Here is a 134,865-nt window from a genome sequence, read left to right on the forward strand (position 1 = left end):
AGGTTTCTCTCAAAGACCGGGAATCGAATATGAGGAAGCATATTCACCTATGGTGGATACCACGATACTAAGGTTCCTCATAATTGTCTCAACATGCAAAGGACTACAAATGCGTTTGGCGGATGTTGTGACTGCATACCTTTATGGGTCACTTGATACTGACATCTATATAAGAGTCCTCGAAGGACTTGAACTACCTGAACCTTTGAGGGCACAACCTCGAAAGCTACATTCCATAAAATTGAAAAAATCACTCTAAGTTTAAAGCAATATGGGAGGATGTGGTTTAACCATTTAAGTGAGTACCTACTCAAAGAAGGGTATAAGAACGACCAAATTTGTCCATGTGTATTCATCAAAAGGTTCGAAAATGGTTTTGTCATAATAGCGGTGTATGTTGATGATTTAAACATCTTCTGAACACATAATGAAATCGAAAAACCAGCTAACTGTATGATGAAAGAATTTGAAATGAAAGACCTTGGAAGAACAAAATTATGTCTCGGATTACAAATTGAACATCTAAGAGATGGTATCTTAATTCATCAATCTAATTATGTTGAGAAAGTATTAAAAAGGTTCTAATGGACAAAGCACAGCCATTAAATTCACCAATGATTGTTCGTACTCTAAACATCAAAGATGATCCATTTTGACCCCGAGAAGAAGGTGAAGTTGTACTTGGTCCAGCGGTGCCATACCTAAGTGCAATAGGAGCTTTGATGTACCTGGCCATCAACACTACTAGGATAGACATTGCATTTTCGGTGAACTTGTTAGCGAAGTATAGCTTTGAACCTACAAGTAGACGGTGGAGTAGAGTGAAGCACCTACTTCGTTATATACGTGGAACAATCGATTTAGGGCTCTTCTATCCAAAAAAATGGAAATCCTACTCTCGTGGGATATGCTGATGCAGGTTACTTATCAGCTCCAGTAAAATCAAAATCACAAACAGGTTATCTTTTCAGCTATGACAATACATCGATCGATCTCTTGGAAGTCAACCAAGTAGACACTAACAACAACTTCATCAAACCAAGCTGAATTGATTGCCCTTTATGAAGCTGGTAGGGAATGTATATGGTTGCGATCAGTGACCCAACATATACTAGAAGAAAGCGACATCAAAACAATCGAAGAAGGCCCAACTACAATTTTTGAAGACAACACTGTTTGCATTTCACAAATCAAAGGAGGCTACATCAAAGGTGATGTAACAAAACACATCGACCCCAAGTTCTTTTCTACTCATGACTTGGAAAAAGAAGGCAAAATCGATGTCAAGAAGATCCACTCATGCAACAACTCAGCCGATCTATTCACGAAGGCATTACCACCTAGCAAATTTCAAGAACTCATGCATATGACAATTGACAAGCATGCGTCGTCTTTGTGATCTGTGTTAAACTTAGGGGGAGCCCTATATGTGTTGTACTCTTTTTCCTTCGTCCAAGTTTTTATCCCATAGGGTTTTTCTTGGCAAGGTTTTAATGAGGCAGGTAAACATATAGGTACAATAGCGGTATATTTATTTTACATAAATGTAAATTTTAGATAGGAGTCATCCTATAGAAATCCATTCAAGGGGGAGTGTTGTAATACGCATCGTATGCGTAATATGAACGGATTAAGGATACCGCCAAATATCACCGTTTAGCTTCCCATCCAAGAGTAAATATCGCCGCTCAGAACCTCATACTCGATTAGACATTTCACTGCATGTTTAATATATCGAGTAAACACTTTTCATGCAAGGGTACTATAAATCACCGCATGATCTGAAGGAAATATACAAAACAATTATCGGAGTATCTAAAGGTTTCTTTTGATCTCTTTAAATCCTTTGTTCTAAAACAATAACAATAATTGTGTAGAATTTTTTACACTATAACTTCCTACTACTGTCCACAAAGAAGCAGCGATACACATTACAAGCAGCCATAGCTCTAGCATATCAATGATTACAGTCACTGAATACCTATATAATTTTGATACCCACGAGCAACCACAAGGTATGGCTTGAATGACTAGTAAGCAGAAACAGGCATCCTCGCTTTCTCTGCCAAATTCTTTACGTACTCCTTTCTAACTGGATGATCTTCCTGTGGCCGATTATAGGGTGTCCACACTGGTTCTCCTATGAAAAGCCTCATTAACTGCATGTTGTTCATAAGTATTCTCATTAAATCATATCAGCAATTTCCATAATCCTTTAGTGGTAGTAAACAGATATAGGTAACAAAGAGGGGATGCAAAGCTCAATAGTAGTGAGACTATATTGTCACACAAAATTACTACTGTATACTACGAAGTGTATTACTTGCCTTCACATAGTTAGAGGTGTCAAGAGTGAAACGATGGTATATTCCAGCAGGAAGTATGATCATATCACCCTCTTTAAGCCAGATCCGAATCCAACGGTCTGCCTTGTCTCGTACATCAAAGTAGCCACTTCCCTCCAAGCAGTAGCGTATCTCTTCATCTGCATGTATGTGTTCTGTGAAGAAGTTCTTCAGCTTCTGCTCATAATTCTCCACCTTTTCAGGACACAAATCAAGAATATCCTGCACATCAGAATAAATCGTAAGAGCCCCTACAGAGAAAACGACCCTTGACTTAATCGGAAAGCATAAGATAGAGAATGTAAACTTTGCAAACTGTTGGGTTCAACACATAACGTTCCAGAACTCTGGTTTTATAATTTTAATCAGAATTAATACATAATTCCAATTCTTCCCCCGCCCCACCCTTCTGAACAAAAAGTAAAACACAGCTGCTGATTGCTAGAGTTACGTCTGCCCAGCTGCCCTGTCAGCAATATGTCAACTCCAAACCAAGTACGCTAGGATAAAAAGGCTCCTCATAAAGTGTCATAAGAATAGCCAGCCATTTGAGGGGTTCGTGATGATAAATTTTTAATTACTGGTATGGCCAAGAGCACTTTTAATTGTTACTAGTAGGTGTTGTTTTGAGTTCAAATGTTAAATCCTGCAGAATAGGAAACAATAAGCTAATATGCAATTGCATTCTACATAGAGGTACGTTAAAGCTTCACAACTGTTGAAGAGCAAGTCTTCTAAGGAAATAAATAATATCGGCTTAGGCTCTTAGCCGTAGTAGTGTAGCACCATATGTATGTTGAGAAGAAAAGAAATAAGAGAGATGACAGTGAAGACTGACGAGCATCATCCAGCTGATTCAATCAGATGTCAATGTGTAAAACATTAGATTATAGAAGCAAAGAGCTCTGCAGAAATTGGAGAGATTTAGATTTTTACCCTGCTAAGTTGAGACACCCTTTAATTTCCCCCCTAAGATTTTATATAACAACATTATACCATGTTAGCTAAGTACCAAGGACAACAGACTTTGATACAAATGGATTATAGATGGATATCCTGCCGCATATTACAAAATTCACAGTACTCGCAAAAGATTCACACATAAAACCAGAACCATGAACTGCAGAGTACATAGTAACTCTTAACAAATTTAGAACGAATTACAATTATTCTCTCTAGATTGCTCCTCAACTCCTTGCACCTTAAGGTCCTTAAAACTAATCAACTCTTACATTCAATACCTCAACCTTAATCTAAAGCACTGAACCCAATGTAACTCCTTAACTCTCAAGCATCCTAATCAATTAGCTACAATTGTAAACACTACCTCTGCTTCATATTATGTGCAACATTTACTAAAAATGAATCTTTACATTATGTGCAACAAATGTTGTCTTTCATTTTAAGTTGCCATGTCCTATATCTCTTGTCTTATCACATGCATCTATATCTTTCTCCCTCTATTACACTCACAAACAAATTTTACCTAGTAGTCGGTGTCAAGGACTTTATTGCACATAATATGAAACGGCGGTAGAAGCATTTTTGCTTACTTCTAGCAATCAACTCAATCTCATGTTGATTATCCCTTAAAATTATTTGTAACCCACAAAGGCCACAATCCTAATGCAACATCAAAAAAACAGATTGAAGCCAATTATGCAATACATATACTCACCAATTTTCCAATCCAATAAGATCAGCATCATTCCAGTTTTTTTTTTTTTTTTTTTTTTTTTTTTTTTTTTTGGTAAGTTTTTTATTTGCGCTCAAAATCCATAATGGAATAATAATTTAGAAAACGCCACAACATTTTCCAAACATTTATTAATAGTACCTCCATTTTCTCCTGTTTGTCACATATACCATTTGTGTTCTAACTTCAAAACAAAAAAAATCATATCATGAGTTAAACTCAAATACATAAGAAGAAATAGGTGAGATTGAGTTCATATTCAAAATATTAGAGTATAATTTGTAATCACCTATAATTAAATACTCCGTATATTATATAGTTCAATCATGTGTATCGAAAACTTTGCAAAAATCAAATGGAACAAACACGGAACAGAGGTAGCAGTATTACTAGTATACGTGACTATTATCTCCGATATAGGGAGCAAACTTACCATATAGTTGTAACCCCTCTCATCTCTAATCTTCTTTAATTCAGGATCATTTTCATAGTCCTTAGCATTCAATTTCCAATGTAAAACACCAATTTCTGCAACAAACCCCATTTTTATCATCAATAAATACCCAAAAATTCCCAGAAAAAATTAGAAAAGAAAAAATGGGAGGGAGAAATAACAAACCAGAAAGGGTATCAAGGGAGACAAATTCTTTTGGGTTTCGATGATGAGGAAGCCTTGGGTCCTCATTACTTTCATCCATATACCAAGCCTTCAAATTAACAATATAATTAATCAAAATTATATATTAATTAATTAATTAGCGATTATATAATTATAAATTTATAAGTAGGAATTAATTAAAGGAAAAAGGGTATGAAATTGGATGATGTAGAAAACTCACCTCGATTGCCATGACTTCAGTTGAGTTTTGTAATGGTGGGTTGGTAAATGAAGAAGGGTGATATATTTATAAAAATGGAGTATTAATTTATTAATTTAATTAGCTGGAAAATTATATTGAGGGAATATAAAATAGGAAGAGCATGAAATGGGACAAAAACTTATGACTTTATGAGTGTGTGGTTAATGTGGTGCTTCTAGTTTCTACGTTTAAAAAATCTGGTATGAAAGTTAGCATCATTACATTTGGAGGCTTAAAATTTGTGGAAGCTTGGTTTTCTCAAGATTAATTTTGTGGATGCTTAAAATTTGTGGAAGCTTGGTTTTCTAATGATTAATTTTGTGGATGGATTTAAATTTTTAAAATGGATATCTATTATGAAAATGAAATTTGGTTGTGCATGCCCCCGGTTTACAATAATTTTATTGTACATCGAATATTTTACAAAAAGTGACCCTTTTTCTTTTACAAAAGTTACCCATATTTTCACAAAAGTGGCATTTTTTTCACAAAAGTAACTTTTTTTTTCAAGCAAGTGACTTTTTTTCACAAAAGTAACTTTTTCTCACAAAAGTAACTTTTTCTCACAAAAGTAATTAAGCTACATATGCAAAACAGAGTATCAAAATCAACAAAAATAAACGCAAAATTGACAATAGTCATGAAAAAACACTACAAAGTCTACAATCATTCAAACAAATCAAAATTCGTCGCCGAAACCACCGCTAGTGATGCCGATAGTGCTGAAACCATCGTCGATTCCACCATTTCCGACCATCTCACCGAGCAAACCGACGACGTCACGACGTTGATGACGACTGTGCACTTCAAGCTTATTAGCTGTGAAATTTCATTAAATAACAAAAATCAATAAATAAAAAAGTCGAAAACCTTTGAATCTCAAAATAAATAGAGATAAATCATGGAAGAAAATGAACTGTAGCAAAAAAGAAGAGGAGAGGAAGTAAGAGTGGAGAGAGAACGTGAAAGAAGAAAGCACTCAAAAAAAGATGAGGATTCAGAAATGAAAAAAAAAATCGGAAGAAGGTGCTCACTTGCGAGTCCAAACAAGTTGATTTACAATAAGGATATTGTACATCGGATTTTAATAAATTTTTGTGTTTTGCTTGAGTTTGAGCTTTGAGGGATTGAGGATTGGAGAGAGAAGGAGATCTAATGAGGTCTAATCTGGTGGCAATGATTGAGCGCATATATACAGTAAGTTATATGTTTAAGCCAACTCCAACTCATGATCGTGTAAGCCATACAAGTTTCAAGGGATCAATACCTCTATTCGACTTGTTTAAAAAGACTTTGACATCCTTATTCCACAGGATATCCCTAATGCCAACACGTAGTGTTCAATGGTAGATACGCACACAAATAAAGTTAAGTTAGGGCCACTGTTTTAATATTTGGAGAGGATTGAGTGTTCATGTCTATTAGTTTCTTCGTTTCTCAAGTGAGAAGAGATATTCACATATGATAATTTAAAGGGGATTTTGGCACCAATCATATCATAACTATCTCTGTTAATACCATATTAGGATTTGCAAATTTCATCAAACTCGCGATAAAAGGTAAAGACCGGGTTAGGGTTCTTAGATTTTTTGGCTATTATAATAGTTTTTTTTCCTCCTAATATATACTCCCTGTTTTATCGATTGGGTTTTAAGTTTTAATGGTTAATTTTGTTTAGACCTGGTTAATAAGGGGGTTGGGTCAAGGTCGGTGCATGTAATGTCAAAGAGGGCCACATTTTGTAGGGTCGAAAGCGAGTTAGGCCAAGCATGTACAATATCTTAATATATAACTATGTGAAATTTCATTATCGGATCATTTCAATGAACAATTTTTTTAATATTAACTAGTGTATAGTCAGGGCGTTGCTCCGGATAGCTACTTTTTTCAGTTATACAATTGTTAATTTTTTAAGAATTATATGTGTTTTCAATACTTTTGCAGTATAACATAAATTTGTGTGCAAAATTATAAGACAATTACTTGGATGGTTAAACAATGACTTTTCTTCTTATAGGTTGAATGTTCGAACCTCTTCATATAAGTGTCAAAATTCAACATCAATCAAAAAGTATTAGAAGTATAAATGTAACTACTAGGCACTTAAAAAAGAATTAAGGGAGCACCTAATAGTCAAAAGCTCACCAATTAAATTCATCTTGTTAATTCATTCCCATCTAATCACCTTTCTTGCCTCCTTAATCTTTACCCGTCCTCCACTTATACACTACTAATAAAGTACTAAACCAACAAATGGTAATCGAATCATCAAATCAAAATCATATAAATTAAATATCTCCCTAATATCTAGCCTTCCTAAAACACACCAAAAACACCCCACCTTAGATCTAGTAATCTCACAACACCCCCAAAATAATAAAAAAAAAATCATTCCCTTGTTAATTTTTCATTTCGATACACCGATACAAGAAAGCATAATAATCCCCCTATCTCAAGAACGAACCATCCCTATGGCCCTATAGCACCATTAATCCCATTATAAACACACCAAAACAACACAACCATCTTGTACCAAAAGAACCAAAAACTAGAAACTTTTTTAAAAAACACACAACAACAACAACAACGACGACAATGTTGCAAAACCAACAACCACCATCACCACCACCAAGAGACAACTCCACAACCTTCTACTTCATAGCAGCCTCCTTCATTTTCTCTCTCCTCTTCTTCATCTCAACAACCACAACAACAACCACAACCGCCGCAACAACCACCGCAACATCACCTGACCCACGCCTCTTCCCCAACCCTCAATATGTCCTCAACAACCCCAACTCACCCCCTCTTCCTTCTGTCCCTTCAATTGCTTACTTCATCACTGGATCATCCGGTGACTATTCTAGAATCTTCCGGCTTCTTCTCTCTGTTTACCACCCTAAAAATCTTTACTTGCTTCATCTTGACCGTTTTGCCCCTCAGTCTGACCGTGACCGTTTGTCTCTTAGGGTGCACGGCCTGCCCGTGGTTAAAGCTGCCCGGAATGTCCATGTTATTGGCAATGCCGATTTTGCTTACCCTAGAGGATCTTCCCCTATTGCTTCTTTGCTTAGGGGTGCCTCTATTTTGCTTAGGTTGAATTCAAATTGGGATTGGTTCATCAATTTATCTGCTCATGATTATCCCCTTGTTACTCAAGATGGTAAATTTCTATCTTTTGAATTCAATTTTTTGTGGGGTTTGCTTGGATGTTTGATTTCCTATTGTTTTTTTGTGATTTAATGATGGTTGATCTTGTGTTATTGGCTTTTTTTTGTTTTTCCTGATTTGCTGCATTGGTTGTTAATTTGGTATAAGTTATGTAGACGGGATTTGATTCGGACTTGAATTGACTAAGATACTTAAGGTTTTGAAGTGTAGTTTTGTTGGGATTTCTCTTATTAGCTGCATTGATTGTTAATTTGGTGTATACTAGGATACTAGGTTTGTTTTTTCTTGTTCATGGAGAGTCGCAAAGAGCAGTGATATAGACGGTAATTGATGTCGGGTGTTGTGTATTGCACCCTGACTTTAGGTTTTGTGCAAATTTGCTGTTCATTTCGCGGTTCATGATCTAAAGATTACAACTTTGTTACAATTCTAGCTACATTGGATGAGGAGATTGTTGTTATCTTATGATGTGTATTTTGGTTCAAGCTTTAATGTTTAACACTGATTTGATAATGTGGGTCTTTCATGGTTTTGTTGCATATATGCCCTGCTTGATTTGATAATTTGGTTCAAGTATTCAAACTTCTATTTAATTTTGATTATGTTGTTATGATTCACATTTGTACAGATTTGTTGCACATATTGTCATACACACCAAAAGACCTGAACTTTGTGAATCATACCAGCTACATTGGATGGAAAGAGTGAGTTACTTCACTTGTTTAACATGAATCAATTTTTTGGTTGTTGATTAAGTCCATTCCCTTTTAGTAACTCTGGTTTCATGTGGCATTTTAGAGCTCGAAGGCTGAAACCCATCATTGTGGATCCTGGACTTTATCTTGCAGAAAAGACTGGGATGTTTTATGCCACTCAAAAGCGGGACTTTCCCAGTGCTTATCAGTTGTTTTCAGGTGAGTCTGCAACCTCACTTGCATATTTCCAGAGCTCAAATACTAGTAAAAGTTAAATCTAGTGCTCCTTGGTTTGAGCTATTGTGGATTTTTTTTTCCAAATCTTAGTCTATCGCTGGCAGCTGCCCTAGTTGCTTTATACTCCCCTACCCTCTTGAAAAAAGTACATAATGGGATTTAGTTTTGGTTAATTCAAGCTTTGAAAGGGATCTCTTTCCTGCATTGTCTGTCTCACCTCTGATGTTACCAGATAATCAGGGCAAGAATCAGGGATATGTGTTGAAGCTTTGGTAGTATTCGTATTCTTTGAGAACAGTTACTTGAGATTTTAGGCCGGAAAGTGGTTATGTAGCTAGGACACAAGGTCTCAATAGCAGCTTGTTTGGATAATAAATTGGGAAGGTAAGAAGAAAACTGAGAGAGGACTAGGGGAGAGAAAGGAAAATAGGAGGGGAAGCGAACTTTTTGGTCTTATGGTAGTGAATAGTTCATCCTTTTCGCTTGCTATTCTTCATCAATGGAAGAAGAAGACCCACAAATTTGGAGCCCCTAAAAATTCGATTCTTTATCATTTACTAGTTACTACTGCCTACAACACCACAAGATCCTTTGCCACTTCCACAAAGACATCCACCTGAACTCCTGAAGGTGGCGTTCATCATCACTCTGACAATCTCCACCGCCAACACCACAAAAAACTACAGTTGCTGATGGATGGGTGTGATTAAATGTTTTCTCCACTGCTGAAATAGTTGTTGCTAGTCTTTCCTCTGTCATTAAAGATATGTAGGTAGTTTCATCTTCAAAATTCTTGATTTGAAATTGGGGAAGTCATGACAATTAAGGATGTCAATTATGTGAATCTGGGTTTCACATCTAAGAGAGAGACAAAGAAAGGTGAGGGAAAATGAAAAAGGGGTTTTTTTTGGAAGGACTCAAGAGGGGGGGGGGGGGGGGGGGGATAGGGGTAAGGCGTAAGGGGAGAAAATTGAGATTTTAGTAAAGGTAAAATTGTCATTTCATGTTAATTGAATGTCTTATTCCCATTTTCTTTCCACATTTTTCCAATTTTGGAGAAATTTGTTTCTCAAATAATTAATTTCCTTCATTTTCCTCCCTTTCATTTTTCTCACCTACATAATATGCTATCCAAATTAGGGAAATTGCATCCCTAATCCCTCTGTCCAAACAATGTGCCAGTAGAAGTGATCATGTGAATTGATTTTAGATCCATATTCAGGGTACCTTCTGTCTGGTCTCAACTTTTTTAAAACTTTCCTTGATCCTGATGTATGATATTTTCCAAAATGAGACTGATGCTATGGTAGTAATCACTATTGTTTACTAATTACCCTTGCTTCCCTTTGTCTCCCTGTTCTTTTGTCAAAGTGTCTAGGCCTCTAGTATAAGCAGTGAGAATGGCAACTTAATGACACCTTCCCTCTGACATATACTTGTTTACTTGCTGCATAATTCCATCAACGGAAGAATACTCTTGGACTTTATTGTAAGGTGCAACTAGGAGCATTGGCTGTTTGACGTTGTTGCTGGAATAGTGGAATGGCTTATATTCTGAATATTTTATTGATGGCACTTTTCTTGTTTAGAAACTACATGAAAATGATGAAGTTGAAAGAAAGCTGTTATGTTTATTCATCTATTTCATCCCCTATTAAGCCCCGATTTTCAAGACAAATCAATGAGAAACTACAAAATATGTAGATCGAAATCTTGTTAGAAGTTTTTTGTTCAGAATATGTCAAAGAAACTGCATCTTCTGCTGGCATATTAAGCAATCAAAAAATGTCGATGGAAATCTTGTTAACAGTTTTTTGTTCAGAATATGTCAAAGAAACTGCATCTTCTGCTGGTCTATTAAGCAATCAAAAAATTCACCAGAAATTTTGAGTAATGAATCATCAGCTGCTAATTGGTGTTCTATGTGCAGGGTCACCGACCTCTGTTTTGAATCGGAAATTTGTTGAATTCTGTGTTCTGGGATCAGATAACTTGCCAAGAACTTTACTGATGTACTTAGCAAATTCCCCATCATCTTTATTGAGCTATGTACCAACCGTTGTTTGTAACTCACCAGAGTTCAAAGAGAGTGCTGTAAACCATAATTTACAGTATGCATCTTACTCTGCATCTTCAAGTGATAGTCCCAGACACCTGAATGGCTCTGACTTAAAAGACATGCTACAGAGTGGATCGGCATTTGCCACACAGTTTCGTCCCAATGACCCAATACTTGATCGTATTGATAGAGAAATTCTTGGGCGGAGACGTGGGAGTGTTGTGCCTGGTGGCTGGTGTGTTGGTGAGAGGAACAACACTTGTGGTGAATGGGGTGATGCAGACATCTTGAGGCCAGGTCCTGGAGCTAAGAGATTTGAAAGACGTATCACTGAGCTGCTTAAAAATGGGACATTCCGAACTCAGCAGTGTTTGATTGAATAAATTCTTTACCCTATTTATCACACAATTTTCACCTGAATGACACGTTAAGGAATGAAAAAAATTGATGAGAGCATTTTCAGCTTCAGCCTATAGAAGCATTTTTTTTCCTCGGTTCATCTTAGCTCTGCTCTGAGGTTTTTATAACTGTCAATGCTGCATCAGAGAGTGGGTTAGACGATTAGTGGTCAGTTTTAATGTTGTAACAGTAGGTGTCCAAGCTTTTGTGGTTTATAGGGGATGTAATTGTTGTACCTTAGTCCCAATTGGTTGGGGTTAGCTGCACAGATCTAGACACTCATGAGTTGCTCGTGTTAGTCGTCTTTTCTCCCTTTAACTCTATTCAATGCACTACAACCCTGAAGATGCAGGGCTGCAGGGGATGTAATTGCTGTAAAGTAAATTAACTTTTTTTTTTTGTTTAGTTGAGAGGGTTGATTATGTTGTACTTAAACGCTGCCTCTAGTTCCTCGATTGGCACACAGAGTCTAACTTTTCGTAACTACGAGTAATTGTTTGCACATATTGTTCTTGAATGAATCTGCTTACAATGAATAATAAACAATTATGACTAAAATTCCTGCCAAAACTACACAACAACTTTCTTACAAATTCTCTCTAATCAAGCTTATAGTTAATTTCTGTAACAATCTGAAAGGCTTGACCTCAAGACTGAATCTCAAAACTAGGAAACCAATTAACAAAATCATAAGTATACTTCCAAGTAGCTTGAGATTCAAGACAAACATACATTACTAAAATACTAAGTAATGGATTTCAGCAACATAGCAATCGCGATGCTTGACCACCCATCCAAGATATACCATCAGACATCAGTTCAGAAGAATTTCTATCATGAAACATGAAGATACATGCGTTGTTTTAAGAATAAAACCCCTCAACTGTTTCAATTGTGAATCATAAAGGCTGGATGAAACTATTCCAGGATCTTCATTTTATAGCTTTATTACTTGTAATGTACCAAATACTTGGATGACAAAATATTCATTGGTCCCATTCTTCACTCATCTTTGTCCGTATGGGTGTTGCTTCGGGTATAGTCACCAAGTCAGGAGTTTATTACTTGATCAGTGAGGAACTGAGGAACATCTTACGCTTGAATCATGATTTTACCTAAAACAATTAACTGAGCTCGAGGGGTATATGAGAATACTTACTCTGATAACAAAGTTAGTTACGAATACTTGCGAAAGAAAAAAGCTTGCATCTTTCTCGAGAAGTATCAGCAAATAGACAAATTAAAAGTACCTTGGGATCTACCACTAAGGGCCTATTCTCTTCAGTTTAATTTTAGTTCAATTCAGTTCAGCTTCGATCAGTTCAGTCCAGTCCAATTCAGTTTCTAATTTTCTTCTCTCATAAAATATTTAGTTAATTTCAGTTTATTTCTGTAAATCATAACAGGCCCTAAACAGATATTGGTACTACCTCCACTTCAGATGATGTTCCTATTTGCGGAAATCGATGCAAGTTTTGACCCATCTTTGACAGTAAATATCTTTAATTTCACACTAGCAAAAATTATAAAAGTTAGATATTAATAATCTACTCATCAAGACGAATCAAACTAGATCCCACATGACTATATTTGTTCTTATAGATTAAGACAAATTTAGAAGATTCTCTCTTATTTTTAAAAAGTCAAAGATTCCAAATAGGAACATCATAATGGAACGGAGGGATAATATTATAACGGAGGTGGTAGTAGAAATTAGGGGTGATCAAAAATTCCGGGTACCCGGAATTGGAATTGGAACCGGTTAGGAACCGGCGAGTCTGAATCTAAAATTGGACCTAGTGGTTCCAATGTCCGATTCCGAGTAATAAATTTAGAAACTGGTTGCAACCTGTTCCAATTCCAAATCCTAATTTTTTTGACCCGGAACCGGTTGGGTACCCAGTTACCCAATATATATTAAACTAAATATACTTTTTTCTTTAAAAAAAAAATATGTTAAATGTATCTAGTTAGTAAATTTTTTTTAAAAAAAAAAAAACCATATTATTAATATCTAAACTAAATAAAATAGCTTCATGTAATCATGCATATATAAATATAAAATATAAGTATTAAACGCTAAAAATGAAAATGGATCAAAATAAGTATTAAAATTTAATAATTATGTACATAAGTGAGTACCCGGAACCGGACCCGATACTCGGCGGTTCCAATTTCAATTCCTAAAGTTTAGGACCCGGTTGAATTGGTTCCAATTCCAATTCCAAATTTTAGGACCCGGTACCAACCAATTCCGGGTCCGGTTCCTAAAAATTTGACGGGGTACCTGATTTGCTCACCCCTAGTAGAAATACTATCTTAGTAGATGGGTTTTGGACCACTTGACCATTGGGCCATTATATTGCTTCCAAAGCTTGGAAATGCTCAACACAAGCCTTTTAGACTCATCCCAGACTTATGCCAATTGACCTTTGCACCCATATGGGACTTCGCTATTGGGCTCAGGTTTGATAGGCCATCCAATTAGAAAAGCTATTTGGGCTCCAAAACAAGGTGTAATCTAAGCTAAACCCCAAAACTCACCTCAAACTTCCTATCAAACCTCCTTTTGATCAACAAGAGTTTTCACCCTATACACATGGATCATTGGGAAATTACTGTCAAGGAAGAAAGCACTTGGGATCAAGTGTGTACAGAATAAAGACTTAAGAGCACTTGAAACCAAGATTTGTGATTTCAGAGACGTCACAATTCGGGGGATGGACTATTATGACGTTTGTTCTGGTGACACTCTGAACTTTTTTGGCCATGGCAGCTTCAAAATTTGGGAAGTACACCAAATGGATATACACAACGCTAGCCCTTCATGGAGACTTGGAAGATGGTGTATATGAAAGCACCTCCAAGTCTAAAAACATGAAATCAGGATTATATCAATTTATTTTCCCTATCAATTCCTCATCCCACACTTAATCCTCAAAAGTCACAATTGTAAACCATCTAAACAAACTCTTTGCATCTGATAAAAATGATAAAAGGTTACTAGGGGATGATATTCCCAAATTCCATCCGATCTGTGACACACATTTCTGTATCGAGTAATGTAGTTATATATGCCAAAACATGAAACGTATCCGAACTACGAAACAATGTTTCCTATACTAAAAAAAAAACTACATTTCATGGTAAATCATTATTAATACAAAAATGATTGTTGCAAGAAGGTCATTTAAATACATGTCATACAAAGGAAGGTACAAAAAATTTATCAGTAACAATAAATACCTATTCTTTACAGGTTTCACTCTGTTTACCTGGTTATTGGAATTTGTCAAATTTCCTATTCAAGATGTTCTGTTGCTAAAATGGCATGGCGTAACTTGTATGAACATTTTCAAGCTGGCTATGAAGCTGAGAGATTCTACTGGCATGATCCAACTAATGTGTCAGTGGGGAGGAGTTCCTGATCTGGAGAACAAATCTTCTGAAAATTTCCTTTTTTGAAGATAAAAGTTTTGAATATAATATCTTTAAGGAAAATCTCCTTCGACTCTGTTATGTCACGAGGAACTAAAAGAATCCAAAGAATGTTGCTACAGCAAAAAGAAGAAATAGGACTCCTCCCAAGTAGCCAACCTAAAAGGAAATATAGTGAGCATGATAAATAAGAGCAGCAAGATAGCACAATTTAACAGCAGAAACATTACAGTGACCTACCAGCTTTTCAGAAATGTATTTGGCAAGAAATGCTCCTCCAAGAACTGCAACAGATGTGGCAACTAGGTGTCCCACTATGGCGCCACTTGCCACGCCCCATGGAGACTGAAAGTTAAAGCAATAAGATATAAATGTAAAACTCATGGATGCATACAAGTTATATCTATGAATGCTAGCTCTATATCGTACCTGTGCAGCACCAAGGGCGATGGTAGCAAGCATTGAGCGATCACCCCATTCCTTCAGAAACAAAAGGGTTGCATGTTTCAGCGAAATGAAAGTAATAAAAATACAATTACTAATGATCGTATTGAATACTCACTGCAAAGAACACAAGGCAGAATGACTTCCACAGAATTTCAAATGGGTTTGTCAGTCGTTTTGAAGCCTGCACATCAAACAATAAGCTATCAGTCACTAATGCAATGGTTATCATTATAGCCTTTTCGCCTTTTAGGATTTTATTTTACGGAGGAGGGCAGGATGATTAGAGATAGTTTGGTTTTGCAGCAAGACCTCCATAGTGTCAATACAGAGAAGTTAATTCTTGGAGGGAGGGGGCTAACATATAAAAGGATCTAAAAATATTTAATCTATATTTCTATTCCAACTTGATATAGATTTGACAAAGTAAACAAAACGATTGTAACCACATAATAAGTAGTGAATTAAATTTGTTTTGTTCTAGCAAACAAAGTCCATATTAGAAACTTTGAAGGAAAATATATTTAATTGGACACAATGGAGTCAAAGAGATTCACTTGAGAGCCTAAGGGTCCAGTACTAGGGCAGTAAATATATATTTGTCAATTCAGAACTGACTCAAAATCCAAATGAGACAGAGGTAATAGTAAGCTTAAAAGAGTGAAAGTAAGGTGCTTTTTGAAGAATAAAAATATGTGATTATAAGTATCCTGAAAGCATGGTGTTTTTAAATTCACCTTCACAAGCTCCTCAGCTTCAGTATATTCACCAAGTTCAGAGCCATCTTTATTTTCATCTTTGGAATCATCTGCCGGAAGGTCCCATGCATCTTTAATTGACTTCAAACCGAAGAATAGCAGAAGAGTCACAGCAGCGTACTCTCCGATTGGAAGAGCTGAAAAGGAGACCATTCATGATTAGCATCAAACTTTTTATATGTTTAAAGAGCTCAATGCAACACAGACCCATTATACAATAGATAATTCTTCAAATGCAAATCTTCTATATTTTTTTATTATTAAATCTCTCCTCTTATGGTCCATACTCTCATTTTTTTCATTATGTTTCTCTCACAATTCTAATAAAAAAAAAAAATACACTCGCTATTCTCTATCATATAAATTCTTAATCCCTCAACAAATCCCACTTGCATACGAAGTATTATTTATTACATTTACTTGAACCTCCTAAACCAAAAAAAAAAAAAAAAAAAAAAAAGAAAAGAAAAGAAAAGAAAAAGGTATTTGCGAAGTAAGTTGACTGTCCAAGGGTCAGCTAAATGTTAAATGCATCCTAAACACTACAGATTACCTGGATATATAGCTAAACTGCTAAATGCATCAGTTTCTGGATCATGATAGACACAAATGGCATTTATGCAAGAGACAATAATAAATCAGATCAGCTGATTAGAGATAAGCTAACAATTTTAACAATGACCTAATCAGCCATGTGAAAGGGAAATAAAAGAGCTATGCCAAATAATACAAAGAAACTTAGACATCAGAGGTAATCTTTGCAAGTTGCAAATGGGCAGGAACAGAGGTCTCCACCTTGGCCTTGACATGTGTTAGCTGAAGCCCGAAAATTCTCTCTCTAATAGAATGAAATGGATTGGGAACCCATACAAGATGGTGGATTTAGAATTTTAGAGGGTGAGTTAGGTATGAGATTTTAGGGGGTTGGAATGAAGTTAGATACTAATAATATTATGAAATTCCAGACTGAACATTGAAATGGGTTGGAATGACATTGAAATGGGTTTGACTCCATTCCAACCCATTTCAAAAACCCTAACCAAACACCCCTAAGTTTTCCATACAGGTAAGAAAAAGTAACAAGGAGCAATGAAGGGTCCTTTTTTTTTCTGAGTATAACCTAATATACACAATTGAAAAAACTTGAACTACACTCTCTTATGCGCGCATATTAATACAATCTGAATAATATTTCTTACAATCAATCTTGTTAGGACCTTCAATGTCATAAGAACAATTAGTAGGAAATTAGGAAATCCCATGTGCAAGAATGATATTCGACATTATTTTGTTAGCGTTTTATGATCATCTGCTCTAATAAGTAGAATCAAATAGATTATCTTGGTATTCATATGACAAGTACGAAAGTTCATTATGAATCTTAAAAAACAAGCCTATGATTTCCTATCTTTTACATTACAGAAACAAAAGAAAAATGGAATATTCTCAATGGTAGCCTCTAACTTTTGCTACACTGAATTGGTAATCCTCCACCCCACTTTTTTTTTTTTTTTTTTTTTTTTTTTTTTTTTTTTTAAATTCACAAAATGACCCTAATTCAAATGTTATTCTCACTTGCATTAGTGAGAAACCAACCATGGTTAGAGTTATTTATTTTCTATTTTTTTTTTTTTTTAAAAAAATGAAACCCCCACGGCCCCACCCTTCTCTATCTTTGTTCCCAATCAAACCACCCACCTCCATTAACAACACCCAGCCACCAGCCCAGCCTCATTTCCTTTCCTCCATTAACTCCTAAGTGCCCAACATCACCAAGCAATCTTAGAATTTTTTTTTAAAGCATGAGCAGAATTGAGAGAGAGAGAGACAGAGAGAGAGAGAGATGATAATTTGATAGGATTACTTGTCGCTTTTGTTCCAGTTTTTCACGCTTTCCTAGTTCCTACTCCTACTATATCAGGTCTCCTTTTCTTCATCAATCAATTTTTAGATAATTTATTTATTTAATTAATTTCCCAATTTTAGCTGCTCCCCATTCTTTTTTTGCTTTCTTTATTGTCTTTTGTTGTAGTTAATGGGAAATTGAATACATTTAAATCGTTTAAATTGATTGAGACAAAAATGGGGTAAAAAGGCGAAAAAATTCCATTTCTATTTTGTTTTTTGTCTTCTTAAATGCTTTAATTACAACTCAAAACGAACTACATTGCCCTTTTCATTTGCATTGTTGGACATTTTTATTTTTCAGGTTCTCAAATGCTTAAATGTGTTTTTGATGGTTGTAATTGTAAAACCTCCTTGGATTCAAAAGCAGTACTCAAAACCCATAAATTAGGATCAAGGAGGGAGAGTGATTGGTGTACTGTGCTGGGCTAAAAAGGGTCTCTTACTAACAGTTGTGTGGTGATGGTGGTTGATGTCGTAAAGTGGTGTGAGTAGGGAGAAAGTTGGGGATTGTAGGGCCATTTAAGTAATTTATTAGGTTAACCATGGTTTGCATTTTAGTGATAACTAATCCATTTAGGTCTTATTAATGCTTTAAGTGAACAAAAACTGAATTAGGGTCATTTTGTGAATTTTTTATTTTTAACAAAAGGGGATACCAATCAAGCGTAGCAATTGTTAGAGGCGACATGAGAATTTCCCAAGAAAAATAGAAAAGGTGGTTTCATGAGCTTGACTTCCTGAAACATAGTGCATACATAAGTTAGGCCAACAATTACAAACATGATCCCTCAAAAATGAGGTAAACACTTACTTGTCTGAAATTGAGCCGGTACAGACTGAAATACTCGTCCTATTATCACAGAGAGGATGGTCATCAGTCCAAGGGCACCCATTGACCCTAACAGCACCTGTTTCATGAAAAAAAAGACGGTAACATAGGATTTCCATCAGTGGAAATACACTCAATTTTGCACTTGTGATCATCCTCCCTCTAGAAAATGCTTTAGCAGTTAATCATGTCGCAGAAAAAGGACTTGTGGCGCGCAAAATTTCCCCTCCCCGCCGCAACAAAAAAGCTACACTCAACACTGACATATGGTAGCTCTACAGAATGCCGACCCAAAGATCAAGGTGAACAAAACTTAAGATACCCGGCAGACAGAAGTTAGTTACGATTACTTTTAGAACCTTCCAATAGAAAGATATCCACTAATAGATCTGGAGAAACTAGTGAGTAGTGACACAATAAGCGCTAGCAAAACAACAATTTACTCAATTTCTTTTGACAATCTTGGTTGAAGGCTCTTATTAATTTCTGGATAAGTAAACATGCACAAGCAACAGAGAGAGTAACAAGATTCTAGTAATATATCTTATGCTTCTTTAGTGCATCAATCCATGTTATCATAAACCTTGGCATGGCCTAGTCAGATAAGCTTACTCTTTTCCTTGATCAGTTTCTCAAGCTTCATCAATTTTCTACATGACTTGTGGTAGTCACTTCTCAAGAACCAATTCATCATTGATAGATTTATGAAAAGTTAGACTGGTTTACTGCATGTTTTAATTGTAAGATGTTCCCTCCAATCTGTCGTTTTGAACCCTATATGCTAGATTAGGGAGTATACCATCACATGTCTTTAATAGATAAAAAGATGATCTTTACATGGGGCACAGAATTCTTTGGTGTCATGCAAATCTCAGGAAAAGATCCTTTTTGACAAATTGAACCCTAATTGAAATCAATGGACGCTCCACTCTTCTCTTCATGATACTTGGCAAAGCATATCCTTATTACAAATGTTCAATTTTTCATGCCTGAATTCTGACAACCAATTTTCAACACGCAAGGTAAAACTGGCTGGCATCCTCTTATGTAATCCTGAGCAAAATGCACATTTGAAACTATGCCTAAATTATGCTGCTTCTACACAGAGGAAACAGGAGACTTCTTTGTAGAATGGCTAAAAAGTGCCACCTATGCACAGTAATTTTAAGAAGGCTATCATCTATAATTTCAAATTTTATTAGAGCTCACTGGTAACAGATGCTCAAAGTTCTAATCTTCCGTGATTATTTTATATTAAGTTGGTAGGCTATCCACCTTCTGCTGAGATTGAGCATCAATATGTAGTTATGTACTATTATTACTATTAGCTGTCCTACCAAGTAGAATACATGAAAGCATCAAACCTTAGGATGAGATTTTATGTGATGTCAGCAAAATGACATGACCTTCATTTTGGCATACAATAAAGCCATTACAGAAAGATTTCAATGTCTATACATAAGTTCAATAACATAAAGTGCAGTCATGAATGTGGAAAATGAGAGAGAGAGAGAGAGAGAGAGAGAGAATCATACCAGTCCTTTTTTATACTGCATGGCCAGGAGAGCAGCAATAAAAAATGTCTGTTCCACGGACACAAAGCAACTTATCAATATTTCCAGTTCACAAAATAACATTCCAGAGGCAGTCTAAGGGTATACAAAATGGAAATATAACATTTGTCCTTTATAAATAAAATAACTCTGATAATTGCATGAGTTATTTGATTTCGGGCCTATCACAGTAAAACATTAAACTGAACATTGACAGTGCATTATGTAAAGACCCCCCATAAAAACTATTCATTTATGAGGACTATAACTCTGATTAAAAGGCTCTTTTTTGTTTACTTTAACAGCCTATAATCCTCCCTATGGATTTATTGAAATCGCAATTTAAGGGCCTGTTCTCTTACGTTGAAATTTAGTTCAGTTCAGTTCAGTTCAGCTCCTAATTTCCTTCTCTTATAAAATATTCATTTCAGTTCAGCTCAGCTCAGCTCAGCTGAGTTCAGTCAATGAGAACAGGCCCTAAGTCATAGAATCATACGATTTTTGTATGGCCATGAGATCCTCCTTGACAGCCAAACAAGAACTCAACATAATTACAATAAATATCGCATCTACTAATATAGCAGCACAGTAATGCTGGTTAGTTCATATGGAAAAAAATTTATCTTGATGTTTCCAAAAAAAAATAATGGCTTCAACATTATTTTAATATTTAGGTTAGCACAGTAACTAGCCATTTGTAATTAACTTTATATACTCAAATCAAAAAAATATGTGAATCAAGGAATGTGATATGCTCCTGGTGATTATTCTAATTCAAATCACGGACTCAAATGACATTGTAGACCAATACAGTTTCAAAAGAACGAATAAAAGCTTTGTTACAAAAATGTATACCTTGTCCCCAATTTCTGAGACAAATATTAATGTGAATGCAGCAGTAAATCCGGTCTTTGCAATTGCAGCTAATATTGATGAAGGCCCTCCTTTGACAAACATTACAAGGGAAAACGCCAGAGCACACACACCTAGAACCATAGCTATAGAGAGAGGATAAGGGATTCGGCTAGGACGCTTGTCACTGCCAAACAATCAAAAATTGAACATAAATTGATGTCATCCTAATACACATTTCAACAGATCATACATGATTAAGTCATGACATTCTGTAAGAAAGACTAATCAGAAGTCAAAAGGTGAACAATGAAAAGGTTGTCACATCAAAGTACACGAGCAGGAATCACAAACATGTTATTCTGATTGTCAGAGACATGCACAATTTTCAGACACAGCCACATGAGAAATTATCTTTAAAATAGGACACTAAAGAGATGGCACAATTCACACAACAATCATGAAACGCCTTCATGAGTGGAATAAGGCTGCCCTTACCAAAGTCGATTAGGCATTAGCTTACAGAAAGGACAAACTTTGGGTCAAATGAATTCACATATATTATGTCAAAGAAAGGGATGTCTCCACTATGCCTATTCCACACTTCATGGCTTGTGAGGAAAATTTGGAGATATAGAGACTACATTGATAAGGTTGGTGGGTGGCATGCAGTTAACAGTAGAAGTGGCTTCTCATTCATAATTATGTAAAAGAAGCTTCAAGAACTATATGAAAAGGTGGTGTGGAGAAGGGTGATCTGCAATATTAAAGCTTGTCCTAAAATTGTATTCACTTAAGGGATGACTATTTTGCATATATTACCCACTAAACGCAGAATCACAAGTTGGGGCATTCAATGTGTGCAAAGCTGCAGTTACATGATCAGGCTCCAGAGAGCATTGGCATTAGTTCTTCTCTTGCTCTTTCTCAGCTCATCGGCTAAAGTCTAGAAATATGTGTTCAATGTGTTGCAGCCGAGAAGGTAGATGAAGTCTTTTAGAGAAAAAGTGCATATTGCAATTAAGATTGCCAAGAAAAAGAGTGCAGCTAGTATTATATATATTTGATGGCTATGCTGAAGCAATTTATGGCATTTGAGTCTGGACTCTGGAGGAATGTCGTAATTATTTATTGAGTAAAAGTGACTCCTACATAGAGCTATAAGGAAGTCATTTTTGGAGTCTGCTGATAGTGATAAATTGTATTTACAATGACAGACCTTTGTATAGTTTTTCCTTAGATACAATTAGCTTAGTTTCTTATTGCTTAGTAGGAGTACACTTTTAACAAACCCATGTAGACTATTGTAATAGGCTAGATTGAATTGGATAGGATCAGGACCAGGACATGCTCAGTTTCAATGAAACCAATCTTAGCACAAGCAATGTGGGTGATCAAGCCACCCAAGTAATTGAGAGTTGAGACAGCAGTGCAGTGCCCTTAGCTATCTTCTTATGGTGGACTGCAAGTCAGTGCAAAATATTAATTTTGTATGGGTTAGTTGTTCGGTAAACATAACTACCGAAAATGGCCAATTCCTCACTCTAAACGTTTAGAGGCTCATGCCTCCTAAATACAGTAATGCCGGCAAACCATTGCCATACCATAGGGACAAGGTAGTGGATTAGAGTGGCACATAGATGTTGGAGGGAATCACAGTTCTCTTGACCTGTGAGAGCCCTCCAAAGACTTGCAACGATATATTTGGGCGGCGATTTGTGAATACAACTAATGCTTAGGCCGAAAGTTAGAGCAAACTCATTCAACCACATATCAATATCTCCATTTATTAATATAAAGTACAAGGTGATATCACCACCTCTAGATTTCACAGCACTTAAAGAGCTCAAAAATTCATAAGTAATTCAGGAAAAAAAGTGTAACAAGACAAACTAAAGATTAGACCTGACACATTAAAACAACATTTTAATCTCATTATCAATTTCGATATCATTTAAAGAATTTCTATGAATGAAATGAGGAGGAATTGATGGATGAGAAGGTTTTTTTATTTTCCCCCTCTAAGTGGATCTAGAACTTTCAACTTTAAACTCCCCTCTTTTCTGATTGTTTTTTTAAAAAAAAACAAGTTACATTTATTGTAAATCAGTTTTAACAATGAAATTTGAGTTTTTTAAAATAAATATTAAAAAAAATATTAAAAAAAAATTCGCCTCATACACGAAAGGCGCGCGCCTGCGCCTTGTTCCTAGCACCTAGGCTCTCAATGCACCTCACGCCTTTTAAAACTAAGAATGATCGAGACGTACGCTTAGTTTTAAAGGGTACAAGGCGTACCAAGGCGCAAAAGGTTCTTGGAGCCCAGATGCAAAAAAAATAAATAATAATTTCTATTAAATAAGTGTAATAATAAAATTATGAGAAAAGGTGAAAGGGCCATGTTATCAATAACAAGGGTTCTTCCAAAAAAACAAAAAGGCGCGCGCCTTTTGTAGGTCTTTGAGCCACAAAGAGCTAAGGCGCCAATTCTCGAGCCTCACTATGCCTTGCGAAACTAAGGACGTACCCTTTAGTCTTCGATGACGATGACTATGTCCGAAATATCTAGTATGGGTCTTATTGCCTCTCCAATTGTGGTTATCTCGAATTTTGGGTCTTAACCTTTTTGGTGCCATATTTGAGTACTTTAAGGTTTTTCTCCCTAGAACATTTGAAACTTGTAAAACTACAGAGAACGGGGATAAAGTAGAGTGTATTAGATAGTATATGTAACAAAGATTGAGAATATGAGAGACTTGAGGAAAGGGACAGAGATTTAAAGTTTGTCGAGTTGAGAAATTAGGGTTTGAACGAGAGAAAGTGAAGAATTGGGGAAGAAGGGAAGGGGGAGTTAAATACCCGTGAATCTTAATTAACGAAGGGGAGGCTTGGTGATTTTACTTTCCATGTTTTGTGGGACGCTACAAGCGATCAATTCATCTCTCCAATTGAAATTCCCATGAATTCCTACTTCCTCCATTTTGCTTTTGTGTGTCAACCAAACAACTATTTACTTATCAATTCCCATGAATTTCCACTTCTCCCATTTGGTGTTGTCAACCAACAAGACCTTAGTATTTATAATTCCCCATTCAATTATTATCTAAGTTTCAATTATTCCAACAGCAAATCACTCTACCATATAGATAATAAGATCAAAAGGACATTAAATGACCCTACTTCTCTCACTACCTTGTTAGTGGACTATACGATTATACTAGTTAGGTGATGCCTATCGGTCATACGTGTATCACATAAATACAACTGTGTATGGCATAAAGATTACAAACAACAGCTTACTTGGTTGCAATCTTGCAACAACGAAAACTGATACAAACTTTTTATGACATAAAGATTACAAATAAAAGCTTACTTGGTTGCAACAATGAAAACTGATACTTACATTTGAGAGGAACTTTCAATGGATGAGCCATTTGAAGATATATTCTGACTATCAAACTCCTCTCTTCCATCAAAGCCGCTTGAACCAACACCAACATTTGAGGCCTGGCTTCGGACTGGACTTCGTATTGGACTGAAGACTGAGTTGAACTTCCATAATTCCTTGTGTTTCACTTCAAAACATAAATAACATTTATTTATCATCAATCCAAAATTTAGTGTACCAACGTGCAAATAACAAAATCTAGGATTCCAGAGACTAGGTTTGTATAAAAATATGCCAACTTAAATTGGGGATTCTCAGTAGAATTTAATGTTTCTTATGAGAGTCGGTATAGAAAACATAGGTATGCTACCAATTACACAGTCAAAATGCAAGGATTAACTAAGTCTCACCATTTCAGCAGCGGAAGGAGAAACAAAACGTCCTGACAAGAAAAACACAATACTTCAAGTAAATAGCGGACCATGTCAGAAGAGAAAGACACCTATAGGTCATGGTACAGGTTTGATCTCGTAACAAGTCATCATTCAAACATGGAATACAGTTCTACTTGCTTCACCAGGCTCTTTCACTCAAATATTATCAAATTCTACAAAATTCTGGTCTCTTCTTCATTCAATATTATATTTATACAAAAATATATAGATACAAAAGACCAAAGTCAAAACATGTGCATTGCCCTTAGTTCAGGAAAACATCACCAATGTTAGCAAGATAGACTGTATAATGGCATATAGAAGTGTCCCATAACGATGTACATAACGGCATTAGGAACATTGATGGTCACACTCAAATAACTCAGGCACTTTGAAAGTGAAAATCACCAAATATAACAAACAATATTAACAGCCTTAAATATCCCTTATGTAATGACAGGGCAAACAGGCACAGAAGCAGACAATGTAACACTATCCTCCCATCCAATATTGTGTACAACTATTTTTACACCCTTCTCGACCCACCAACCACACAAAATGTCGAAGACAACTGAACTAATCACAGAAACAAAATAATTGCACATGAGAAGGTACAAGAGGTTGGCAAAAGTAGATTACTGTCTTTAACAATTTCAAAACTATGATAGGATTATTTGTTAAGACTACCTTCGGTTCTAAATGTTAGTAACACTTCATGTGGATACAAGTCATACAACAGGCCAACGAGAGGTGAAAAGGGAATGTGAAAGGTGGGATATGTGTAATAAGAGTAGGAGAGAAAGTGTTGTAAGTGGGCATTTTGTAATAAAGAATAGAGTGGTTGTAGATGAGTTAATGTGAGAAAAGTTTTCCAAAATAGGATAAAAGAAAAGGTGTAACCAATAAAAAGAATGAATGAAAATAGAATGTACAACCAACAAAATGGAACCCAAATTTATGCATTTTCCAACTTTTATGAGTAACATTGAGTCTTTCTATATAAATCACAAAGATACAACACAGAACACACGTTTAACGGCATACTTATGGAAAAATTACATCCAAGAAACCAACTTTGGGGTGTGCAGCAAATCAACAATTATTGACTCTAACTTGTGCACTCTAACTTGTGCCAATCATCAAATTGGTACCAACTTGCTAAAAACAAAGTTGACATAAATTACACCAGCATGCAACCCATCTGCTAGAAAGTTGTTTTGAAGCCAAATCTAAGTATTTTTTAATTGAAGATAAAACAGAGAAGATGATTTCAATGAGTTAAAACACAGGAACATTTTAAGCACATAAAAAATCACCTTAGGTGGGATATATTTTTTCAATTTTAATTTAGGTGATTGTAAATTGAATTTATTAAATATACATTCACTTTTTATTTTAATTAAATGCTTAAAAGGATTTTTAAATGGTAAAAAATAACTCTATGGCAAATAGGTCCCAATACAATGTTATTCATGTAAATTTGTTCTTTTCGTACCAAGTTGGTGTCAATCCAATGCGTCGTAGAAGTCAAATTCAATAAATGTAGCCACACCCTAAAGTTGATGTCACCATGTTTAATTTTTGGAAAAATATACTTTAATAATCCCAACTATGGGCGATTTACTTTTAATAATCCCAACCTAGGTTTAATATTTAATAATCCTAACTATTGGGTATGTTTGCCTCTAGTACTCTAGATGAACTGACCTGCTGAATGAGTTTTCTTTTATTTTTTTTTATTTGCCACGTGTTAACACGTGAATGGTCCAAATTAAGAATTAAAAGAAATATATAAAACAAAAAAATTAAAAAAAAAATTAAAACCCCCAAAGTTCCAGCCACCGCCCCTTAACCTCGTCGGGACCCTATCCCACCCCCTAACCTCGCCGGAAACGACCAACCAACCCCCCTTTACTACCGAAAACGACCGGTTTGTCTTTACCACCCATCCTAACCCGCGGAACCACCTACCCAGCCCTCTCTGACCCCCACAACCACCTTGGAAACCCCCTTAACTACATTAAGTTCGAATGCTATAAATCGGCACCTCCATTCTCACTCTATTATTGCACGAATTGGTGGCGAGAGGTGGAGGTGGCTAGAGTTGTGAGAATTGGTGGCTAGAGTTGCGAGAATTGGTGGCTGAATTTGCGCGAATAGGTGGCTGAGAGGTGGAGATGGCTGGTTGCGCAAATTGGTGGCTAGAGTTGCGATTGTGGGTTGTGATTGTGGATTGCGGTGAGGCAGGGGTTGTTGCTGGGTTGCGATTGTTGTTGTAGAAGTTCGGCCGACCGATTCCGGTGATTAATTGGGGTGGTCGGCCGAATTTCGGTATGTTAATGGGTGGGGTTAGGGTTTGTCGGTGGTTGTTGGTGGCTGAGAATTTTTTATTTTTTTAATTTAGACCAATCACGTGTAGACACGTGTCATGGTAATGGTAACTTGTTATAACAGGTCATTGACATTGTGTTGACCGGTTGGGACTATTGTTGGCAAACATACCCAATAGTTAGGATTATTAAATAATAAACTTTAGTTGGGATTATTAAAAGTAAATCGCCCATAGTTGGGATTATTAAAGTGTATTTTTCCTTAATTTTTTACCAATATTTTTCCCCTTTATTTTTATACTAGGTTAAGAGAATATAAGGTAGTGAAACCATGAGTTCATGGTACAAAGATGCTACCCCAACTATGCTAAGGAGGTGCTCAGCATATTGACGGAGTACTACTTTGCTATCGATGAAGTAGGAACAATTAGCATGTTTAATCACCTAAATATTGCAATTGATGTGCTTGATGGAGTGATTATTTATCAGCACAATTGTCCAATATGCAAATTTTCTAAAGCACTTCCTACCAACTATCAACGTAACAATTACTATACCTCAAAAGTAAAAGCCAATATAGTTGTCAAATTGTTAATATATTAAAGACTTTTTAGATGGTTTTGTCAACTTACACCCAACAAGCCTACTAACTCAAAGTGAAGTCTACATGAAAACAAAGCCCACGACGTTCGATTCTTGTCAATAGGAAAGTTAAGAAAAAGTGATGGGTGTATAAAAAAAGGTAAATAGAGTAAAATAAATTGAGTAAAAAGGTAGGTAGGTGTAAGAAAGAAGTGGATAAAGTAAGAGAGTAATTGGAGATGTATAAATTATGGAATGGAGTAAAGAGGGGTTGAATTATATGAGATTGCCGAAAATAGAATAAAATAAAATTGAGTCTTGAGACAGACCAAAACAGAAAGCAAGTTGAACTTTCGAGAATGGATGGCGTACTTGGATAGCACGCTGGTAGTTGATTTTTCATACACATTATATAAATGGTAATAGCTAACTTCCTTATTTTCATGCAAATTTGATTAATCGTTCTTATCAATAACCATAATAAGAGCCATATATATAGCATCAAAACTACTTGAAAAAAAAAAACAACTCTTTTGTTCTAATTAGTAATAACGTGACCAATGATAAATCAACAACCCAATTTTTTTTGGGAAGTACAATAATCATATGTTTTGGATTTTCTCTTTGGAAACCAAACTTAATTTTAATTCTCAATCGGTAACCCTGTGATTTTAGTTGTACTTGAAAAATGTGGTACTAATAATTTTTTTTTGCTCTTAAAAGTTGCTAAAAGGTGGTTTCAAACTTAATAAGGTTCTTAGAAACTAAAATGACATAAGTTTCCTTTGATAAAATTGTTATTCCTTCATTTCTCATTGAAATCCTATTTCATTCAGGTTTTTAAAGAGACACAAATAAAGAACAAATTATAAAGTAAAGAACTTTTGTTCGTGCCACGTGTTCATGTTTAACCGTTGATAAAAGATGTGTAAAGTGAGAAAAAAGAGCATCAAAGTATATATTTAAAGAGAAAAATTCAAAACTAAGGGTTACCATTAAGAAATTCCCTTTTTTTCTTCAATATCTTCACTCGGGTTGTTCAAGCTAACACATCCTTTCACAACCCAACATAATGTAACCCATATTCAAATCATCTATTACGATCTCATAAGCTGAATTAAATTAGGTGACAAGAGCCTATTCCTACTCTAGATTCAAGAAGCAAAAAAAGGGGGAAGTTCAATAAAAATGATTACACATTTAGCACAAGAAACCTTTTTTTCCCTTTAAGATTAAGATGAAGAATAAGAATAACCACAACACCAACTAAAGAAGTATCCTCAAAACAAAAAGTACAATTGAATCCCAACCGATAGATCAATTCAATAACGGAGAAATGTACATATTAGAAAATAGGGAAAGAGGAGAGAAATATTATATGAGATAGAGGCATGTGGGTAAAGAGAGAATTAAGTGGACAGAACATAGGACAGCTACGGAAGCAATCTCCCACCATAGACAAAATTAGATTGGGAGAATCTTTATCAAGGATCAAAATTCGACAGACAGCATATCTATGTATATTGGTCCCAAGTATACTAATTTGCAAATACTCATTCTTCCAGCATTTCAATTTCTGTATTTCAAAAGTGAAAGCCAACGTAGTTATTATTTTTCTAATCACCAAACACCGTTTATAGTCATCTTACATCTAACAAACCTACTACCCCAGCTTGCTAGTAATGTCTTCTAAATGGTAATTGAATATACATACCTTCTCCACAATGATATCTTATTGACAAACAAGGACAAGTATTTGGTAATGTCAAAATCTATAATGATGCCAGAGCTGATGGTTTTGTTGAATTATTAGGCAGCAAAAATTCAAAAAGTGTTTATAAAAGGGCAGCTTAAAATTTTTAAGTGAGTCAGCTACAAGAGGAGAATAATAGGCAGAATGTACAAAGGTAGACAAGAAATGATCACTCACAAGTCACAAGAGTCACTTCTGACATTAACATATATACTACTATGGGCTCCCTTAGAGATACTTGACCCAATACTTTATATATTATTCAAAGTCTTGAAGTCTTCCAACACCCCTTAAAAGTTAAATTCTGATATACACATGTGAAGATGCTATGTTTAAATGCTGTAGAGCATACAGCTAGATTGTAATATATCTGTGTCCATTTTCTCCAGCAATATGACAATTAATCAATCTTTACTTAGTCTCTGAGCAATTCTGTCAATGTTCAAGGTCATAGATATCAAAAATGCCGGATGTTCATACAGATCTTCAGTTCAAATTATTCTCAAGCATTATATTTATGACCGAGAATTTGAGTAATCAAATGTGCCACACCGAATTCAAGGCAGTAAAGACACCAAGTGAATGAACCATTAGCTCGAACGCAATTGCCCAATCTGCATTTAGAAAACATTAACACCCTTCTATGCGCATTTGCCAATAAATGGCTCACTTCATCCTTTTCTAGTCAAACCCATATCATATGCTTCACATATGATACCAACAATAACTTCCATTCAGGTTCACCATTCCCCTATTTAAACGAATTTCAATCGGGTTTATCTTCGCGGAATTAATAAGTGTCCATGGGCACACGTTAGACAAACCGTATTGAATTATACAAACAATCCTACATGTTAAACATACAAAAGCAAAACTTTGATATAGTTTGAGGCAATTGAATTATAAACAAAGAGATTAACAAGTATCCAAAATCACAGTAAAATTAAACAGCAATTAAAACATGAAACTGAAAAGGAAAAAGGGAGAAAGGAGAGAGGATTATTACATGAGAGAGAAATTTGGCGTCTAGGTAAAGTGGGATTTGAGCGGACAGAAGAAGAAACAGCTAACAATGGAAGTAATCCTCCACCATCAATGCCAATTTTTGATGCCATAAGCTGCTGCTTCACCACCATTTTTATCACTTACTTTATGTAATTTCTGCTTAATTATGCTTTAAAAACAATTAATTCTTCATCTTGGATAGTAGTTGAAGCACGTAGAATTTGGGGGCTGGGTTGTAATTGAAGAAATTTGAGTTTGGTGATTGGGGGTATCACTACTGCTGATGTGATAGATGATAGATGATGAAGAAGAAGTAGGAAAGCTGTAGTGTTTTGGACTTTTGGAGAAACTGATGACAAAAATAATTTCAATACCCCCTCCTCCATACGCCCATACCCGATCCATTATTTACATTTAGGGTATGTTCTCATTGAATGAAATAAGCTGAATTGAACTGGATTGAATTTATTAGAGCAAAATTGAACTTATTAGAGCTGAACTAAACTGTAGTCAACTGAACTGAATATTTTATAAGAGAATGAAATTTCTGAACTAAACTTATTAGAGCTGAACTGAATATTTTATAAGAGCTGAACTGAACTGAACTTACTAGATCTGAACTGAACTGGAAAGAAGCGTATGAGAACAGACCCTTAATCCCCGTGTTTTTTTAAAGTGATACACTTATCAATTACAGTTGTGTACTTGTGTTATTGTCGTGTTATACTTTTTTTATTTTTGACAAAAAGGTATACTTTCGTCTCATCATCTCAAAAGAAGACATTTTTTCACACTAACTAGTTATCGACCCCCATGCGCGCGATGCGCGCGCTTCATTTGGCGAATCGGAATAGTTTTGCATAGCACTTAAGGTAAATGTGTAATTAATTTGTTGAATTTTGACATAGTATTTGTTGCATCTACAAATACAATGTTATTGTTATTTATAGATTAGTAATGTTGTTGTTGTTTATGTAGTAAGAAATTATAACGTGATTCAATTATGGGCCGTTCTTTTTATGTGAATGATTGGTTTTTGTTGTTGTACCAAATTATCAAAAGATCATTTTATGGCCTATCTATTAAGCTGTTGATTTGTAAGTTGAATTGGGCATAGCCTAGCCTAGCTAATCTTAAAATTTTATACATGTTCAAATCGATAATATACATATTTAAATTGATACATTTGTACTTGATATCTACTATTTGTTTGTAAATTTTATACATGTTCAAATTGATAGTTTTATATTTGCAATTTATAAATTATTTTAGCCGGATCTAATCAATGTGCACTTAGATTTGGGTTAGATTGTGTTTATTTGTATGGTCGATGCTCCAATTTTTCTCTCTCTCTTCCTCTCTCTATTCATCCTCTTTCCTTCATAACCCATATTTCTATCTCTCCCATTTTTTCTAACTTTTTTTCTCCCGGCCTTTATCCCTTCTTCTAGCCTACCCCTTATCTCTTTTGAACTGGTATCTCTATTTTTCGGCCTGCCCTATCTCTTAGGCTCTCTTTGTCTCTCTCTTCAAACCCTTCGCTTTTCTAGTTCCCTACTCTCTCTCTCGATTATTCTCTCTATTTTGGCCCTTGTTTCTCTACTCCTTTTCCCTTTCTCTCCTTCTCCCCTTCCTCTCCTCCTCTATCTTAAGTAACCCCTGACCGACTAACCATAGACTGAGAAATTCTTAAAGTAACCCTTGAATGAACCCTCAAGTAACCGCTGACCGAACTCTTTAAGTAACCCCGACCAAATTACTCAAGTAACCCTTGACCGAACTCCTTAAATTACCCCTTACCTAGTAACTCGAGTAACCCATGACCGAGTAACTCCTCGAGTAACCCTTGACCAAGTAATTCAAGTAACCCCTGATCGAGTAATCCCTCAAGTAACCCTTAACCAATGAACTTCTTGAGTAACCCCTATCTGAACCCCACAAGTAAACCTTGACCGAGTAGCTTCCCTGACTGCATAACTCGGACAACCCCTAACAAAATAACTCGGGTAACCCCTGTCACACGGTGTGGCTTGCTGCACCAAAAAATTGTTGTGCGATAATATATGTTGTGACAAAATTGAGTTCAAATAAGTGAGAAAAGATAAAACAATAATCGAAAATTATAAGTCGCACTTACTCCCTCTCTCTCTCTCCCTCGAGCCTTCTCCTTCGTTCTTTATTATTATATCATATACTCTTTCTCTGTCCTTTTCTCTTAGTCCTATTCTCTATTTAGCACTCTCTTTATTTCTCTTCCAACCTCCTTGCATTTCTCCTATCCCTATATATGTTTTTTAGCCTCTCTTTATCTCATCCACTTTCCTTCATAACTCATACTTCTATCTCTCCCATTTTTTCTATCTTTTTTTTTCTCTTGGCCTTTATCCTTTCTTCTAGACTATCCCTTATCTCTTTTGAATTGGTATATTTATCTTTCGGCCTGCTCTATCTCTTAGCCCCTCTTTGTCTCTCTCTTCAAACCCTTCGCTTGAAACTAAAAGAATTATAGATAAGTGTACATGTAAGTATGTAACCATAGATTATTAGATGGGCTTACCTTATGGAAGATTGTGACATAGTTCATATTAATAATATTATACTTCTATGCAATTATACATCTAAATATAGGCATGTCATGCATGAAACTCTCCAAACTTTTAAATCACTATATATATATAGTTTCAACCTATGTAGGACTCGAACCTACACATATGTGTAATGACACATTGCTCTACCATTTGAGCTAATAGGCTTTCCAAAAACTTTACGGGAATCGACATAAATTATAAAATCATAAAAACCCAAACATAGCTGAGATTTGAAAAGCAAATTACCTAATGCCAAGGTGAAGACAAAGCATCAAACCTTGAGAATGAAGTTTAATAAGGCTTCAATTATACACTCTTGCTCCTCTGCGCCATCCTCACACCCCTGTCACCCAACATCGCAAGCCCAGCTCGCTATGACACATTACAGCCCACCCCAAGCAGACACATGACTACATAAAAGCACGTCTATATGGTCCAAACACACAACATACTCTTACGCTTTGTTTGGATAAAAAAAAAATAGAAGGAAAGGAAAGGAAGAGAAAGGGAGGGGACCAAACTCTCTTAAGGGATTGGGGGAAGGAAGGGAAAGGAGAGGGAGGAATCTATTTTCCCTCTCCCTTTAATAAACAGTATCCCTCCAAAATTGGAGAGTTTTGGAGGGAAATTGGAGTTCACCTCCCCCTCCCTTTCTTTCCTCTTCCCTTCCTCTTATTTCCCTCCCCTTTCTTTCCTTCCTTATTTGTTATCCAAACAAAGTGTTACCCTTGCTGCACTAATGTGCCATAACACAAACCTCGCAGACAAACAATAATAAGACCAAGTAGACTCATTGTGAGACAATAAAATAGTAGGCTTCACATACATGAGATCACACGTATCATGATAGGATAACAATTCTTAGGCATAATTGATATACATTAAAATCCACCACATAGCATAAAATATAAGTTATAAGTACAACATAAGAATATGTATCACCATTGTCTTGTTTTTCTGTTAAATGAGGCATACCATTCCCTTCCATTAAAGAAACACAATTTGACATGTACACACTTCCTTTTAATTGTGCTTATATTATAATCAAGCACCATGAACTGAGTAAAATATAGCATCTTATATTATAATCAAGCACCGTGAACTGAGTAAAATATAGCATTTATCACGAGTACAACACAAAATCTGTGTATTATATGAAACAATGTAAATATGAACAACTTCATTAAGGCCAAAAAAAGCAAACAGACCAAAAAAACCAATAAGCAAACTAAGAATCTGGGAAAATAAACACCTCAAGATATAAAGAAAAGCAAGATTACCAATATCACAAGCAAGCAATTTCACATCAAGCTTTGCTTAATCAAACTTATACTAAACGTTGATGATATTAAAAAAATAATCATAAAGTTTCCTTTCAAAATTTGCAGAACTCGAAATTAAAACAATAGACAATCATACAAAATAAACATATGTATTTTAGCATAAATCAATCCATTTGATCAAGCCATAGTCAGACTAAGAGAAATCCACCTAACCTTCCTTAACATCATCTTTTTCTTATACTCTTTTTGGCCCCTCATTAGAATTTAGTTCTTATTAAAAAAGAAGAACGAGGCAGGGATGTTAAGCAATGGATAGTTACTATATAAAAGAATTACATAATAAATTATAAATAATGTGAAGTCTTTTTTATTAGATTTTGTCAACATGTTTACTGACAGGAGAACATCCAACCAGGGGCAGATTTAGGGGGGTTCACGAGGGTTCATTGAACCCACAGATTTATTGAAAAAAAATTATAAGTTTTAGTTTATTTTATTTAAAAAAATACAGAGAAAGGTTAAAACAAATATTTGTGAGGAAAATACTCAAATGCTGAAGATTGGCGCATTGGTAATTTTAAGTGGAAATGCATAATTCACTCCTAGTTAAAGGTCTTGGTTTGAGTCCTAACCTTCCCAATTTTTATTTATTTTTTCCTACTTGTTAAATTCAGACATTTAGTACACCCCATTTCCTATTTTCTTATTATCCCCCAAATTCCCAAACCCTAACCTCTAATTTCTCTCCCTAAGAATCTATTGTTCAAGGAGCACTTCTGAATGCCACAGATATTAAACCAACAAGTCTTAAAATTCTTGTGCGTCAAGGTCAGGCTTTGATGGATAATCTAGACCCTGAAGTTTTGGCATCCTTCGCAAATCTTATATGCATATGTGGGATAAAGCCAATACTTCTTTCCCGTTTCAAACCCGGTAAACATCACACATTTACTTATATTCGATCTGCAAAAGCTTAGATTTCCTAATATTGTAGCAGAAGGTATCATTCAGTTTAACATGAAGCATTAACTGACATGAAACCTATAGCGAACCCATTCTTTGGTACTAATGCAGATTTAAAAGCATAGTACTGCCTTCTCCATCTCCACCCCCCTCCCCCCCCCCCCCCCAAAAAAAAAAAAAAACAATACTCTGTTAGTTGAATTCATCAGGAAGGACGTGAACAACGACAATCCAGGAGCCAATTAGGGTGCCAAGGTGATTGTATATGCTCAAGCTGACAAGCATAATGTAATGGGAAAAAAAATCTAGAAAACATGGCAATACTTGCACACATCGTCAGTTTCGAAGCTCACTGTAGAATGATTTCAGACACACAGCACATACTAACCTGCTGAAAATTTTTCTTCTTTCCAATGTCAAAATGCCACTTTGGGCTTGTTTTCTTCTCATATGCCTGATCAGAGAACAAAGGTAGAAACCGGTGAATAAAATTCCTACTCAGAATAATCACTAAAGTAATAGCTAAAGCTGTGGTGAACAAAAGCAATCAAATCAATTTTTTCCTTATAAACAACAATAGACAAAGTTTATCAAGAAAAAAATTTAAGAGTATTTGAAGGGTATGATTAAGTTAAATGATGTTAAATAACCCACCAACTATAGGATTAAGGAGGAATCAGTTACCTATTCCAACATTGAAGAACAGATGCATCCCAACTACGAGAAAAGGTACCTTGAAGAAGTATTAAGTCTGATCTCCTCCTCAACTTGACAGAATTGAGCTTGAACTTACTCTTTCACCCTAAAATTTGACAAAGAATAGCAAGTGAGCTCTTTAATAGCCATAGTAAGAAGTAACAATCCTATTAAAGCTTAGACTGTCGGTTTTCGAAAACAAACCATTGATTAATGCAGTTGCTTTTCGACAATTGAAACTAAAGAGAGACTTCCAAATGGTGCATACAGTAGCTTGCTATAAGCAAACACATACCTTTGATCCCTAAAAACCCATATTAACCTTCTGTACCTCTTTGATCCTCAAGCTCAATGTTGTAGACATCAATAGGTAGCAATCCATCAATATGTCTCTTGACAAGCATAGCAACAACCATCCTGGTAAACTTAAGGAAAGATAATTTTCAGGATTTAATTTAAGCAGTAAAGAGACAACAATCAAGCTAAGATGGTGTTCTGTTATAGGAACCAATAACCAGTCATTCTACTTTAAATTTACATCAAGCAAATTAAGGTATGTTCAAACAAACGATTTTCAGCAATTTTTTAAAAGCATAGATTCCCAGGTGAAATCAATTTAGGTTCTAACATACCTCCTTTTCCCTTTCTCTCCTCTCCTTTTCCCTTTCTGAATCGCTAACATGATAAGTTATGAAGCTGACAAATAAAGAAGCCGTGTGAGCATCCGCAGCCAACCCCTTTACTCTCATGTAACCCTAAAAAAATTACAAAAAGAAAGAGACCTTTTTAGTGCGTTGAAGAACATCAGGTTTAGACTTAGAACGCAAAGAACAAGACCAACGAACAAGCCTCTCCCACGCACTCCTGACTGCCTTTCTTCGATCTTTCTTCTCTTCAGCAGCAACAACTGCAGCAGTAGAAGCAGTTTCTTCATCTGGGTTTTCTTCATAATCATCAAAAGGTGGGAAATCAGCAACTTCAGCAGCCTATCATGGCCGCCATTGTTGGTTTCTTGAAGCAAGATTTGAGATTCTGAAAAATGGGGTTTTTGAGTGAAAATTGATTTAAATGCGGCAAATTTAGGCAAATAATTGAAGCATGAAACAATAGTATAATATCAAGCAAAGACCTGAAGATCAAAATAATTATCAAAAGCAAAGAACAAAAAAAACACCCCAATTGAAGAACTCGAAACCCTAAATAAGCGAAAACCCCAAATTGCCTATACATAATTCAACATTATAACCCAAATAACCGAGTATAAACCAATCAATCAAAAGAAAATGCGAAAATCAAAAGCCACATTTCACCAATCATCAAACCCTAAAACATAAAACCCAATAATTTCAAGATCAAATTCCCGATCCAATCAACATAACCAGCTCCAAATCCAATAAAAATAATATCAACATAAGAAACCAATTAAAATAGAGAAATTCAAATCAAAATTAAAAATGTATAATCAAGAAATCAAGAGGGGTTCAAAAAGTGGAAGAACCCTCAAGATTCCTTTAATACAAAAACCCAAACTTATGTTTCAGTATTTAAATTTACATATATATAAACAAAATTCAATAATTGGAACCATTACAGTTCATCATTGACAGAAACAGAAGAAAAACAACTTACCTCTGGAGGAAAGATAACTCTGAATACGCTTCAAACCAGCCTGTAATGAATCACAAAGATCATCTGAACCAGAATTACCTGAACCTGAATCACAATGAATTAGAAAACCAATCCAGCAAAAGGTGTCATTCAGCACTTTGAATTACCTGAACCAGAATAAAAGGTAAAGCTACACCACCAGTAGGAGCATTCCCATCTCCATAGACCTATTGATTACGCTGTATGAGGTTCTGAGATTTGTAGCCTAAAGCTACAGTGAGATTAATAGCCTAAAGCTATTGTTATCCTTGTAACCTTCCATTATTAATCAAAGTACTCAAGCTTGCCTTAAATTAGTGTTAATTAATCTTACTTATTGTGCGTGAGAAAACCGGTTCTTGACATGTTCTCACCTGGCCATCCATGGCAGACAATGCACTGTTTGCGGCTTCACCATCTGCAAAGTTCACAAACCCAAATCCCCTAGACCTTCTGGTGTTTCTCTCAGTGATGACCCTTGCTGTAAATTACAAAAAAACAATGAAGTACAGACTGCAGACTTAAAGACCAATAAGCAAAACTTGCAATACAGTAAAACTTGCAATACAGGAGAAAGTACAAGATAATATAAATTGTTGCCACGAAAAAAAAGTAATTATTTTATACAATAATCAAGGTAATTGAACTCATTCAAGCTTCAAACTTACATAATATTGGTTTCAGAAAATCATCAGGTGTTGAATAGCCATGAGATGTGTCCAAGTTAATATATATAGTAGTAGAATTTTAAAGCAAGATGCCAAATAACCATGTAGAAACAAAAAACCTAGTCTTATGATCCAACAAATTTTTCTTATCCTCCAAAGGATAATTTGCTTGATATTCAGCAATACAAATGAGACCATCAACAATAACTACTCAAGAATATTAGGTAATTATAACACAACTCTAATGAACCTTATTGAAGGAAACAACTGAAATTCTAACTCGGTTGGTTAAAGTCTTTGAGGTGGTACAACCCTTACCAAGGCCTCGGATTAATCCCATCTTCATCACTGCCCTTTGCGACCCCTCATACACCCATAATCAAAATCACCATAAACTCAACCAAGATTGAGAAACAGGACCACTCTTTGCATTAATATCATTATCCAATCAAACCCACAAATTGCTGTCCCTACTATAAACCTTCAATCCCAATTCAAAAATTGAACATTACCAATGCAAATATAATATATCAATTAATAAAATACAACAAATTAACCCTAAAAAAATTTTTAAAAGAAAAGAGACCTTTTTAGTGCGTTGAAGAACATCAGGTTTAGACTTAGAACGCAAAGAACGAGACCAACGAACAAGCTTCTCCCGTGCAATTCTGACTGCCTTTCTTCGATCTTTCTTCTCCTCAGCAGCAGCAGCAGTAGAAGCATTTTCTTGATCTGGGTTTTGTTCAGAATCATCAGAAGGTGGGAAATCAGCAACTTCAGCAATGGCCGCCATTGTTGGGTTCTTGAAGCAAGATTTAGGATTCTGAAAAAATGGGGTTTTTCAGTGAAATTTCAAGCAAAGACCTGAAGATCAAAAAAAAGAACAAAAAAAACCCAATTGAAGAACTCGAAACCCTAAATAAGCCAAAACCCCAAATTGACTATACATGATTCAACATTATAACCCAAATAACAGAGTATAAACCAATCAATCAAAAGAAAATGCGAAAATCAAAGCCACATTTCACCATAAAATCTCAAATCATCAAACCCTAAAACATAAAACCCAACAATTTCAAGATCAAATTCCCGATCCAATCAACATAACCAGCTCCAAATCCAATAAAAATAAAATTTAGAATCAATTTGAAACAATCGAAACCAAAATAACCTAAGGAGGGAGATCAATGACCATGTTTCTGGGCATGCTCAAGATAACGGCGTTCCTCGGGAAGAGCAACAAGGTAAGAGAAGACCATACCACCAAAGCAAACATGTTAAAGAGGCATGATTGAATCAGTCCCGATGTATTTGGCATGGTAACTGTCAATTCCTTTGGCGAATGATTCCTTAAAGTAGGAGAAAGATAGCGTAGGCTTCACCTTGTCGGGAACTTCCTTCACTGTAACACCTCGAAGCTCGTTGTTGAATCTATGCAACGCCATTGTTGTTCGATGAGAGAGAAGGAGAGAAAAATTGGGGATCGAATTTAGATGATAACCCTAGGTCAAAGATTGAATAACCCTGGAGAAAGTGAAAACACCACCTAAGCATTTTGGCAGAGAGAAGAATGAGAGCCAACGGATCACCATCAACAAAATAAGGGCAACATTGTAATTGTACTTTTTGAGGGGCAAAAGGGTCACCACACTATTACTAAGGATTTTTCAACTTGCCAAGTTCTCACTTTTAATAGTTATAGATTCGTATATTAACTTCTATTTTATAACTAATACTAAAGTAGCAAAGGCTGATGTCATCTTTTTTCAAAATTGTACATGTGGCGCTATTTCATGAAAAGATTTCTCGCTCAAGTGCTAATTACCTTTTTTTTTTTAACAAAATGCTAATTAATTTCAAACATATAGTAGCTATTATTTAGGTAATTAATTTAAAGCAGGTACCTATTATTTTGTAACGTATGTTGATATTATTTTTTTTTTTTTTATCCAAATGAAGAACAAGTCCGAGCAAAAAACAATTTATGTTGATATTAGATTGTTGGTGTCTTTATAGGAGTTGTAAGTTGTTAGCATAGTTGAGGGAAATTAAATCGAACTGAACATTTTAAACTCAAAAAAACAAAAAAAAATGCAAATATTCAAAGATAAATTAATGGTAAACTCGTGTATCACACGGATGCTAACCTAGTTAATTATATTGTTTTTACCAACATAATAAAAACATGTTTTGTTAGATACAAGTAGGTTAATGTAAAGTTTTATAATATAACTTTTTTTATTATATTTATCAATAATTTAATTTAACGGTTTTCTTAACGGAAAGTGTTAAATGGTTGTGAAGTCTTTTTTTTTTTTTTTTTTTTTTTTTTTTTTTTGGGTGGTATCTTAAAGTAAATTTTTTTATTGGTGGATTTTTAAAATGGGTTATTTGTGGGTGCTAAAATACAAAATTTCCTTATGAATGGTAAGACAAATAATTTCATTATAAATGTTTTAAAAATTAGGGAAAAAATTAAAGGAGAGTGTAATATGTCGCATTATTAGTTTGAGTTACTATATATTACGGTATAGATTTGAAGAGATAGGCATACAATTATTCAATTCATTCCAAACTAGGCTCTTTGTTTGTTCACCTTATTTTCACTTATTTTAGTTGTAATAAGTTCAGTTAATTTTAGATAAGTTCACTTTGAAAAACTAGTTATGAATCTTATGATAAGGGCTACTCAAATACAAATTACAACTAAAATAAGTTTTAATAAGTTCAGATAAGTTCAGATAAGATAATATAAGTTTAGATAAGTGAATATCAGATGAAATTATATTAAGTTGGATGAATTTTATTACACTTATAAAATTATTAATTGTCGTGAACTCGTGATCACTTTATTAGACATGTCCATTTTGTCTTTTTGGTTATGGCATCTAAATACCAGTTTCTTCAATAAATAAAGGTGATCATAATATAAAACCAATAAAAACATGCATAGTAGCTAACATGAAATAGGATAGTAAACTCGGGCCTTGACTTTGAAATGGACTTAAGGAACTATGAACTTGGACTTTGCAAAAATTAGTGGCCCTAAGACCTTGGATTGGATTGAGCCTTTTGAAATTGAAAAACTTACGTAGTATTTCATTTTGAAAAGGGCTCTTTATTAAAGTTTTAAAAAGTGAGCTTAGCTTGTTGGGTCAAGGACTTTACAAGGCTTGATTTAAAGTTGGACCATGCATGACTTGGGTCAAAAGTTAGACCATTGTTAGAAACAACAAAACATAAGGTTAGAAATCTTGGCCTTCGAGGTTAGACTATGACACAAGAAAGATAGGAGTCGAGAAGATAGCGTACGAAAACAAAGAGAATAAGGAAAAGTAGGAAAATGAGGCTACTGTAGTCTGTAGACCCTAATCGTGTCTTCCAAACTCAAATCCGATGATGAGTAATATTTCACCGGTATTTTGTCGGGGTGCATATCGGATTTGAAATCTACAAATTATTTTGACCTAATTCTAACTTGATTTGAAAGTAGACTTCTAGATTTCTGGTGCTTTCCAACGACATATTATATGCTTTATTCCAAGTTACAGATCAAAAGTTATGAAAATTTTGAAAATTGTGAACTATCAAACTGCCGCGCAACGTCAATTTTGTCGTGGAACGACAATTTTGCCGCTTCGCGATAATTTTTTGCCTTTTAAATTTCTTTTTAGTTCCATTTTATAAGAATTCTAAACTTTTAACAGTTGGACCAGCCTTTTTCAAAAGAATTAAATTATGACCCTTTAAGAGCCTACCCCATATATGTTAAGGGTCGGGTTTGATCCTTGGATTTTAGGCTAAATCGGGGCTTTAAATAAAGTCTCGCCCCGTTACACAGCGTACATGTGTTATTTAATGTTTAGGCACTTCTGATTTAGTGTAGTTCAGTTCAGTTTTGATAGTTTCACTTCAATTCAATTCAGGTCGTCTTAAAATAATTCAGTTCTAAAAATTTCAGTCCAAAACAACGAGAACTTGTAAAAATGTAGATGCACCAAACATATCTTTCATTATCGCAAGCCAAACGCAAAGCCCACATAAACCATAAATCAGGAAGAGAAAAAAAAGTCAAATAATTGGATAGTTGTAAAAGCATAGATACTTTGTAGGCCATTGCATTGCATCCACTATGATTTAAGCAACGAATTTCTTAATTGTAATCATTTGCATTGCCATTAACTAACAATTGATTCAATGAATTCAATAGTGTCAAAACCCATCAACTTGTTTCTCGTCTTTGTCTCAAATAACCTGTTTATTCACATGACACATCGTTTACTTCCAACTATTGCGTCCCATCCCTATCTTTGTTCTTTTGTCGTATGAGAAGAGTTTGGCCTCCATCTTGTCTTTCCCTACTATTCCAACTATGTCACTCACCCACTTTCTACATTCTAGAATTTTAATTATACTTTTTCTGTTCTATAAGTATTGCAATGTGCTAACTTTACATTATGTATAAAGTTTCTTCAATTCATAATCATAAACATGGTACAAACTTTGTTGAGTTTATCACAATGTATACTTTTTAAAAATAATATTTTATATTGTTTAAATTTGTTGGTTGAAACAATAAAACTCTACATGTTGTAATATTTGTGGAATAGAGGAATAACACAATAAAAAAATGAGGAGAGGGTATTATACTATAATGTGAGTCTAAACTCGCAATGAGACATATATAATAATTAATTAGACATTTTATTATATAAGTTTTTGAAAATCTCGACTTTTAAATTTAGATATAATAAGTTTTAAGATATTTTATATAAGTTTTTGAAAATTTTAGACTCCCTTTACCTTTTTTGTAAGTATTCCATGGAGACTTTTGCACCTTTCTCCTAATATTAATGATTTTTATAAGACAAAAACATAGTCTTATAAGTTATTGTTGAAAATTGTCTCACTATAAATAGTTTATTAATATTAAATTGTTATAATTTATACTTATTGATAGTTAGATACGAAGTATATAATTGGTCAAAGTTCTTCATTGGCATACATTTCCAGTTAAAGTGGAGCACTTAAGCAAACATAGAGGGAGAATAAGTTATTAAACATTATATATTCCCTCTATTTCTAAAGAAGTGCTCCAATTTGACTTTTACACTGTTTATATACGAGTACACCACTTTAATTTTTGTTAATGCTTTATAGATAAAATATTCGTCATGTGTCATGTGCCATGTGCGTACTTGTTGGATTGCCTTAATTAATGTATTCCTTTTGAATATCAACTTTTTACAATTTATAATAATTGACACTTACAGATATAAATGGTCAAAATAGCGTGTTGATAAATATATCAATTAATTGATTGGGAAATTTATTTTAAAATAAAGGAGTATCAATTTTTTAATACAAGACATATTATATCTATCACCCAATACTTTGTGGGAAAGGGGGTCATTGATAGGAGTACGTTCAAAATGAGAGATACAATAGCTTCTTTTTTTTTTTTTTTTAGGGTAAGTGGATGACTTAAATTCTAGTAGATAAAGGCTATTGAGTAAGTTGGGATGGCATGAATTATCCTTTTCATGAAGATAGCATCACAACTTGTGCATATAGTCAACTAGCCACTAGCTAGCTAGATCACATGTTTGAGATGTTTGGTGGATGGAAAATTAGAGCTTTGAATTTTATCATACTTCAAGATAAGATTAAGTAGGTTGTTTTAATTTTTACGGTATATATACAATGAAAACAATTAGGCAATTTATTAAACATGACCAACAATTAGCCAGCACATGCATGAAAGTATCATGGTTTTATGCATAATTTAATTGGTTTGAATGAGTGTTTCTATTACATTTCTCACAAGAAAACCGTGTGAACGAAACCACTTAAGTGAAATACTAAGGTCGAGATAATTTATTTTCATGACGATGTTCTTAACTACACATGCAATTTTGTTTGAATAGTAATTTATAGTTGAGCATAATGTAAGTTTTAAATAGTCTCTTAGGCTCGTATATCTCCACGGTTGCACCTAATACTTGTATTAATTAGAGGTGTCAATTTAAATCATTTGTTAGATTCGGATCAGGCCAAATTTAGTCGTATAGGGTTTAATCATATTAGATCATTTTATCCTTACAAATCAATTATAAACTGAATAACTTTTGATTAAATTAAACCAGATTATTTTAAGTTGAGCATTTTTTGTGAGCAAATTTTATCCCACTAGTGAGCAAAAAAAAAAAAAAAACGCTCATCAATCTCTCTCCAACTTTTTCACATACCCCACCAACATTTCTCTCTCTTACACATCACCAAATTATTATTAATTATGTTTTGAATAAATGAAGTTTTAGTGCTGCTAATTACAATTATACTATTATTTAACTTAATACAATTATTAAATATTAATTAATAATATTGAAATTTTAATCGCTAAACAATTATAAATTATAAATCTCACTAGAAATAGGAGTAAGAATAATATAGTGTTTTTGTGATTTTTGAAATTATACCAAAATATGTCAAAATGGATCTCTATTTGTAGAGGAAAAAAAATATAACCGTTGATGATTTTTTTTTTTTAAATTATAAATCGGCCAAAATATCCGTTTTAAATTAATTATCGTTTAAAAACGGTAATATTTGCTGATTGGAGGAAGAAGCTGACAAGGACATTGGAGAGTTGCTGGGTCCCACGTAGTTACTGTTCATCCTCAAATTTGCTCATAGGATGAGCAAAATCAGAAATGCAAAATGCTTATTGATGGGGACGGAACCATTTTTAACAAATTTGCTCCCCATTTTTGCTCATGAGCAAAAAAATGCTCACTGATGTAAGTGCTCTAATTTAATATGTCATGTATGGGGTGGGAATGTGGGATGGTTACTTAAAATTAACAAGTTCTCCTGCTCTTAATTGAGTTGTTTCTATAACAACGTTATTTTAATATTACAAAGTAATGTGGTACGGAATATATTACTAGTAGGAGTATAATATTGCGACGGTGCGACACCGATACTGATAGTACGAGTAATTTGTGTGAAAGGAAAGGCGGAGGAAGGATGAAACTGTTGTTGGAGATCAAAGAACGAATATTTACAGATCACATCGAGATGAGATGACTGTCGAGTCAACAATATTTGTCAACATTTTAATCCTTATTTATAACACCTAATTCAAAGATCTATTATCTAGTACTACTAGGTTTTTTGTTACCATAATTTAAAATCAACTTGAAGTTATTAATAACGGTTTTCTTCTTCTTCTCTAATAAATTTGCTGAGCCTTGATTGTCCTTTTAAGTCTTTATATTTAAAAAATACGATTGATTTTCATAGATATGGTTAAAAGACTCAACATTTCTCAATTGCTCTACTTTTTATTAAAACTAGGTTAAAATCCCGTGCAATGCACGGTTAAATATTTTTGACAATAATAATATTACAAAATGTAAAGTATATGAAAGATATGTAGAAATATTTCTTTTGGGTATAAATGCAATACATATGATTGTCAAATTGGAAAGAAAATATCTTAAGATGTAAATAGTTTATTAACTTTACTTACACATTTTGCCAAAAAAAAAAAGGAAAAAAAAAACGAAAAAGGCGGAAAATTTTTTCCACAAGGTCATGACAAGTGTCATTAGTTATTCGCTTTTAGTATAAGTTAATAGATAGATAGCTACATAGTATATACCGTCCACGTCGTCGTCCAACCTCTTGAAATATATACTACCTCCGCTTCATGTTACTCGCAACAAAGGACATGTTTGCGGAGGCCGAGGCAAAAGATTGAAAGCTTGATTATGGAAATATAAGGGTATATGTTTAACTATTAATCCAATAAAAAAAAAGGAAAAACAAATTTAACCTTAATTAAATTAAATACCCCACCACCACCCACACCACCAAGCAGCAACCCAAGCCACCCACCACCACCCCAGGATCACCGAAACCACCCACCACCACTACTCAGCATCACCAAAACCACCCACCACTGAAATCGACGAACCCGACACCACAATACAGCCAACACCGACGCACCCCAGCACCACCACGAACTGATCAAAACCCAGCCGTCGCAACCCACCATACCATCCTTGAAAACCCACACAACCACGAAAACCGTAGAACCCACCACCACCACCACCACCACCAACCAAGTGAAACCACACAATCTTGAATCCACCAACACGAAAATCCTTGAAAACCCACCACCAACCCACGAACCCACGACGCCACCGGAACCCACGAATCTAGCAACCACGAACAAACTTACCACGAACCCACAAACCCTTCTCTATCATCGATTACAACATTAATTGGTCAAATTTAACCATCAAAACTCTAGATCTAGAGTTTTGATGGTTAAATTTGACAAAAAAACCTTCGAATTTGGGTTTCATAGCCAAATGAGGAAACAAAAGGCAAAGGAAGAGAGAGAAAACAAAGGCGGTGATGTAGGTGGTGGTTTCCATTGAAGATGTTGGTGGTGGTGGTCGGTGGTAGTGGCGGTGGTGATGGTGGTGGTTTCCATTGAAGGTGGAGGTTGTCATTGAAGGTGGTGATTATGAAGGAAGAGAGAGAAAACTTATGAAAGAAGATGTTGGATGTAGATGGAGGGGAATGAATTAGGATGAATATGGTGATAAGGTGAAATTAATTAACCTTAGAGATTAAGGTAATAAGAACAAACTTATAATTTAATTAGGATGTTTATAAAAAAAAAGTAAGGGTAAAATTGTCATTTTATGGTCAAAAACTTACTTAAAAAAGGAAAGAAAATAATTTGTTGCGAGTAATGTGAAGCAGCCATTTTAGGAAACTGTTGCGAGTAATCCGAAGCGGAGGTAGTATTTTTTTCCTAGTTTAGAGCAAAACCGTAACCACTAATTCTCAATTAGTGGTATAACGATTTAACCCACAATTTTTAATATGGTGATTTTTTTACTCATATAAACCGCTAATAGTATTAGCGATTTTGTTTTACACAAAAAACTCATATTTAAGAGCAAGTTTAGCCCCAAGTCTTGAATGTGACATCATTTTTTGTGGTCTCCATTGAAAATGATGTCATCAAATTCTTGTTAAGACTTACATAAATTTATCACTTTAGCCCTAAGACTTAAATATTTGACATATTATATGTAGAAAAGTGTAAAAATAAATAAAAGGGATAATAAAAATAAAAGTGAGGTGGGTGAAGTAGGTCCCAATCTCAAGTCTTAAGTTGAGTCTTGGAAGACTCAACTCTCAACTTGAGACTTGCTTGAGATTTTTGAAGAAAAATGGGAAAAGTCTTAATCATATATATGTCTTAAGACTCAAAATCATGATGTCACCCCAAGTCTTAAGACTTGGGGCTAAACTTGCTCTAAGTTGGATAGATGACGTGGATGTAGAAATTTTTTTAAAAAAAAGTAGTGTAATGATTATTACTTTTAGAAGACTAGAATTATGATTATTACTTCTAGAAGAGTAGAAGTACATAGAAGGGTTTACCAAATCAAAAATTAAACAAGATGGCTTGACTTTAAAAATAGAACAGTTTTGTGTCTTGGCGGTGCCCAAATTGTTGATAAAATTTTAAGATAAATTTTTTTGGCTTGAATGTTAAATACGGTTCTATAATCCCTTTTGAATTTTTGAAATTTTGTTTGTAAATAATAATCTATATTATTATTGACTTGAAATTTTTTTTATAGAATTAAAACTATTTTTACACTGAAATGAAAGTTTTTTTTTTTAGCAAACTAAAATTATTTTTACTGATTAGAACTTATTTTTACATATTCTCTATATTTTAATATATTAAATATATCTATGTTATTATTAACTTCAAATTGATTTTATTAAAAGTATTTTGTACTAATATTCACTATTATTTTTAAAAATAAATTAATATATTATAAATGGATCTTAGTTAAAAGTACTTTTCAAAACAAATTTTAGGATGAAAATAGAATTGAGCTGAGTTATACGATATTTATTAAAACTTATGATTTATTATGAAATATTAGATGTATATTGACAATGAAACTCTATAAAAAATTTAATCTATCCAAAAATTCACTTAGTTAGTATCATATGTGTCATAATATACCTAAATTTTCGCTTACGTGGTGTGCCACATGGCGAATAACTTGAATGCTAAGTGTCACTCTTTTGTGGTCTGGCTGCGAGACTGGCTTGTAGTATGAAAGGAATTAGCCACATTTTTGTGGAATTATAAAAACTAAGCTAAAGGAAATTAAAGTCACACAAAGAGATTTTAGCATGGAAAACTTCTTAACCCTAAAAAGAAGAAAAACCACGACCACTTGGAATTTTTGGAAAGATTTTTTACTAGAATAGGGCAATCAACCTATTACAAGCTAAAGATTCTATCTCCAAGTTCCTCAACGAACTTGGAGTTGCCAGTAGCAAGTCCCTCAGCCTACTGCTATTCTCTTCTCTTTCTCTTCTCACTCTTTCTCGATTGACTTCTCTAGAGTTCAGTCAAACTCCCAATCCCCAATTACAACTCTTGAAAGAAATAGTACGTCGTCTAATGAAGGAAAATAAGAAAGTTATCAACTAAAATAGATAGCGACTCTTGACTCTTTTTGAAAACAAAGAAGATAGAAAATGTGATTAAGCAAGGGTGAGTTTTTCTAGAAAACAACTTAGGTATTTATAGAAAAACTTAGCTTAATTAAAACTCCATAACTTCCTCCACTTACGCCACTACTGCTGCATATCAACACCACCACTCTCCACTACTTCCAGTGCTTCAAACATGTCCTAAAAATCAGGGCATGTTGAACCACTTAGAAGCAATTTCCTCGTTTAGTGGAGGACTTAATCAATCACCACTAGCGCAAGTACGGTTAAGGGAATCAATTGAACAGCTTTTGAAAGACATTTTTTTTTTCTGAAAATAAAAGATATTAATTTGAATAACAAATCAGAAAAAGATATTTTCAAAAAAAAAAAACTTACCCATAATTTAGCAATCTTTAAGTTATATCTAAAACAAATTTTAATCGCATTCTACTAAGCATCCAACTTCAAATTAGTTTCACTTACATATAACCTAAAATATAGAATACTTTAGACTTTATAATTTCTCTTAGGATGTCTCTGCTCCGAGTCTTCATTCTCCTGCTTCTACTCCGAAGCTTATGTTCCTTCAAAGGAACACTGCAACTAATCTTCAGTTTCTCAAGCTCTAGTTCCTTTGTCTTGAATAGCTCTGCAACTTGACTTATCAAAGTACACAACTTATCAAGACATTAGTCCAATCATAAGTTTGACTTGTGTTATCATCAAAACATCAAAGGCAACACCGACTTTATATATTAGTGATAGTTTTGTGCCCGGGTGATGCCTAGATCTTTAATGAAATTTTAGAATAAACCTTGAATATGAAATACGATCATATAATCCCTTTAGAAAATGAAAAATATTTAGGCATATGATATCATATCGCTTATTTATATAACATCGTACTTTTGGTAGTTTTGTTTGTAAATACATATCTACTCATGTTATTATTAACTTGATATTATTTTTATGAACCTAAATTAGTTTTTACTAAACTAGAAGTATTTTTTTTCAAACTCGAAGTACTTTTATTGATTAAAACTTATTTTTATTGATTTTAAATTACTCTATGCTTTTAAAATAAATTAAAGATCAAAATTTAAAACACATCTTTAATTTTCTTCCACTACGTACTCACCAACTCTAAAAATTCACTTGATCAGATTAACTAAGGGTCTGTTCTCTTACGTTGAAATTCAGTTCAGTTCAGTTCAGTTCAGTTCAGCTCAGCTCAGTTCAGTTCTGTTCAGTTCAGCTCAGTTCAGTTCAGTTCAGTTCAGTTCAGTTCATTTCAGTTCAGCTCCAAATTTCCTTCTCTTATAAAATATTCAGTTCAGTTCAGTTCATTTTAGCTCAGTTTAGCTCAGTTCAACTCAGTTTAGTTCAGTTCAGTTCAGTTCAGTTCAATTCAATTGAGTTCAGTCAATGAAAACATACCCTAAATTATGTGCTTTCACAATAAATGTGCCAAAATCAAATCACCTATAAATCGAACGTTGCCATCAAAAAACAAAGGAGAAAGTATATGACATCAATGACATGAACTTATTACAAAATGCATGACGAAACATAAATTGAACATTGTCCAACATTTACAACTCTCAATTCAATTAATAATTGCAGATAAATTATAGCAGGGCAGGCCCATTGATTTTGTGCATTTGTTAAATGATATGATCTGATTTGTAGAGAATTAAATAACATTAATTGTTTAATTATACTTGTAAAAAGTTAGAAGTGGTATTATAATGGGAGTTTAGGTTCTTCTATCGGACATGTAATTAAGCTGGTCTTTAAGGAATCCCACTTTTATAAAATACTTTGTATTATAATTAGATTAATGCAGACGTGTCCTAATCCTGTAGACAAACGGATCTTCATTAATAGAATAACATGTTTTGCTAAACCTAGCCGTAAAGTATCAATCAATCAATTAACCTATACTAAAAGCGAACCTAAAGTGACATTTGTCACGATGTTATAAAAAATTTTCCCGCCTTTTTATCTTTCCTTTTTTTTTTTTTTAATTTTTTTTTGTCAAATTTTAATGACTTCCATTTTATAACCTACCATAATACTTATTTCCATTTTGACAACACATTTAATCCAATCATACTCAATTTAAATTTTTTTTTTTATTATTTTTCAACATATATTTTATATACTATAAATCTTTTAGTTACAAATATACTAACATAGTTTAAAATTAAGGTATTGACATATATCATCATCCAAGATTATCATAATATTATTATAATTTTTTTCCTCCGACTTAAAATTTATTTTAATTAAAAATAGGAATAATAATTTTGGTAGGATACTTTGTATAAATCTTACAAATATACATAACGTTTATAAGAACAACTGAACAAAATCATTTTATTATATTATGCTCCTCCGTTTTTTTATAAGTTATGGTTGAATTTGCACATTTGTTGAGACACAACTTTGACCATCAATATCTTTAATTAGAGACTATTATTTTGTTACAAATATATTTTTTTTGGATAAATTTGTTGAATTAACACCATTCTTTATAAATTTTGTTGTAAAATTTAATTATGACCGTGCATGACACGGGATTTAACCTAGTTTGCATTAAAATATTACGCCCTTCAATTCCTTCTGAAGTTCTTATTTTATTAATATTTTAAGGAAAATTTTAAAATTATTCTTTTTTTTAATAGCTTTTAAAGTTATTCTTAAAATATAAGAAAACACGTAGTTATTTGTAATTATATATAATTTACCTAGATAAGTGATTTAAAAATATCAAGTTCTGATAATCTTTACTACAAATAAGTAATTACACGAGTTATGGCTTGTTCTTTTCAGCTTATTTCCAGTTTAGTTTAGTTCAGTTCAGCTTCAATAAGTTCAGTTTAACTCTAATAAGTTCAGTTCAATTCTTATCTTAATTTTCTTCTTTCATAAAATATTCAATATATTTCAGTTCAGTTAAGCTCCAATAAGTTCAGTTTAGCTCACTTCAGTCAATCAGAACAAACCCTTAATAATCATGCATTAGTAAATACTAAATAGTGCACAATCTAATCAAATTCATAAATAGAAAAATGTTGTACATACAAACTTCATTCTTTATTATTTGTTGTATTTCCTTTTAGCATAATTTATCCATTTACAAATTTTTCATGTTAAATAATTTTTGCCTAAATAATATAAGAAAATCTATAAAAAAAATAATTTATTATTATATTCGCTTATCTAAATTTCAAAATAACCGTTAAAATCATGATTTTTGTTGATCGATATAATAAAATCAAGTTGAGATCCTCTAGAGTTTGAAAATTATAGAGTTGTAGAGTTGTGAGAGTTTTTAATTATTTTTATTGAACTTTATTTTTTATTTTGAAATGCATGCAAGATGAATATTAGGGCCTGTTCTGTTCCGTTGAAATTCAGTTCAGTTCAGTTCAGCAGTTCAGCTCAGTTCAGTTCAGTTCAGTTCAGCTCAGCTCTTAATTTATGTCTAATGATATTGCTAATGATATAAAGCCAAATTTCATTCTTTTAAGCTCTTATTACAACGACAACAACAACAAAAACAATAATAATAATAATAATAATAATAATAATAATAATAATAAAAATAATAATTGAAATAAAATACTAATAATAATAATCATCAATAAATAATAATAATAATAAATAGTATATGTGTTTAAAATGTTTAGAGGTTTCAAGTTTTTAATATATTTTCCATACATTTTATAATATATTTTCCATACATTTTATAATTATAATTATATAGTATATTTTTCGTAAATATTTTAATATGTACATTTGTATATACACATATGTATAGTAATAAATAATCAATAAATAATCAATAAATAATCAAAGATCACTAATCCGTAGTTAAAAATCACTAATTAATAAGTTTTGTTCAGTTCAGTTCAGTTCAGTTCAGCTCAGTTCAGTTCAGTTCAGCTGAGTTCAGTCAATCGGAACAGGCCCTTAGCCATTGATCTTTTGTGGAAGGTCTAAATTTATTGAACTCTATAGAGTTCAACTCTAGAGGATCCAAACCCAAGCAAATCTCATCTATTTAGGGTCTGTTCTCTTACGTTAAAATTCAATTCAGTTCAGTTCAGCTCAGCTCAGTTCAGTTCAGTTCAGCTCAGTTCAGTTCAGCTCAGTTCAGCTCCTATTCAGCTGAGTTTAGTCAATGAGAACAGACCCTTAGTCCTCTATGTTTTTACTTTTCACTTATGATTGTACTTAGAAAATATATTATCTGAAAAAGTTTTTTTTTTAAAATACGGAGTAGTATTGAAAATGTAGGATGAAAAATAATTACATCATATGACAAAATAATATGTGTTCATGTTGTGTCAACTTGTCAGGTTCTAATTTCTCTATCCCTAAATTCGACCTATTACATATTGCATAATGGCCATAATCATGTTAGATTACATTAAATATTGCCATTCTTAACGACGGATAATCATGATGTAAACGGAGTCAATTTCAAGTCCGGAGCTAATACTCGGGGCCGCCGCCGGGGTAACACCCAAAGTTAGATAAGTAGCATTATTAGTTTAATCTCATAAAGTAATGGGGGTATTTCCTTTAATTAAAAAAGAATCTACTCTAAAAAGCTACTTGTATTTTACTTCCCAAAAAGTTAGTATAACCTTTCTAGCTTTCTCAGCTATCTTCTCATCAATCAGCACTAAAAAAGAGGAAGAGAAGAAGCTGCTGATAGAGAAGCCAAGGAAGGTGAAAGCATGCTTTGTCGGCCATTAAAGCTTCATCTAAGACCTTTCATCCATCCTCTTCGATTTTCCTAAAGATTTTTCACCATAATTTTTCATTTTGACCCAGATTTCATTCATCTTATTTTATTTTTATTTGGTGGGATCACACAATAAAATCCCTTCATTCATTGCATTTTGAGTGTCTTTTTTGCTTCTTAAAAGGTTACTATATCTTTACCTTGGGAAAAGAAGAAAAACCCCATATTATTTTTCATTTCTTTTTCTCTTTTTCAGCTCTAATTTTGCCTTTATTTCATCAATTATATGATTCCCACAAATCTTGGGAAAAGTTGAATTTATGTGTTTATGCTTAATGGGTTGCAATTGTGGTTGTATTTTTCCTCCTTATATCAGCTCTCATTCATGGTGGTTTTCTTGCCTCTCCTACTTCTTCTTTACAAATAATGGCCTTAGAGGTATGCTTGTAGCCTTCTCTTGATCCTTTCTTGTATCTTGTTTTCGGGTTTTCGATTTTTCGGATTATGTTGCACCCATCATTGTTCTTTAACTTGTGATATTGATTACTATTAGGTTGTTAGAATTGAAGGAGGGAAAAGGGTTATGTTAGCAATTTTTGTATGAATAAAGGGTTTTTAGAATGCCAATGTTTTCTAAATCACATAAATTTTGGGTTTGGGGATTTCTCATTGTTATTGCCCATGTAATTTACTTGTCTGAAGGGTTGAATTCTGAGGGTTTTTGTCTGTTAGAACTGAGAAATGGACTTAATGATAAATACAATAATCTGAGTAATTGGAATCATAGTGATCAAACACCTTGTAAATGGATAGGTGTGACCTGTTCCAACAGTACTTACCAGCCTGTTGTAGTATCTCTTGATCTTACAATGATGAATCTTTCGGGTTTGTTAGGACCGAGTATTGGCTGTTTAACCCACCTCACTTATCTTGATGTTTCTTTCAATTCATTGGGTGGGAGTATACCACATGAGTTAGGGAATTGCTCCTTGTTACAGTCTGTTTCTTTGAACAATAATCAGTTTGAAGGTTCAATCCCTGCTTCATTGGGTAGTTTGTCTTCTTTGCAATACCTGAATCTGTGCAATAATCTGTTGTCTGGTCCCATTCCTGATGAGTTTGGGAACCTTTCGTCGTTGGTTGAATTTGTGGCATACACCAATAGGATTAGTGGTCCATTGCCTCGGTCGCTTGGGAATCTGAAACAGTTGCAAAAGTTTCGTGCTGGGCAAACGTCGATCAGTGGAACCTTGCCTGCTGAGATTGGCAGATGTGAAAATTTGGAATATCTTGGACTGGCACAAAATCAGCTTGTTGGGAATATACCTAAGGAGATTGGGAAGCTTACTAAGCTGACTGAAGTGATTCTTTGGGGTAATCAACTTTCGGGTAATATTCCGAAAGAGATTGGGAATTGTACTAATCTTGAAACACTTGCTTTATACCAGAACAATCTTGTTGGGGAAATCCCTGCAGAAATTGGGAACCTCAAGTTTCTTAAAAGATTATACCTCTATAGGAATCAGCTCAATGGAACCATTCCAAGGGAAATAGGGAATCTATCTTTAGCATCCGAAATCGATTTTTCTGAGAATTTATTGACAGGGGAGATTCCAGCTGATTTTGGCAACATAAAGAATCTGACACTTCTGTATCTTTTCCAGAACCAGCTTACTGGTTTTATACCAAATGAGTTGACTTCCTTGAAGAACTTGACAAAGCTGGATCTTTCAATCAATCATCTCACTGGTCCTATTCCAATCGGCTTTCAATACTTAAATCGGATGATTCAACTTCAGCTGTTCGACAACGAGCTTACTGGTACCATCCCTCGAGGGCTTGGGATATACAGCCCACTCTGGGTTGTTGATTTTTCAGCAAATATGTTGACAGGGAGGATTCCACCATTTCTATGCCGTCATTCTAATTTGATATTGTTGAATCTTGAGTCGAATAAGCTTTATGGGAATATTCCAATGGGCGTTTTAAACTGCCCATCCTTGGTACAGCTTCGTTTGGTTCGAAATAAGCTGACAGGGAGCTTTCCTTCAGAATTGTGCCAATTGAAGAACCTCTCTGCCATTGAGCTTGGACAGAACAAGTTTAGTGGTCCTATTCCCCCTGAAGTTGGAAATTGTAATAAATTGCAGCGACTGGATCTTGCAAGCAATAATTTTGTCTTGTGGTTGCCGAAAGAGATTGGTAATTTGTCTCAGCTGGTGACTTTTAACATCTCATCCAATTTTCTTACAGGGAGTATCCCGATTGATATCATTAACTGCAAGAAGCTTCAGCGGCTTGACCTTAGCTTTAACAGCTTTGAAGGTAATCTGCCAGATGAACTGGGGACCCTTTTGCAGCTGGAACTTCTCATGCTTTCAGAAAATAAGTTTTCTGGAAATATTCCTGCTGTACTGGGCAATCTTACTCGCTTAACTGAGCTGCAGATGGGTGGAAACTCATTGTCTGGTCGGATACCATCGTCTCTGGGATCTCTTTCAAGCTTGCAGATTGCTATGAATCTTAGCTATAATAATCTGTCTGGGACAATCCCGTCAGAACTTGGAAATCTTATTCTTCTGGAATATCTTTACCTGAATAACAACCACCTGACTGGTGAAATTCCAAGCACATTTGGAGATCTTTCTAGCTTGTTGGGTGTAAACTTCTCGTATAATGACTTAACAGGGCCAATACCGTCAATACCATTGTTCCAGACCATGGAATTGAGCAGCTTTCTTGGAAATAAGGATCTTTGTGGCCAGCCTCTTGCTTCAGCCTGCAACGATACATCAGCATTTCATCCGTTTCTGCCCCAAAAAAATGCTGAATCTTCTCAGGGAAAAACTGTTACTATAATTGCAGTTACTGTAGGTGGCATTTCACTCATTCTTATTGTAGTTATATTGTTTTACATGCGCCGGCCTGTTGAAACCGTGGCTTCTGTGGAAGAGAATGGTGATGATTCTTCAGTCTCAGATATTTACTTTCCTCCAAAGGAAGGCTTCACTTTCCATGATCTCATTGTGGCAACAAGCAATTTTCATGAGAGCTATGTTATTGGAAAGGGTGCTTGTGGCACGGTTTATAAGGCAGTAATGCATACAGGATTGACAATTGCTGTCAAGAGACTAGCTTCTAATAGGGAGGGGAACAACATTGAGAACAGCTTCCGAGCAGAGATATTGACTCTTGGAAAGATTAGACATCGAAATATAGTGAAGCTTTATGGGTTTTGCTATAACCAGGGTTCAAATCTGCTGCTGTATGAGTACATGTCAAGGGGCAGCCTAGGCGAGGTTCTTCATGGGTCTTCATGTAGCTTGGATTGGCCTACTCGGTTCTCAATTGCACTTGGTTCTGCTCAAGGTCTAGCGTATTTACACCATGACTGCAAACCGAGGATTATTCACCGTGATATCAAGTCCAACAATATCCTACTAGATGATAAGTTTGAAGCACATGTTGGTGATTTTGGCTTGGCAAAGGTTGTTGACATGCCACAATCAAAATCAGTTTCTGCAGTTGCTGGATCATACGGATATATTGCCCCTGGTAAGATTTTTATGTGACTTGGACATATTCGAATTATAAGTTTTTGGGAAATTCTCTTTGGTAAACCTCTAATTTTTACTTTTCTGAATGGTAAATTGCAAAAATTCTTATTATCTTTGGTAAACCTAAATAATTGGTTACTTTCCTTTTTCCATTTTCAATTCTCATTTGTGTACTTGTTATTTCATCATCTGGCAAATGCTATTAACCTTTAGCGAATGTATAAAATGAACGATAGCCATAACAACTTTGTCGGCACCCCCTCCACAAATTTTCGGTGATTCATTCTAGGATATTATCTTCTTCTCTTGGAAAACGATTTGCCTATAATATGTTCATTAGTGACGAAAATGGTCTTGACTTGCTGTTAAGAATTGCGTAAGTTGTGATGAGTGTCTATCATATATTATGGAATGCCTTGCAAGCAATTAATGTGAAATAATCGGATGAAATTATAATGTTGCTTTGATGTGTCATTTAATTTTTAAAGAACAGCCCTTGTTCTTTGTTCATTGATTTGTTTTCCAGCTGTAGTTGGACATGCAGAAATGCAGAACTGGTAATTTTCTACACAGTTCCTTAGGATATTTTAAACTTAACTCGTCTATTGACTCAATATGCAATTTACTGAGCCTCTTAATTTGACTGAAAATAGTTACATCTTGATGATTTCATTCTATTGAACTTGAATTAATCAAGTAAACTGTTTTAGACGTGGTGGATATAAAGCTAAGATTTGATCATAATCAAAATTACTCCTTATAAATTTCTGAAAAATCATACTAAAAAAAATAATGTAGGCTCTTCTATGAGATAAAAAATCAGGTTGCTAGGTCTAGATATTAGGTAGAGAGCAAAAACTTGTTACACAGGTTATGTTAACTTAGCCCTCGGACAAAATACGGTACTATGTATTATATATCCTTGGGACAGGAGTATTTACTTTGTATGGTAAGGTTAGAAGCATATTTAAGACTGATATACTGTAATAACATGAATATCTAAGGCCAGTAATTGCATCGCCAGTCAATGAGGATTACATTTTGATCTAATTCTACTGAGTTATGGCTTCTATTGGGAAAAATGCAAGTATAGCAGAATTAATTTTCTCAATATGGTTTTTTTATGTCCTTGCAGAGTATGCATACACCATGAAGGTTACAGAAAAGTGCGACATCTACAGCTATGGAGTAGTTCTTTTGGAATTGCTAACTGGAAGAACCCCTGTACAGCCAATAGAACAGGGAGGCGACCTAGTTAATTGGGCCAAAAGTTATATCCGATCTAATTCATTAACGCCTGGGATACTTGATGATCGATTAAATCTACAAGACCAAGCAATTGTTGATCATATGTTAACTGTCATGAAACTTGCTTTACTCTGCACTAACATGTCTCCTTTCGACCGGCCATCTATGAGGGAAGTTGTGTTGATGCTAATTGAATCGAATCAACAAAACGAGAAGTCAGATTCTCCTTCATTTCATGATCATGATATACCTCTCAAGGAAAATGCAGTCTGAACACTTACACATGCAGTAATGTGGCTAATTCTTCTTTCTAATTAATATTGTTATTAGAGATTAACTAATCTTCATGTATATTCTATATATAAATTTTCTTTCCCCCATTTTGTAAGGTAAAATATAATTATTCTGCTCCTGATCAACATGAGCTTATAGGAATCACTGTATTCTAGAAACATTATAGCCTTCACATAAATGATTCAATGGTGGCCTTAAATTATCTTGGTCACCTGATTAATAATCAAATGCTGTTGCAATTTACCTTCTTTCAGCTGATCTATGAGTTCTATAATCTCTATTTCTATATCGCCTTTTCGTTTTCATATACCTGCGGTAACTTAAATCATATATATGTGAGGCCAATTTCCATGGCTTTACTAGTGAACTTCAAGTTGGCATCTGCACTAACACTACCCAAACTGACAAAAAATCTTTTTAATCTGTAAGCTGCTGGTGTGAGGCTATTGTGTCCTGACTCCTGAACCACTTACTTGCGGTCTGAAAACACTGCTTTCAGTCATCTACATAGTCGAGTCATCTGCAACATATGATATTGAACTTGCAACTAGTCTAAACTGTTATAATTTCTAACATGTTACATACTGTACTACTTACTTTCTAAGAAGGAAAAAAAAAAAAAAAACAGAGAAATCATAATAATAAATTTGTGATACATCAGTTTAAGATATTGCAAGGTGTTACACAATTCTCAAGAAGCATTATCCAAATAACTGTGAGTGCTCTAAACACAGTTCACTGCGATTTGAAGTAGTACTGCAGAAGTGCAGAATATGGATTAATCTCCTCTATACATTTCTTACATCAAAAATTCCAAATATGTGCATAGTACGTAGTCAGATATGAACCATTGTACGAGGATCATGGTTTTACTTTTACACTACCTAGAGCTTGAGGTGCCAAAAGGTCCTCTTTATCATTTGTATTGCTTAACAATGTGTTTTTCCAAAAATTAATATACATAAAACATCAACTTACTTGTCTTTGCTTTGTGTAGTGGATCTACTGTCCCATTTATCCATTGCAGAAATTGGAGAAGGGGGATGCAGCTGACGAGTATTTAACATCTGTGCATGATCAATGGTCGAGAATTTGACAATACGCCATTTCACAAATTTTGTGCAGATAATGGCATGGTATTTCGTTTCTCTTGCCCAAACACTTCTTCCCAAAACGGCAAAGCCGAAAGAATTATACGCACAATCAACAACATGTCTCGAACCATTCTCTTCCAGGCTTCTCTTCCTCCTTCTTTTTGGGTTTATGCTATTCATATGGTAGCCTACATTTTCAATATCCTACCATCCAAAGCTATCAACAACCTTGAGAGAGAAACATCACACTAGGGGTCCGAGTCACTGAAATGCCCAAAAAATAGTGAAGTTTGCCAAGGTCTGCCATATCAAATTCGGACTTGAGGAGCCCAATAATCTCGGACTTAAGAGCCTCTGAGGATGCGGTAAGCACGATGTCATCAACATACAAAAGTAAGTAAGCAACATTCGGGCCATTGCGGAAAATAAAAAGTGAGTTATCACTTTTGGCACAGACAAACCCAATCCGAAGGAGAAAATTAGCAAAACGTTGATACCACGCCCTAGGAGCCTGTTTCAGACCATACAAAGACTTTCTGAGCCGGCACACATAATGAGGAAACCGAGGGTCCACAAAACCCGGAGGCTGATGCATATACACAGTTTCTTTGAGATCCCCATGCAGAAACGCATTTTTGACATCCAGTTGATGAATAGGCCAATTTCGTCCCATAGCTATGCTCAAAACCGTACGAATAGTTGCCGGTTTAACCACCGGACTAAAAGTCTCATCACAATCAATTCCAACCTGTTGAGATTTGCCATTGACAACAAGTCTCGCCTTGTGCCTCTCCAAGTCACCATTTTCCCTGAATTTGTGCTTAAATAGCCACATGCATCGAATAATGTTCACCCCCTCTGGTCTCGGAACAAGTTCCCAAGTCTGCTGTTTAACAAGAGCATTATATTCCTCATTCATGGCGGCATTCCAATTCGGGTCAAGCTTAGCTAATTTGGGATTTTTAGGAAGAGAAGAAATAGCTTGAGCCGAGCAATTATATTTTGGATTTGGTTTGAAAATCCCATGCTTTGCACGAGTATCCATTTGATAGGTGGAAATCGTACTTGGCCGTGTTTGAGGAGTGGGAACAGGTGTGGGAGGAAAAGATCCAAATTGGATTGAGGGTGAAATAGGGGAATTTGGAGAGTTTGGTGGAGTGGGCTGCTGGGTGGGATTTGGAGAAGAAGGCAGATTGGGCTGCTGGGGGGAGTTTGTTTGCTGGGCCTGCACGCGGCCCACCCGCAAGGAAGGAGAGTTGGGAGGGAGTTGGAGAGAGTTGGGCCGAGTGGTTTGTGGGGTAGTAGCTGGGCCGTGCTGCTGTGTTGGGCCGGTTTGAGCTTGCACAAGGAGGGGAGACACTATGGGAGATGGAGAAGAATCCAGAAAACCATAGTCCATTTCTTTGAATTTTTGAATGTTAGAAAATTGGAAAATATCCTCAACAAAAGTGACATGTCGGGAAATGATGGATTTGTTGGTTGATAAATCATAGCATAGATACCCTCGATGATGAGAAGGAAACCCCAAGAAAACACAAGGGGTGGATCGTGGGGCAAGCTTATGTGGAGCGGTAGCACTGAGATTTGGGTAACATAGACAACCAAAAATACGAAGATGATCGTATGTGGGCAACCGACGATAAAGGATTGTGGTTGGGGTTTGGTTGTTGATAGCTTTGGATGGTAGGATATTGAGAATGTAGGCTACCATATGAATAGCATAAACCCAAAAAGAAGGAGGAAGAGAAGCCTGGAAGAGAATGGTTCGAGACATGTTGTTGATTGTGCGTATAATTCTTTCGGCTTTGCCGTTAAGTATTTGGGCAAGAGAAATGAAAGACCATGCCATTATCCGCACAAAATTTGTGAAATGGCGTATTGTCAAATTCTCGACCATTGTCACTTTGAAAAGATTTAACATTCTTTTCAAATTGAGTCCACAAATGCTCGGAAATGAAGGAAAGTGTCATAGACTTGAGATTTGAATTTTACTGGAAAAACCCAAATAAAATGTGAAAAATCATCAAGCAACACCAAGTAATATTTGTGACCCAATTTGCTAGTAATGGGAGAAGTCCATAAATCCGCATGGATAATATCAAAAGGGGAAAACGTTACAGAAGAGGACGACTTAAAAGGAAGCCGTACATGTTTTCCTAGAGGACAAGAATAGCAAAATTGAGAACTAGTTCCCTTATTACATTTGATTAAGTTATTTTTACTAAGAAAATAAAAAACTAGTGTGCCGGGATGTCCAAGTCTATGGTGCCAAACTGAAGGAGATATAGCAGCTAGAGAAAGATGAGTGTTTGAAGCGGAAGTTGTAGAGAGTGGATAGAGATCCCCTACACTATTGCACCTTGCTAGAATTGTCCCCGAAAGAAGTTCCTTCACAGAAAAACCGAGAGGGTCAAACTCAACAGATACATTATTATCACAACAAAATTTTCTGACAGAAATTAAGTTTTTAATAATGCTAGGAACATATAGGACATCTCTGAGGTGGAAAGGAGAGGTAGGTGTGGGTGTAGTGGTGTTCCTGTAGCCATGAATTGGAATGCGTTTGCCATCGCCAACTAAAATAAACTGAGGAATGCTCAAATTAAACAGTTTAGAGATTTTACCCGCATCACGAGTCATATGAGAAGTCGCCCCTGTGTCCATGTACCACCCATTATCCGGAACTTGAAGACCCATGGAGCTATAAGCTTGACCGAATTCCGTAGGTGTCATGAGTGGACCATACCCGGGTTGAGTCTGGCTAGCATAAAAAGCCTGGTTATGTGTGGGCCGAGGACCTAACAAAGACTGCTGAGGAGCCCGGTATTGCGGCATTGGGCTAGTGGGGTAAGGGCAGGGTGGTGAAGCCCACTGCCCTTGCTGTGACCATGCGGGCTGGGCCTAACTCCACTGATGGGCCTGATGTTGGTGGGCCGCATAAGCTGGGCTAGCAGGTTGTTGGTGAGGGGTGGAAATTCGCCCTTTGCCACGACCTTTCCCGTTCCTGGCATTTCCACGGGGCCCCGACCCCGCCCACCACCACGACCACCACCACCACGTTGCTGGTCGGTCTGAAGGGGTGGTTGTGACGGCAGTAGTGAGGTGGCGGCGGCGGGAGTATGTTGAGCGATGAGGGCATGAGGTCCATGCTCTTCATGTTTGTTTATACGGTTTTCCTCCAACAAAACATGGAACGAGCCTTATTAAAACTCGGTGTATGATCGGTTTGAGAGATCAATGCAGCCACTGTGTCGTACTCACCCTTAGGTAGACCCGAAATTAGCTGTAAAACCATATTCCTATCGGAAATCGGGTTGTCGACGTTGCTTAATTCATCGGCAAGGAGCTTGATTTCCTTGCAATAATATAATCCGCCATATTAGCGAAATTCTCAAGCCTAATTGTGTTAAATTTCTCCTCCAAATACACGGCCCTAGTGTGCTTGTTGTCATGGAAAACTTCTTCAAGTCGGGTCCATAATTCAAGAGCGGTGGCACCTTGTTTCATGATGGTGTGAACAAGGTCCTTGGAGATGGTACTATAAATCCAACCTTTCACAATAGCGTCAAGCCTAGTCCATGTTGCATCATCAATATCTGTCGGCCGAGAGACGGAGGCATCAATATGGTCAAGAACATTGTAAGCACAAGCTTGAATGTGGAAAAGCTCAACCCAAGTTGCGTATTGCCCTTCCTCTTGATCAAGGGTGATGCTAATCAGATTTTTGATGTTTGTTACTGCATAGGCTGGCTGGAAGGTGTTAGAGGGAGGTGGAGGAGTTGCATCATCGCCGGCCATGGATGAAGAAAGGAGGGATAAGGCTAATGTGAGGCTACGGTAAGGCCAAAGGTCGGTGAGGGATAAAGAGAGAAGATAGAGAGATGCCCAAGGCAATCTGATACCATATAAGATTATGCAAATCTCCTTGGAGATGGTATTCTCATTAACCAAGTATAAATAGGGGAAACATTACAAGAGAATACCAAGAGATAGAATACAAAGAGATACATAATTATGAATACAGAATACCAAAGGGATGAATATTAATCATATTCATTAACAATCTACATATGAAGGTGGTGGACAATTACTTGGTGTTTTCACCACTTCCCTAGGATCATTAGCCATCTCTTCTGCCTGCAAAGCATCATAATCGGAACTCTCTATCCTATTTAGTGAATCCAATATCTCATCCATAGATGGTCTGAATTCCTTGTCATGTTGTAAGCACTGGAATGTGAGCTCTGCCACCAAAGTAGTCATCCTCTTAACCTTGAAGTCTGAGGCAAAGCCTAATTGCGGGTCTACCAACTCATCAAAAGCACATGTTTGAATCCTGTTCATCGCATAGTTAAACAAGTTGATCTCACTTCCATTCCTCTCCAAGTCAATTGCAGGCAAAGAAGAAATAACCTCAATGAGAACAACCTCGAAGCTGCAAACCTCACTTCTATCAGTTGGCTGATAACATTGGTGATACTCCGGGTCTACGTACCCAGGAGTTCCCTGTGATGCTGTTGAGACATGAGTTACATCAGTAGGAAAGAGTCTAGAAAGTCCGAAATCAGCCAACCTAACTCTGAAGCTTTCTGTTAAAAAAATAAAAAAAAAAACACTTTGAAGCTGCTAGCTGTCTAGGAGAATGTTTCTAGTTTTGGCATCAACGGTGTATGATATCACAAGCATGAAGGTATGAAAGTGCACTGGCTGTTTCAATCAGTGGCGGATCCAGGATTTCCAAGTAAGGGTAGCGAGCACGTATTTGTTTAAGAAAATTTTAAAATAAAATTAAAACCGGACTTTATTTTAGCTATTCATATTGAAAAATTCCCACAAAAACGATTAGCAAAATAATAAACTGAGTGGTTTTATTGATGCAATGCAATATGTTAGTATATTGTTGTGCTACTTATTAATTGACAATGTGATTTTGGACATGCATACATTTGGCTGAGAACTTACAACAATTACTAAGATATATTATACTTATAAAAAATAATTACGATAAAAAAAAACCTACATAATGGTATGAGGAATCAAATTAACAATTTTTAGAAATTAATACTAGTGATTTTTACTTGTACTTTTATTTTAACAAACTATTCGTATCTAATTTATCATTATAGTTCATAAAATACTCCATACATCATAGATTACTAGCTTTTTGGCCCGTTCAATGCACGGGTGGTTATTTGAGTTAATTACTTTCATATGCAGGTCTGCTTTTTTTTTTTTTTTTTTTTTTTTTTTTTTTTTTTTGAAGGGATATGCAGGTATGCTTTTATATGAAGTAATTGTTTTATTTCTAAAACTTAAAAGAAAAAAAAACTGTGAAAGAAGATGAAGAAATTTATTTAGATATATATACTTGAAGATGGTAAGATATGAAAAGATATATTAGTTTAAATTATATTTAAATGAGGGGATTACATAAAGATATAATTTATAATAAAAGTTGTCTTTTTTTTTCTCGTAAAAAAAAAAGACAACTTTTATTATAAATTATATCTTTATGTAATGTGTACTAATTAATTGAATTTTATTTTATTATGGTGGAAATAACACACTTCATTTTCTTACTTGAATTTGCAAGTTGTAGAATGCATAAAGACTTAAACATAAATATTAAGAGAGATGACATATGTCATATGGGGTATTGAGTGACTTGTGATGCCATGTGTCATATGAAAAATTTGTGGTTTGTGTTTTTAAATACTAAGTATAGATATAGATTTGTGAAAATGAAATAAAATCTTTATCAATAAGAGTAATGCATTATTTTAAATTACTATTAATCTTATTAATGCTTTACTTTTAAATTACTATTAATCTTATTAATGCTTTACTTATACATGCACATTATGGTATAAGAAATAAAGTCTAGGGGAAAAATTGATTTGGAAAAATAGGGGGAAGTGGGGCTCGAATCGCTGATAAACTTGCCGCAAAACACCAATCTTGGTAAATTCTCTCTTACCACTGCAACATTGATAAGCATCTAGTATAAATGTCCAGTATTAATAAATTTATACCGAAATTCTGGGGGTAGCATGTGCTACCCCTTGTTACTACATGGATCCGCCATTGGTTTCAATGGCAATTCTGAGGCGAATGGGCCATGTGAGTGATCCGGGTTTTGCCTTTTCAGCAAACAGGTGATCTGCCACAGTCCCATTTTCCACACACTCATATACAAGCAGTAACTCCCTGTAGTGCTGAGAAGTGCATCCATAAAGATTTACAAGGTTTTGGTGTCTTAGACGCATGAGTATCTGAATTTCATTCATGAACTATTCCACCCTTCTGAAGTTCTTTTCATACAGTTGCTTTACTGCTACTTCCCTACCATCTTTTAGCTTTCCTATGGTTGAAATTTTTATTAGCTACTTAATGATGAGGTTAAGGCTATCTTTTTTGGGTATACAGATGTACTAATGTACTTCCACTACGAGTACTCTAGATTACTTGCATCTCTTTGATAGTTTGATGGGATACGCATGCCAATGCACAACTTAAGGCTCATACAAGGCAAAGCCTAGCTTAACTTGTATGTTTCTGCTTAGAATGCACAAAAATATGTTGTTGTGGATGAATTGATAGAGTAATAGCTTGGTTGTTGTCTAGTTGTTGGGTAGTATATATGAGTGTGGACTGTGTGAAGCTTCTACTAAGTGTGCCATACCTTAGTAAAACTTTGTGGATTGATTGGTATGATAATTGATTGCTCTTTGTTCTTGGTATGTTAATTGAGGTCCCTTGTTGTTTTTACTTGCAGGATCTGTATATACTGGTGTATATTTTGTTGGGCCTAGGTCACCCACCTTGCCGGGACGCACGCACACTCAACTCCACATTAGTATGATATTGTCCGCTTTGGGCCTAACCCGCATGGATTTGTTTTTGGGCACTTTCCCAAAATGCCTCATACTATTGGAGTGTGCTTCCACTTATAAGGAGCTGTTCACTTCCTTAATCTTTCCATGTGGACTTGGGATGAACACCCCAACAGATTTCTGCAAGAGATTGTGTAGGGTGTCCATTATTAGAAGGTTCATCAAAACCAATTGATATAATCCATTATTTCTGACTTTCATTGGATTTATCTTTCAGTTTCTTATAAGGTGGAAGATCAGCTAAATAAGATGATTGTATATCTTGCTTGTTGACATAATGACAGTAACATTTATGTTTTTGTGAATTGTTGACATTTAAGCTTTGTAGTAAATTTATAAGCTAAATTAAAATATGTTAAATATGGGTTAGACTATTGATATTGATATTGAAATTGATTAGACTTAGGGCATGTTCTCTTACGTTGAAATTCAGTTCAGTTCAGTTCAGCTCAGTTCAGTTCAGTTGAGCTCCTAATTTCCTTCTCTTATAAAATATTCATTTCAGTTCAGTTTAGTTCAGTTTAGTTCAGATCAGCTCAGTTCAGATCAGCTCAATTCAGTCAATGAGAACAGGCCCTTAGTTCATGAAGAATCTGGGTAGAAAGAATTGTTAAATTGTTGAAGAATAAACCTCTCAAGTGTCACCACATGTAAGTGTCCCACATTGTTTGAAGAAGAGATAGTTAAACACTTTATAAGGCTAAGAGGCTACTCCTCCTATTATCATGTGGTTTTGGAATGGAACCTCCTTTGATCTTGTGAAGTGAACTCTCTCTCTCTTGGTTTGCGGGTAATTCACTGGGCCAAGAGTAGGTCCATGTGAGGAGGAGTGAAGAAGCACTCTAGCTCGAAAAATCACATGAGACAAAGTTAAATAGGGACCTTACATGTGAGGGGGAGTGTTGAAGAAGAGTTAAACACTTTATAAGGCTAAGGGGCTACACCTCCTATTGCCATGTGGTTTTGGAATGTAACCTCTTTAGATCTTGTGAAGTTAACTCTCTCTCTTGGTTTGCGGGTGCGGTCTAGACCCGCGTTTAACACAAATGAAGCTGCAATTTCAGTTTTGGATTTAATTTTTTTGGCTGTGTTTTGGCTTTATTGAATGACTGACTTTATTGAATGACTTGAATATGCTGCCATGTTGCTTTCCTTCTGCTATAGACTGTGTTGCCTTTGATGCTTCACTATCTGCTCTACTTGAGCTACTGCTACTTCTGCTCTACCCTACCAAGGTTGTTGCTGCAGCTAGTCTGGTAAGGGTGCAATTATTGTTGCCTTGACAAGGCTACTTCTGCAGTTGGCCTAGCAAGGTTGCAGATATTGGCCTCGAAAGGTTGCAGCTAAGTACCTAAGTATATATATAAGTGTTTGTCAATCGTGTTTAGAGAAAAATTAATAAAAAAAAAACCATTAACGGCTATGTTCACTGGACTATGCCAAAGTCCCGAAGTGTCCGTGTTGACACGACACGACGCGGACACGGACACGAAATTCGTGTCAGATTCGGCAGTGTGCACTCGGACACTTCAGAGAGAGGCTGAAACTCCATTGTTGCCAACTTGAAATCGTGAATTGGTATAAATTTTTCGCAGGCTCCATTGTTTCCGGCATGAGTTGATCGATATTAGGAAGAGAAAATGAAAATTTTGGTATTTACTCTGATATCAGTGAGGAAAAGATGGAAAAGTGGGACAACTGTTAATTAATAAGGGTGGAAAAGTGGGACAACTGTGTGGTAGCTTTTGAATTTAGTTATTTTATTTGTCCTTTGACTTTTGAACACTCATCCTCTATCTTTTATATCAGTACATATCTTTTACAACTCTTGTTTATATATATATATATATATATATATATATATATATATATATATATATATATATATATATATATATATATATATATATATATATAAAAGTTGTACTACACATACTACAGTACACTTATTACTACGTACTTACTTTTACTACAAGTATTTTTTAATCTATATTTTCTGTCATGCTACTATATTATTTAAATTAGTCCATTTAAATTATTTTAAAATATAATTATATTTTAATTTCCTACGTATTAGACAAAGAAAATTAATGAAATATTTAAATAATTTGTTATGTATATTTTTTTTTGAAAAATATGAAAGTGTCGTGTCCCCGCACCCGTGTCCAAATATAGGACAGAGTCCCTGTGTCCTAAAATTTTGGAAATTGACAAATCGGATACTTGGACACGTATCCATATGTTGACACACGTAACCGAGTCCATGTAACATAGATTAATGGAACCTATTAACCGATGCACACTTGTTAACTGGTGCTCTTGTGGATTATTTGCATTGATTTTGAACCGGTGTAAAAAGTCAGTTTTCGCACCCCTTAAATGAGCACCGGGTCAAAACCGATGCGAAAAGCCTATTTTGAATCGGTGCTCATTTGCTTTTTTCAACTAGTGTAACAAGACATATGTTTTGGGCAAAACAATTTGGTGAGGACTTTGACCTTTATTTGTGGATTGAAGACTTGATTCAGATTGAGTGAGATTGGGAAAAAGAACACCTGCACAAAGAAGCACGTTAATTGGCCTCGGGGGTGTGTCGGGGTGAGTCCGAGGAAACCCCTCCGATGCCTAGGTTAGTACGTGTGATCGATACTCAAGGAGAAAAATCAATGCATGTAAGGCCATGTTCACTTCACCTTATTTTAGTTGAGTTGAAATTGTTTTTACTGCTTCGTAAATATTTTTGCATCACTTATATTATTTTTAGTGAATTAATATTAATTTTACTAAACTGATATTAATTTTATTGATTTTCTATTAGGTTTCTTCTTTAAAGTTAGGCCCCGTTCACTTCACCCATTTTTGCTTAACTGAAATTATTTTTACTGAAACAAAATTATATTTGCTGAACTTAAATTATTTTTACTGGACTTAGGCCCTGTTCTATTCACCTTATAAAAATAATATTAAGTAAAAATAATTTTAGTTCAGTAAAAATAAGTTCAGTTCAGTAAAATTAATTTCAGTTCAGTAAAAATAATTTCAGCTCAGTAAAAATAAGTTCAGTTCAGTAAAATTCAGTTTTCTTAAAGAAGAATTATAATAGAAAATCAGTAAAAATAATTTCAGTTTGGTAAAATTAATTTAAGTTCAGTAAAAATAATTTAAATTCAGCAAAAAATAATTTAAGCTCAGTAAAAATTATTTCAGTTCAGCAAAATTAAGGTGAAGAGAACAGGGCCTTAAATTAATTTTACTAAATTAAAATTATTTTTGCTGAACTGAATTTATTTTAACTGATTTTCAATTATAATTCTTCTTTAAGAATGAATTTTACTGAACTGAACTTAGTTTTACTGAACTAAAATTAATTTTAGTGAGCTGAACTTATTTTTGTTGAACTTAAATTATTTTTACTTAATATTATTTTTGTAAGGTGAAGTGAACATGACCTTAATAATTCTTCTAGCTTATGATACTGGTCAAAATGACTTTTCCTGAATTGAAATTAATTTTATTGAAGTGAAATTAATTTTACTAAGCTGAAATTAGTTTTACTAAATATTTATTTTTTAAGGTTAAGTGAATAGAGTCTAAGGCCATGTTCACTTCACCTTAAAAAAAAAAATAATATTTAGTAAAAATAAGTCTAGTTCTGTAAAATTAATTCCAGTTCAGTAAACATAATTTCAGTTCAATAAAAATCAGTAATTTTAAAGAATAAATATAAATGAGAATTAGTAAAAATAATTTCAGTTTAATAAAATTAATTAGTTAATTTAGAATAATTGAAGTTTAGCAAAAATAATTCAGTTTAATAAAAATAATTTGGGTTTTTCTATATAGTAACCTTTTTTTTTTTTTTTTTTTTTTTTTTTTTTTTTTTCACTTTTCTACGTTGTGCCCCAAAATATATCACTTTCTACACTGTAACCCCAATATATTTTTTTGTTTTCATACGGTAACCATACCGTTATCTTGTCGTTAAAAAATTCCGTTAGTGGGGCCCACTTTCCATTATTAATATTTTTTTATCGATTTGCGCGTTGAAAAATATTCCGTCAAAAGTTTCGAGGGCTATTTTGGTCCTTAGGGGTCCAAATTGAGCTCACATTTGGCAAAAAAAATAACGTAAATGGAGAGTGGGCCCCACTAACGAAATTTTTTAACGGCAAGATAACAGCAAGGTTACCGTATGGAAGCAAAAAATATATTAGGGTTATAGTGTAGAAAGAGATAGTTGTTGGGGCACAACGTAAAAAAGTGAAAAAAAAGGGTTATTATGTAGAAAAATCCAAATAATTTTAATTCAATAAAATAAGGTGGAGTGAACGGGATCTAAGTCGGCTAAGTGTAAAAATGTGATAGTGATTGTAGATAGTTAGATACCTTGTTTGGTGATTTGCGGATTATTAAAACTAAGCGAAGTGGGCCTCATTGTAGATGGGCTGACTTGATCCAAATGGGCACTGGATTGCTTCAAGGACTTTGGGCAAGTGAGACTTGTAGGCTAAGAGGAGGTTTCTTGGACTTTGATAGCTTTTGGGCCATTAAATTGACCGGCCTAAAATGATGATTTTGGAACCCATACAACATCCTCCGTTCTTTTTTACTTGACCCGCTTTGACTTTTACACTATTCATCACCTCTCCTTTTTGACCGTCTTTTGTGAGTGATGCGTAAGAAAAAATATATTCATATGATATCTTTTTTAATTCGTCTCAATAAGTACTATCGTAATATACAACTTTTATAATTTTTATTTATGAAGAATTAAAGTTATTGATCGCTAAAGTTTTACATTGGCAAGCGTGATAAAAGAAACAGGTCAAGTAAAAAAGAACATAGGAAGTATATAATTGAAAAGTTGAAATACCATTGATATTTGAATCTCCATATGTAATATGTATGAAAATGATATACTTCGTATTAAGCTACTAAAGCTAGGATATTATAGTTTGATTCCATTGACATATAAAAAACATCATTGATCTAATTACTGAATCTCCATGATATATATCAAAATGATATGTTAAGCTAGGAGATTGTTTGATTCCATTGCATATAAAAAACATCAGGCTGCAAAGTGAGCTTGTTATTATAGGCATGAGCTCCTTCTTGGTCTATGCTCCGTAAACAATATCACAACTCTTATTATTTTCCTATCCCTATGATACTTGTAGAGACAGCAACCTTTTGATCCTACATTCCTTGCAAGGTTACATAAGTAGCGAGTTTTGGGCAAACCCGAAATTGGTAGTAAGTTCCATTTCTATATGGTGACACTTATTTTTCTTCAAAAAAAATAAAAAAATAAAATAAAAAAGAAAAACAAACAAATATGGTGACACTTATTGGTTAAACTTATGCCAAAACTGTTTATAGTATGAACCACACTTTTGGCAATCAAGAGTAACAAAAATTAAGATTATTTGGAGTTTGTGGGGATAATGATTTGCCATTTTAAGATGAATGTGATGATGATGCATGTAATATAGTTAGCAAGGTGTAGATGATGAAGAAGGCATCAATTAAAGCCATGGGATGTTATCTTTGGAGGATATCTATATACATATCTATATATCTATATCAGTATATCTATCTATATTATAGATAGTATAAGCCAAGGGAGGAGGGGGAGTAAAATCCAACTTTTGGACTACCCATTAGGCCATTACCCAATTGCCCCTAAAAGAACAAATACAATAATTAAAATTAATACAATATTTTAATAATACTTCTCATGTTAGTTTCCAAAATTTTACCACAATTTAGTCACCATATTTGCATGAGAAGTGACTAAATTGTGGTAAAATTTTGGAAACTAACATGAGAAGTATTGTAGATGTGACTAAGGCCCTGTTTGATTCACTTTAATTTTGCTGAACTGAAATTATTTTTACTGAACTGAACTTATTTTTACTGAACTGAACTTAATTTTACTGAACTGAAATTATTTTTACTGAACTGAAATTATTTTTACTGATTTTCTATTATAATTCTTCTTTAATAAAACTGAATTTTACTGAACTTAACTTATTTTTACTAAACTGAAATTATTTTTACTGAACCGAAATTAATTTTACTGAACTGAACTTATTTTTACTGAACTGAATTATTTTTACTTAATATTATTTTTTTAAGGTGAATCAAACAGGGCCTAAATTAAAAAAAACCTCTGCCTTCAAGAAATTTCATAATTAATTTGATAATCGTATACAATCTAAAAACTTTAGATTTCAAATAATTGAGAGGGCCCTAAATTTTCAAAATACGGTTGGGCCTTGGGCGAAAAACTGGTGTGAAAAAAATTAACCATTTTTTTATGAGGAGAAAGTTGGCGGATTGGTCAGGGTGCAGCTACAATAGATGCAACACCAGCTCATTGAAAAAGCCCAATGGTAAATGTGCCCAATTGCAAATGCAACCCAAACAAAAATGCAGCCCACCAACACAAATTTTACAGAAAAATCATCACTTCCCAACAGCCATATACTAAAAAAAATAAAATAAAAAAATAAATAAAATAAAAACTGTGTAATCATTTCTAAATTAAATTTTACAGAAAAATCATCACTTCCCAATTTCTTCTCCCTGTTATTTTTTCTCTATAACAATCAAACAAAGTTCATTCTCTCTCCACTAAATAATTTAAATACCTTATGTTCATAAAATGTTTTGCAAATTTACAGAAAACCGTCACTTCCCAACCACCATATTTTTTTTTACAAATATACTACCTCTGTTTTTTTAGTTGACACGTTTTGACTTAATCACTATTCACACATCTCTCTTTGACTATGTTTTGTGATTTAATCGTATTGAAAAATATAATCATGTGGGGTCTTGTTAGATTCGTCGCGAGATATATATTTTTTCAAGATACCAAATATTTTATAATTCTTGCTTTTCGGTAATTAAAGATATTAACGATTGAAGTTGTGCTTGTGCATTGACAAACGTGACTAAAGAAACGTGTCAACTAAAAAGGAACGGAGGAAGTATATTTAAAAAAAAAAAAAGCGTTTAGCCTTTTTTTTTTTTTTTTTTTTTTTTTTTTTTTTTTTGTGGAGACGAGGGGCAAGCTCTAGTTTAGCCTATGCATGTTTATTATTTGGATACCTCATGTTCATAGAATGTTTTGAAATGTTCATAATATAAATGTTTATTGTTCATATAATAAATATTATTAAGTATTAATGTTCATTTATAAAATATGCGTACATTTTGAATACTTATGTTTACTTTCTGAAATGTATATGTTCATATTTCTTAATGCATATTTGTCACTTTCTCAAATATATATGTTCACTTTGAGGGATTCAATGCATATGTTCATATTTTAAATGATTATGTTCACTTTATTCAATGCATATGTTCATATTTTAAATGATTATGACCCGACCTGATTTTAACCCAAATTGATTGACCCGAATCGACCTGACCCGTAGAGACCCGACCCGAATTGACCCGAATCCTAAGTGAAAAGGGTGAAATAGTGAATTACTTAGTTTAGGGCTTCTTTATTTCCTACGTAATAGGTACTCGTGATTTTTTTTTTAATTTTTTTGACGAATTTTACTTTATTTTTCCAACTATTATTTTAAAGTGAATTTATTTTGGTGACCCGACACAAACTTGACTCGAATAGTCCCGACCCGAATTGACTTGATCCGAATTTGACCCCACCCAAAATTGACCCAACCCAAAATTGACCCGACCCAAAATTGACCCGAAAATTGATCTTAAAAATTGACCTGACCCGAACATACCCAACCCGAATTGACACGACCCGAACTTGACCCGACCCGAAATGTTGACCCGACTCGACTCGAAACCCGAATCGACCCGACCCGACTCGACCCGAACCCGACCCGAACATTTGCTAACCTGAACTTGACCCGACCTGAACCCGACCTGAATGACCTGTTTGCCAGGTCTAATCTTTCCCCTCTCTTTTCAGTTTTCCCCCTTCTCATTAATGGCAATTTGGTCATTTCATATCCTTCTCAATTCCCTTCTCCAATTCCCAGGCCCCCTAGCTCTATATATGTAATAAAAATGTGGGAATTGATTGGGATTTTATTTCCCATTCCTTTAAAACAAACAAGAGAATTAGTCATGTTAGTACATATATTCTCATTCCCACCTTCTTAATCCCACATACCAAACACCCCCTAAGAGTCTTTGATCACATTATACCTTGAACATTTAATTGAAGCCTGCATGTTGTACATTATCATAAGCATTGATAGAGAATGCTAGACCTCTCATTGTCATCGTCCTCACTAATAGACAGGAAAATTGATAGAGTATAAAACATATTCCTGGGCCTCAACCATCAGCTTAAGCTTTTGGTTGAGTTGGTCCACTAACATGGTATCGGAGCCAACGTGACACAAAGGTCACGGGTTTGAATCTCATCCACTCCCCACTTTCAAGTGGAATATTAAGCGCAGGGTATGAGGAGGGCCCATGCAACATCCACACTTCTGGCCCAACGGGCTCTCGTGTGAGGGGGAGTGATAGAGTATAAAACATATTCCTAGGCCTCAACCATCAGCTTAAGCTTTTGGTTGAGTTGGTCCACTAACAAAAATGATGATCCTCTGCTGTTGGCTGATTTACTTTACTTGTTCATTCTAGTACTCTTACCTATTTGTATTGACTAATTTTATCAGCCAAAAACAAGTATTAGCCAAGTTATATTACTCCCATGACTTACATCTCCCATATGAACCAAGCTAATTAAGTTTCCACTCTGATAATATAAATTAGGAAGACAATTGTTAGATAATGTAAAATCCTCAGATTGGAGTGTTTTCCATTAATCAATATATATAGGGTTACAATCGGGAATCCTCATCACGTTAGGAAACTCAAAGGATATTTACAAATATTCACAAAATATATCTCCTACTATAACAGAATAACTAGAATATCTATCGTATATTCTATCACACCCCCGCAGTCGTAGCGGGAGGAGGGCGTACGCTGAGACTGTATCTGAACTCTAAAAATAGTTGTCGAGGTAGGCCTTTCGTGAAGATGTCAGCAAACTGATAACGAGATGGAACATGTAGGACCCGTACTTGCCCCAACGCCACCTTTTCTCAAACGAAATGAATGTCCATTTCGACATGTTTGGTGCGTTGGTGCTGTACGGGATTATGAGATAAATATATTGCACTGACATTATCACAATAAACAACTGTAGCCTGTCGGAGTGGACAATGTAGCTCCAAAAGAAGATTACAAAGCCAACAAGCCTCGGCAATAACATTTGCGACGCCCCTATATTCTGCCTCTGCACTTGATTTAGAAAGAGTAGGTTGACGCTTCGAAGAACAGGAAATAAGATTGTCCCCAAGAAAACAACAATATCCCGAGGTCGAGCGACGAGTGTCCGGGCACCCGCCCCAATCAGCATCAGTATAAGTAATCAAGTTTGTAGAAGATGAAGGATATAAGTGTAACCCGTGATCAATGGTGCCCTGAATATATTGTATGATGCGTTTCAGAGCATCATAATGAGCCTGTCTGGGATCATGCATGAATAGACAAACTTGCTGAACTACATAAGTAATATCAGGGCGAGTAAAAGTAAGGTACTGTAAAGCACCTGCAAGACTGCAATAGAGTGTTGGATCATGAAACTGGGGTCCAGAGTCTGCACTGAGTTTGGATTGAGTATCCACTGGAGTTGCCGCAGGTTTACAACTGGCCATACCTGCGCGCTCTACAATTTCCTGTGCATATTTCTGTTGTGACAGAAACAAATATGATGGAGTACGGGTAACAACAATACCCAGAAAAAAAATCAAAGGACCCAAGTCAGTCATCGGAAAACCATTCCGTAAGTGAGAAATAATATTCTCACGAAGCCGATCTGAAGAAGTAACCAACACAATATCGTCAACATATAGAAGCAAATATGCCATATCATTCCCGTGCCGGAAAGTGAATAAAGAATTGTCACTCTTAGCAATGAAAAACCCCATCTGCAAAAGATAGTTAGCAAATTGCTGATACCAAGCTCGGGGAGCTTGTTTAAGGCCATAAAGAGCCTTGCGAAGTCTGCAAACATAACCTGGAAATTGCTTGTCAACAAACCCGGGGGGTTGATGCATGTAAACACACTCATTTAAATCACCAGGTAAAAAAACATTTTTCACATCAAGTTGGTGAATAGACCATTTACGAGCCAAAGCCAAACTCAACACTGTGCGAATAGTGGCCGGTTTAACAACCGGGCTAAAGGTTTCATCACAATCAACACCTTCAACCTGTGACCTGCCATCACAAACTAGACGAGCTTTGTGTCTTTCAAGATCACCATTAGCATTCAATTTATGTCGAAATAACCACATGCAATTGACAATATTCACCCCCGCTGGCCTAGGAACCAAATCCCATGTCCCCGTTTCAATTAAAGCACCATATTCATCACGCATCGCTGCATTCCAATTAGGGTCAGAAAGAGCTTGTTTGTGATTTTTGGGTAATGGAGAACGGTCCAAAGTGGTGCAAGTAGTGGAAGTGGTTAAGCCATATTTAGGATTGGGTTTGAAAATCCCATGCTTAGATCGAGTTTGCATTTGTGGGGAATTCGGAGGTGGTCTAGTTGGTGTAATTGGCATGAGGCCTCTAAGGGGAGGAGGAGTGTAAGTGTTTGGGCTTGTAGATGAAGGAGGAGAAGTTTGGATAGGCGAGTTGGGCTGTGAGGGTTGCTGGGCCGAGAGAGAACCAGCAAACAATGGGTGAGCATTGGGCTGGGCTTGGGGAGCATCTGGCTGGGGCAAAGGAAATCCAGCAGGCGCTGGGTTTTGGTTTGGCAGTGGAGTCCGCAAGTGACTTGCGGCAGAATGGGTTGGGCCGCAATGAGGTTGCGGTGTGGGCTGTTTATGGGGTAAGTGCGTGAGATTTCTAAGGTGAAAAATGGGGGATGGATCACTACTACCCAAAAAATCATAATCCGATGTGCGAAATTGAGTGATGTTCCTAAATGGAAAAATATGTTCATCAAAGGTGACATGACGCGAGATTATAATTTTATTGGTTGAGAGATCTAAGCACTTGTAGCCCCTATGTTGGGAAGGATACCTAAGAAAAACACAAGGTGTGGATCGTGGTGCTAACTTATGCTTGGTCGTGGCAGAAAGGTTAGGAAAGCAGAGACAGCCGAAAACAAGAAGGTGAGTGTAAGGTGGGACAATGCCAAATAAAGCTTGAGCAGGAGTAATTTTGTTGAGTGTTTTAGTAGGCATAAGGTTCAACAAATAAGTGGCCGTTTCAAGGGCATGACTCCAAAATGGAGGTGGGAGAGAGGCATGAAACAGGATAGTACGTTTAATGTTATTAATCGTACGAATCATGCGTTTGGCTTTGCCATTTTGTGATGAAGTATGTGGACATGAAAAGCGAAAAATTAATCCATTTTTGACACAAAAAGTTTGAACGGGTCATTATCAAATTCATGCCCGTGGTCACTTTGAAATGACTTAATAGGACGTCCAAATTGAGTGAGTACATATTGTCGAAAATTGAGAAAGGTTTGAAAGGCTTGAGAATTGTAAATATGGGGAATAGTCCACAAATAATGAGTGTAATCATCTAATAACACTAAATAGTACTTATGACCTTTATCACTATGTAGGGAATAATTTCAAGCCTTTAAAATCCCACTAGCTTGAACCCCACTGTGATCATACACTAAAGTACGGTGGCGTCCAAAAGGGAAGAAGATAGAGAAAAAGAGTCGCCAACAAGTTTTTAAGGAACTTGTAAACCATTCACGAGGTGAAGGTTACACCCCTTAACGATCCAAGAGATCGTCAACTCCATAAGGTCATGAACCAAAATAGGGTTCGGGGATGATGGTACAAATCCAACCTAAAAGAGATTGAACCTGCCCTAATAATAGGCCTCTACTTTATTCTGCTCGTATTTATGTGCGCTTTCTGACTAACATACAATCAATAGGATTAACCCTAAACCTGTTTAATCTATGTTGGTTGAATTTAATGCACAAATAAACTATTATTGGCGATCACTTGAATTATAATCATAATTAACCCTAACAAGATTATTAATTATCTTTTTAAGCGTGGTTACAAGTACCAATTCCCTTTAACATGCAATAAAAGGTGATCAAGCAATAACGATAAATATAAAATATATCAAGCAACATAAATAAATAATCAACATCATTAATAATAATATTAATCATAATAATAATCATCATGATCATGTTAAAGCATAGCAAGATCCTAGGCATGATACTAACAAGATTAATAACAAACCCTAGCATGTCGCTAAGCAATAAAAATCAAATCTTTAACCCTAACATGATACTAACAATCATAAATTTTAGAAAGAACATAGGAAGCATCATAGCAATCATATTTGATATTAAAATTACCCTAGACATGAAACTAGGAATTAAAATAACAATCTAAGCATGATTTCTATATCATAATATCAATAAAACCATTAAAGTACTTACTTTGATGCCTTGTACCTCTTTCTAATAACAAAATACACGCGTTAGTAACTTCAAGAAAAATAATAATCAAAACAATTAAATTAAATAATTGAAAGAGAGATTTGGGACCAAACCCTCAGAAATTAAAACCTCTCACGTCTAGGGCGAAGGCAACTTCGAATATGGCTAGGTGTTTCTAGATCTTGCGAATGCGGAATTTTGTATGTAAAAAGCAAGAAAGAGAAGAAAGAAAAGAATTCTAATGAATTAATGTTATATGGAATTGATGAAAGAAAGATGAAGATGATGAATGAATCAGTGAATAGATTGATTGCGAATGAAGACTTGTGAATAAAGAGAGTTGAATGAAAACGGAGTTTTTAATACGATATTTATAGAGAAAATCAGCCAAAAAAGATAATTTAACAAAACAGAGTCTGAAGATCGCAAAACAACATTGACGCCAGCCCTGGCTAGTTGGCGCCAGCACCAGTGGCTAGCGCCAGGCGCCAATGGCTAGCGCCTGGCGCCAATCCTGGTTCCAGGCGCCAAGGCCTGGGGTTGGACGCCAAACTGTTTTTCAACGCGTTTTCGAAAATATGATAAATTTCCCGTACTGGAAGATAAAATAATATAATTCCATCGAAAAATGCTATTTGATCTTGATTAAAACTCTGAAAAGTCCTAATTGAATTAGGAATGAAAAGAACCTTATAGAATGTTCTAGAAGACTAAAACCATTCCTAATTGCATTAGGAATGATAAATTTTATTAGGCCCTCCCCTAGATCATTGGGCCGTACATAAAGCTCAAACCGGACCCAGTTTAGTAAATTGGCCATAATTTCCTCTATATTCATCGGAATTGGGCATATAATCTATCGTCGGAAAGGTCTTTGCAAGCCCCATCCAACTACACCACTATTGGACCCATATCATGGACCAACCAAACTGGATTGGCTGTTTTCTTAAAATAAAGTTTTCAAAATCAGGGAGAAGAGAAAAGAAATAAAACTTTCCGCAACACTAGACCTTTCCACACTTTCGTTTCATTCGATTATGATTTGACGTGAAAGGCACTCATCACTGGGTTTGGTTTTGGGGAGACACAAATGGGTGTCTACAGAAGCCCCCACTTTGACTAAGTTTGGAGAAACGCAAGTTTCGAAAACGAAAGCTAAAGTAACGATAGGGACGGAGAATGATTCAGAACGTTCTGCGATCCTAAATCAATCTTGTAACGCCGATACCTGCAAAACTAGCGTTAGTTAAACAGATAAAAGAGTTAAGAAACGCGTATCTTGCACCGTCGAGCACACGTCTCTGAAAGTAACAGATTGTTGCTGCTTTACTGTTGTTTTGATGACCTCCTGCAAGCTAGAGAATGCCATCCCGCTTGAAAACCGCTACGCCCGTAACTGCTTCCAATTTGGAAAATTGCTTCGCCTGAAACGACCTTCCTCCGCTATGATAATATTCAACATCCAAGGGAATACTATCGAAGATTGCTTCTCTTGAAACAATCCTCAATTGTTTGTGACAACTCTCCACAATCTAGGGAACGCCACCTTGCTGTTTCGATGTTCACTCGTCTCTGAACAAAGAGCTTCTTTTTTATATGTTCACGCGTCTCTGAACGAAGAGCTTCTTTTTGATATGACTCTAATTTCCGCTGTGATAGTCTTCGAAAAGATCACTGCTTCTTAATGTTTGCTATGCCAGTACATCGGCGCTTTGCTGCTTGTGAACCAGTATGTCGGTGCTTTTGCTGTGATGACAATCCTCTTTTCTTTGGGAATAGTTGCCAACATAACTTTTGTATGATGTATGACAATCCAATTTAGGGAAAGTTGTCAATGCCACGTAACAATCCATCCTTGGAAATGTTGTCACGTTGAAGCGACAATCCGTACCTCGGAAAATTTGCCAAAATCCAATTTTTTGGAAAAAGTTGCCAATGCTTCGTAACAATCTTTCATAAGAACTTTTCTACGATCGACAATCCACATCTTGGAATATAACTCTTGAAAGCAATCCATCTTGGAAATTTGCCAACGCTATGCGAGAATCCTTTTAGGAAAATATTGCCACTATTGACAATCCGCGTCTTGGAACATTTGCAAGAAAGAGTCGACCGACAATCCACTTCGGGAAAATTTGCCACTTACTGAAATGAATGACAATCCACGTTGAGGAATTTTTGCCGAAATTTATGATGAGTAGAGACCTATGACAATCCTTTGGGAAATTTTGCCATAGGGAACTGGGTGTATGAAAATCCAATCTCGGAAAACTTGCCAGGGATCTATGAATGTATGACAATCCGAACTTGGAAAAACTTGCCAACAAAGAAGGAACACGACAATCCACGCTTGGAAACTTTGCCAGAGATGACAATCCAATCTTGGAAAAATTGTCGTTGAAGAAGATGCACGACAATCCATTTTTGGAAATATTGTCAGTTGGGGGTGACAATCTAATTTTTAGAAAACTTTGTCGTTTAATAAGAATGCGCGACAATCCATATTTGGAAATATTGTCGTTTAAGTGCTTGCTTTTGAACCGATTGTAATGAGCCAGTGTTTTAGGCGCTTAAGTTAAGTGAGACGATTTTCGTCTGGTCGATCACTTATTGTAATTGTAATCAAACCGACTACTTAATCATGTCAAATTGCTTATAGGGGCTAACTGGCGTACCAAGGAACCCGAAATTGCTGCATGAGGTCGAAATCACCTTTCTAAGAGGCTTCGAGCTCTGTCGCTGCTGGATATCTCTAGAGTAGGGTCTTCCCTATTCTGTTGCACCTGTATTTATTTTTTACTATAGAACTTTGCTAATCTTTTAATTATCTTAGGGTTGACCTAAGGCTTAGCGTTGCTTGACACAACTCAAGGTATAAACTTGACTCGATGTGATTGACTGACTCGAGGTTGACTCGACTCAAAGTGAAATGACATGTGTGACTCAAATCAAAGTGATATGACATGACATGACTCAATTTGTACATGACTCATGTGTGCATTGTAATGTGATCGTGCGACTCGAAAAATTCAGAAAAGCAAAAATTTTCCGTCAATTTTGTGGAGGGTACCGACTTTCTCCCGAAAAAGAAAGACGTGAAAAAGAAAATCAAAAGTTTGAAGATGCATGTTGAATGAGCTTAGTCAAATGTTGTTTGATACTATCTCTCAAGGTTCAAGGATTAATTCATCCTAGGCTATCTCAACTGTTGACTCCATGATGAAAGTATTTGGGTAACTTAGGCACAGAGGCTAAGCACTTCATACTTCGTGATGCAATGACAATTATGAGTGATTTTTACGAAGCATGTTTCAGCGTTAAGATTTCATGACAAAGGGTTCCTAAGGGAAATATATTTGGTCATGCATGCATGATGTGTGTGATAGTGACACTAAAGTTAGGCCGCAAGAGCTAAGTGTGTGAAAAGATATTATTTATTAAAAGAGTCAAATGGTGGTGACTCTTAAGCTAGGTAAGCTAATGATGTAGGGATCAAGCCCCCAAGTCTAGCTTTAAATGAATAGGGATGAGCATTGGAGATCCCTTGATATGATCATGGTGTAAGTGTGTGAAAGTGAATATGAATGCATTTTTATTACGGCCGCACCTCGATGTGAGGTTGCCTACGTATCCGTTAGGAATCAGGCCGAACGTAGCTCTAGCCGAACCTCGCACAAGTGTGTATACCTCAAAAAAGGTCTTTTTAAGGGTTGTAACGTGGTTAGGCTAAAGGTTTAAAGAAGAAGGGGATAAAGGCTCAAGACCCTAGATAAGCCCCCAAGGTGTGCAACCTTGCTTTTGAATATTTGTATTTTCATGCTTGAGGTTTTCTACTCTTTTTTTTAGCTCTTTCTTTTGCTTTAGCATTTATTTTTTTTAATAAGTGTGGGCAATCCCGATCATGCGGTCTATCACTCACTTGGCATTCATGTTTCTCAGGCACGGTACCGAGCACTCGATAAGAGATGCAATCTGAGACGTGTTCTTATCAAAGATATTTTCATATCAAAGACATTGGAACACTTACCCTTTTTTACACTTTTATTTATTTTTTTGCTTTTTGTTTTTGCTATTTATTTCTTTTGAATTTGCTCAAGCTTTCTTTAGAATTGCGTAAGTTGCACACCATCCCATCCCAAGGTTAGGTAGATGTAGGTTGAAAAAAGAAGGGTCTATTGTTAGACGAGGCTCAAAGTGGTTTATGAAGAAAGGATTGTAAATTTGAAAGGTGAAAGGAGATATGATGTGGCTACAAGGGGTGCCTCAAATCATTGGTATACCTTGAGCTTAATTCGACATGGATTTTTTTTTTCTTTTTTTTTTTTTTATTTTTTTTTAATTATATTTGATGCAATATAATGAAATGATCATATATAAGGAAATAAATGCTCATTTTATTAAAAAGGGAAAAGAAAAGAAAAACTACAAACATAATCTAAAGGAAAAGAAAAGGTGCCTATGCTAGACTTATTGGGGAAAGGAAAAAATTAAAAAGAAATAGAAAAAGAGGTCATGAAATCTTGTCATTGAAGTTCGCCTCTTGTCTTGTGTTGTTTGCGTCATCATCACCCAGTCTTCTCGTTAGCTAGAGGCAATGGGATCTTGTTTGCCTCTATGAGATCTTGAATGAGATTTTGAAACCTGTAGCATTCATCGGTGGTATGACCGTTTCTTCGATGGTACTTGCAATAGGAATTTGGATTCCATCTCGAAGATCGATTTTCTGGTGTTGGATCCTCGGTAGGGCTAATAGGTTTGATTAATCCTCGATCATAGAGACGATCGAAAGCAGCATCGTAGGTCATTCCAATGGATGTGAACTCTCGCCTGGATTTCCTTTTAGATCCTTGATTATCTATGGCTAAGACACCATTATGGTCAAAGGTACTAACATTATTACTAGAGTGGGCGTTTTCGGAAGAAAAAGGGTTGTCGTTCTTCTTTCCTTTCCACCCACCGTGGTTACTATTGTTAGTAGCTTTTTGCTTTGCGAGGTCATCTTCGATTTCAATTCCGATGTCATAAACGGCCTTGAAAGTATTCAAGTTGTGTTGATATTTTAAGTTCTTTGAATACTTTTCTTGGAGATTCTTGATAAACATCCTCACAGACTCCTTTTCGGTGGGGACCTCAATCATCTTGGCGGAAGTTTCCCTCCATTTATTAAAGAAAGAAGTAAATCCTTCATTCTCCTTTTGTCTTAGCATCTCAAGTTGTCTATGGTCGGTTTCAACTTGGATATTGCACTTGTACCTATCAACGAAAGCGTTCACTATCGATTCCCAGGTAGAGGTTTTCTCCTTGTCAAGGGAGAAGAACCATTGTTGGCAAACGGTTTCAAGAGATAGTGGGAACAGAGAGGGAAAAACCTTCTTATCAATACCCTTAAAGCTCATTATAGTTTCAAAAGCTCTTAGATGGAAGTAAGGGTTATCTGTTGCCTTGAATTTAGGGATGTCAGTGGCGTTGAACTTATGCGGAAGAAGTTCCTTGTCCAGCGAGACCCCTTGTGAACTCATGCCCTAAAATTTATAGTCACTAGATAGCTTGCTTAGACTCTCTTGCATGAGATCCATCTGTTGTTGCTTCACGGGGTCATCGACCCTAAGTGCGAGAAGCTTCAGTGTCTCAGTCACAGTAGCTAGTTGATTTTTAAGATCATTGACTTCTTCTTGAGTTGCCATTATCTTCTTAGCCTTCCTCTTTTGACGAATCGGTTTATCAAAAAGCGAGACTTGAATAAAGAGGTTGTCCTTGATTAATCGCCTTTCTCTCCTCGACCAAGTACTGTGGGAAAGGAATTTGGGGATACTTATTGTTAATTATTTGACTCAGACTTTATTCAACATGCGATTGATGGAGGAAGTGAAGAAAGATGGAAGAATGCGAAAGAAGATTTAGATGGAGAAATATGAAGAATTAGGAATAGAATGTACCCTCAATTTAAACGACGGAAAAGACCGACTCATGCATGAACCTAAGACATGGCCATTGTGATGTGTACTCAAAGTGTGTGCTAAGACTAGTGAGTGTAGGTGACATGTTGAGACTCGTGTCATGACCACGTGGCTAGACTATGTGACCAAGACTCGATTAATGACTTGACAAGGTGCTATTGACAGCGAGAATTAACCGAATTAATTAGCAAACTGGTTAATTAGACCCTAGGTGATGACTCGACCAATAATCCGAACTGTCGGCCAAGTGACAGGACTGGCGTCGCATTATGGTGATTGGCGCCAGACGTTTTAGTTAATGTCTGGCGCTACACACTATACTGTGGCGCTACAGCCTAGACTTTGGCGCCAATATTGGAGCTTCGGTCCGGGACTGTTTTCGGTATTATTAGTCAACTGGGGTATGCCTAAAGTCGTACTAGGTCAATTCCGATTGAAAAATTAGACTTTATTAACTCAAATTAAATAATCAATTAATTAATTAATTAATTAGGCAAAGTTCTTTAAGTCATTAATTTTAGTCTCAACACAAATCAACAAACGGTTAAGAGAAACATAGAATATATATGCGCAACAAATAATGCACAATTAGTCAAGTAGGCACAATATGATGCAATAAGTTCGCAACCTAACCATGGCTCTAGTTCTCTAAAGTTCGGGATATGGTTTAGTTAATAGAGGGTCCATGGTTAATTGTCCGGATGCACCGCGCAGAAGCCTAACCGTGAAGGGTTAGCGCGTGTGGATAGAACACCGCGAGTTTTTTAGAAAAAACTCACTTCCATGGTTTGGTGAATTCAACATCTCAGATGTACCCTTTGTTTCCAGGAGCGTTCAATCGGGTAGATAGAGCACGAATTCCCAGAGGGTTATGTCCATATGTAGAACACATATGGGTTTCAGAAAAGTGAGAAAAAATTCAATCAGGAAGCAGGATCGAGCAAACAATACGAAAAACCGGTCGAAATCAGAACGCATATTTCTGGCTCGGTATTGGGGGAAATTAGCGCCAGCAAACAGAGACTGGCGCCAACTTTTAACTGTAGCGCCTGGCGCCAATACTGGCGTCTGGCGCTACGGCTAAAAGTGTGGCGCCAAGCTCTGGCCCCTGACGCTACTTCCCACATGCCTCAGCAGCTTTCTGTGCTCGATAAAATCTTCCAGTTTCGCGCGGTGTTATTTCAGTCCTAGTTGTGAAAGACATTTCTCAAATTTTCTACGTGTAAAATCCTATGTTTTTGACTCATTACGGATGGTCTTTCCAATGAGAACCTTTTTATGCATATGACAATAATGTTAATCAAAATTACGCACATGAAATACTTAGAACTTTTCGAGTCTCATCCACTCATTCTAAATCATTGCCGAAACAAATTCAGGAATTAAAATAGAAATCCTCCCCAGTGGAGTCGCCAAAAACTGTAGGGAATCATTTCAAGCCTTTAAAATCCCACTAGCTTGAACCCCACTGTGATCATACACTAAAGTACGGTGGCGTCCAAAAGGGAAGAAGATAGAGCAAAAGAGTCACCAACAAGTTTTTAAGGAACTTGTAAACCATTCACGAGGTGAAGGTTACACCCCTTAACGATCCAAGAGATCGTCAACTCCATAAGGTCATGAACCAAAATAGGGTTCGGGGATGATGGTACAAATCCAACCTAAAAGAGATTGAACCTGCCCTAATAATAGGCCTCTACTTAATTCTGCTCGTATTCATGTGCGCTTTCTGACTAACATACAATCAATAGGATTAACCCTAAACCTGTTTAATCTATGTTGGTTGAATTTAATGCACAAATAAACTATTATTGGCGATCACTTGAATTATAATCATAATTAACCCTAACAAGATTATTAATTATCTTATTAAGCGTGGTTGCAAGTACCAATTCCCTTTAACATGCAATAAAAGGTGATCAAGCAATAACGATAAATATAAAATATATCAAGCAACATAAATAAATAATCAACATCATTAATAATAATATTAATCATAATAATAATCATCATGATCATGTTAAAGCATAGCAAGATCCTAGGCATGATACTAACAAGATTAATAATAAACCCTAGCATGTCTCTAAGCAATAAAAATCAAATATTTAACCCTAACATGATACTAACAATCATAAATTTTAGAAAGAACATAGGAAGCATCATAACAATCATATTTAATATTAAAATTACCCTAGACATGAAACTAGGAATTAAAATAACAATCTAAGCATGATTTCTATATCATAATATCAATAAAACCATTAAAGTACTTACTTTGATGTCTCGTACCTCTTTCTAATAACAAAATACACGCGTTAGTAACTTCAAGAAAAATAATAATCAAAACAATTAAATTAAATAATTGAAAGAGAGATTTGGGACCAAACCCTCAGAAATTAAAACCTTTCACGTCTAGGGCGAAGGCAACTTCGAATATGGCTAGGTGTTTCTAGATCTTGCGAATGCGGAATTTTGTATGTAAAAAGCAAGAAAGAGAAGAAAGAAAAGAGTTCTAATGAATTAATTTTATATGAGAATTGATGAAAGAAAGATGAAGATGATGAATGAATCAGTGAATGGATTGATTGCGAATGAAGACTTGTGAATAAAGAGAGTTGAATGAAAACGGAGTTTTTAATACGATATTTATAGAGAAAATCAGCCAAAAAAGATAATTTAACAAAACAGAGTCTGAAGATCGCAAAACAACATTGACGCGAGCCCTGGCTAGTTGGCGCCAGCACCAGTGGCTAGCGCCCGGCGCCAAGGCCTGGGGTTGGACGCTAAACTGTTTTTCAACGCGTTTTCGAAAATCTGATAAATTTCCCGTACTGGAAGATAAAATAATATAATTCCATCGAAAAATGCTATTTGATCTTGATTAAAACTCTGAAAAGTCCTAATTGAATTAGGAATGAAAAGAACCTTCTAGAATGTTCTAGTAGACTAAAACCATTCCTAATTTCATTAGGAATGATAAATTATATTAGGCCCTCCCCTAGATCATTGGGCCGTTCATAAAGCTCAAACCGGACCCAGTTTAGTAAATTGGCCATAATTTCCTCAATATTCATCGGAATTGGGCTTATAATATATCGTCGGAAAGGTCTTTGCAAGCCCCATCCAACTACACCACTATTGGACCCATATCATGGACCAACCAAACTGGATTGGCTGTTTTCTTAAAATAAAGTTTTCAAAATCAGGGAAAAGAGAAAAGAAATAAAACTTTCCGCAACACTAGACCTTTCCACACTTTCGTTTCATTCGATTATGATTCGACGTGAAAGGCACTCATCACTGGGTTTGGTTTTGGGGAGACACAAATGGGTGTCTACACACTACGAATGGGAGAGGTCCACAAATCAGCATGAATAATATCAAAAGCAGAAAAAGTAGTACTATTAGAATTATTAAAAGGCAAACGAACATGTTTTCCCAATTGACAACCTACGCATAAATTGGAGTCTTGCTCCTTATTACAATCAATGAAATTTTTACTCCTAAGAAAGCTTAAAGTGGGTGCTCCGGGATGGCCTAAGCGGTTGTGCCATGTGGAAGGAGATAAGGCAGTGAGTGATGTAGCTAGACAGGTGGATGGTGAGGTTGTGACTGGATAGAGATCCCCCGTACTATTACATCTGGCTAGAATTCTCCCCGTTCGTAGATCCTTCACAGAAAAACCACTAGGATCAAATTCTATAGACACAGAATTATCATTGGTAAATTTTCGAACGGAAATTAGATTTTTAATAATTTTGGGAGCCAAATAAACATCACGAAGGGCAAGGGATTTATTAGCTATACTAGAGTGACCATAACCCGTAATTGGAATGCGATGACCGTTTCCTACTTGAATATGATTATTTGTGCTTAAATTAAAAAGGGGTAAGAGATTACCAGCATTATTGGTCATGTGGGAAGTCGCACCGGAGTTTATATACCAAGCCAGATCATAGTTCTGTAAACCCATCGTGGCAAAAGCGTTTTTCAGCTCCGTGGGTGTCATAGCCGAGTTAGAATCCGAGCCTTGAGCATAGTATGGTTGTTGCATCTGTTGGTAGGCATAAGCTTGTGGGCCTGGCCCAACGTGATAGGAAGCAGGGGGCCGAACAGCCTGAGGAGCAGAATAGGGAGGCCGTTGTGCAGGCCACTGCTGCTGCTGCGGGTAAGGGCATGGGGCTTGACCCCATTGCGGTGCCCCTGGCTGGGCTTGTGGGTGTTGCGGTGGGCCAGCCCATTGAGGTTGGCCCCACTGCGGCGTCCCTTGCTGCTGTTGGGGTTGTTGCTGTTGTTGTGGGCCTCTACCGCGCCCTTTGTCGCGGCCACGGCCGCGCCCACGACCACGACCACCGGAGCCTCCACCTTTGCCCTGTGACGGAGTTTGCTGTTGTTGGGAAGAAGAAGCAGCAGCTTGTGGAGTAGCACTACCAGATTGCGCCACAAAGGAGGAAGGAGCAACAGAGTTGTATTTGGCACGACGTGATTCCTCAAGTAAGAGTCGTGATCTGGCAGTTTCAAACGGAGGTAAGGGGTCCGTTTGTTGAATCATAGCAGCCACCGTGTCGAAGTCAGTATTAACGAGCCCCGAAACCAAGCGAATAACCAATTTTTGCTCCGACACCGGTTGATCAACATTGGCTAGTTGATTTTTTAAATTCTTCAATTCACGACAATATGAAGAAATATCTGAAAAATTTGAGAGATGTAAGGCATTAAACTGATTTTCAAGATAGACGGCTCTAGTAGTTTTATTGTCTTGAAAGATTGCCTTGAGCTTGTCCCAAATTTGTTGAGCCGTAGCTCCTTTTTCTATAACTGTTTCAAGAAAATCCTTGGAGATTGTGCTATAAATCCAGTTCTTATTGACAATGGAGTCAAGTCGATTCCACATCTCATCCAATATATCTGTCGGTTTGGTTGTTTTAGGGTCAATATGATCAAGAACATTGTACGCGTGTGTATGACACTCAAATAATTCAACCCAATTGGAGTATTGGACTTTTTCTCGATCAAGAATAAGGGGAAAAACATTCTTGATGTTATTAACACCTAAAGTAGGGTGATAATCAGAAGAAGAAGAAGAGGATGATGGTTGTTCGTCATTTTTGCCCATGGTATTAGTGGCAGTACGTGAGAAGCTAGGCGCACCAAAAAAAACTGAAAACAATAGAAAAGTATTGAGAAAAGGAATTAATTGATTAAGTAATCAATTAATGGCGGTGGAAAAGAGCCTGCAAGTGCACTAAGGAAGGAATTTCCTTGAAAAGAGGACAAAGATGGCAGAAAAAAAATAAAAAATTTGCGGAAGCTAGATCGTAACCTAAAGCTGTGATACCATATTAAATACTGTAAACTCCTCAGATTGGAGTATTTTCCATTAATCAATATATATAGGGTTACAATCGGGAGTCCTCATCACGTTAGGCAACTCAAAGGATATTTACAAATAATATATCTCCTACTATAACAGAATAACTAGAATATCTATCGTATATTCTATCAACAATGATGACTAGATGTAATATTAGATCGATATCAAGGTATCAACATTGTCATTATTGGCTACTTTCGTATACAATTTGTTTCCCATCATATTAACTAGCACCTCTGATGCGAATCAAAGGCGTCAAGTTCGGAATTTAATTGCTTTATACTAATTTTTGCTCGAGTTGTCCATTAATCGTGAGATTGAGTTACGTCAATCCAAAAGTTACGCATGGTTAATGAAATTAGTGTTTGTTTTTATAATTAGTTTAAGGTTAATCTAAATATTATCTTTTAATAAGATATAATTAAGGTTTTCACTTTCCTAGGGTTTATTTTTATCTTTTAGAGTTCTAGTTAACACGGGGTTTATGTCCTATAAATATTCTTTCGATTTTCAATAATAAAATTAGAGTGTTATAATTATTTGAATTGATTAAATCGTTGATTTAATTGTGAGCTCGCGATTGCTTTAGTTTTTGCGATTAAACTAACAATTTTGATCGAGATTTTAATATTGAACCCTCAAGTCTTGCGATTGATTTGAGTCTATCCCAACCCTATAACCCACCACGTTAATCCACATCCTCTCTCTTTTTTTTTTCCTTGAAAATTTAGACCGGCCTTAGCTTGTTGTAGCTTAGACTTAGGGCAGCTTAGCTTAATTTCAATTCAGTTCAGTTTAGTTCTATTCAGTTACAATCAGTTCAGTTCAGTTTAGCTCCTAATTTCTTTCTCTCATAAAATATTCATTTCAGTTTAGTTCAATTCAGCTCCAATCAGTTCAGTTCAGCTCATTTCAGTAAATGTGAACAGACTCTTAAGTGCATTTATAGTTATTTTCACTTACTCTCTTTTCTCTTTTACTTGCCCCATTATCAATGTACTAAATTAAATGAGACGAGTAAACTGTAACAAGAATAGTACAAACATTATTGCTGCGGCGAACATATTTTGTGATCAAGTTGTTGGTGTTGGAATAATGTATCACTACTATTGTATAGGAAAAATTAAGGCTAAAATGTAGTCAGAAATTCTCAATGCCAACCTACTTATTTTGGTGTGTGGTTGAGGTATCATTGCCAAGATCTTTTCCCAACTCCAAATCTCATCTATACAAGTGGTTTGCCAGAGCTTGGGACATAATATAGCATGAACAATAGTACATGGAATATTTGATAGACTCTGTCAAAGGCTACGATGAAGCAGGCCCCAATAGTTTTGATGGTAGTGATAGTGGAATGCATACCACCTTATCTCCAACAATGCAAAGGATTGCATACCTTTATTGGTGAAATATTATCCTGTCTCAATTAATTCAGCAACTTCAGAATCTACGGACTTGAAGCTAATTTACAGTAATTATGTTGCTAATCTATTGTTTGTCACCTTTTGTTATTCAGAAATACTATATATAATACATCCGTTTTATAATGTTTTCGATATTAGGAAAAATGAGGTCGAGTGTATAATTAGAGAGAATAGTACAAAGGTATTAAGGTAGGCAAAAGAGATATAGTAAGTGAAAAATGTGTAATTATAGGGTAAGAGGGGCAACCTAATAGAAATGTGTAACTTAAGTTTGATCATCGTTTATAATTATTATTTATACTTGAGGAAAGTGGAAAAAATAAAATAAATATAATGTGCATGCAAGTTTTAATACTCCTTATTTAATTTAAATGATTCATTCTCTTTATTTCATTTTAACTGTCCTATAACTCCTATTATTACAAATTTAATATACTATCCTATACTAAAATATCTTAGGACGGACTTGTTCTCTCCACCTTAAACAAGTAGATCTAGTTTGAATTTTTTAAGGTATTATCCGGTTTGATAAAAAATTTTCAGTTCTTGTCTGCTCTGATATGATTTAACAATTTGACTAAACTTTAACCGCATTTTGATACTAATTTATAAAGAAAAATATTATCAAAATGGATCTTGTTAGATTCGTCTTATTATTAACTTTTTAAATATGTAATTTTAATAAATTTTTTAAATCCGTAATTAACAATATTTTACGAGAAGTAAATGATAATCAAAAGTTCTTATCCGAATCTTTCTGATCTAGTCTAATATGATATAAATCTATTAAGTAATAAGTAATAATTATCTAAAATAAGTTTTAAAATTTATATAATGAAATAGATTATGGACACAAAACAAATAAGATTTCATATAATTATCATTTACTATTAGTGTATATATATACCTCGAATAGTATCAGATTTCAACAACATTGATATTTATTTGATCAAAAACTTAATATTGGTATTTATACATATTTCATGTAACATATAGACAAAAATTGGTTTATGTATTCTTCCTCACATAAGAGTTATAATATGTGATAGAAACAACTCAACCAAAATGGTAAAGCTGATAATTAAAGCTCAAGATTAGTTTATATACTCTATCAACATTCAAATGAGAAATTATAGGTTAGTTACTCGGCTTCTTACTTGGTATAACAAAATAATTATGATTGTTGTTTCCAAAGTTCGAAATCTAGATAGCTTCATCAAGTAATCAAACACATTGCATGTTCAACGACCAAGCATGATACTCCTACTGAGCAAGTGATGTAAGCAGCTCCGTACCATAAAACATAAGTGGCAATAACTAGTGAGCACAGTTCATACCATTTTTACATAATTTAAAGTGATCTCAAACTGCAAGAGATTCCCTCTAGCTAGCTAGGACGGAAATGAAGCTTAATTATGGCAAAAGGTAGCAGGAAATAAGTGTGGAAAGACTATCTTACACTGAAAATGACTTCTCATATGCATTTACATGTTATACAGATTTTTTTTTGGCGGGTAAGGAGAGTGTGTCTATCGGAAAGGAATATCTCACAGGTCATCCTAGTTCAGGTTAGCAAGCACAAACCCTAGAGGGGGAGGGCCGGAGGGAGAGGGGGTTTATTTTGGAGAAGGGTAAGAAAATATACACCCTTAAATTCTTGGTATTGGGATTGATCAAATAATCTTATGAGAGTTATGACCGAAACATACAATCATTACCACTAAACAAAATACTAATGGGTGGTGTTACATAGCTGATTTTTTTAATAAAAGACTTTTATAATAAAATTGATTTGTATTCCATGTAAATAAATATGGAAAATTTGTCAATAATAATACGACCTTTCACAAGATTTCTAATAATGGAACCACCTTTTGATTATCTCAAAATAACACGACATTTGACATATATTTTCTCAAAAGGAACAAAAAATCGGTAACTTGTAGAAAGGTTTAAATCCACAGTGTCGTTGCATTGTGATTGGTAAGGATTTTTTTTTTAAAATTTTAATATTTTTTTTTAAAAAATTGATCAACATTTAATTAATTTTATTTTTATAAAATCTTTAAAAATAAAAAAGAATTTTTTTTCTCTCTTTTCCCTTTCCCTTTCACGACCACCTGAATCCCACCACCACCTCTCCAGCCTCGTCCCCTTCATGTTACTGTCATTCGCTTCCCTTTTCACGTTGAGTCGTTGTCCACCCTCTCCCTTCCACCCCCTACCGGTTAGACCCTTTACTGGTAGTCGCACGCAAATACCCTCTAAAACTCACTCGTCCCAAAGTTTGAGGCTGGATAGGAGGTGGGGCCGGCATTGGGGCATGCAGGGAGGATGGCCAAAAACGAGGACGGGGAGATGATGGGAGGCCGAACATCGGTGGTTTCCTGTGGAGGAGGTGGTCAAGTGGGGTTGAGGTTGGGTAAGCTTTTTTATTTTTTATTTTTTATTATATTTTTTTTTAATTTTAAGGTTTTTTTTTTAAAAAAAATTATCAATGACAGTGTGACACGTGTCACTGGTAACCTATTAAAATGGTTACCAACAAGTCACGGTTCCATTTACGGAAGATATGTGACAAAGGTTAGATTATTTTGATATAATTAAAATGTCGTTCCATTTCACTACTAGAAATAGGCCGAATTTCGACGGAATTGTTCCGACGGACACGAAAATCCGTCGCAAATTGCAAAATTTCCGACAGAATAAAATTCCGTAGGAAAATTCCGACGGATTTTAAACAGTTCCGACGGAAATTTCGTGGGAAAGTATATTCCGACGGAAAAATCCGTTAGAAATAAAATAATTTCCGACAGATTAAAATCCGTCGGAATTTTCCGACGGAAATTTCCGTCGCAAAGGCATCTGATAATATTTAAAAAAAAATTTGTATAAAAAGCTAAAAAAAACCCTAAAAACGCACTTCCCTCTCTCTCTTCTTTCAGTTTCCTTTCTCTCTCTCCTCTCTCTAGCCGCACACCCTCTCTCTCTTCTTTCTTCATCTACCTTCTCTCTACATCTCTCCTCTCTTGCTACTCCCTCTCTTCTCTTTATCTCTCCTCCATTGTTGAATTCCGAAGCTAGCCCACAAAGAAGCACCCATATGTATTTCCCGACCAAGTTCCCGGCATGTTGTGGTTTTAAGGTCAAGTTCGACCATGAAAATTCTAGATCAAGCGTTTCCATGGTCGAATTTGGGCTTATATAACCAATTTTAAGACCAATTTCAAGACTTTGAATCGTTGTGGTAAGTTTTTTGGTCTGAATTTCAACTTATTTTGTTCTGTTTTTTTTTTTTTTTTTCCGGTTTTCAAGTTTACTAGATCGAAAATACGTGGTTATGATGGCTGTTGAAGTTCGGGTTTAGGGTGTTGGTTTTTTAATTTTTTTTTCTTCTTTTTTTTGTTAATTTTTTCGGGTTTCGGCGGTTGTCTGATGTTGGGTTTTGGCGGTGGTTTTAGGTGGGTGGTGGCGGTGGTCTGTTTTCATTTTTTGTTAATTTTTTTTCTTTTTTTTTTTATTTTTGTAGGGAATAGTTTCAAGCCTTTAAAATCCCACTAGCTTGAACCCCACTGTGATCATACACTAAAGTACGGTGGCGTCCAAAAGGGAAGAAGATAGAGCAAAAGAGTCGCCAACAAGTTTTTTAGGAACTTGTAAACCGTTCATAGGATGAAGGTTACACCCCTTAACAATCTAAGAGATCGTCAACTCCATAAGGTCATGAACCAAATAAGGGTTCGGGGATGAAGGTACAAATCCAATCTAAAAGAGATTGAATCTGCCCTAATAATAGGCCTCTACTTTATTCTGATCGTATTCATGTGCGCTTTTTGACTAACATGCAATCAATAGGATTAACCCTAAACCTGTTTAATCTATGTTGGTTGAATATTAATGCACAAATAAACTATTATTGGCGATCACTTGAATTATAATCACATTAACCTTAAACAAGATTATTAATTATCTTATTAAGCGTGATTGCAAGTACCAATTCCCTTTAACATGCAATAAAGGTGATCAAGCAATAAATATAAATATTGATATGTCTAGTTTATATAGTGTTTTATCCCCGTCCCTTGGTCGTTATTAGTAGTGTTTTTGGCTCTTTCGGGCCACTTTTATTACTAATTTTTGTGTTCTAGTGTTTTTGTAGTTTTAGTTGTATTTTACAGGAAATTGCACTCTTGGAGCATTTTCCCGGGCTTTATGGATCGACTACGGAAGCTGGAAGGACACGACCACTTTTGGAGCCCAGGATCGGTGAGAGCCGGTGATTAAGGGCTCGGTAATTGGGATCACGAGGCATTTGGACCAAGTATTCGAGACCCGAGAGGAAATCCGGATTGGGCCGAGAAATCTAGCCCAATCGAAGTCCAAGCCTCGAAGAAGAAGACCGGGCCCGATCGGGCAAGCATACGCTCGATCGGGCGGATGCGCGCAAAGGCACCCTTAAGGAAAAAGCGCGCCCGATCGGGTGAGCGTAGGCTCGATCGGGCGCGGCATGCTAGCAGTGGGCGTTGTAAAAAGGCGGGCCCGATCGGGCGGCCCTTCGCCCGATCGGGCGCGTGTTTTCTTAGTAGCTGATTAGTTTAGTTCTAATTCTTGTTTTTAGGAGAGGTTTAAATACGTTTTGTACGGAATTATTAGTGACCTTCTTTCTTAGACTTTCTCTCTCTACTTAGTATTTTTCTCTCTCTTAAATTCTCTCTAAACTTTTGTTCTTAATACTTCCTTTAATTCCAGATTTATTTTTGGTACAATTTCTTCCCTTTTTAATTTCAGCTATTTTAATTGTTTTCTTGATTATGCTTTTAATTATTTACTTGATTAGCTTAGTTATGATGATTAGTGAGTAGTTCCATTCTAGGGTTTATGGGGATCCATAATTAATATGAAGGGATAGTTTGTTATTGTTGATTATTGATATTGCATGATAATTTCCTATTGAATTGTTTTAATTCTTTGCAATTAGATTATGAATCGAGCAGATGTAATTTGATTGTGAATGTTTAGCAATATTGAATTGATGAATCGAGCAGATGTTGATTTAATATTAAAGGATAATTTTAATAGGAACTTAGGTCTAGTAAATTGCGAGAGCCTGTTAGATCTATGTTGATTAATAAATTGCGAGAGCCTGTTAATCATGTTATCTGTGCATTGTTAATTATTAATTACTTCGTTCTATCCCGGAATATTAATTATTGGTGAACCTGTGACCCTAGGTTTCCTTATTATTGATTCTTTTCTCCCTAAACTTATTCTTCGTAGTATAGAATTCATACCTAAAAATATTGGTTACTTAGATAATTTAGATTACTATAATTAATTAGAATTAAAAAGACTTATTTCCCTGTGGAGTTCAACCCTACTTCCCTATCTACTGTAGTTAGTGATTTAGGTAATTATTTTTGATTAGGGGATACGACTTCACCCTATTAATAATCAAGCAACACAATAAATAATCAATATCATGAATAATAATAATAATAATAATAATAATAATAATAATAATAATAATAATAATAATAATAATAATAATAATAATAATAATAATAATAATAATAATCATCATCATAAATAAAATAATCATCATCAAAATAATAATAATAATAATAATAATAATAATAATAATAATAATAATAATAATAATAATAATAATAATAATAATAATAATAATAATAATAATAATAATAATAATAATAATATTCATAACCATCATGAATTATAACAATCATAATCATGTTCATGTTAATATTAAAGCATAATAAACATAGGAAGATCCTAGGCATGATACTAACATGAATAAATATTAGGAAGAGAATAAAAGGCATCATAGCAATCATATTTAATATTAAAATTACCCTAGACATGATACTAGAAATATCATAATAACAATATAAACATGATTTCTACATCATAATATCAATAAATCAATTAAATTACTTACTTTGATGTCTCGTACCTCTTTCTAATAACAAAATACACACGTTAATAACTTCAAGGAAAATAGTAATCAAACAACTAAATTAAATAATTGAAATAGAGATTTAGGACCAAACCCTCAGAAATTAAACCTTTCACGTCTAGGGCGAAGGCAACTTCGAATATGGCTAGGTGTTTCTAGATCTTGCGAATGCGGAATTTTTTATGTGAAAACAAAGTTTAGAAAAGAGATTAAAAGAATGCTAAAGAATTAATGATTGTAGATGAAAACTTGCGAATGAGGAGAATTGGTGAATGATAGCTGTAGATGATGAATGAAAACGGAGTTTTTAATACGATATTTATAGAGAAAATCAGCCAAAAAAGACAAATTAACAAAACAGAGTCTGACGCTCAGGAAACAGAGCTGGCGCCAACCCTGGCTAGCTGGCGCTAGGCACCAGCACTAGCGCCAGGCGCCAATGGCTAGCACCAGGCGCCAAGGCCTGGGGTTGGACGCCAAGATTGATTTTAACGCGTTTTCGAAAATCCGATAAGTTTACCGTACTGGAGGATAAAATAATATAATTTCTTCGAAAATGCTATTTGATTTTGATTGAAACTTTGAAAAGTCAACAATGTCAACTTATCAATGCTAATTGAATTAGGAATGAAAAGAACCTTCTAGAAGAATCTAGAAGACTAAAACCATTCCTAATTGCATTAGGAATGATAAATCATATTAGGCCCTCCCCAAGATCATTGGGCCGTACATAAAGCTCAAACCGGGCCCAGTTTGGTAATTTGGCCATAATTTCCTCAATATTCATCGGAATTGGGCTTATAATATATCGTTGGAAAGGTTTTTGCAAGCCCTATCCAACTACACTACTATTGGACCCATATCATGGACCAACCAAACTGGATTGGCTGTTTTCTTAAAATAAAGTTTTCAAAAACAGAAAGAAGAGAAAAGAAATAAAAACTTTCCGTAACACTAGACCTTTCCACATTTTCGTTTCATTCGATTATGATTCGACGCGAAAGGTACTCATCACTGGGTTTGGTTTTGGGGAGACACAAATGGGTGTCTACAGAAGCCCCCACTTTGACTGAGTTTGGAGAAACGCAAGTTTCGAAAACAAAAGTCAAAGTAGCAATAGGGACGGAGAATGATTCAGAACGTTCTGCGATCCTAAATCAATCTTGTAACGCCGATACCTGCAAAACTAGCATTAGTTAAACAGATAAAAGAGTTAAGAAACGCGTATCTTGCACCGTCGAGCACACGTCTCTGAAAGTAACCGGTTGTTTTGATGACCTCCTGCAAGCTAGAGAATGCCATCCCGCTTGAAAACTGCTACGCCTGTAACTGCTTCCAAATTTGGAAGATTTCTTTGCCTAAAACGATCCTCCTTCGCTATGATAGTATTCCACATCCAAGGGAATACCATAGAAGATCGCTTCTATTGAAACAATCCTCAGCTGTTTGTGACAACTTTCCACAATCTAGGGAACGCCACCTTGCTATTTCGATGTTCACTCGTCTCTGAACAAAGTGCTTCTTTTTGATATGACTCTAATTTCCGCTGTGATAGTCTTCGAAAAGATCACTACTTCTTAATGTCTGCTATGCCAGTACGTCGGTACTTTGCTGCTTGTGAACCAGTATGTCGGTGCTTTTGTTGTGATGACAATCCTCTTTTCTTTGGGAATAGTTGCCAACATAACTCTTTTATGATGTATGACAATCCGATTTAGGGAAAGTTGTCAATGCTTCGTAACAATCCATCCTTGGAAATGTTGCCACGATGAAGCGACAATCCGTATCTCGGAAAATTTGCCAAAATCCAATTTTTGGGAAAAGTTGCCAATGCTTCGTAACAATCTTTTATAAGAACTTTGCTACGATTGACAATCCACATCTTGGAATATAACTCTTGAAATCAATCCACCTTGGAAATTTGCCAACGCTATGCGACAATCCTTTTGGGAAAATATTGCCACTATTGACAATCCGCGTCTTGGAACATTTGCAAAAAAGAGTCGACCGACAATCCACTTCGGGAAAATTTGCCACTTACTGAAATGAATGACAATCCATGTTGAGGAACTTTTGCCGATATTTATGATGAATAGAAACCTACAACAATCCTTTGGGAAATTTTGCTATAGGGAACTGGGGGTATGACAATCCAATTTCAGAAAACTTGCCAGCGATGACAATCCGAACTTGGAAAAAATTGCCAAACAAAGAAGGAGCACGACAATCCACGCTTGGAAACTTTGCCAGAGATGACAATCCAATCTTGGAAAAATTGTCGTTGAAGAAGATGCATGACAATCCATTTTTGGAAATATTGTCAGTTGGGGATGACAATCCAATTTTTGGAAAACTTTGTCGTTTAATAAGAATGCGCGACAATCCATATTTGGAAATATTGTCGTTTAAGTGCTTACTTTTGAACCGATTGTAATGAGCCAGTGTTTTAGGCGCTTAAGCTAAGTGAGACGATTTTTTGTCAAGTCAATCACTTAATACGATTGTAATCGAGCCGACTACTAATTTAATCATGTCAAATTGCTTATAGGGGCTAACTAGCGTACCAAGGAACCCGAAATTGCTGCATGAGGTCGAAATCACCTTTCTGGGAGGCTTCGAGCTCTGTCGATCCTGAGATATCACTGGCGCCATGAATTGGAGTAGGGTCTTCCCTATTCTGCTGCACCTGTATTTATTTTAACCATAGAACTTTGCTAATTTCTTTAATTATCTTAGGGTTGACCTAAGGCTTAATGTTGCTTGACTCATCAACTTGACACGACTCAAGGTATAAACTTGACTCGATATGTTTGACTGACTCGAGGTTGACTCGACTCGAAGTGTAATGACACATGTGTTAGACTCAAATCAAAATGATATGACACGACATGACTCAATGTGTACATGACTCGTGTGTGCATTGTAATGTGATCGTGCGACTCGAAAAATGCAAAAAAGCAAAGATTTTCCGTCATTTTTGTGGAGGGTACCGACTTTCTCCCGAAAAAGAAAGACGCGAAAAAAGAATCGAAGTTTTGAAGATACATGTTGAATGAGCTTAGTCAAATGTCATTTGATAATGTCTCTCAAGGTGCAAGGATTAATTCATCCTAGGCTATCTCAATGGTTGACTCAATGATGAAAGTATTTGGGTAACTTAGGCACGGAGGCTAAGCACTTCATACTTCGTGATGCAATGACAATTATGAGTGATTTTTACGAAGCATGCTTCAGCGTTAAGATTTCATGACAAAGGGTTCCTAAGGGAAATATATTTGGTCATGTATCTGTGCGGTGTGTGAAAGTGACACTAAAGTTAGGCCGCAAGGGCTAAGTGTGTGGGAAAATATATTTTAAAAGAGTCAAATGGTGGTGACTCTTAGGCTAGGTAAGCTAATGATGTAGGGATCAAGCCCCCAAGTCTAGCTCTAAATGAATAGGGATGAGCACAGGGGATCCCTTGATATGATCATGGTGTTAGTGTGTGAATATGAATATGAATGCATTTTTATTACGGCCGCACCTCGATGTTAGGTTGCCTACGTATCCGTTAGGAATCAGGCCGAACGTAGCTCTAGCCGAACCTCGCACAAGTGTGTATACCTCAAAAAAGGTCTTTTTAAGGGTTGTAACGTGGTTAGGCTAAAGGTTTGAAGAAGAAGGGGATAAAGGCTCAAGACCCTAGATAAGCCCCCAAGGTGTGCAACCTTGCTTTTGAATATTTGTATTTTTATGCTTGAGGTTTTCTACTCTTTTTTTAGCTCTTTCTTTTCTTTTAGCATTTATTTCATTTTTATAAGTGTGGGCAATCTCGATCATGCGGTCTATCACTCACTTGGCATTCATGTTTCTCGAGCACTCGATAAGAGACGCAATCTGAGACGTGTTCATATCGAAGATATTTTCATATCAAAGACATTGGAACACTTGCCCTTTTGTACACTTTTATTTATTTTTTTTGCTTTTGCTTATTTTTACTATTTATTTTGATCTTTTGAAATCACTCAAGCTTTTTAGAATTGCATAAGTTACACACCATCCCATCCCAAGGTTAGGTAGATGTAGGTTGAAAAAATGAAGGGTCTATCGTTAGACGAGGCTCAAAGTGGCTTATGAAGAAAGGATTGTATATTTGAAAGGTGAAAAGAGATATGATGTGGATACAAGGGGTGCCTCAAATCATTGATATACCTTGTGTTTAGCTCGACATGGATTTTTTTTTCTTTTTTCTTTTTTATTTTTTCTTTTTTTTTGATGCAATGCAATGTGATGATCATGTATAAGGAAATAAATGCTCATTTTATTAGAAGAAAATAAAGAATCTAGAAAGTTAATCTAAGGAAAGGAAAAGGTGCCTATGCTAGACTTATTGGGGAAAGAAAAGATGAAAAAGAAATAGAAAAAGAGGCCATGAAATCTTGTCGTTGCAGCTCGCCTCTTGTCTTGTGTCATTCGCTTCATCATCACCCAGTCTTCTCGCTAGCTAGAGGCAATGGGATCTTGTTTGCTTCTATGAGGTCTTGAATGAGATTTTGAAACCTGTAGCATTCATCAGTGGTATGACCGTTTCCTCGATGGTACTTGCAATAGGAATTTGGATTCCATCTCGAAGATCGATTTTCTGGTGTTGGATCCTCGGTAGGGTCAATAGGTTTGATTAATCCTTGATCATAGAGACGATCGAAAGCAGCATCGTAGGTCATTCCAATGGGTGTGAACTCTCGCCTGGGTTTCCTTTTAGATCCTTGATTATCTATGGCTAAGACACCATTATGGTCAAAGGTACTAACATTATTACTAGAGTGGGCGTTTTCGGAAGAAGAAGGATTGTCGTTCTTCTTTCCTTTCCAGCCACCGTGGTTACTATTGTTAGTAGCTTTTTGCTTTGCGAGGTTGTCTTCGATTTCAATTCCGATGTCATAAACGGCCTTGAAAGTATTCAAGTTGTGTTGATATGTTAAGTGCTTTGAATACTTTTCTTGGAGATTCTTGATAAACATCCTCACAGACTCCTTTTCGGTGGGGACCTCAATCATCTTGGCGGAAGTTTCCCTCCATTTATTAAAGAAAGAAGTAAAGCCTTCATTCTCTTTTTGTCTTAGCATCTCAAGTTGTCTATGGCCGGTTTCAACTTGGATATTGCACTTGTACCTATCAACGAAAGCGTTCACTATCGATTCCCAGGTAGAGGTTTTCTCCTTGTCAAGGGAGAAGAACCATTGTTGGCAAATGGTTTCAAGAGATAGTGGGAACAGAGAGGGGAAAACCTTCTTATCGATACCCTTAATGCTCATTATGGTTTCAAAAGCTCTTAGATGAAAGTAAGGGTTATCTGTTGCCTTGAATTTAGGGATGTCAGTGGCGTTGAACTTATGCGGAAGAAGTTCCTTGTCCAGCGAGACCCCTTGCGAACTCATGCCCTAAAATTTATAGTCACTAGATAGCTTGCTTAGACTCTCTTGCATGAGATCCATCTGTTGTTGCTTCACGGGATCATTGACCTTAAGTGTGAGAAGTTTTAGTGTCTCAGTCACAGTAGCCAATTGGTTCTTAAGATCATTGACTTCTTTTTGAGTTGCCATTATCTTCTTAGCCTTCCTCTTTTGACGAATCGGTTTATCAAAAAGCGAGACTTGAATAAAGAGGTTGTCCTTGATTAATCGCCCTTCTCTCCTCGACCAAGTACTGTGGAAAAGGAAATTGGGGATATTTATTGTTAATTATTTGACTCAAACTTTATTCAACATGCAATGGATGGAGGAAGTGAAGAAAAATTGGAATAGAATGTGAAAGAAGATTTAGATGGAGGGATATGAAGAATTAGGAATAGAATGTACCCCCCAACTCAAATGACGGAAAAGACCGACTCATGCATGAACCTAAGACATGGCCATGGTGATGTATACTCAAAGTGTGTGCTAAGACTAGTGAGTGTAGGTGACATGTTAAGACTCGTGTCATGACCATGTGGCTAGACTATGTAACTAGACTCAAGCAAAGACTAAGTTAAGACTTCACGTATATGCATTAAACTGGACAGACTGTGGTATTTTAGTCATAACTTTTGATCTGCGACTCTGATTGGGATGAAACCAACTCCAAATTAAAGAAAACACTCGGGGCTACAGATACATAGGTTACACGACTCGTAGTTCTTTCTAGAACTCCAGATATGACCAAAACAAGTTGACGTTTGTGCAGTATACGGGAATAAAAATCCGGGTTGACTTAAAGGAACTATGACTCGATTTTATGTTTATTTATTAGCTCAAATTAATTAATTAAACAAAGTCCTTTAGTAATTAATAAGTTTATTTAGTCTTAACACAAGTCAAACAAACGGTTAGGAAAAATCACATAGAGTATGCACAACAAATAATGCACAATTAGTCAAGTAGGCACAATATGATGCAATGAGTTTGCAACCTAACCATGGCTCTAGTTCTCTAAAGTTCGGGATATGGTTTAGTCAATAGAGGGTCCATGGTTAATTGACCGGATGCACCGCGCGGAAGCCTAACCGTGAAGGGTTGCCGCGAGTGGATGGGACACCGCGAGTTTTAGAAAAAACTCGCTTCCATGGTTTGGTGAATTCAACATCTCGGATGTACCCTTTGTTGCACGGAGCGTTCAATCGGGTAGATGGAGCATGAATTCCCAGAGGGTTATGTCCATGTGTAGAACACATATGGGTTTCAGAAAAGTGAGAAAAAAATTCAATCAGGAAGTAAGATCGAGCAAACAATACGAAAAACTGGTCGAAATTAGAACGCATATTTCTGGCTCGGTATTGGGGGAAATTTGCGCCAGCAAACAGAGACTGGCGCCAGATTTTAACTGTAGCGCCTGGCGCCAATACTGGCGTCTGGCGCTATGGTTAAAATACTGGCGCCAATACTCTGGCCCCTGACGCTACTTCCCACATGCCTCAGCAGCTTTCTGTGCTCGATAAAATTTTCCAGTTTCGCGCGGTGTTATTTCAGTCCTAGTTGTGAAAGATATTTCTCAAATTTCCTACGTGTAAAATCCTATGTTTTTAACTCATTACGGATGGTCTTTCCAATGAGATCTTTTTTTATGCATATGACAATAATGCTAATCAAAATTACGCACATGAAATACTTAGAACTTTTCGAGTCTCATCCACTCATTCTAAATCATTGCCGAAAAAAATTCAGGAATTAAAATAGAAATCCTCCCCAGTGGAGTCGCCAAAAACTGTAGGGAATAGTTTCAAGCCTTTAAAATCCCACTAGCTTGAACCTCACTGTGATCATACACTAAAGTACGGTGGCGTCCAAAAGGGAAGAAGATAGAGCAAAAGAGTCGCCAACAAGTTTTTTAGGAACTTGTAAACCGTTCATAGGATGAAGGTTACACCCCTTAATGATCCAAGAGATCGTCAACTCCATAAGGTCATGAACGAAATAAGGGTTCGGGGATGAAGGTACAAATCCAATCTAAAAGAGATTGAATCTGCCCTAATAATAGGCCTCTACTTTATTCTGATCGTATTCATGTGCGCTTTTTGACTAATATGCAATCAATAGGATTAACCCTAAACCTGTTTAATCTATGTTGGTTGAATATTAATGCACAAATAAACTATTATTGGCGATCACTTGAATTATAATCACATTAACCCTAAACAAAATTATTAATTATCTTATTAAGCGTGATTGCAAGTACCAATTCCCTTTAACATGCAATAAAGGTGATCAAGCAATAAATATAAATAATCAAGCAACACAATAAATAATCAATATCATGAATAATAATTATAATAAAAATAATAATAATAATCATAAATAAAATAATCATCATCAAAATAATAATAATAATAATAATAATAATAATAATAATAATAATAATAATAATAATAATAATAATAATAATAATATTCATAACCATCATGAATTATAACAATCACAATCATGTTCATGTTAATATTAAAGCATAATAAACATAGCAAGATCCTAGGCATGATACTAACATGAATAAATATTAGGAAGAGAATAAAAGGCATCATAGCAATCATATTTAATATTAAAATTACCCTAGACATGATACTAGGAATATCATAATAACAATATAAACATGATTTCTACATCATAATATCAATAAATCAATTAAAGTACTTACTTTGATGTCTCGTACCTCTTCCTAATAACAAAATACACACGTTAGTAACTTCAAGGAAAATAGTAATCAAACAACTAAATTAAATAATTGAAATAGAGATTTAGGACCAAACCCTTAGAATTAAACCTTTCACGTCTAGGGCGAAGGCAACTTCGAATATGGCTAGGTGTTTCTAGATCTTGCGAATGCAGAATTTTGTATGTGAAAACAAAGTTTAGAAAAGAGATTAAAAGAATGCTAAAGAATTAATGATTGTAGATGAAAACTTGCGAATGAGGAGAATTGGTGAATGATAGCTGTAGATGATGAATGAAAACGGAGTTTTTAATACGATATTTATAGAGAAAATCAGCCAAAAAAGACAAATTAACAAAACAGAGTCTGACGCTCAGGAAACAGAGCTTGCGCCAACCCTGGCTAGCTGGCGCCAGACACCAGCACTAGCGCCAGGCACCAATGGCTAGCGCCAGGCGCCAAGCCTGGTTCCAGGCGCCAAGGCCTGGGGTTGGACGCCAAGCTTGATTTTAACGCGTTTTTGAAAATCCGATAAGTTTACCGTACTGGAGGATAAAATAATATAATTTCTTCGAAAATGCTATTTGATTTTGATTGAAACTCTGAAAAGTCAACAAAGTCAACTTATCAATGCTAATTGAATTAGGAATGAAAAGAACCTTCTAGAAGAATCTAGAAGACTAAAACCATTCCTAATTGCATTAGGAATAATAAATCATATTAGGCCCTCCCCAAGATCATTGGGCCGTACATAAAGCTCAAACCGGGCCCAGTTTGGTAATTTGGCCATAATTTCCTCAATATTCATCGGAATTGGGCTTATAATATATCGTTGGAAAGGTCTTTGCAAGCCCTATCCAACTATACTACTATTAGACCCATATCATGGACCAACCAAACTAGATTGGTTGTTTTCTTAAAATAAAGTTTTCAAAAACAGAAAGAAGAGAAAAGAAATAAAAACTTTCCGCAACACTAGACCTTTCCACACTTTCATTTCATTCTATTATGATTCGACGCGAAAGGTACTCATCACTGGGTTTGGTTTTGGGGAGACACAAATGGGTGTCTACAATTGTCAATTTTTTTTTCGTTGTGTTTTCATTTTTTGTGGTGTTTTCATTTTTTTTTTCGGGTTTTAAGTTTTCATTTTAATTTTTTTGTTTGTTTTTTGTTAATTTTTTCGGGTTTTGTGGTAAATCTGGTGGTTGTGGGTGGGGTGGTAGATCTGGTGGTTGTGGGTGGTGGGGTTGTTCTGGACTGCTGATACAAGTTAGGGGTTGGTGGTTGTGGCGGTGTCTGATGTTGGGTTTTTTGGTGGTTGGAGGTGGTGTTACGCCATGCCAGTGGTGGCGCGACGTATTTTTTTTAAATTTCAGAAAAGCCATTTCTGACGGAAATTCCGTCGGAATTTTCCGAAGGATTGTTGCAGTACCTGAAAATATTTTTCCGGCGGAAAATTCCGTCGGAATAGTGTTTCCGGCGGAAAATTCCGTCGGAATAGTGTTTCCGACGGAATTTTCGTCGGAAAAGTTCATTTTTCCTACAACTGCTTTTCCGACAACCTCTTCCGACGGAATTCCGTCGAAAACCCTATTTCCGACGGATTTCAGGGTGTTTCCGACGGAATTTTTCCGTCGAAATTTAGCCTATTTCTAGTAGTGTTTTTAGAAGACCGCTAAAAGGTCATTCTTGACAAATTTTCTTATAAATAATGATATTTTTAGACTTTAGATAGTACCTCCATTAAGTATTATTTGCAACTTTCCAAATTTTTTTACATTTTTCATCAAGTTTTATAAACAAAATTACTAATAAGTCCGTACATAATATTTCTCAAACACTATTACTAATTGGAAAAATACACTTTAATAATCCCAACTTTTCCCGATTTACTTTAAATAATCAAAACTTTCGATTATTCCGAACTTTTACCAGCGTCTTTTATCTTCAATCCCAATTACCGATAAGCTGGAGAAAGGGTTATTTTTTGTAAAAAAAATATAATTGCCACATGTCACTCGTTTATTGGTCCAAAAACATTTTAAATAATTTTAAAAAAAAATAAAATCAAACTAACACAAGAAAAAAAAAATAATAAATAAAGCCTAAGCCTGCCATGGCCACAACCTCCCCAGCCCAGCCTATTTTCGACCCCAATTTCTGACGACTGCTCTCTTCCCCCCACTGTACCCTGTTAACCAATCCCCACCCCAACCTAGCCCCAGGGCAAAGCAGTTGTCATTGGGAGCTTGGGATCGATTTCAAAGATGGGTGAAGGGATGGGGTCGGTTTCTAGGTTAGGGAAAGGGAGGGAGGGCCGATTTCGCTGGTGTGGGAAGGGAGGGGCGCCAATTTTGGCGGTGTAGAAAAGGAGGGGGTCTATTTAGGGGGTTGAGTTGAGGAGGGGAATGGTATCTTGGCAGCGTTTTGATTGACGATGGTGGTTTTCCGAGGTGAAGTTAAGTTGGGGGTCGATTTCTAGTGTAACAGGTGGTTAGGTGGCGAAAATTGGTGGGGGGGGGGGGCTTGGAGTAGGTGGTTCGTGGGTAGGCTGGGGAGAAGGGCCACCATTGCTAGTGGTTTGGATTTTTGAACTTTTTTTTTTTTTTTTTTAATTTTCTGGACTAATCACGTGTTGACATGTGTTAAGTAACCTAGAAGCAAAGGTTGTTGACTTTTGTTGACCGGTTTGGGAATGCAGAAAGAAAATGCAGGTGAAAGTTGAGATAGAATAATTGAAAGTTGAGATTATTTAAAGTAAATTGGGGCAAAGTTGGGATTAATAAAGTGTATTTTTCCTTACTAATTATAAGTCCTTACTTATATATTATTTTCCAGTGATATAAGCGGGAGAAGTTCCACATTGCAGATCGTAGTTTTATGAAGGAAAATTTTATTTGATTCAATATTTATGTATTTGTTAACGTCGAAGCTCTATTGTAAATGTCGTAGCTCTATTGTAAATGTCGTATGACTTTTAATTAATGAATTTTTTTTCTATTTAAAAAAAAGGTGGCTTTCTAACTTAATTAATCAATCATTTTTATCCAATCTAATTCACTTACTTTTTCTTATTATTTTTATCCAATCTAATCCCAAGTTTTTGTTATTATTATTATTATTATTATTATTATTATTATTATTATTATTATTATTATTATTATTATTGTTATTATTATTATTATTATTATTATTATTATTATTATTATTATTATTATTATTATTATTATATCTCAAAAATATACAAAGTAATACAACCTATATATAGAAAATCAGTGGAAAGCCGAGATACAATCTTAGCCCCCACTCCTCTATGTATAGAAAAGCCGATCCTAGTAAAGATATGAGCTGTAACACATGCCCAATGTCTTGAGTCTTCGAGAACTTCTGGATCCGCTTTAGTAATACAATAGCCTCCTTTTCGAACTCCTCAAGAGAAGAGAAAGAGAAAGGAAGGAAGTCATATCCAATTTGATGAAACTGATAAGATAATTTACACAGTTGAGAGTAATGTTTCTGTAGTTATTATACATGGTAATGAAGAAATAGGAAAAAAAACATGTGTCAATTTTGTTCGGTTGGTGGTAAGATGGACATATTTACTTAATTTCATATGAAAAATCTTTTAAATTCGGAACTTAATGCAAAAACAGGTTTTTAAAAGACTCGAAAGAAAGGATACATCACATTTATATATCCCTAATTCATCTGTGGTTTTGAGTGATAGACAGGATTAATCAGTTATAATGATATTCCATTAGACGACGATAGTTTAAGCATGATGTGATGAAATTACTAGTTTGTAAATGTTTTCATGTAATTTGTTAACTAATTTGTAAATTATATAATTAGTTCATTTATTAATGGTCTTATATATTTAGTTATGTTGTGTAATTTTTAACAAGTTAGGAATTCCCTACCTAGTTGAATTCAACCAGATAAGTGATAAACAAGACATACTTCCTACATAGTTGAGTTAAATAAGATAATTCTAACAAAACGATACGGATACAAAAAAATTTCTCTATCACCTAAAACCACGGACGAATTTGGGGAACATATATATGATGTAAGCCTCCTATTTGAGTCTTTCCAAACCCTTTTTTCCCTCCAATTTCAAATCCAAAAGAACACCGTACGATCCTAAATAAATGTAACCGTTTTCTTGCCAACTTAACAACGCCACCTCATGTCCTTCTTTTATTTGTTTCTCCATCTACAGTCACCTCAGTAATGGTAGCCTCATATGTGTAAACATTCTCTCCACTTTCACCAAATTCATTCACCATCCTTAACTCACAAAACACTCTACCATAGCGCAACACACACAATTTGAGACGCCAATCCATTTCTTAGTCATCGACATTACATTTAAATCCATAGTGTCAGCCAATGAAAAATTTGTGTGCATTCTGCAAAATAAAATTAATGGACATCCTAATCATTCATCACTTTGATATATTGCTTGATATAAAATAGATTTAATATTACAAAACAAATTCTTTGATGTGGCTACATCATACAAGTAATTTGGGCTCAAAAATACCTGTTTTCAAGCACTAACTTTAAATTTTTTGTCGCCCACAATTCCATCGGTTTGAAATTGGGTTGTAAAATTTCTATTGTCTTTAATGGATAATCGCGGCATATTCTCATTGTTAGTTAATAAACAAATAAGGTTTATTTGGAACTGGATTAGAGTTCGTACCCATAAACAATACAACTCTAATATCGTAAAAACAAAATTTGATATTAGGAAAACTAGGTATACTTTTTCATTTCAACGAATAAAAATCTGCCTAAACTATAAATTGCAAGTTGGGTCTAGTACTCTATTTTTAAATTTATAGTATTTCAAGAACAAATTTTCCTTTTTTGTTTTTATACACATTAAACATTAAATATTACGCACTAGATGAAAGCATGTGCTATGCACGGTTTTTTCATCTAAGGTTTTAATTATTTGATTAATTGTATTTTACAATTTTAGGCAAAATTACAAAGTATAATTTTAATTTTTTTATTCATTATAATTGAATTTATTAAATATAAATATAAATTTTAAATACTTCATATGATATTTCATCCATTACATAAAATCTTTAATGTGAAAAGATAAATTAAAATGTTTTAAATAATTTAAATCCTAAATCATTATTCGTTATTTTTGGTATACCATATCTTTTATTTCGATGGATTCACTAACCTCGTTGACAGTCTTACCTATTATATCTAATTAAAGTGGATAAATTGAACAGTGAAATGTTAACAAAAAAAATGATATAAATTAAATCTCAAAATATATAAAATAAATCAATATATTTACCAATAAATGAAAAATTGTTGCGAAATTGATAAATAATTGTAATTGTATAAAATTAAATTTGATTTTCTAATTATTTTTGCTCGAATTTAATTATCAAAACCGTCAAGTATCCCAAATAAATACAATGTAAGTAGTAGTAACTACAAATATTAAATTTAACTTATTTAAAAATTACCCGGACATTGATGACCTAAAACTAACACATAATTCGCTTAATGGGTGTCTTATGTTGATACAAATTTTTTTTGGTGTCGTATGATGTATTACATCTGCATATATATAAAAAAAAAAATTAGTAAACAAAATATAAATATATACTTCGTAATATTTAAGTATCCCAAATTAACACAATTTATGTAATAATTACAAATACAAATTTAAACACAGGATTTTAAAAATTAAGCTTAACATTAACACAAAATTACTAACAAAAAATTCAATTGATGAGATTTTTTTATTGATATGAAATTTTGTTTATATCGTATGATTTGTCAATTTATAATAGCAGGTATCACAAATTTTCACTTAATTATAATTACTGAATAATTTTTTATTTCTTATCATAAATACTAAAAAATTAATCTTAAATGGTAGGTATCAAACTTTATTATAATCGTTTATCATTTGAATATTTTTTATCTTAATATATTTTTTGAGATTTATCTTTTCCTATATTTTTGTAAGATTATACTCGTATTATTGATTTAATATATTTATCTTTTCATATATTTTTCCTTTATTTTTTTCCATTAATATAATTTAATTTGTAGATTATAATCTACGTGGAATTAAAATTTTAGAGATATATCAAATCTAATTCGTTCCTTTAATCTAGGTGGCGATATAATTTTTTAATTCAAAAATAAAATATAAATATAATTTTTTTTTCTTATTGGTCGAAGTAATTATATTTCTTATATATATATATATATATATATATATATATATATATATATATATATATATATATATATATAGCAAATGCAAATCTTACCCTAGTAAATATATGAGCAGCAGCACAGGATCTAATGTCTTGCATCATCGAGAAAGTATACTTTAGCCGTGTAAAAAAAAAAAGAGAATATTTTATGATTTGTCTATTGTGGATTAAAATGTCAAATGTGGAGTTATTATTGGTTTCTGTACGTAGGATATTCGAGTTCTTTGTGAATTCATACGAAAACTATTTTAATTAAAGTGTTCCCTCTAGGTTTCTCCTTGGGAGCGAGGGTTTTTCTGGTTTCCTATAGGGTTTTTCCTTTGGAAGAGTTTTTTTTTTTAGCCTCCATTGTTAGATTTTCAGGTTTTTTTTAAAGCTTTTCCTTCACTCTTCTCCTTTTTTTCACTTTCTCTTTCATCTCTTTTCTTTTGGTCTCTTCTGTGAATCATTGTAGGGGGTTTCATCGGTGTTTTTACCGGTGGTAAGCCCAAACAAACTTTTAATTGCTTTCAATGATGGGGTCTCATCTTTGAAATGTTGGTTATTCTATTAGGGTCAATTCCTTTTTTGTTTGTCTGTCAAAGATTGAAGATTTGAGGTTTCATAATCTCCTTAAGTATCTAGAAAAGCATATGATTATTTTCACTTAAACAACTATTCATTAGTGGATCTCAAAACTCACAGATTGTATTGTTTCGAATGAAATTTTTGTATTAAGGCGACTTTTAATTGAATATGCAATGTATCTAGTTCTAAGATGATTTGTACTTGTGTTGGAATTCTAATTTTCCTAGAAATTATTTGTTATTTGTAAGTGTCATTTGGCTATCTTTCATTGATGAAATAGGTTTTCAAAATCTTTTATATATATATATATATATATATATATATATATATATATATATATATATATATATATATATATATATATATATATATATATATATATATATATATAGGAAGGCTCATGTAAGAACCCAATCTTATATAAGATTCAATCTCGGCCCTTTATAAGTTTTGAACTAACCATCTAATAAGATCCTTTAGTAATGACATTTCTGTAATTTTGAGGAGTTCATATTTAGAACATAGGAAAAAAAAATAGAACATAGGAAAAAAATTTACAACATATGCAAAAAAAAAAAAAAAATTAACATAGCAAAACTTTAGAACATAAGCAAGCAAAAATTTAGAACATAAGAAAAATAATTTATAGCATAAGAAATAAATTTATAACATAAGCTAAAAAAATTATTTATAACATAAGCTGAAAAATAATTTAGAACATAAATTGAAAAAGTAATTTAGAACATTTTAACAAATTTAGAACATAAGCTAAAAAAATTAAGAACATAGGAAATAATTTGGAACATAAGTAGAAAAAAATTACAGTTGGATATTGAAAAAACTTTAAAACAGAAAAAAATTTAGAACATATGAAAAAGTTTAGAACATAGTAAAATGTTTAGAACAGAAGGTGTTCTTATATAACAAAAAGGGTTCTTATCGGATCTCTCCCCTATTATATATATATATAAAAGTGCCATAACAAACATGTATACGAGTGATTTTTTATTTTTTTTTAAGCAAAAAACAAATGAGTAATGAACATATATAAAGGAAAAGAAAATGATGAAGAGACTAAAAAATATCAAAATGATCCTTGCATATTCATCACTACTAATAAGTTACTTCCTCCGTTCTTTTTTACTTGACCCGCTTTGACTTTTACACTATTCACCAACCCACCTTTGACCGTCTTTTGTATAGGTAAAGAAAAACATATTCATGTAGGATCTTGTTAGGATTGTCTAAATAAGTACTATCACAATATATAACTTTTATAATTTTTACTTATAGAGTATTACAATTATTGATGGTTAAACTTGTGCATTATAAGCGTGATAAAATAAATAGGTCAAGTAAAAGGAAGTACTAATTAGTTAGCGCTTTAGATACATTGGGCCACTAGCCCTCAAGTGTTTCTCATTTTACAATTTGTCAAAATGCGCCTACCTTTTCCCATAGAAAGGGGACGAAAAGCATTAAAGAAACAAAAATAAAAATTTAAATAAAAAATAACTTAATTAAATTTAATTAAATTATAAGGTGATTAAAAATAGAGGTGCAAACTGCAAATAAAGCACCTCAAAAGAGGTTGTTTTACGTTTCTTTTTCTTCCTAAATTGCAACTTGAAGCAAAAAAATGGTGTATCCTAAGTACTTTAACAAGATTTAGCATAAAAGAATTACATTGGTTAGTAACTCTGTTACTTTATATTGCTAATGGCGGCTTTAAATTGATTTATTATATCCTTCATACAACTTTCCAACTTGTATATTCACTATCTGATTTCTCATTAATCTTTAAGGACTAGTATTTAATTGGAATATGATTATCCATATAGGTCCATCCACGCGAATTTGACCCCAGTCTTGTGAAAAATGTCAAGAATCAAAACGTAACTAATAAAAAGGAACACATTGAATATTATTTAATATAAATTGTTATAATATACCTGTATAGTCGTTTTGAAGAGACAACAATTTGTCTATTTATTATAGCCACGATAAACACTCCCTATGATTCATTTGATTGTATTTGAATGATTGATAGCTCTAGTGATCCTACTAATTCTATATCAACAAACTATTTATACCATAATTTAGTGGATCTTAAAAACCTAACAATTTTTTAAAAATTATGTGAGTAAAAAAACTGTCATTCAAGGGATAATCGATGCATGAGCATTATTAATACTACTACATTAAAAACAAACAAATAGAGGAATAGTTCAAAAAATGACTTAGATAAGGGCAATTCTTCATCATCACTATTGGAGACCATTCAGGTTAAAGTTTTAGAGCACACAAAAGAAAGACAACCATAATATTTAACTTTATTTTAAAAGCATTATATACTTAAAGATGGATCGGAGTTCTACAATCAAATATGAAACTATTATCAACAAAAACAAAAATAATCAGTACCTATAAAAAAAAAATAGAAAACTACTTTTTTGTGAAAAACTACCGTATAAAAAAATATAGTTTATAAATCATAAAATGTTGTAAGAAGGTACCAGTTATAGGATGTCGAAAATTTGACTATTTTTTTGCATTAACTTTTTTTTGCCCTTTTTCTCCCTTTTTCAAGATAGAAATTGATCCCCAAATGACTTGGACTAAGGCTTTTTCCCGTTTACAGAAAAGACCATGTAAGCTAGGGTTTTAAAGCTGCAAAAGAGAAAGCAGCAATGTTTTATTTAATTTTACAATTGTCTTTAAAGATGTACTTTTACAAATATGAAACTATTTTCACCAAAAATAAAATAAAAAATCATTACATTAAATAATTATTTGTTAACTTCGACCATGTAAACAAGAGTAAAAAATTAATTCCAAATTTAATATAATAATATTGAAATTAAAAACCCTTTAAAAAAAATTGAAATTGAAAATTTTCCACATACCTCTCAAAGTCTAAATCACTTTTTCACGTGAACTCTTCCTTCAAGGTATACTATACACCAATTGATTGTTGGTGCAGTAGTGATAATTGTAATGCACTTGGATAGAGAGGACCCGTGTTCGATCCCTCACAACAATAATTAAGAGAAAAGTGAAACCTAACCACTCAGAACTGATCCTCGAAATCGAATCACCCCAAAAGGTGAACCGGGTGGAACACCAAAGAAACAAATATAATACGTACTTATACAAAATTTTTAAAAAAAATATAAATATAAAATAAAAGAAACCTTACAATTGTATACATACATGGGCAAAAATCATGCTCATCATTTCATCAATATATATATTTTTTTTTGAACGGATCATTTCATCAATATAATGGAGTTTCTAACAATAAATAATTCATGTACTACTAATAAAGTTTTTTTTTTATGTCCAAGAAAAATCCTTATGAAAAAGCAAACCATCATTACTAAAATAAAAACCATCTTCTTTAACCATCCAAACGCACATCTTGAATGGGCTACAACGATAACTATCTCTATAAATATAAAAAGCATCAAATTTCTTCCTCATTTGATCCCATTTTAGTGTACAAAACACACGGGTGTTACCACCAACACCCAAGAAATTTGTGGTTTGGCTCCAACTATAGTCATCTCCTTCTTGCAAGGCGCGCCCACCCATATCATTTTCGGGTGAGGCGCACCATATCACTAGGGGTAGGGATGAATTGTTGGTGAAGCCATTTACGACACGAACGTTGTATCTTGTACGGTAGAGGGTTTCGGGTTCTCTAATGGTTACCATTAATAGCACGCAAAATGTTAAGAGGCTAAGGAAGAAAGGGAAGAAGGTACAAGACTTGATATCCATGTGTATTAGGAGAAGAAAGAAAGAATGTGTGTGTATGTGTACTTCTATAGTCTATATATAAGATGCCAAGTATGATAAAGGAGGAAAAATATGGTTAACATATAAAATCAAAATGAAATGAAGAAATGTTACTTTTAAAAAGGTGGCCTTAAAAGGTATTAATCTTTATTATAAGAGGATCAAATGGCCTTGATTATAAAATAAGCAAGTGTGCGAACGAAATTGGAAATTAAGATTTTGAGAATCTCGGGGATATATTTACATATTAAGACCATCATTCACATATCAAAGATTTTTTTTTTTTTCTTTAGAAAGAATCAAAGATAATTACGATTTAATTGATTACATAGATACTAAGGTTAAAATAAACAAATATTGTGGAATGAAGGTCCATTCACTTCACCTTAAATAAATAATATTCAATTAAAATAATTTCACTTCAGTGAAATTAATTTCATTTCAGTAAAAATAAGTTTAGTTCCGTAAAAATAATTTCAATTCAGTAAAAATAATTTCAATTCAGTAAAAATTAGTAAACTTAAAAATGACATATAAAAGAAAATCATTAAAATAATTTTAGTTTAGCAAAAATAATTTATATTCAGTTTAATTAATTTCATTTCTAGAAAAATAATTTCAGTACAACAAAAATAATTTCAGTTCAGTTAAAATAATTTCAAATCGGCAAAAATAAAGTGAAGTGAATGGGGACGAAGTACTATGTATATTGATACATGTTCAACTAATTATCAATAATAAATAACACACAATTATTGAAAAAAAGGAAATAAAAAATTTGATCTTGTGAAACGAAATAAGTGTAAACAAAAAGGAAATATTAATGATAATAACAATTATATGTTTGATACCAATAAGGTACAAAGCAATAAATATGTTACAATAAAGAGTGTCTAATACAAAGTAATAATTGTAATTAATGTTTCTAATTACTCCCTCCGTTCGTTTTTAAATACTTGCTCCATTTCTCCATGTGCAGAGTTTTAGGAGAAATTGGAAAAAGTAATAAAATACGGAAGTTGTGGGGTTGGTGGAAAAATAAAAAAGTGAAAAAAAAAAATTCGTGGAGAGGATTGAAGGAGATGAGAGAATATAGAATTAATATTATTGGATCCGCTTGGTGAAAGAAATTAGTTAAATATTGTAAAAGCTTTCTAAATAAAAAAAATGGAGCAAGTATTTGAAAACGGCAAAAAAAAAAAAAAAAAGGAAAGTGGAGCTAGTATTTAAAAAAAGAGGGCGTAGTAAGGTAATACTTGATATTTTAGGATATAGAGTACTAGTAGCAATACATATACAATAATTGTATTTCTTCATAATGGACATAGTCAATTTGGTATAGATGACAATGCACTAATTTGACCTTAGAAATTTATAATTAAGAAAATGGAATATGTTGGACTTAATGATTTTGATGATGACACAACCTCACTTACTTACAAACTAATAAGTGCTTAATTGTTTAAGTGTGTACTCAGTTACAAAGACTAGGAGAATGAAGTGTCTTGTAAATATACCATGAGGAACAAGAAGGCCAGAAGCAGAGCTAACCATATAGAAGAGTTCCCTCACAGGAACTGGCGCTTCAGAAATGAAGACTGGAGAAGAGAAGTTCCTTCCAAGGAACAGAAGCCTCGGAGTAGAAGCTTCATCAGAGAACATGAAGACTAAATATATTTTTATATTTTAGGATTTATGTAAGTATAAGATATTAAATGACACTCGAAAAATCTGTGTGGAATTGGTCTAAAAAGATAAAATTGTGCATACTAGTTTTTAGGAAAACGGTTGCTTTCTAAAACGTTTATCTTTTGAAAGGGATTTTATTTTATTCTGAATTTCGAAAATATCTTGTGCAAAAAGATTTTATTTTATTTTCGAAAATATCTTCTGAAAAAATAAAATCACCATGTTTTCCAAAACTTACGGCTTACTCTCCCATGTTCTATGTCAGTCATGGTTTTGCACATTGAGGAGTTCATGGTTCCTTAATTCTAGGAACATGATCTTCTTAGTGGGTATGAGAAGTGGCGTAATGGTGTTGCTGCACAAAGAGAATTTTCCAAAGCATTTGTTGATCTATAAATAGCCATTGATTTCTGTTGGAAAAACTCACCCTCGCTCACATAAGTTTTCAAGCTTCAAATCGAGTCAAGTGTCAATTCCACACAAGTTCATTAGAGTGTTCTTAATGTTCTTATACTAGAGTTTGTTTTTCTTTCGAGTTGTAATTGGGAATGGGAAAGTTCGAGTGAACGTTTGTGTATGAGAAAGAGAAGAGAGAGAGAGAAGAGAAAGAGAAGAGAAAGAGAAGAGAGAACAGAGAAGTGAGAAGAGAGAAAGAGAAGAGAAGAGTAACAAGTTGGGTGACTTGTTCCTCAGGGTCTCAAGTTCGTAGAGGAACTTGAGTTTGAGTCTTTAGCTTGTAATATAATCATTTGCCCTATTATAGTGAAGATTCTTTTCCCAAAATCCCAAGTGGTCGTGGTTTTTCTCCTTGTTAGGGCCAAGGAGTTTTCCACTTAAAATCTCTCTTGCATTCTTTAGTTCCTTTAGTTAATCTCTCATTTCCTTTAGCTAACTTAATTTTAATTCCGCAAAAAGTTTGGATAAATTCTCATACTACAATTTAACCCCCCCTTCTTGTAGTATTCATCAAAACAACAATTGGTATCAGAGCCTAACTTCTAGGAAAATCAAGAAACCCTGAAGAAGAAAGGTCTTGGAGAAAATGAATACTCATGAGAAGCTCGAGGAAGGATACTCAACACAGAGGCCTCCTATGTTCAACGGGAAGTTCTATACCTACTGGAAGAACCGCATGGAGATCTTTATCAAGGCAGAGAACTATCAAGTCTGGAGGGTCATCGAGGTTGGTGATTTCGAAGTCACCAAAATAAATGCTCAGAACGAGGTAATCCCTAAGCCTATGTCTGAATATGAAAAAGAGGACTTTGATAAAATGGAAATAAATGCTATGGCTGTGAAATTGCTCCACTGTGGACTTGGACCTCACGAACACAATCGTGTTATGGGGTGCAAGAACGCTAAGGAAATCTGGGATTTGCTGCAGATTACTCATGAAGGAACTAATGAGGTTAAACGCTCAAAAATCGATCTACTTATGTCTAAGTATGAACGATTTGAAATGCAGCCTAAGGAAACCATTCAAGAGATGCTAACCCGTTTTACTAACATCATAAATGAGTTGGTTTCCCTTGGTAGACAGATTCCTACAGATGAGCAGGTTAGGAAGGTTCTTAGAAGTCTTCCACAAGATGAGAGATGGAGAGCTAAGGTGACAGCCCTTCAGGAAACGAAGGACTTTACCAAGTTCAATATTGAACAACTAGCAGGTTCTCTCATGACTCATGAGCTACACCTTGGAGTCAACAATGAACCCATGAGGAACAAGGGATTGGCTCTTAAGGCTGATGAGGAGGAAGACTCAGAAGTGGACGAGGATGAGGCTGCCCTAATTGTGCGAAGATTTAAAAAGATGTTCAAGAAAGGCCGAACCTCAAGGTACTTCGGGAAAAAGACCTCAAATCCAAAGCCTGACTACAGCTGCCACAAGTGTGGATCTCCAGATCACTTTATTAGAGACTGTCCCCTTTGGGAAAATGATAAAGGAAAAGGAAAGGCTAAGGAACAGGAAAGAGAAAAATTCAGCAAAGCAAACTATCAAAAGTCAGACATGAGGAAGGCCATGATAGCAGCCTGGGGAGACTCTGAAAGTGAAGAAGAAGATGACCAACTAGAAGAGGAGACGACCAATCTTTGTTTGATGGCCAAATTAGATGATGAAAAAGCTTACCTTGAGGAACTCCAGAAAGAGGTATTTCTTGATCCTAAACAGCTTAAAACTCTCTCTAAAGATGTCTTAATAGATATATGTCTAGAAGAAGAAGAATTCTTTAGAGATACATGTGTAAAGTTGAACAAATGTGAAAAAGCTCTTAAGGTTTGCAAAGAACATGGTGCTTGGTTGGAAACAGCCTATGCCAAGTCTCAAAGCAAATTAAGAGAGCTTGATTTTAAATATAAACACATAAATGAGATAGCTGATAGAATTAAGAATGAAAGTATTCTTCTGAATGTTGAATTAACTCAGTATAAGCTCATAAATTCTGATATCAGTTCTAGCAGTTCCTCAAGCGATCAGTTGCTTAAATTCAATGTCGATTTTGAAAATTTGAAAAATGAGCTTTCTACTTTAAAAACCCAAAAGGATCAACTTGAATCGGAACTGAATGCTAGAAAGGATAGAAGTATTGACCTAAAAGTCATACCTAAGTGGATAGCTGAAGCTCAAGGAAAAAGAACTGAAGGCCTTGGTTATATGACCAAGAGGAAAGGTAAGCAAAAGAAATATGTTGAGCTTCCTAGCATGAAGGTATGTACTTTTTGTGGTAAGTCTGGACATCTCTATGGACAGTGTAGGATAAGAGAAGAAGCTGATAAAAGAAATGTAAAACAAGTGTGGGTCAAGAAAACTGATATTGCATCCATGTCTAAGGAACCCAAGGAAACCTGGGTTCCTAATCCTAATGCTTAGTTTTCTTGCAGGTCCTAGTGAGGGGGAACAACTTGTGGTATCTTGACAGCGGTTGTTCAAAGCATATGACAAGTGATAAATCAAAATTCCTCTCACTAGAAGACTACCCTGGAGGAACAGTAACCTTTGGGGTTAATAAGAAGGGCGAGATCATTGGAAAAGGCAAAATTGGTAGATCAAAATCTCATTCCATTGATAATGTGTTCCTGGTCGAGGGCTTAATGCACAAATTGCTCAGTATATCACAATTCTGTGATAAAGGAAATTCTGTAAGTTTTACTTCTGACTCTTGCAACATCATCAACAACAAGTCAGGAAAGGTTGTTTTAGAAGGAACTAGAAGAGGGAACACTTATACAGTTGACCTCAACTTAATCCCAAGGAACAACCTTACATGTCTGAGTGTTGTTGAAGATGATCCCCTGCTATGGCATAAACGTTTTGGACATGCTAGCTTTTCATTATTGGACAAGCTAAGGTCAAGGAACTTGGTTGTGGGACTTCCTATTATCAAGTTCCTACAGAACAAAGTTTGTGATGCATGTGTGAAAGGCAAGCATGTTCGCTCATCTTTTAAATTGAAGAAAATGGTGAGCACTACAAAGCCTTTGGAATTAATCCATATGGATTTGTGTGGTCCCATGAGAATTCAAAGCAGGAGTGGCAAGAAATATGTCTTGGTTATTGTTGATGATTATTCTAGATTCACTTGGGTTATTTTTCTTGCTAGTAAAGATGAAACTTTTAACGAGTTTGTTGCTTTTGCCAAGAAAATACAGAAAATCAGTGGTCACTCCATAGTCCATCTCAGATCAGATCACGGAACTGAATTTGAGAACTCAAGATTCGATGAGTTTTGCAGGGAAAATGGCATGAATCATAACTTCTCAGCTCCAAGGACTCCCCAACAGAATGGAGTTGTAGAAAGGAAGAATCGAACCCTTGAGGAAATGGCTAGAACGATGCTGATTGCAAGTGGATTGCGAAGGAACTTCTGGGCTGAAGCCGTGAATACAACATGTTACATCCTTAACACGGTAACAATCAGAAGTATCATCAACAAGACTCCCTATGAACTATTCAGGGGAAGAAAGCCAAACATATCTTATCTTAGAGCCTTTGGTTGTAAGTGCTTTGTACATAACAATGGTAAGAAAAACCTAGGGAAATTTGATGAAAGAAGTGAAGAGGCCATATTTCTAGGATATGCCTCTGATAGCAAAGCTTATAAAGTTTACAATAAAAGATCAATGTGTGTTGAGGAAAGCATTCATATAATCTTTGATGAAGTTAACCAGTTTGTGAGTGTACAGGAACAAGAAGATGATAATGATTTTGAAATTGGATTGATAAGAGACAGGGATGAAGAAGAGACCCAAAAGCAAACCAAAGAAAAGCAGCCTGCTCCAGAAGAGGATCATCAAGAAAATGGAGAGGTTCCTCAACCAGATGAACAGGTGAATGAGGAACAAGCAGAAGAAGCAGAAGGAACAGAAACAGAAGCTCCTCAAATTGGAGTTCCAGCAAGGGAATTCCAACCCAGGCCATTCAGGTATCGAGGTTCCCATCCAACTGATCTAATTATTAGTGATATAGGAAAAGGAACTCAAACAAGATCACAGATGAGGAACTACTGCGCATTCCATGCATTTCTGTCCATTCTAGAACCAAGAAATCATCAAGAAGCCTTGGGAGATGCTGATTGGATAGTGGCCATGCAAGAGGAACTCAATGAGCTCGAAAGGAACAAGGTCTGGCACCTTGAGCCAAAGCCAAAGGGAAAGAAGGTAATTGGGCTCAAATGGGTGTTCAGGAACAAGCTTGATGAACATGGCACCATAGTAAGGAACAAGGCTAGATTGGTTGTGAAGGGCTACAACCAACAGGAAGGTATTGATTTCGATGAAACCTTTGCTCCTGTAGCTAGATTAGAAGCTATTAGAATCCTAGTGGCTTTTGCTTCTTTTATGGGTTTCAAACTCTATCAAATGGATGTGAAATGTGCTTTTCTAAATGGTTTCTTAAATGAGGAGGTGTTTGTTGAACAACCTCCAAGTTTCGAAAATCCTAAATTTCCAAATCATGTTTTTAAGCTTGATAAAGCTCTCTACGGGCTTAAACAAGCTCCAAGAGCCTGGTATGAAAGGCTTTCAAAGTTCCTACTGAAAAATGATTTCAAAAGAGGAAAAGTAGACAAAACTCTTTTTCTTAAATCTCGAGGAACTGATTTGTTAGTTGTGCAGATCTATGTAGATGATATTATATTTGGTGCTACTAACAATGGTTTGTGCAAGTACTTTGCTGAGCTAATGGGTGGTGAATTTGAGATGAGCATGATGGGTGAATTGAATTTCTTCCTTGGACTTCAAATAAAGCAAACAGCTGAAGGAATAATGATTCACCAACAGAAGTATGTCAAGGAACTTCTGAAGAAGTACAACATGGAAAATGCCAAGACAAATCATACACCTATGGGAACAACAACAAGACTTGATGAGGATCCACAAGGAACAAGTGTGGATCAAACCACTTACAGAGGTATGATTGGTTCATTGTTATATCTAACAGCCAGTAGGCCTGACATTTCCTTTAGTGTTGGATTGTGTGCTAGATTTCAGTCTAATCCTAAAGAATCACATCTAACGGCTGTTAAGAGAATTTTGAGATACCTCAAAGGAACAGATGACCTGTGTCTGTTCTATCCTAGAAGTGATGACTTTATGCTTAGAGGATTCACATATGCTGACTATGCAGGTGACCTAGTCAATAGGAAAAGCACCTCAGGTATGGTTCAGTTCCTTGGCTCTTGTCTAGTTTCTTGGGGTTCCAAGAAACAAAATACTGTTGCATTATCTACTGCAGAGGCCGAGTATGTAGCAGCAGCTGCTTGTTGCTCTCAAGTCCTCTGGATAAAACAACAGTTACGTGACTTTGGTATTAAATTTAATTGCATTACTATCTACTGTGATAACACTAGTGCAATTTGCATATCTAAAGATCCAGTCCATCATTCAAGAGTTAAGCATATTCATATAAGGCATCATTTCCTTAAGGATAATGTTGAAAAGGGTTTGATTAAATTAGATTTCTGCCAAACTGATAATCAAATTGCAGATATATTAACAAAACCCTTGAATAGAGAAAGACATGAGAAGATGAGAATGGAACTTGGGATGATTAAGTTATACTGAGAAAAATGCATCAAGTTCCCTCAGGTATGAAGCTCAAACTGACATGCTTAATCTATTGTATACTGTGCACAAGTGTTATATGTTTAATTACATAGTTAAGACAGGTTGTAAGCAGAAGTAACATTTACTAAGGGCATGTAAATTTGAAAGACATAGAATATGAAAAGTCCAAAATTGGTTGCATGAGCCTTGTTGATTTGTTCCGTGTATCAAGTTGTATTTGCAAGTGTTCTTCATTGATAAAATTCAAGAGATAAAATTGTTGTGTTTATCTATTTTTCAAAATTCCAAATTCTTTTTATCTAAACACAAAAATCGGATGAATGCATCTAAATTCATCATTATCTTTTGTTCAAAAAGTAGCCCACTTAAATTACTCTCTTGAAACACGGTTTGCGTTTCCCTAAGCAATAAATATGAGTGTCAAATCAACCAAATTCACTTCACCTCCCAAGCGACACCTCACTAATTTACTTCACCAAGTTACCTCCACCATAAAAGCAATGCCAGCCTCTTCAAAATTCACTCCACACAAAAATCACCTTCTCACTTATCACTCCGATCAAAATTACTCACCAATGTCTGTCTCACCAAAAACCCAAATTGAAGCCGAAACAAACACAAACCCTACCCCAGACATCACCATGGAAATCATCCCGGAAACACAAAATCCTGAAGCCTCCAAGCATGAATCTCCAACTGATTCTAGCGCTTCTCGCAAAAGGAAAGCTGAAGACATTCAAGAGGAAATCAAGAACATTCCGGAGATGGGTGTCAATTACCGAGACAAGCCAGCAGCCATGAAACGGCAAGAGAAGATCAGTGATCACTTTGTGACAGGTTTGGCTATTAATCTTCCTTGGTGTAAGTCTGTTAAATTGTATGAACTGCTTGATTTGATTGAAGCTCAAAATTGGGTGAATTTGTTGAGTGAATGCTTTAATCGGAGTATGTAAGTTGATGCTATGAGGGATTTTTGCAAAAGTTTCAAATACTCTAAAGGTGTTATTCGCTACTGTGTGTATGAAAAAGAAATTGAGTTTGATGCGATGTATTTGGATGAGTTATTTGATGTTCCTAATACTGAATATGACTTGTATTTTAAGAGTAATGTGATAAGGAACCCTCTTCCTGATGCAAATATTGATGAGATAGTGGAGTTTCTAGGTGGAGACCCGGAGGAAACCTACATAAATCACAATGACCTAACCCCTCTTGACAAAATTATGCTAAAATTTGTTTTCAATGATATTATCCCTCGCACCCAAAAGAGAGACAGTGCCAACAAGCTTGACTCTGTACTCATCTATTGCCTAGCCAAAAAGATCCAAATAAAATTTCCCTCTATCATGGTTCAACACCTCTCTCACTGTGTTCCAAAAGGTTGGAAGGTGGGATATGGTAACCTTCTCACCTATGTCTTTGAAAGCTTTGGTATTTCCTTTGTTGATAAAGAACCCCTGCCCCTCAAAAACACCGAGTACATGCAGCCCATTTTCCTTGAAAACCATAAGATGAAGGTTGTAGATGGATGTTTTGAGGTTGTGCTGGAGGAAAAAGATAAAAGGCCAAAGGAAGTAGGTGCCATAGCTGAGGGGGAAGAAGAGAGAGCTGCTGGGATAATAGAGGGAGTGGTGCAGGACATTTAGGAGGAGGAAGAGGAAAAGGTGTTGAGGAAGTGATTGAGACAGGGGGAAGGAAGAAAAGGAAGAGCTTGAGGCTGCTGAAGAAAAAGGAGCCCTCTGTACCCATTTGCATTGATATGACTGGGGTGCAAGAGGAATTACAGAAAGTCTCAAGCTCTCCTAGTCTGGGCAAGCATGCATCTGCAGGAACAGGTTTTGTAGCTTTCAGTTCCCCACTAAGGTTCCCAGCGAGGATGTCAAGGAGATGAAGGAGATGCTCCAGAAATTGCTGAAGGAACAAGAGCAGTCAAAGGTGAAGATGGAGGAACTGAAGAAGAGTGTGCTCACTCTAGATGCTGCTGTGAAGGAGCTGGTCAAGAGCTCAGAACAGGGGAGACAGTCCACTGTCAAGGACATAGTGTCTCAAATCAGCAAGAAGCTGGAGGATCTTGCTGTTGATGATGACCAGAGCATTGCTTCTTAACCTGTCTTTCCTTGCAGCCTTTCTTTGTTGATGAAAATATTCTATTTATTTGCTTTTGGGAACAATTTTTTTTGGGTCTGTAATATTTTGGGCACTTTTTAATTTCTTTTGGTAATCTTGCAAATTTGGTACATTTGGCCGATGTTTTAAATCGGTTTTGGATGATTATAATCTATGTTTCTTTTGCCTATATGCTTTGTGAATGTTTTCTCTCTATGCATGCTTCTTGTCTTAACACCAAACCACTAGTTGGTGATGTGTTATGGTATACTATACATATGTGTGTTAGTTTTTGATAATGCCAAAAGGGGGAAAAGGATGCAAACTATCAAGGAAACTTAATCATTCTACGGTTTCTGTTCGAAATCTTCACAAGCAGCCCAATCTCTACAAGCAGGTATAATGTATATACAAGTTTTTCAGTTTTTCCTTAAGCTACTTATTTATGCATTGTTTTTATTTCCTTAACATTAGTTTCCATTATGCATTTATTTTGTTTTTGCATTTTCTTTCTTTAGGAATAAAATGGATTATCTCTGTTTCCTTGTAAGTAAGTTTGGTTTGTTTGTCATCATCAAAAAGGGGGAATATTGTTGGACTTAATGATTTTGATGATGACACAACCTCACTTACTTACAAACTAATAAGTGCTTGATTGTTTAAGTGTGTACTCAGTTACAAAGACTAGGAGAATGAAGTGTCTTGTAAATATACCATGAGGAACAAGAAGGCCAGAAGCAGAGCTAACCATATAGAAGAGTTCCCTCACAGGAACTGGCGCTTCAGAAATGAAGACTGGAGAAGAGAAGTTCCTCCCAAGGAACAGAAGCCTCGGAGTAGAAGCTTCATCAGAGAACATGAAGACTAAATATATTTTTATATTTTAGGATTTATGTAAGTATAAGATATTAAATGGCACTCGAAAAATCTGTGTGGAATTGGTCTAAAAAGATAAAATTGTGCATACTAGTTTTTAGGAAAACGGTTGCTTTCTAAAACGTTTATCTTTTGAAAGGGATTTTATTTTATTCTGAATTTCGAAAATATCTTGTGCAAAAAGATTTTATTTTATTTTCGAAAATATCTTCTGAAAAAATAAAATCACCATGTTTTCCAAAACTTACGGCTTACTCTCCCATGTTCTATGTCAGTCATGGTTTTGCACATTGAGGAGTTCATGGTTCCTTAATTCTAGGAACATGATCTTCTTAGTGGGTATGAGGAGTGGCGTAATGGTGTTGCTGCACAAAGAGAATTTTCCAAAGCATTTGTTGATCTATAAATAGCCATTGATTTCTGTTGGAAAAACTCACCCTCGCTCACATAAGTTTTCAAGCTTCAAATCGAGTCAAGTGTCAATTCCACACAAGTTCATTAGAGTGTTCTTAATGTTCTTATAGTAGAGTTTGGTTTTCTTTTGAGTTGTAATTGGGAATGGGGAAGTTCGAGTGAACGTTTGTGTATGAGAAAGAGAAGAGAGAGAGAGAAGAGAAAGAGAAGAGAAAGAGAAGAGAGAACAGAGAAGTGAGAAGAGAGAAAGAGAAGAGAAGAGTAACAAGTTGGGTGACTTGTTCCTCAGGGTCTCAAGTTCGTAGAGGAACTTGAGTTTGAGTCTTTAGCTTGTAATAGGATCATTTTCCCTATTATAGTGAAGATTCTTTTCCCAAAATCCCAAGTGGTCGTGGTTTTTCTCCTTGTTAGGGCCAAGGAGTTTTCCACGTAAAATCTCTCTTGCATTCTTTAGTTCCTTTAGTTAATCTCTCATTTCCTTTAGCTAACTTAATTTTAATTCCGCAAAAAGTTTGGCTAAATTCTCATACTACAATTCAACCCCCCCTTCTTGTAGTATTCATCAAAACAACAGTATATATCAATTACATAATACTAAAAGAGAATCTAACATGACACTTGTCATGTCCTGATTAAAAATTTTCCCGCCACTTATTTCTTTCCAATTTTTTTCTTTTTTGTACAAAATCTTCATTAATATTATTTTATATATCCTATGATATTGAACTTTCAATTTGGAAACTATATACGAAATATATTCTATATGCATATCTTTCAAGTTTTTTATAATAGGTATTTTTGTATAATAAACAAACACATAATAAGGTAATATATTAGAATAATAAAATGTACTACTCCCGTACTTCGTATCATTCTACAACGTATTTTTTCTTTGAAAGTTTTATTTGCTCTAATCAGGATTTGATAATTTAGCTATTATCATATATTTATTGATTTTTTTTATTATAATACTCCCTTCGTCCCCTTTTGATAGTCCCTTATGGATATTTTTCACGGGAATTAATAAGCACAAATAAGAATAGTAAAAGTATATTGAAAAAGTAAATTGACATTGGGAATCAAAAACAAGTTGAAAGAGAGAAAGTAATAAAAGTACATGGAAAAATAAAATTTACCTAGAAAATTTAAATTTGCACAAATATTGTTGCAAATTGGAGAAAATTTTGGTAAAAAATTAATAATAATGGTTGTTGGAAAAAGCAAATGGGGTGAACATTTTGGGACTGAAATTTGCCCATAAGGGACTATCATTTGGGGACGGAAGGAGTAATAACATTACAATTTGTAGGGAATAATTCAAGCCTTAATCCCACTAGCTTGAACCCCACTGTGATCATACACTAAAGTACGATGGCGTCCAAAAGGGAAGAAGATAGAGCAAAAGAGTCGCCAACAAGTTTTTTTAGGAACTTGTAAACCGTTCATAGGATGAAGGTTACACCCCTTAACGATCCAAGAGATCGTCAACTCCATAAGGTCATGAACCAAATAAGGGTTCGGGGATGATGGTACAAATCCAACCTAAAAGAGATTGAACCAGCCCTAATAATAGGCCTCTACTTTATTCTGATCGTATTCATGTGCGCTTTCTGACTAACATGCAATCAATAGGATTAAACCTAAACCTGTTTATCTATGTTGGTTGAATATAATGCACAAGTAAACTATTATTGGCGATCACTTGAAATTATAATCATATTAACCCTAAACAAGATTATTAATTATCTTATTAAGCGTGATTACAAGTATCAATTCCCTTTAAACATGCATAAAAAGGTGTGATCAAGCAACAAAGAATAAATAATCAAGCAACAAAATAAATAAAAATAATAATAATAATAATAATAATAATAATAATAATAATAATAATAATAATAATAATAATAATAATAATAATAATAATAATAATAATAATAATAATAATAACGAATATCATAATCATAGCAATCATAATTAATAATAATAATCATAATTATAATAATATTCATGTTAAAGCATAATAAAAGTAAGATCCTAGGCATGATACTAACAAGATTAATAACAAACCCTAGCATGTCACTAAGCAATAAAAATCAAATCTTTAACCCTAACATGATACTAACAATCATAAATATTAGGAAGAACATAAAAGGCATCATACTTTTAATCATACTTAATATTAAAGTTACCCTAGACATGATACTAGGAATCAAAATCAATCTAAGCATGATTTCTATATCATAATATCAATTAAAACCATTAAAGCACTTACTTTTATGCCTCGTACCTCTTTCTAATAACAAAATACACACGTTAGTAACTTCAAGGAAAATAATAAATCAACAATTAAATTAAATAATTGAAATAGAGATTTGGGACCAAACCCTCAGAAATTAAACCTTTCACGTCTAGGGCGAAGGCAACTTCGAATATGGCTAGGTGTTTCTAGATCTTGCGAATGCAGAATTTTGTATGAAAACACAAAGTTTAGAAAAAGATGAATGAGAGAGATGAATGATTTAGAGAATGCTAACGAAAGACTTATGAATTGGTGAATGATAGATGTAGATGATTATCGGTGGGAATTGGTGAATGAAACTGGAGTTTTTAATACGATATTTATAGAGAAAATCAGCCAAAAAGATAAAATAAACAAAACAGAGTCTGACGCACAGAAAACAGGGCTGGCGCCACCCTTGGCTAACTGGCGCCAGGCACCAACACTAGCGCCAGGCGCCAGGTCTGGTTCCAGGCGCCAGGTCTGGTTCCAGGCGCCAAGGCCTGGGTTTAGGCGCCAAGCCTGATTTTAACGCGTTTTCGAAAATCAGATAAATTTATCGTACTGGAGGATAAAATCATATAATTTCCTCGAAAATGCTATTTGATTTTAATTAAAACTCTGAAAAGTCAAAAGTCAATTTATCAATGCTAATTGAATTAGGAATGAAAAGAACCTTCTAGAAGATTCTAGAAAACTAAAACCATTCCTAATTGCATTAGGAATGATAAATCATATTAGGCCCTCCCCTAGATCATTGGGCCGTATATAAAGCTCAAACCGGGCACAGTTTAGTAAATTGGCCATAATTTCCTCAATATTCATCGGAATTGGGCTTATAATATATCGTTGGAAAGCTCTTTGCAAGTCGCATCCAACTACACTATTATTGGACCCATATCATGGACCAAACAAACTGGATTGCCTGTTTTCTTAAAATAAGTTTTCAAAAACAGAGAGAAGAGAAAAGAAATTAAAACTATCCGCAACACTAGACTTTCCACACTTTCGCTTCATTCGATTATGATTCGACATGAAAGGTAATCATCACTGGGTTTGGTTTTGGGGAGACACAAATGGGTGTCTACAGAAGCCCTCACTTTGACTGAGTTTGGAGAAACGCAAGTTTCGAAAACAAAAGTCAAAGTATCGATAGGGACGGAGAATGATTCAGAACGTTCTGCGATCCTAAACCATTCTTGTAACGTCGATACCTGCAAAACTAGCATTAGTTAAACATATAAAAGAGTTTAGAAACGCGTATCTTGCACCGTCGAGCACACATCTCTGAAAGTAACCGATTGTTGCTGTATCCTTGTTGTTTTGATGACCTCTTACAAGCTAGAGAATGTCATCCCGCTTGAAAACCGCTACGCCTGTAACAACTTCCAATTTGGAAGATTGCTTTGCCTGAAACGATCCTCCTCCGCTATGATAATATTCCACGTCCAAGGGAATATCATCGAAGATTATTTCTCTTGAAACAATCCTCACCCGCATTGATAATATTCCACGTCCAAGGGAATACCATCGAAGATAACTTTGCCTGAAATTACCTCCAGTTGTTCTTGACAACTCTCCGTAAGCTAGGGAACGTTGTCGAAGATATCTTCTCTTGAAGTCATCCTCATTCGATGCGATAATTTTCCAAAGGAAATTACCGAAGATCCACGCCTGTTGATCTTTAAAAGTTCGCTTGAACTTTGCTTCCGCTATGCCTGTACGTCGGCGCTTTCGTTGTTTTGAACCTGTATGTCGGCGCTCTTTTGCTTTTGAACCTGTATGTCGGCGCTCTTTTGCTTTTGAACCTGTATGTCGGTGCTTTGTTAATCAGCCAATGCTTAGGCGCTTTAAGCTAAGTTAGACGATCTCTTATCAGGTCGATCACTTCATGTAATCAAGCTGATTACTTAATCATGTCAAATTGCTTAGAGGGGCTAACTGGCGTACCAAGGAACCAAAAAATATGTTGCAGAAGGCCAGCACAACCTCATCAGGTGGCTGGGTGCTTTGGCGCCACTAAAAAACCATCAGCGCCACCTTATTAGCATTAGCGCCAGGCGCCAAGCCCAATTTGTGACGCCAATGCATAAAGCTTGGCGCCAGCACGGGGAATTCCTTAAATACCCCTTTCCTCTTCATTTCGCTGCTCTGCTCGTTGCAAAACTGCTCGAAAAAATCCGAAAGCTTCAATTGCTCGATTCTTGCTCGTTTCTCAACCGAATTCGCTCAAATTTGTTGCAAATCAAATCTCTTTTCATCTACTTTCCCGATCCATGTAAGTTTTCTTCGAACTCACATCGGTTTTTATGGACTCTTGGCATGTTTATTCACGAATTTCATGAAAATTCGAAGCTCATAATGCTCAATTTTCTTTGTTTGTAAAGTTTTATGCCATGAAATTACTTGATTATGTTTGTATATTTCCTTGGGAGTAATTTGAGACTTGTTTGACTCAATTTGGTGAAGAAATGAGCAATTTGCCATTGTTGGACCTCTTAAGGTCGTGAAGAACAATGTGGCTCGTTCTTGATGTCTTTGCTAGCCATTCTTGTTCAATTTGTCACAATAATCACTATAGTGTTGCAAGAAATTGTTTGATTGCTTGAAAAATGTTGTTATGCTCAATTCGAATTTGTGCTCTGTTTTAGTACTACGTACTCTGTTTTTTTGCGAACATAGTATCATGCGGCTAGGTGAACCTTAGATACTATAGAACCTTAATTTATGATGATTTTGCATAATGTAGCATGGCTAGACAACGAGGCTTGGGTTCACGATCCCGAAACACCTGACGGGAGCATGAGCCTGTGGAGGACGACGCCGAGCCGTCCACTACGCTTGGTCGGCTTTCGGAGTGGGATGAGCGGACTCTGTTCTTCGCCCCTGTCCACCACATTTCTGAGAGGGTGAGACGGGGCATCGCGCCCGGGAGGACACGGCATCACGGCTCTGGCTGTGATAGTTTAGGCGATTTGTACAGGATGTACATCGCTAGGGATCTTGAGACGAGGCTCCTATGGGAGTCTTGCGGACTAGCTACTCTGTTCGAGACCTCCGAGGCTATGATCGCCTCCAGCGGGGGTCACCACGTAGTGCGTGCTTTGGTGGAGTTCTTCTGGGACACCACCAACATCTTCCATTTCCCTTTGGGCGAGATGATGGTCACCCCTACGGACTTCAGTCTCATCACAGGACTGGAGTTCACTTCTGTGCCACTGCCGTTTGACAGTGGAATCGACGTCTTCTCTTCGGAGGTCGAGGAGCTGTTGGGGCCGATTGCTATTCGGGCCCGAGCTGAGGTCGAGACGACTCAGTTTAGTGCTGGGGGAATTCACCGCTCGACACTGGCAGCGGCTCTTGATGACGATGCGACCACCCGAGAGCAGCGGGTGCGCATCTTTGCGCTGATGTTGTTGTCAGGGACATTCTCTCCTGACAAAGGTAGTAGGGCGTTGCTTTACTATCTTCCTGCTGTCCGTGATCTTCACCGGATCGGGACTTATGACTAGGCCAGCGTGGCCTACGCTGACTTCATACGTGCGCTGAGGGACTCGTGTCGACACCGGTCCTTTGGGACGAACGTTGCTTTGTCTGCTTTTTGGAAGGTCGTAGAGGTAAACATTATTCCCTATAAGGTTTAGCTCTACATATTAGTTAGCATTTACTCACACATTTAACTCCTTGTAGATCTGGTTCTACGAGTACTTTCCTTCTGCTGTGCCGGCGAGACCATCGCCGCGGGGATTTCCAGTGAGCGCCTCTTGGGGCGGTCATCATGTGGATATGTCTACTGCATGTGTCCGGAACTGGATCATCTCAGTACGACTTTTTTTGTTTATTTTGCTTTTCCGCGGTGTTTTAGACATATTCTTGCATGATTGATGCTCTTTATAGGGACCTGAGGTGGTATACCGGCCATGGGGTGGTTGGACAGTCCCTGGATTGGCCGCACAGTATTCTGCTGAGCGTCGCTATTTTCTGGGGACTTACAGAGCGGTCGCATACTTGGGAGAGAGGGTCGCTAGACAGCATTCTTCTGATGTCTTCGTCGTTCCCGCTGCTCCACCACGTCATATGTTCGACGAGGTGCGGTTGTCGAGCATGTGTGAGGGAGCTAGTACCCCTTGGCGGTCCCATGTGATCCTCGGGCGGTGTTATGTTGAGGAGATACTACCTTTATTAGCTCCAGCCCCTGTACCGGCTGAGGATGTGAGGGTAAGATTTTTAGCTTTTATTTTTCACTAAGTAGCCCCCAAGTAATATTTTACTGATTTTTTCTTTCTTATCAGGACGGTGCTGCTGAGTTCGTGTCGCCCCGTATGTCCATCCACTACCAGGGGAAGTACGGGCCGACCGAGGAGATGATTCCTCCGGCTCCCGAGGGCGAGCGCTTCGTAGAGCGGTCGATTCTTCGCCACCAGACTAGAGTAA

At 35.3% G+C, this 134,865-nt stretch overlaps 6 protein-coding genes and 1 pseudogene across 6 annotated transcripts; 2 read left to right on the plus strand and 5 right to left on the minus strand.

Moving 5' to 3' along the window:
- Nucleotides 1-1,732: 1,732 nt before the first annotated feature.
- Nucleotides 1,733-5,051, minus strand: LOC145632143 (acireductone dioxygenase 1-like). The gene is made up of 5 exons (XM_081684439.1): nt 4,881-5,051; nt 4,661-4,748; nt 4,475-4,569; nt 2,328-2,567; nt 1,733-2,159 (listed from the first exon to the last, which is right to left on the minus strand). Exons 1-5 carry the CDS (start codon nt 4,890-4,892, stop codon nt 2,031-2,033), a joined length of 564 nt encoding a protein of 187 aa, XP_081540565.1. The 5' UTR covers nt 4,893-5,051; the 3' UTR covers nt 1,733-2,030.
- A 2,371-nt stretch (nt 5,052-7,422) lies between these two features.
- Nucleotides 7,423-11,964, plus strand: LOC145630813 (beta-glucuronosyltransferase GlcAT14A-like). The gene is made up of 4 exons (XM_081682969.1): nt 7,423-8,064; nt 8,701-8,776; nt 8,871-8,986; nt 10,935-11,964. Exons 1-4 carry the CDS (start codon nt 7,497-7,499, stop codon nt 11,444-11,446), a joined length of 1,272 nt encoding a protein of 423 aa, XP_081539095.1. The 5' UTR covers nt 7,423-7,496; the 3' UTR covers nt 11,447-11,964.
- Nucleotides 11,965-14,424: 2,460 nt separating this feature from the next.
- Nucleotides 14,425-31,074, minus strand: LOC145630814 (protein PAM71-homolog, chloroplastic-like). The gene is made up of 10 exons (XM_081682970.1): nt 30,738-31,074; nt 24,648-24,819; nt 21,248-21,431; nt 20,375-20,422; nt 18,822-18,918; nt 16,082-16,239; nt 15,463-15,528; nt 15,330-15,380; nt 15,141-15,245; nt 14,425-15,059 (listed from the first exon to the last, which is right to left on the minus strand). The coding sequence occupies exons 1-10, from the start codon at nt 30,865-30,867 to the stop codon at nt 14,994-14,996; spliced, it is 1,077 nt and encodes a 358-aa protein (XP_081539096.1). The 5' UTR covers nt 30,868-31,074; the 3' UTR covers nt 14,425-14,993.
- A 22,641-nt stretch (nt 31,075-53,715) lies between these two features.
- Nucleotides 53,716-59,246, plus strand: LOC145632144 (uncharacterized). The gene is made up of 2 exons (XM_081684440.1): nt 53,716-57,449; nt 58,587-59,246. Exons 1-2 carry the CDS (start codon nt 54,515-54,517, stop codon nt 58,970-58,972), a joined length of 3,321 nt encoding a protein of 1,106 aa, XP_081540566.1. The 5' UTR covers nt 53,716-54,514; the 3' UTR covers nt 58,973-59,246.
- Nucleotides 59,247-63,414: 4,168 nt separating this feature from the next.
- LOC145632965 (uncharacterized) lies at nt 63,415-63,885 on the minus strand. The gene has a single exon (XM_081685282.1). The coding sequence runs from the start codon at nt 63,883-63,885 to the stop codon at nt 63,415-63,417; it is 471 nt and encodes a 156-aa protein (XP_081541408.1).
- A 258-nt stretch (nt 63,886-64,143) lies between these two features.
- On the minus strand, nt 64,144-66,374 carry LOC145632966 (LEAF RUST 10 DISEASE-RESISTANCE LOCUS RECEPTOR-LIKE PROTEIN KINASE-like 1.1 pseudogene; annotated as a pseudogene).
- Nucleotides 66,375-88,773: 22,399 nt separating this feature from the next.
- LOC145632967 (uncharacterized) lies at nt 88,774-90,555 on the minus strand. Its single transcript, XM_081685284.1, has one exon. It carries the CDS (start codon nt 90,553-90,555, stop codon nt 88,774-88,776), a length of 1,782 nt encoding a protein of 593 aa, XP_081541410.1.
- Between the last annotated feature and the right edge of the window lie 44,310 nt (nt 90,556-134,865).

This window comes from Chenopodium album, chromosome 5 (assembly GCF_948465745.1).
Source record: "Chenopodium album chromosome 5, dcCheAlbu1.1, whole genome shotgun sequence".
In the NCBI taxonomy this organism is placed as follows: domain Eukaryota; kingdom Viridiplantae; phylum Streptophyta; class Magnoliopsida; order Caryophyllales; family Amaranthaceae; genus Chenopodium; species Chenopodium album.

Coding starts and splice junctions, on each gene's coding strand:
- LOC145632143 (XM_081684439.1), bottom strand. Junction 2,568..4,474: donor AGAGGGGTTACAACTATATG/GTAAGTTTGCTC, acceptor TCTGATGTGCAG/GATATTCTTGATTTGTGTCC. Junction 2,160..2,327: donor ACACCTCTAACTATGTGAAG/GCAAGTAATACA, acceptor AACAACATGCAG/TTAATGAGGCTTTTCATAGG.
- LOC145630813 (XM_081682969.1), top strand. CDS start 7,497: ATGTTGCAAAACCAACAACCACCATCACCACCACCAAGAGACAACTCC. Junction 8,065..8,700: donor TCCCCTTGTTACTCAAGATG/GTAAATTTCTAT, acceptor ACATTTGTACAG/ATTTGTTGCACATATTGTCA. Junction 8,987..10,934: donor TGCTTATCAGTTGTTTTCAG/GTGAGTCTGCAA, acceptor TTCTATGTGCAG/GGTCACCGACCTCTGTTTTG.
- LOC145630814 (XM_081682970.1), bottom strand. CDS start 30,867: ATGGTGGTGAAGCAGCAGCTTATGGCATCAAAAATTGGCATTGATGGT. Junction 18,919..20,374: donor TGCAGTATAAAAAAGGACTG/GTATGATTCTCT, acceptor TTCATGAAACAG/GTGCTGTTAGGGTCAATGGG. Junction 15,060..15,140: donor AATACATTTCTGAAAAGCTG/GTAGGTCACTGT, acceptor ATTTCCTTTTAG/GTTGGCTACTTGGGAGGAGT.
- LOC145632144 (XM_081684440.1), top strand. CDS start 54,515: ATGCCAATGTTTTCTAAATCACATAAATTTTGGGTTTGGGGATTTCTC. Junction 57,450..58,586: donor ATACGGATATATTGCCCCTG/GTAAGATTTTTA, acceptor ATGTCCTTGCAG/AGTATGCATACACCATGAAG.
- LOC145632965 (XM_081685282.1), bottom strand. CDS start 63,885: ATGGCCGGCGATGATGCAACTCCTCCACCTCCCTCTAACACCTTCCAG.
- LOC145632967 (XM_081685284.1), bottom strand. CDS start 90,555: ATGGGCAAAAATGACGAACAACCATCATCCTCTTCTTCTTCTTCTGAT.